This window comes from Arachis stenosperma, chromosome 1 (genome assembly GCF_014773155.1).
Source record: "Arachis stenosperma cultivar V10309 chromosome 1, arast.V10309.gnm1.PFL2, whole genome shotgun sequence".
Lineage (NCBI taxonomy): Eukaryota > Viridiplantae > Streptophyta > Magnoliopsida > Fabales > Fabaceae > Arachis > Arachis stenosperma.
Genome location: NC_080377.1, coordinates 42,794,859 through 42,939,037, shown reverse-complemented (window position 1 = coordinate 42,939,037; position 144,179 = coordinate 42,794,859). Strand labels below are relative to the sequence as shown.

Below are 144,179 nucleotides of genomic sequence, written 5' to 3'. Positions count from 1 at the left end.
TGATTAGGCAACCTCTTGATGGATGATGTTGTGCATTTACCTTAATGCATTGTATTTTATGATTATATGCATCCATATGTGTTTGGCTTGAATGCTTTCATGCTTCTTTAATGCTTGTTTTACCTTACAAGTTCACTTAAAGCATCTCAAGCATAGTAGAATGAGTAAAGTACATGCTTCTTTTGTGACATAACTTTTATGCTAATGTGGGTTCTAAACCGCGCAATTTAGAATTCACACACTTATTTGTCATTAATGTCACACTAATTCACTCACTCAATTCTAGTGATTTACCTCATTCCAACAATTATGCTTCCTTGCTTTTGTATTACCCTACCTTATGGTGTTATATTTTTGTTTTTCATGATGAATGCACCACAAGTAATAACGGAAGCAAGACTAAGAACACATAGCAATCCGGAGAGTCGTCGTACCCCTTGCTCATCTTTGAGTGCACCGAGGACGGTGCAAACTTTTAAGTGTGGGGAGGTTGTCCGACCGTTCGGCGATTTTGGGTGACAAGTTTCTAATCCCAACACTTTTGCATTTCATTCTAGGATTTTAGGATTTTTACTTGCATTCTCTTAATTTTTGCATATGTATACACAATAAGCTAGTCAAAATAATAAAAAATTTTTTCAAGATTTCTATCTATAGGGCACCTTAATTGATTTGAGTGAAAACTTTTCATAGAACTTGCTTGAATCATATATATATATATATATATATATATATATATATATATATATATATATATATATATATATATATATATATATATATATATATATTGTGGATCATATTTTTTAGCTAAGAACACAAGCAAGTGAGATTTGAGCCTAATGGTGTGGTTACATCTTGTAACCACTTATTTTCCTTCTTGTGCGCATTATTCTCTTCCTATGATTGTAATCTTTTATTTGTTTGATTCTTTATGTCCATTATTTTGTGTATACATACATTTATATGATTGAGGCCATCATTTCATTAGCTCACTTATCCAAATAGCCAACCCTTTTATATTCCTTTGTTAGCCAATTTGAGCCTACGCTTAACCCACTTGTTCTTATTTTAGCACATTACAAGCCTTAAAGCGAAAAACAATAAATGTCCTTATTTGGATCTTTGATTAGCTTAGGCTAGAGTGTGTGAGTATCATTCAAGTGTGGGAACCTTGGGAGATTGGGTGAATAAAAGGGTAATTTTGTATTGTTATTGAAAATATTGGGAATTGGGTACATACTCATGTATTGATCAAATGTAAAACCTTATGCATTGAGATTCTTGTATATAGAAAAAAAAATGAGAAAAACAAAAGAGAAAGAAAAAAAATAATATGGAAAAGAAAAAAATATATATAGAAAAAGAAAGAAAAAGAAGAAAAAAAAAGAAAGGAATAAAAAGGGGACAAAATGCCCCAAATCAAAGTATAGTCCAATAAAATCAATGCATAGGTGTTGTGAAATTAAAAAGGAATACATGAGTATGTGAAAGAGTGAAAAATGGGTAGTTAGGTTGGAATTTAATTGTATAGGATGTCATAGGTTAGGTGGAAAGTTTAAGCTTATCAAAGATTCAAATTTCAAGCTCACTTAACCATATATGCATCCTACCTTAACCCTAGCCCCATTACAACCTATGAAAAGACCTCATGATATATGTATGCATGCATGAAATATTTGTTGATTGTTAGAAGAAAAACAAATCTTGGAAAACATGATTAGGAGAGAATTGAGTGAATCAACCCTAAACACTTGAGCAAATAGAGTGCAAACACTTCCGGTGAGGGTTCGATGCTCAATTACATGTTTTCACCTATGATCATCTCTTCATGCAAGTTTGTAAAAATATTTAATAACTCAATTCAATTGTGGATTAGACTTGCTAGTCCTTAGCCCTTGTGCTTATATATGCTTCTTGGGAATTGATTTATTTTGACCAAGCAATTGCATTCATCTAGATAGTTGCATGTAGGTAGATTGCATTTAGTTAGTTTCCATTGAATAAATGCCATATCCTTACTTCATTCTTGGTTTAAGCATGAGGACATGCTTGGTTTAAGTGTGGGGAGGTTGACAAACCCCGTTTTGACGGTTTATCTTGTATTGATTTTAAGAGATTTTATCACCTTTTACCCACATTTATTCAATGAAATAGCATGGTTTTGTGATTGTCTCCTTATTTGTGCTTAGATGTGAAAGCATGCTTTTTAGGCCTTTAATTTGATGATTTTAATCTCCCTTTGATTCCACTAGATGCCTTGATATGTTTGCTAGTGATTTCAGATTGAAAAGGGCTAGTAATGGATCAAAGGAGTGAAAAGGAAAGCATACAAAGTGGAGAAATCATGAAAAGTCAAAGAAGTTGAACTCGCCCATGGACGCGCGCGCGCACCTGGCGCTTGCGCGCACCTGCGAATTACCCCATGGACGCGTACGCGTGATGTGCGCGTACGCGTCGGTGTTGGTTTATGATTTTTTTAATGAAAACGTGGCCAACGAATTCTGAAGGGTTGTGGGGCCCAATCCTAACCAACTTTGGCGCCAAAGATGCTATTTAAAGCCAAGGATTGAAGAGCAAAGGGAATTCCAACTCATTAGTACATTACACACATTAGGAGTAGTTAGAGTTAGTTTCTAGAGAGAGAAGCTCTCACTTCTCTCTAGAATTAGGATTAGGATTAGTTCTTAGATCTAGGTTTTAATCTTTGCTTTCTTCTCCTTCTATCTCTCAATTCTTTGTTGCTACATTCATCTCTCTTCCATTCTTTTGTTGTAATTTCCTTTATGTTGTTCTTACATTTTGTTGTAGATCTAGTATTGTTCCTTCTACTTTCTTCCAATTCAATAAGAGGTAATTCATAATAATTGTTCTTCTTTGCTTTTCTATTATTGATCTCTTGCCTTTATAGTTAGATCTCTCTTTAATTCTTGCAATTTATATTGTTTACTTGTATTGCACTCTATGTGTTTGTTGAAATGCCTCTTCTAGATTTAGTGTAGATTTTGTTCCTCTTGGCCTAGGTAGAGTAATTAGTGACACTTGAGTTATCTAATTCCTTTGTTGATTGATAATTGGAGAGATTGCTAATTGGTTTGGAGTGCACTAAAGCTAGTCTTTCCTTGGGAGTTGCTAGAACTTGTGGCTCAAGTCAATTCATCCACTTGACTTTCCTTTATCTAGTAAGGGTTAACTAAGTGGTAGCAATGAACAATTCTCATCACAATGAGAAGGATAACTAGGATAGGACTTCTAATTTTCATACCTTGCCAAGAGCCTTTTATAGTTATTAGTTTACTTTCATTGCCATTTACTTTCATGCCTCTTATCAAAACCCCAAAACAACTCAAACCAATAACAAGACACTTTATTGTAATTCCTAGGGAGAACGACCCGAGGTTTGAATACTTCGGTTTATAAATTTAGGGGTTTGTTTTAGTGACAAACAACTTTTTGTATGAAAGGATTATTGCTTGGTTTAGAAACTATACTTCGACGAGATTTTATTTGAGAAATTCTAAACCATCAAAAATCCATTCGTCAGTAACCATTGACAACGGTGATGCCCTACATACAGCTTGCCATGGAAAGGAGTAAGAAGGATTGGATGAAGGCAGTAGGAAAGCAGAGATTCAGAAGGAGCACAGCATCTTCATACACCTATCTGAAATTCCTATCGATGATCTACATAAGTATTTCTATCATTATTTTCAGTTTATTTATTATTATTATTCAAAAACTCCATAACCATTTATTATCCGCCTGACTGAGATTTACAAGATGACCATAGCTTGCTTCATACCAACAATCTCCATGGGATCGACCCTTACTCACGTAAGGTTTATTACTTGGACGACCCAGTGCACTTGCTGGTTAGTTATGCGAGGTTGTGAAGAAAGTGCTGAGTTAGTAAATGCGCACACCAAGTTGAATGTCATTATAAGATATCACAATTTCGTGCACCAAGTTTTTGGCGCCATTGCCGGGGATTGTTCGAGTTTGGACAATTGACGGTTCATCTTGTTGCTCAGATTAGGTAATTTTCTTTTTTGTTTTATTTTCAAAAATTTTTCAAAAATCCTTCAAAAATTTATCACCTATTTTCGAAAATTTTCAGAGTTTTCAAGAATGAATTCTAGAGTTTCATATAACATGTTTTAGCTTGGCTGGCTATTAAGCCATGTCTAATTCATAGGATTTTGATTGAGGACTTTTGGATTCATTACTTTCTTTTTCCTATATGTTTTTCAAAAAATATAAAATAAAATACAAAAAATAATAAAATCATAAAAATCAAAAATATTTTTGTGTTTTTTGTTTGAGTCTTGTGTCATGTTTTAAGTTTGGTGTCAATTGCATATTCATATTGTTCTTGCATTTTTCGAAAAAATTCATGCATTCATAGTGTTCTTCATGATCTTCAAGTTGTTCTTGGTAAGTCTACTTGTTTGATCTTGATAATTTCTTGTTTTGTGTTCTTTGTTGTTTTTCATATGCATCTATGCATTCATAGTGTCTAAGCATTGCAAATTTCTAAGTTTGGTGTCTTGCATGTTTTCTTTGCATCAAAAATTTTTCAAAAATATGTTCTTGATGTTCATCATGGTCTTCAAAGTGTTCTTGGTGTTCATCTTGACATTCATAGTGTTCTTGCATGCATCATGTGTTTTGATTCATAATTTTCATGTTGTGAGTCATTTTTTATGTTTTTCTCTCTCATAATTAAAAAATTCAAAAATAAAAAATATCTTTTCCTTTTTTTTTCTCTCAAAATATCGAAAATTTGGGTTGACTTAGTCAAAAAAAAAATTTTAAAATTAGTTGTTTCTTGTAAGTCAAGTCAAATTTTCAAATTTTAAAAATCTTTTTTTTAAAACATTTTCAAAAATTAAATCTTTTTCATTTTTCTTATTAATTTACAAAAATCCTTTAAAATATTTTTCAAAAATCTTTTTCTTAGTTTTATCTTTATTTTCGAAAATTATGCTAACAATTAATATGATTGATTCAAAAATTTGAAGTTTGTTACTTTCTTGTTAAGAAAAGTTCAATCTTTAAATTCTAGAATCATATCTTTTAGTTTCTTGTTAGTCAAGTAATTAATTTTAATTTTAAAAATTAAATCTTTTCCAACCATATCTTTTTAATCATATCTTTTTATCATATCTTTTTCAAAATTTTATCTTTTTTGTCAAAAATTTAATTTCAAAATATCTTCTTATCTTCTTATCTTTTCAAAATTGACTTTCAAATCTTTTTCAACTAACTATTTGACTTTTTGTTTATTTCTTATCTTTTTCAAAACCACCTAACAACTTTTCTCTCTCTAATTTTCAAAAATACCTCCCTTTTTTTCAAAAATTCTTTTTAATTAATTAATTATTTTAAATTTTAATTTTAATTTTATTTCTTATCTTAATTTTTGAAAATCATTAACTCCTTTTCAAAATTATTTTCGAAAACTTCTGTCTCTCATCTTATTCTATTTATTTATTCATTTACTAACACTTCTCTTCATCTCAAATCTCTGCCCCTATCCTCACCCTTGTGTTTGGATTCTCCTTTCTTTATTCCCTTCTTCTTCTACTAACATAAAGGAATCTCTATATTGTGACATAGAGGATTCCTCTTCCTTTTCTGTTCTCTTCCTGCTCATATGAGCAGGAACAAGAAAAAAGGCATTCTTGTTGAAGCTGATCCAGAACCTGAAAGGACTCTGAAGAGAAAACTAAGAGAAGCTAAATTACAACAATCCAGAGACAACCTTGCTGAAATTTTCGAACAAGAAAAGGAGATGGCAGCCGAACCCAACAACAATAATGCAAGAAGGATGCTTGGTGATTATACTGCACCTACATCCAAGTTTGATGGAAGAAGCATCTCAATTCCTGCCATTGGAGCAAACAATTTTGAGCTGAAACCTCAATTAATTGCTCTAATGCAACAGAACTGCAAGTTTCATGGACTTCCATAAGAAGATCCCTACCAGTTCTTGACTGAGTTCTTGCAGATCTGTGAGACTGTTAAGACTAATGGAGTAGATCCTGAAGTCTACAGGCTCATGCTTTTCCCTTTTGCTATAAGAGACAGAGCTAGAACATGGTTGGACTCTCAACCTAAAGATAGCCTGGACTCTTGGGATAAGCTGGTCACGACCTTCTTGGCTAAGTTTTTTCCTCTTCAAAAGCTGAGCAAGCTTAGAGTGGATGTTCAGACCTTCAAACAAAAAGATAGTGAATCCCTCTATGAAGCTTGGGAAAGATACAAGCAGATGACCAAAAGATGTCCTTCTGACATGTTTTCAGAATGGACCATGATAGATATATTCTATTATGGTCTATCTAAGTTCTCTAAGATGTCACTGGACCATTCTACAGGGGATCCATTCTCCTAAAGAAAGCGCCTGCAAAAGCTCAAGAACTTATTGACATGGTTACAAATAACCAGTTCATGTACACTTCTGAGAGGAATTCCGTGAATAATGGAACGCCTCAAAAGAAGGGAGTTCTTGAAATTGATGCTCTGAAATGCCATATTGGCTCAGAACAAAATGTTGACTCAGCAAGTCAACATGATTTCTCAAAGTCTGAATGGATGGCAAAATGCATCCAACAGTACTAAAGAGGCATCTTCTGAAGTAGAAGCTTATGATCCTGAGAATCCTGCAATGGCAGAGGTAAATTACATGGGTGAACCTTATGGAAACACCTATAATTCATCATGGGGAAATCATCCAAATTTCTCATGGAAGGATCAACAAAAGCCCCAACAAGGCTTTAATAATGGTGGAAGAAATAGGCTCAGCAATATCAAGTCTTATCCATCATCTTCTCAAAAACAGACAGAGAATTCTGAGCAGAGTACCTCTAACTTAGCAAATTTAGTCTCTGATCTATCTAAGGCCACTTTAAGTTTCATGAGTGAGACAAGGTCCTCCATCAGAAATTTGGAGGCACAAGTGGGCCAGCTGAGTAAGAAAGTAACTGAAACTCCTCCTAGTACTCTCCTAAGCAATACTGAAGAGAATCCAAAAAGAGAGTGCAAGGCCATTGACATAATCAAAATGGCCGAACCTAGGGAGGAAGGAGAGGACGTGAATCCCAATGAGGAAGACCTCATGGGACGTCTCTCAGGCAAGAAGGAGTCTCCTATTGAGGACCTAAAGGAAGCTGAGGCTCATATAGAGACCATAAAGATTCCATTAAACCTCCTTCCGCCATTCATGAGCTCTGAAGACTATTCTTCCTCTGAAGAGGATGAAGATGTAACTGGAGATCAAGTTGCTCAATATCTAGGAGCTATCATGAAGCTGGATGCCAAGTTATTTGGTAATGAGACTTGGGAAGGTTAACCTCCCTTGCTCATTGGTGAACTAGATACATGGGTTCAACAAACTTTACCTCAAAAAAAATAAGATCCTGGTAAATTCGTAATACCCTGCACCATAGGCACCATGATCTTTGAAAAAGCTCTGTGTGACCTAGGGTCAGGCATAAATCTTATGCCACTCTCTGTAATGGAGAAGCTGGGGATCATTGAGATACAGCGTGCCATATTTTCATTGCAAATGCCAGACAAGTCAGTCAGACAAGCTTATGGATTGGTAGAGGACGTGTTGGTAAAGGTTGAAGGCCTTTACATCCCTGCTGATTTCATAATCTTAGACACTAGGAAAGAGGAGGATGAATTCATCATCCTTGGAAGACCTTTCCTAGCCAGCAGGGCTGTGATAGATGTTAACAGAGGAGAATTAGTCCTTCAATTGAATGGGGACTACCTTGTGTTTAAGGCTCAAGGATCTTCTTCTTTAACAATGGAGAGGAAGCATGAAAAGCTTCTCTCAGTACAGAGTCAAACAAAGCCCCCACAATCAAACTCTAAGTTTGGTGTTGAGAGGCCATAGCCAAACTCTAAGTTTGGTGTTGAATCCCCACATCCAAACTCTAAGTTTGGTGTTGAGAGTCTACAACATTGACCTGATCAATTGTGAGGCTCCATGAGAGCCCACTGTCAAGCTAGTGACATTAAAGAAGCGCTTATTGGGAGGCAACCCAATTTTTATTTATGTAATTTTATTTTTCTTTTATTGTTCTTTAATGTTTTATTAGGTTCATGATCATGTGGAGTCACGAAAAAAATACTAAAATTAAAAACAGAATAAAAAACAACAGAAGAAAAATCACATCCTGGAGGAAGGACTTACTGGCGTTCAAACGCCAGTAAGGAGCATCTGGCTGGCGTTCAACGCCAGAACAGAGCATGGATCTGGCGTTGAACGCCAGAAACAAGCAGCATCCTGGCGTTTGAACGCCAGGAATATACTCTGAGGAGAGCTAGCGCTGAACGCCAGAAACAAGCATGGAACTGGTGTTCAACGCCAGAAACATGCTGCAATTGGGCGTTGAACGCCCAACATAAGCATCACTTCGGCGTTTAAACGCCAGAATTGTATGCAAAGGCGTTTTACATGCCTAATTGGTGTTCAACGCCAGAAACATGCTGCAATTGGGCGTTGAACGCCCAACATAAGCATCACTTCGGCGTTTAAACGCCAGAATTGTATGCAAAGGCGTTTTACATGCCTAATTGGTGCAGGGATGTAAATCCTTGACACCTCAGGATCTGCGGACCCCACAGGATCATCTCAGGATCTGTGGACCCCACAGGATCCCCACCTACCTCAACTCACCTTCTCTCCTCTTCTTCATATTCATCCTCTCTTCCCCATAAACTCTCTTCCCCATAAACACTCTTCCCCAAAAATCCTTCACCAATCACCTCAATCTCTCATTCCAATTATCCCCCTTTCACCACTCACATCCATCCACTCTTTCCCATAAACCCCACATACCTTCAAAATTCAAAATTTCTTTCCCACCCAAACCCACCCTAAATAGCCGAACCTACCCCCTCTCCCTTCACTATATAAACCCCTCCATCCTTCTTCATTTTTCACACAACCCAACCCCCTCTTCTACACCTTGGCCGAATACACCTCCCCCCTCCCCCACTCTCCTCCATATTTTCTCTTCCTCTTCTTCTTTTCTTTCTTCTTTTTCTCGAGAGCGAGCAATATTCTAAGTTTGGTGTGGTAAAAGCATAGCTTTTTGTTTTTCCAAAACCACCTATGGCACCTAAGACCGGAGAAACCTCTAGAAAAGGGAAAGGAAAGACAAAAGCTTCCACCTCCGAAGTCATGGGAGAGGAGAGTTCAACTAACCAGCAAGTGTACTGGGTCATCCAAGTAATACCTTACGTGAGTAAGGGTCGATCCCACAGAGATTGTTGGTATGAAACAAGCTATGGTCATCTTGTAAATCCCAGTCAGGCAGATTTAAATGGATTAAGAGATTATTGGTTTAAATAATGATAATAAAATAAATAGAAAATAAAGATAAAGTTACTCATGTAATTCAATGGTATGAATTTCAGATAGGTGTATGGAGGTGATGTGTTCCTTCTGAATCTTTGCTTTTCTACTTCTTCCTTCCAGTTTTTTTATCACTCCTTTCTATGGCAAGCTGTATGTAGGGCATCACCGTTGTCAATGGCTACATCCCATCCTCTCAGTGAAAATGGTCCAAATGCTCTGTCACAGCACGACTAATCATCTGTCGATTCTTAATCAGGTTGGAATAGAATCCAGCGATTCTTTTGCGTCTGTCACTAACGCCCAGCCTTCAGGAGTCTGAAGCTCGTCACAGTCATTCAATCCCGGAATCCTACTCGGAATACCACAGACAAGGTTAGACTTTCCGGATTCCCATGAATGCCGCCATCAATTCTAGCTTATACCACGAAGATTCTGATTAAGGAATCCAAGAGATATGCGCCCGGTCTAAGCTAGAACGGAAGTGGTTGTCAATCACGCGCGTTCATAAGTGAGAATGATGATGAGTGTCACGGATCATCACATTCATCAAGTTGAAGTGCAACAAATATCTTAGAATAGGAATAAATCGAATTGAATAGAAAATAGTAGTAATTGCATTGAAACTTGAGGTACAGCAGAGCTCCACACCCTTAATCTATGGAGTATAGAAACTCCACCGTTGAAAATACATAAGTGAAAGGTCCAGGCATGGCCGAATGGCCAGCCCCCAAAATGTGATCACAGGATCCAGGATGTCTAATATGATAGTAAAAAGTCCTATTTATACTAGACTAGCTACTAGGGTTTACAGAAGTAAGTAATTGATGCATAAATCCACTTCTGGGGCCCACTTGGTGTGTGCTTGGGCTGAGCTTGATCTATCCACGAGCTGAGGCTTCTCTTGAAGTTGAACGCCAAGTTGTAACGTGTTTTGGGCGTTCAACTCTGGTTCGTGACGTGTTTCTGGCGTTTGACTCCAGAATGCAGCATGGAACTAGCGTTGAGCGCCAGTTTACATCGTCTAATTATGAATAAAGTATGAACTATTATATATTGCTAGAAAGCTCTGGATGTCTACTTTCAAACGCCGTTAAAAGCGCACCATTTGGAGTTCTGTAGCTCTAGAAAATCCATTTCGAGTGCAGGGAGGTCAATTCCAACAGCATCAGCAGTCCTTTGTCAGCCTTCTATCAGAGTTTTGCTCAGGTCCCTCAATTTCAGCCAGAAAATACCTAAAATCATAGAAAAATACACAAACTCATAGTAAAGTCCAGAAATGTGAATTTAGCATAAAAACTAATGAAAACATCCCTAAAAGTAACTAGATCATACTAAAAACTATCTAAAAACAATGCCAAAAAGCGTATAAATTATCCGCTCATCACAACACCAAACTTAAATTGTTGCTTGTCCCCAAGCAACTGAAAATCAAATAGGATAAAAAGAAGAGAATATACTATAAATCCCAAAATATCAATGAATATTAATTCTAATTATATGAGCGGGACTTGTAGCTTTTTGCTTCTGAACAGTTTTGACATCTCACTTTTTCCTTTGAAGTTCAGAATGATTGGCTTCTATAGGAACTCAGAGTTCAGATAGTGTTAATTGATTCTCCTAGTTAAGTATGTTGATTCTTGAATACAGCTACTTTTATGAGTCTTGGTCGTGGCCCTAAGCACTTTCTTTTCCAGTATTACCACCGGATACATAAATGCCACAGACACATGACTGGGTGAACCTTTTCAGATTGTGACTCAGCTTTGCTAGAGTCCCCAGTTAGAGGTATCCAGAGCTCTTAAGCACACTCTTTTTGCTTTGGATCACGACTTTAACCACTCAGTCTCAAGCTTTTCACTTGGACCTGCATGCCACAAACACATGGTTAGGGACAGCTTGATTTAGCTACTTAGGCCTGGATTTTATTTCCTTGGGCCCTCCTATCCATTGATGCTCAAAGCCTTAGATCCTTTTTACCCTTGCCTTTTGGTTTTAAGGGCTATTGGCTTTTTCTGCTTGCTTTTTTTTTCTTTTTCTTTCTAATTTTTTTTTTCGCCATAATTTTTTTTTCTTTTTTTCTTTTCGCAAGCTTGTGTTCTTCACTACTTTTTCTTGCTTCAAGAATCAATTTCATGATTTTTTAGATTATCAATAGCATTTCTCTTTGTTCATCATTCTTTCAAGAGCCAACAATTTTAACATTCATAAACAATAAGATCAAAATTATGCACTGTTTAAGCATTCATTCAGAAAACAAAAAGTATTGTCACCACATCAATATAATTAAACTAAATTCAAGGATAAATTTGAAATCCATGTACTTCTTGTTCTTTTGAATTAGAAACATTTTTCATTTAAGAGAGGTGAAGGATTAATGGAATTATTCATAGCTTTAAGACATAGTTACTAACTACTAATGATCATGAAGTAAAGACACAAAACATAGATAAACATATAACATAAAAACCAAAAAACAGAAAAGATTTAAGAACAAGGAATGAGTCCACCTTAGTGAGGGTGGCACCCTTTTGAAGGACTAATGGTGCTTTTGAGCTCCTTTATGTCTCTTCCTTGCTTCTGTTGCATGATTCCTAGTGATTTTGGTATTCCTATCCTTAGTTGTTTTCAATAATTATGTGGAGGAACATGTATCCCCTGAGGTATCTCAGGGATTTCTTGATGAGGGAATTCCTCATGCTCTCTTGATGTGCAATCAAATGCTCTTCTACTGAGCTATGGACCCTTGAGATGAATCTCTCCATCTCCTATGACTCAGAGGTGGAAAAAATTTTTTTTGTCTTCCCTTTTCTCTCTCTTCTTTTTTTTTAGGTTTCTCTGGCCTTAGGTGCCATCAATGGTAATGGAAAAATAAAAAAGCTATGCTTTTACCACACCAAACTAAGAAGAAAGAATGGAAGAAGAAGAAGATATGGAGATGTGAGTGGTGAAGAGGTAATAGGAAAGAGAGATTGAGGTGATTGGTGGAGAAGAGAGAAGGTGAGTTGAGGTAGGTGGGGATCCTGTGGGGTCCACAGATCCTGAGGTGTCAAGAATTTACATCCCTGCACCAATTAGGCATGTAAAATGCCTTTGCATGCAATTCTGGCGTTTAAATGCCGAAGTGATGCATGTTCTGGGAGTTCAACACCCATGTGCAGCATGTTTCTGGCGTTGAACGCCAGTTCTATGCTTGTTTCTGGCGTTCAACGCCAGATCCATGCTCTGTTATGGCGTTGAACGCCAGCCAGATGCTCCTTACTGGCGTTTAAATGCCAGTAAGTCCTTCCTCCAGGGTGTGATTTTTCTTCTGCTGTTTTTGATTCTGTTTTTAATTTTAATATTTTTTTCGTGACTCCACATGATCATGTACCTAATAAAACATAAAAGAACAATGAAAATAAAATAAAATTAGATAAATAAAAATTGGGTTGCCTCCCAATAAGCGCTTCTTTAATGTCAATAGCTTGACAGTGAGCTCTCATGGAGCTTCACAGATGTTCAGAGCATTGTTGGGACCTCCCAACACCAAACTTAGAGTTTGAATGTGGGGGTTCAACACCAAACTTAGAGTTTGGTTGTGGCCTCCCAACACCAAACTTAGAGTTTGACTGTGGGGGCTCTGTTTGACTCTGCATTGAGAGAAGCTGTTCATGCTTCCTCTCATTACCAAATAACTTGGCAATTAGCTTCATGATGGCTCCTAGATATTGAGCAACTTTCTCTCCAGTTACATCTTCATCCTCTTCAGAGAAAGAATAGTCTTCAGAGCTCATGAATGGCAGAAGAAGGTTTAATGGAATCTCTATGGTCTCTATATGAGCCTCAGATTCCTTTGGGTCCTCAATAGGAAACTCCTTCTTGGTTGGGAGATGTCCCATGAGGTCTTCCTCATTGGTATTCACGTCCTCCCCTTCCTCCTTGCATTCAGCCATATTGACTATATCAATGGCCTTGCACTCTCTCTTTGGATTCTCTTCTGTATTGCTTGGGAGAGTACTAGGAGGAGTTTCAGTTACTTTCTTACTCAGCTGGCCCACTTGTGCCTCCAAATTTCTAATGGAGGACCTTGTTTCACTCATGAAACTTAAAGTGGCCTTAGACAGATCAGAGACTATATTTGCTAAATTAGAGGAGCTCTGCTCAAAATTCTCTAACTGTTACTGAGAAGATGATGGAAAAGGCTTGCTATTGCTAAACCTGTTTCTTCCACCATTATTAAAGCCTTGTTGAGGCTTTTGTTGATCCTTCCATGAGAAATTTAGATGATTTCTCCATGATGAATTATAGGTGTTTCCATAAGGTTCACCCATGTAATTTACCTCTGCTATTGCAGGGTTCTCAGGATCACAAGCTTCTTCAGAAGCTGCCTCTTTAGTACTGTTGGATGCATTTTGCCATCCATTCAGACTTTGAGAAAACATGTTGACTTGCTGAGTCAACACTTTGTTCTAAGCCAATACTGCATTCAGAGCATCAATTTCAAGAACTCCCTTCCTCTGAGGCGTCCCACTATTCACGGAATTCCTCACAGAAGTGTACATGAATTAGTTATTTGCAACCATGTCAATAAGTTCTTAAGCTTCTGCAGGCGTTTTCTTTAGGTGAATGGATCCACCTGCAGAATGGTCCAATGACATCTTGAAAAACTCAGATAGACCATAATAGAATATATCTAATATGGTCCATTCTGAAAATATGTCATAAGGACACTTTTTGGTCATCTGCTTGTATCTTTCCCAAGCTTCATAGAGGGATTCACCATCTTTTTGCTTGAAGGTCTGAACATCCACTCTAAGCTTGCTCAGCTTTTGAGGAGGAAAGAATTTATCCAAGAAGGCCGTGACCAGCTTATCCCAGGAGTCCAGGCTATCTTTAGGTTGTGAGTCCAACCATGTTCTAGCTCTGTCTCTTACAACAAAAGGGAAAAGCATGAGCCTGTAGACTTCAGGATCTACTCCATTCGTCTTAACAGTCTCACAAATCTGCAAGAACTCAGTTAAAAACTGGTAAGGATCTTTAGATGGAAGTCCATAAAACTTGCAGTTCTGTTGCATTAAAGCAACTAATTGAGGTTTGCTCAATATTGTTTACTCCAATGGCAGGAATTGAGATGCTTCTTCCATCAAATTTGGACGTGGGTTTAGTAAAATCACCAAGCATCCTCCTTGCATTATTGTTGTTGGAAAATTTCAGAAAGGTTGTCTCTGGATTGTTGTAATTTATCTTCTCTTAGTTTCCTTTTCAGAGTCCTTTCAGGTTCAGGATCAGCTTCAACAAGAGTGCCTTTTTCCTTATTCCTGCTCATATGGAAGAGAAGAGAAAAAGAAAAGGAAGAAGAATCCTCTATGTCACAGTAAAGAGGATCATTATTATTAGTAGAAGAAGAAAGGAATAAAAGTGAAGAAGACTCCAAACACAAGGGTAAGGATAGAGGCAGTGATTGGAGATGAAAAGAGGTGAAGAGAGGTGTTACTAAATAAATAAATAAATAGAAGAAGAGAAGAGAGAGAATTCAAATATTAATTTTGAAAATCAATTAATGATTTTCGAAAATTAAAGATAAGATATAATTAAAATTAAAATTTAAAACAATTAAAAAGAATTTTTGAAAAAGAGATGAGATATTTTCGAAAGTTAAAGAGGGAAAAGTAGTTAGGTGGTTTTGAAAAAGATAAGAAACAAACAAAAAAGTCAAATAGTTAGTTGAAAAAGATATTAAAATCAAATTTGAAAAGATAAGAAGATAAGAAGTTAGATAAGATATTTTGAAATCAAATTTTTGAAAAAGATAAAATTTTGAAAAAGATATGATAAAAAGATAAGATAAGAAGATATGATAAAAGGATAGGATTGAAAAAGATTTAATTTTTAAAATTAAAATTAATTACTTAACTAACAAGAAACTAAAAGATATGGTTCTAGAATTTAAAGATTGAACCTTTCTTAACAAGAAAGTAACAAACTTCAAATTTTTGAATCAATCATATTAATTGTTAGCATAATTTCGAAAATTAAGATAAAATTAAGAAAAAGATTTTTTTTTGAAAAACATTTTAAAGAATTTTCGAAAATTAATAAGAAAAATGAAAAAGATTTAATTTTTGAAAAAGTTTTAAAAAGATAAGATTTTTTAAAATTGAAAATTTGACTTGACTTGTAAGAAACAACTAATTTTAAAAATTTTTGACCAAGTCAACTCAAATTTTTGAAAATTTGGAGAGAAATAAGAAAAAGATATTTTTTATTTTTAAATTTTTAATGATGAGAGAGAAAAACACAATTATGACCCAAAACATGAAAATTTTGGATCAAAACCAATTATGCATGCAAGAACACTATGAATGTTAAGATGAACACCAAGAACACTTTGAAGATCATGATGAACATCAAAAACATATTTTTGAAAAATTTTGATGCAAAGAAAACATGCAAGACACCAAACTTAGAATTCTTTAATGCATGGACACTATGAATGCAAAAATTCATATGAAAAACAACATACACACAAAACAAGAAAACATCAAGATCAAACAAGAAGACTTGTCAAGAACAACTTGAAGATCATGAAGAACTATGAATGCATGAATTTTCAAAAAATGCAAGAAAAAATTTTAAAGCATGCAATTGACACCAAACTTAAAAATTGACTCAAGACTCAAACAAGAAACACAAAATATTTTTGGTTTTTATGATTTTATGATTTTTTTGTATTTTTATTATTTTTTTTCGAAAATTATATTTTTGAAAAACGAAAATAAAGAAAAAATTTTTGAAAGATTTTTGAAAACTTTTTTGAAAGGAAAATAAAAAGAAAATTACCTAATCTGAGCAACAAGATGAACCGTCAGTTGTCCATACTCGAACAATCCCCGGCAACGGCGCCAAAAACTTGGTGGACGAAATTGTGATCATCAACAATGGCTCCAAAGGATTGGTGCTCTCAAACGTGAATCACACTTTATCACAACTCCGCACAACTAACCAGCAAGTGTACTGGGTCGTCCAAGTAATACCTTACGTGAGTAACGGTCGATCCCACAGAGATTGTTGGTATGAAGCAAGCTATGGTCATCTTGTAAATCCCAGTCAGTTGTCCATACTCGAACAATCCCTGGCAACGGCGCCAAAAACTTGGTGGACGAAATTGTGATCATTAACAATGGCTCCAAAGACTTGATGCTCTCAAACATGAATCACACTTTATCACAACTCCGCACAACTATCCAGCAAGTGTACTGGGTCATCCAAGTAATACCTTACGTGAGTAAGGGTCGATCCCACAGAGATTGTTGGTATGAAGCAAGCTATGGTCATCTTGTAAATCCCAATCAGGCGAATTTAAATGGATTAAGAGATTATTGGTTTAAATAATGATAATAAAATAAATAGAAAATAAAGATAAAGTTACTCATGTAATTCAATGGTGGGAATTTCAGATAGGTGTATGGAGGTGATGTGTTCCTTCTGAATCTTTGCTTTTCTACTTCTTTCTTCCAGTTTTTTTATCACTCCTTTCTATGGCAAGCTGTATGTAGGGCATCACCGTTGTCAATGGCTACATCCCATCCTCTCAGTGAAAATGGTCCAAATGCTCTGTCACAGCACGACTAATCATCTATCAGTTCTCAATCAGGTTGGAATAGAATCCAGTGATTCTTTTGCGTCTGTCACTAACGCCCAGCCTTCAGGAGCCTGAAGCTCGTCACAGTCATTCAATCCCGGAATCCTACTCGGAATACCACAGACAAGGTTAGACTTTCCGGATTCCCATGAATGCCGCCATCAATTCTAGCTTATACCACGAAGATTCTGATTAAGGAATCCAAGAGATATGCGCCCGGTCTAAGCTAGAACGGAAGTGGTTGTCAATCACGCGCGTTCATAAGTGAGAATGATGATGAGTGTCACGGATCATCACATTCATCAAGTTGAAGTGCAACAAATATCTTAGAATAGGAATAAATCGAATTGAATAGAAAATAGTAGTAATTGCATTGAAACTTGAGGTACAGCAGAGCTCCACACCCTTAATCTATGGAGTGTAGAAACTCCACCGTTGAAAATACATAAGTGAAAGGTCCAGGCATGGCCGAATGGCCAGCCCCCAAAATGTGATCACAGGATCCAGGATGTCTAATATGATAGTAAAAAGTCCTATTTATACTAGACTAGCTACTAGGGTTTACAGAAGTAAGTAATTGATGCATAAATCCACTTCTGGGGCCCACTTGGTGTGTGCTTGGGCTGAGCTTGATCTATCCACGAGCTGAGGCTTCTCTTGAAGTTGAACGCCAAGTTGTAACGTGTTTTGGGTGTTCAACTCTGGTTCGTGACGTGTTTCTGGCGTTTGACTCCAGAATGCAGCATGGAACTAGCGTTGAGCGCCAGTTTACATCGTCTAATTATGAATAAAGTATGGACTATTATATATTGTTGGAAAGCTCTGGATGTCTACTTTCCAATTCCGTTGAGAGCGCGCCATTTGGAGGTCTGTAGCTCTAGAAAATCCATTTCGAGTGTAGGGAGGTCAGATTCCAACAGCATTAGTAGTCCTTTGTCAGCCTTCTATCAGAGTTTTGCTCAGGTCCCTCAATTTCAGCCAAAAAATATCTGAAATCATAGAAAAACACACAAACTCATAGTAAAGTCCATAAATGTAAATATAGCATAAAAACTAATGAAAACATCCCTAAAAGTAACTAGATCATACTAAAAACTACCTAAAAACAATGCCAAAAAGCGTATAAATTATCCGCTCATCAATCCCTGAGGTCCCTTTCAAGCTCAAGAAAAATGAGTATACGGAGATCCGACATGAGACACAAAGAAGAGGTTGGGAAGTTCTAACCAACCCCATTCAACAAGTCAGAATCTTAATGGTTCAAGAGTTCTATGCCAATGCATGGATCACTAGGAACCATGACCAAAGTATGAACCCGAATCCAAAGAATTATCTTACAATGGTTCGGGGGAAATACTTAGATTTTAGTCTAAAAAATGTGAGGTTGGCCTTCAACTTGCCTACAATGCAAGAAAATGCACGCCCCTACACTAGAAGGGTCAACTTTAATCAAAGGTTGGACCAAGTCCTTCTGGACATATGTGTGGAAGGAGCTCAATGGAAAAGAGACTCCAAAGGCAAGCCGGTTCAATTAAGAAGACTAGACCTCAAGCCTGTGGCTAGAGGATGGTTGGAGTTCATCCAGCGCTCCATCATCCCCACTAGCAATCGATCTGAAGTTACTGTGGATCGGGCCATCATGATTCATAGCATCACGATTGGAGAGGAAGTAGAAGTTTATGAAGTCATCTCCCTTGAATTCTACAAAATAGCCGAAAAGCCCTCTACCTTAGCAAGGCTAGCTTTTCCTTATCTTATTTGCCATCTGTGTTACTCAGCTGGAGTTATCATAGAAGGAGATATCCCCATTGAGGAGGATAAGCCCATCACTAAGAAAAGGATGGAGCAAACAAGAGAGCCCACTCATGGAACCCAAGAGACGCATGAGGAAGCTCATCACCAAGAAATCCCGGAGATGCCTCAAGGGATGCACTTTCCTCCCAACAACTATTGGGAACAACTCAACACTTCTCTAGAAGATTTGAGTTACAATATGGATCAATTAAGGGTGGAACATCAAGAGCACTCCATCATTCTCTATGAAATTAGAGAAGATCAAAGAGCAATAAGGGAGGAGCAACAAAGGTAAGGAAGAGACATAGAAGAACTCAAGGACATCATTGGTTCTTCAAGAAGAAAGCGCCACCATCACTAAGGTGAACTCATTCCTTATTCTTATTTTTTCTGTTTTTCGGTTTTTATGCTTTATGTGTGTTTATGTTTTGTGTCTCTACCTCATGATCATTAGTATTGAGTAACTATGTCTTAAGGCTATGAATAATTCTATAAATCCTTCACCTCTCTTAAATGAAAAATGTTTCTAATTCAAAAGAACAAGAAGTATATGAATTTTGAAATTATCCTTGAATTTAGTCTAATTATATTGATGTGGTGACAATACTTTTTGTTTTCTGAATGAATGCTTGAACAGTGCATAATTTTGATCTTGTTGTTTATGAATGTTAAAATTGTTGGCTCTTGAAAGAATGATGAACAAAGAGAATGTTATTGACAATCTGAAAAATCATGAAAATTGATTCTTGAAGCAAGAAAAAGCAGTGAAAAAGCAAAAAAAATGGCGCAAAAAATTTTAAAAAAAAAAAGAAAAAGCAAGCAAAAAAAGCCAATAGCCCTTAAAACCAAAAGGCAAGGGTAAAAAGGATCTAACGCTTTGAGCATGAATGGATAGGAGGGCCCAAGGAAATAAAATTCAGGCCTAAGCGGCTAAATCAAGCTGTCCCTAACCATGTGCTTGTGGCATGCAGGTCCAAGTGAAAAGCTTGAGACTGAGTGGTTAAAGTCGTGATCCAAAGCAAAAAGAGTGTGCTTAAGAACTCTGGACACCTCTAACTGGGGACTTTAGCAAATCTGAGTCACAATCTGAAAAGGTTCACTCAGCTATGTGTCTGTGGCATTTATGTATCTGGTGGTAATACTGGAAAACAAAGTGCTTAGGGCCACGGCCAAGACTCATAAAAGTAGCTGTGTTCAAGAATCAACATACTTAACTAGGAGAATCAATAACACTATCTGAAATTCTAAGTTCCTATAGATGCCAATCATTCTAAACTTCAAAGGATAAAGTGAGATGCCAAAACTTTTCAGAAGCAAAAAGCTACAAGTCCCGCTCATCTAATTAGAACTAATATTCATTGATATTTTGGGATTTATAGTATATTCTCTTCTTTTTATCCTATTTGATTTTCAGTTGCTTGGGGACAAGCAACAATTTAAGTTTGGTGTTGTGATGAGCGGATAATTTATACGCTTTTTGGCATTGTTTTTAGGTAGTTTTTAGATCTAGCTACTTTTAGGGATGTTTTCATTAGTTTTTATGCTAAATTCACATTTCTGGACTTTACTATGAGTTTGTATGTTTTTCTGTGATTTTAGATATTTTCTGACTGAAATTGAGGGACCTGAGCAAAACTCTGATAAAAGGCTAAAAAAGGACTGCTGATGCTGTTGGATTCTAACCTCCCTTCACTCGAAATAAATTTTTTAGAGCTACAGAACTTCAAATGGCGCGCTCTTAATGGCGTTGAAAAGTAGACATCCAGAGCTTTCCAGCAATATATAATAGTCCATACTTTATTCGTGATTAGAGCGCCAGTTCCATGCTGCATTCTGGAGTCAAACGCCAGAAACACGTCACGAACCAGAGTTAAACGCCAAAAACACGTTACAACTTGGCGTTCAACTCCAAAAGAAGCCTCTGTACATGTAAAGCTCAAGCTCAGCCCAATCACACACCAAGTGGGCCCCGGAAGTGGATTTCTACATCAATTACTTACTTCTGTAAACCCTAGTAGCTAGTCTAGTATAAATAGAACGTTTTACTATTGTACCGGAGTCTTCTTTTTTTGACCGATCCTGGACCCTGGATTGTATTTTTTGATCCTGTGATCACATTTTGGGGGCTGGCCATCGGCGATGCCTGAACCTTCATCACTTATGTATTTTTCAACGGTGGAGTTTCTACACACCATAGATTAAGGGTGTGGAGCCCTGTTGTACCTCGAGTTTTAATACAACTACTACTATCTTTTATTCAAATACAATCTTATTTCTGTTCTAAGATACTACTCGTACTTCAATCTGATGGATGTGATGATCCGTGACACTCATCATCATCCGTCCCTATGAGCGTGTGCCTGACAACCACTTCCGTTCTACAAGCGAAAGCTAGAGTGTGTATCTCTTGGATTCCTGATGCACGATGCATGGTTGCCCTCGCCTGACAACCGAGCCTTCCATTCCGTGAGATCAGAATCTTCGTGGTATAAGCTAGAATTGATGGCGGCATTCATGAGAATCCGGAAAGTCTAAACCTTGTCTGTGGTATTCCGAGTAGGATTCCGGGATTGAATGACTGTGACGAGCTTCAAACTCGCGATTGTTGGGCGTGATGACAAACGCAAAAGAATCAAGGGATTCTATTCCGACATGATCGAGAACCAACAGATGATTAGCCGTGCCGTGACAGAGCATTTGGACCATTTTCACTGAAAGGATGGGATGTAGGCATTGACAACGGTGATGCTCTACATACAGCTTGCCATGGAAAGGAGTAAGAAGGATTGGATAAAGGCAGTAGGAAAGCAGAGATTCAGAAGGAGCACAGCATCTTCATACGCCTATCTGAAATTCCCATCGATGATCTACATAAGTATTTCTATCTTTATTTTTAGTTTATTTATTATTATTATTCGAAAACTCCATAACCATTTATTATCCGCCTGACTGAGATTTACAAGATGACCATAGCTTGCTTCATACCAACAATCTCCGTGGGATCGACCCTTACTCACGTAAGGTTTATTACTTGGACGACCCAGTGCATTTGCTGGTTAGTTATGCGAGGTTGTGAAGAAAGTGCTGAGTTAGTAAATATGCACACCAAGTTGAATGTCATTATAAGAGATCACAGTTTTGTGCACCAGTGCTCATGGTAGCTTAGGAGGATCTTGAGAATGACTCAAATGAAGAAGAAGAATCTGAAGGTGAAGATAAAGACTGCTTCATAGCTGGAAACAACAATCTTGATGAGGTAAATTATTATGATTTGACCATAGATGATTTACATGCTATTATTGATGATCTCACTTTAAATACCTCAAAACTGCTTGACAAGTACAATGAATGCAGATCTGAAAGAGATGCGTTAAGAGCTGAAAATAATTTTTTAAAAGAAAAAGTGAAAGAAACTGAATGTGCTTTGGACATTATTGAAAAAAACATATTTCTAAAATCTGAACTTGAAAAATTAAAAGGAAAGCACATTGTGGATCCTTCTCATGAGTTAATTGCTAAAAATAAAAGATTAAATGATATGATCAAAAGGCTAAATGGTGACTTAGCAAAATTTGCTCAAAGTTCCAATAACTTGGACAAACTACTTGCAAGTCAAAGACCATTATTTGAAAAATCTGGTTTAGGTTACATAGCCAAGGAAGATGCAGCTTCCAATATTTCTTCTATAAAGTTTGTGGCTTCTTCATCAAATACCAAATCCATACCAAACAAATCTGGTATTAGATATGTTCCAACATTTGAAGAAAAATTTGATGAAGTGTGCACAAGTGAAACTGAGCCTTCACCAAGAACCGAACCAAGCTCAAACAGACCGGGTTTGGGATACATTTCAAAAAATGAGGTTGTTTTCAAGAAACCACCATTTTACAACAAAACCTCATATTCGAAAAGTTCAAATGTTTAAAGAAATTCTGGTGAAAATGCTTTTGCAAAGAAGAAAAATTTTAATAAAAATCAGTCTGTCAAAAGAAATGCATCTCCTCTAAAAACCAGAAAATTTCAACCCTTTAATCATTACAAGAAAATTAACTCACATCAATTTCAGTAACACACATAAGAAAATCATTGTGTTAATTGCAGGAAATTTGGTCACTCATATGCACAATGTTTCATTGAAAAGAGAGTTGTAGGAAACAAAGTCTACAATGTTGTTTGTGATTTCAATGCACTTGGGCAACCAAGATGGATTAACTTCAAAGGATCCAAATTAATTTGGATACCTAAGGCTGCTTGAAACTCTTCATGCAGATTTGCCTAGCATCCAAGAACAAAAAGGATGTGTGGTACATAGATAGTGGATGTTCAAGGCACATGACTGGAAGGTCAACTTATTTCATCAAACTAAACAAGTATGATGGAGGCTTTGTGACCTTTGGAGATGATGGTAAAGGTAAAATCATTGCTATTGGAAAATTAGGTAATGAACAATCTACTTTCATTGATGATGTATTCTTGGTATGTGGTTTGAAGCACAATCTTTTGAGTATAAGTCAGCTGTGTGACTTAGGATATTTAGTGACTTTCAAAAGACTTGAATGCTGTGTTGTTAATGAGAAAACAAATGAAATACTTTTTGTTGCCAAGCGTCTTATTAATATGTATGGACTTACACTTGATGAACTAAAGGATCAAAATATAGCTTGTCTTCATTCTAAAGAATCTGAAAAGTGGTTATGGCACAAGAGATTGGGCCATGCAAGTATGTTTCAAATAAACAAACTTGTAAAGAGAGAATTAGTAAGAGGTCTTCCTTTGATAAAGTTTGACAAAGACATGACTTGTGATGCTTGTCAAATGGGAAAACAAACAAAAAGTTCTTTTAAACCAAAGGAAGACATCTCTACTAAAAGACCACTTGAGTTGCTACACATTGATTTATTTGGTCCAACAAAAACTCAAAACCTATGTGGTAAACATTATGGTTTGGTGATTGTGTATGACTATACTAGGTTTGGTTGGGTTTTATTTCTTGCACACAAAAATGAAGCCTTTTTGGCCTTTGAACCTTTTTGCAGAAAAATTCAAAATAAAAATGATTTAAAAATCTCTTCTATAAGAAGTGATCATGGAACTAAATTTGAAAATAATTTATTTGAATCTTTTTGTGATAAATTTGGAATATCTCACAACTTCTCTTGTCCAAGGACACCACAACAAAATGGTGTTGTAGAAAGAAGAAATAGAAGCATACAAGAGATGACAATAGCTATTCTTTGTGAGAGTAATGTTCCAAAATCCCTTTGGGCTAAAGCGGTTAACACGGCTTGCCACATTTTGAATAGAACAATCATAAGAAAATTTTTTAAGAAAAACCCTTATGAACTTTGGAAAGTTTACCCACCAAACTTAGACTACTTGCACATCTTTGGATGCAAATTTTTTGTTTTAAATAATAAGGATAATTTGGGTAAATTTGATCCAAAGGCATATGAGTGTTTGTTTGTAGGATATTCTACAACTAGTAAAGCATATAGGGTTTATCATCAAGATGCTAGGATTATTGAGGAGTCCATACATGTTATATTTTGTGATACTAACTTGTTGCAAAGTATTTTGGAAGATTGTGATGCAGGAAATCAAGCTCAAAAGGACGTTGAAACTGTGCAAAATCAAGAAAATAGAAATTTTGCTCAACCTGACCCAGAAACTGCAGTTGCTAAAAATTCGAGAGACAATTCCATTTTGTCTCATGAATTTGAAGGAAATCCTGAAGCCAGCAGCATCCAGAATCCATAGGTACCTAAATCTACCTCCAAGTTCACCAGACCTCGTGAATGGAGATTCTTGAAGAACTATCCTGAGGAATTTGTTATTGGGGACGTCTCTCATGGAGTTAGAACACGGTCTTCAACTAGAAAGGCCAGTGAAGAGACAAACATTGTCCTTCTTTCTCAAATGGAGCCTCAGAATGTCAAAGAAGCCCTTATTGACCCCTCTTGGGTTAAAGCAATGGAGAATGAGCTTTTTGAGTTTGAGAAGAACCAAGTGTGGACTTTGGTTTCAAGGCCAAGTGAAAAGAAAGTGACCAGCACCAAGTGGATATTTCGGAACAAGTTAGGAGAAGATGGCAGCATTACAAGAAACAAAGCAAGGCTTGTGGCACAAGGATATGACCAAGAAGAAGGAATAGACTTTGATGAATCCTTTGTCCCTGTTGCCCGAATGGAAGCCATAAGACTTCTCTTAGCCTATGCTGCATTTTGTGGTTTTAAATTATATCAAATAGATGTGAAATGTGCATTTTTGAACAGTGTGATAGATAGAGAAGTGTATGTGGAGCAGCCACCTGGCTTTGAAAATAAAGAGCATTCTAATCATGTTTTCAAATTATCTAAAGCTCTCTATGGTTTAAGACAAGCTCCTAGAGCTTGGTATGAGAGACTTAGCTCTTTTCTTTTGAAAAATAGTTTTCAAAGAAGCACCACAGACACAACTCTATTTATCAAAAATTCTAATGATTCCTTTATTTTAGTCCAAATATATGTTGATGACATTATTTTTGGATCAGCCAAATATATCTCTTTGTTCTGAATTTGGAAAACTCATGAAAGTGAATTTGACAAGAGTATGATGGGTGAACTTAATTTTTTCCTTGGGCTGCAAATTAAACAAACCGAAAATAGTATTTTTATTCATCAAGAGAAGTATGTCAAGGAATTAGTTAAGAAATTTGGTATGGAAAATGTTAAACCCTTGGGAACTCCCATGCACCCTAATTCTAAATTAGATAAGGGAGAAATTGAAAAGGATATAGATGAAACGAGGTATAGAGGAATGATTGGTTCTCTTATGTACTTAACTTCCTCTAGACCCGATATTGTGCAAAGTGTTGGATTGTGTTCAAGGTTCCAATCCAAACCTAGAGTCACATCTTTCAGCAGTTAAAAGGATCATTAGATATGTTCATGGCACATCCAATTTTGGTCTGTAGTATCCTAAGATTGATGATTTTTTTGCAGTTGATTACTGTGATGCAGATTTTGCTGGTGATAAAATTAATAGAAAGAGCACTTCAAACTTATGCTGCTTCATTGGAATGTCCTTAAATGTTCGGTCAAGTAAGAAACAGCTAACAGTAGCGTTATCCACTACTAAGGCTGAGTATCACTACACCAAATTGGCCAAATAACTACACTTAATTTGTGAACCTTATTTTAAGGGTCTCTATTAATCAACATTGTGACACTTATACTCTTTATGTTTAAACCGTCATTGACTCTATGTCTCTCTCACTCTTTTTCTTTCTTTTTTTCTACTTTTCTATTTTTTCTAAAACTGTATTCAGCTTCTCACTACTATTTCAGATGAGATGAGAAGAGATGAAAAACAGAGAAAGTCACGCAACAACCTTCACCACGCTATAGTTCGCCGTTCGTCGTTCGTCGTCGTGATTTGCGTTACCATTCGCTGTTTATTGTGGCGGTTTGCGTTCGCCGTTCACCGTCCGCTGTCCCCCACGTCGTCCTTTCTCTTCCCCTTGAGTGCGAACCCTAATTCCTCATCCAACAAATTTTTACCTCTGCAATTTCTTTGTTGTTGCATAATGTTTTTTGTGCTGAAGTTGTTGCAATTGTTTGATCTTGGTGCTCTATTTTGTTGCAATTTATCGTAATGATTATATCCTCATGTTCATATTTGCTATTTTTTTTGAATTCTCTTATTTCTTTTTTCCGCACTCAACATGTTCGATGAAATGCTTCAACTAGATTTCTTTGAATTCTCTCTTTATTATTTCTTCTCTTGATATCTTTGATATTTTTGTGCCTTGATGACATCATGAATTGGTTAGTACTCTTCTTGAATGATGCAAATTGCTACACTAGAAATGAAAAAGCTAATTAGCTAAAAATGCTAATTGGAATAAAATATAAGTAAACTATCTTAAGCTCTAAGAAATTATAAGCCATACTAGGCACTGAATTTAGAAAATTAATGGTGTTGAATTCTTTTTCTATTCACAACATATTAAAAGCATTTGAATGGTAGTTAAAACTCAAATTTGTCGGCCAAATGTTATAATTCCCAAAGCCATCAATTTTAGTTGTCACACCACCTTTAGGGTGATAATGTGAAAAAGGCAGCAAGGCAACTCAGGGCATGCCTTTCATGGAGAGACACCATTGTCACTGGTATGGTATATGCATTTTTAGTTACTTTTTGAATCATCCACTTCTCTTTTTGTTAGTTTTTCTTGATTTACTGAATATGTTTTTATTGTTCATTTCACCCTTTAACTAGCTAGTGTGACTTAGATTCATTTGACCATTATTTTACCAAAGTAAGAAAGATAGGTAATACTTTACTCTTATTGAGGAAACTGACGACCATATCATTACCTCTTGAAATTTTCACTCACATTATCTCACTGTATTTATAGTTCTGTATTTATACTACACAACGTACAATTCCTTTAGTTCCCTTGCAGCACCTTATAGCTCATTTATCAATTTACAATGAAGTGATGTGTATTTTGTTGTGCTCTCTCAAATATTGATCATTTGCATTAGATTGCAGATGGACGGTTTGGCCAAGACGGATGAGCTTGTTTTTATTTTGGCGGCAACAAATCTTCCCTGGGAATTAGATGCAGCCATAACCACTTCCAACCGCAACCAAAAGAAGTCCTCCAAGTTCGCATCAATGTAGCAGCACAACTTGAAGTTTTAATCAAACAAGAAGATTTACTAGAATTCAAAAAATTATAGGAGTTGCTGAAATTCAAAAGGTGTTCCCTTCTTTCCACCTTGAAAAATAGGTATTGTTAAATACCCTGAGAAAATTAATATTGAAAAAGAAATATAATATAAAACTGATAAAAGGATTTTAAAAAGAATATAACTTATGGAGCGCTGGGCTAGGTGGGAGGTATGAATTGAGCCTTAACTGATCAAAGGATTTTGATTCTAATATAATATGCATATGAATCACTTATATTCATTAATTTTATAATCCCTTGTGCAGATAAGTAATTTTGACTACCTAATGCAACTCAATACACTGGCTGGGCGTAGTTATAATGATATAACACATGTGATCTTTTTCCCTTGTTTCTTAACCAGTAATTATTTCTTTTCTTAATTTATTAATTTTTATCTTATATGAAATTGTTATTTAAATTGAATTGACTAGTCAATATCATTTTGGTGAATCGGTAAAAGTAGAATTGACTTGTCAATATCATTTGAAAGCTGGTTGAGTTTTATTAAATATATGTTAATCATGTCAACTGTATATGTACTTATATCCTGATATAATTTTTGAAATATGGTTCCTATGTTTACTTTACATAAGCCACAGAGACGACCTCTACAGCTAAGTGAGCAAGGCCAAGTCCTTGAGATTGCCATTGAAACCGCTGCAAATGTTATTCTAGATCTTAAGGATAGCCTAAATGATTGGGACAGTAAAGTTGGTGATGGTGACTGTGGATCAACTGTGAGTCTTGTCCTCAAAATTGTCTATTATAGCTATTGAAGTATCATGTGAATTACTTTATTTATATGGTTCAACTTCTGCAGATGTATAGAGGCGCAAAAGCCATTCTGGAGTGACATCAAAAAGTAAGTCTATGTCCTATTTGGTTAGGTATATCTTTTTTTGTACTCTTAGGGACAAGTTACTGCAAAAGCAATTGCCAATTTGAATTGTAATCACACTCTGACCTGAACTGCTATTTTTTGTTCACAGCTATCCTCTGAATGATGCTGCAGAAACTGTCAATGAAATTGGATCAACAATTCGAAGAGCCATGGGAGGAAGCAGGAACAAGTGGGATCATATATTATGCTATACTTATGCCATTGTTGAAGTTTAACTAATTATGTTGCTTGAGTATTGCTTTCAAGAAACTTTCTCTTTTCAGATATACAATTTTCTGCAAGGCAGCATATACACAGCTGAAACCAAGCTCTAGTTCTGTTGTCACGCCAAAACAATGTGGGAACTCCAATATGGCTACCATTAATTTCAGAGTTAACTTTTCCTTTACCCTTTTCTTACTGGCAATCCCTCATGAGTTGTTTGATTTTCAGGGGATGAGGCACTTGCGGCTTCTATTGCTGCTGTTAGCAAATATGGGGGTGCTACTGCTAGTTAGAGAACTCTGCCTTTCAAAAGAGAATGTTTTTATCTTTTCTCTGATAATTAATGCAGCTTATTGGTGCATTGAACCCAGACCGTCCTGAAAAAATTTTAAGAGAGATATGCTAGCTTTAACGACCCAGTCATCCCCAAATTCCATTACGGATCACACTACTCCAGTGCAGGAACAGTGGGTTCCCTTCTATTTTTCGCTTCCTTTTTCAATAGAAAATTATAAAATAATGTGTTTGACCATGTTTTGCCAGAGTTGTTTGGTAGCTTTTGGGGAAGTTGATTTTTGAAGGGAAGCTATATTAACTGATAGCCAGGCTATTTCAGAATGCTAATAACAAATTTAACTCATAGATATATTAACTTATGATCATGCTTTGTTGATATCTTACTGTAGAATTAGTGTGTCTATTTTACTGTTGTGATAAATTTTAAAATTAGTTTATATTCATAGCACAATATAAACCACTATGAGTCTATGATAATGTTGACATTCAAACTACAATAGCAATAGAAGCAATTTCTTATTCTGTACACAATGTTCTCGAGTATGGTTGATTCTTAGTTGCTTGTTTTGCAAAGTTAATGGTTATTATCTTCTTTTTAGTTCTGTATTATCTTGTTAGGGTTGAATCATTCACTACCCTTGCAATCAAACTTCAAGGTGGAAAATTTAATCATGCAGATCGGATGTTCTCAGATGTTTCTACTACTTGGAATGGAGTCCTTGAGGACATGAGTGATGTGAAGGAATTGGTAAGTCTATCAACTTTTATGACAAACTGATTGATTTGTACCTTTTGCACTCTTATCTCATCTTGTGCATTTTTTTTAGCCTATTTATGTCAACATATCAGGTTCTCGAGCTATTTTACCTCCCTGAGGTCCTCACAAACGAAAATTCAATTGATTTTGGCACAATACAATTGGGAGAAAAGCTTGGTATACTCTATATTTCAGCATTTGTTTCTTTAGAAGAATTTTTGGTATAGTCAAGTGCATATTTTAGTTATTATCCGTGTGATTCTTCTACCATATCAGATACTGTAAGACTTCCTCCTTGGGCTGAAAATCCAGTTGATTTTGTGCATAAGCATAGGATGGTTCTGGAGAGTGAGTATGCATCTGCTCATTTACATGAGTGGATTGACCTCATATTTGGGTATGCACTTGCTTCAAATTTTTTGCTTGTCCTTTAACAATACTCTTCTCTTTTCCTTCACTTTATACTCTGCTATTTTAACTAGCCTATTTGAATATTATCTTCTACATCCTCTTTGGTTTTATGAGCTTGGGGTTATGCCATGTATTTCAAACAAATTCAAATGTGCATTAGTCTTGGTGGTAATCTTTCTTCGGATATTTCTAATTTTCTATATTTCATGTTCTATTGCAAGTCTTTTTATTTGTGAATGCATTCTAATCATTGCATTCTCTCATTTGCAGAGGACAAGAGTTGCTTGTGAAGCAATTGTTGACACTGGACACTGTTGAGGTTGAAGGTGAAGCGAAATTGAGGATTAAGTTACAAGTATAATTGTTAGCTTTATATGTTTGGATTAAGTTGGAAGTTTTTGAATTTATATTTTATGGATTATGACTATGTATAACTTGTAGAATTTAACTTTTGAAATATATTGTTTCTATATTTGTAAAACTTGTGAGATTGAGTTTAAATTTGTTGAAATATAATGTCATTTATTATTTTGTTGGTAGACACATAAATTATTTATAATAGAAATAATTTTTGCAATAATTAATAAAAGAAAGTATTGATGTTGGAGAGATTATGATAGTTTAAAATAGTCACTAAATACAGAAAAAAACTGTCATAAGAACTAGTAACTTAGTATGATTTAAATAAAAAAACCGTCATTAAAAATATTGTGACGGTTTAAATAGTCACTAAATATACCTAAAAACTGTCATAAGAACTAGTAACTTAATGATAGTTTAAAATAGTCATGAAATATAAGGAAAAACTATAACAGGATTTAGTAATTTAACGACAGTTTTAAAACGTCACGAAATGCAACATAAAAAATACATTTACAAGTGTTACAAATTAGTGACGGTTTTATACTTAAAAAACCGTCACAAACAATTTAGCGACACTCCTTACCAACGGTGGTCCAAAACCGTCACTATGTCAGCTGGCGACGCTCAAATTTGTGATGCTTTTTTTAACCGTCGCAAAACCATTTAGTGACAGTTAAAACCGTCGCTAAGATGTTGTTTTGTTGTAGTGTATATAGCTACTTCTTCATGTTGTTCTCAGCTTTTATGGTTAAAAACACAACTTGCTGATTACAAATTAAATGCTGAAAATATTCCCTTATTGTGTGATAATATGAGTGCCATTAATATCTCTAAAAATCCAGTTTTGCACTCTAGGACTAAACATATTGAAGTAAAATTTCACTCAATAAGAGAACATGTCCAAAAGGGGGATATTAGCATTCAATTTGTTAAATTAGAGGAGCAATTAGCAGATATTTTTACAAAACCACTAGCTGAGGACAGATTTTGCATGCTTAGGATTAGTCTTGGTATTTTAAGTTATGATTCTTTGTTTGGAAGTTGCTGATGTGTTTGTTGAAGTTTTTGTCTCATAAACAGGCATGAGACAATTCTGGGCAGGTGATGAACTCTACCTTCAATCAGCGCGTTTTAAGTTTGCTTCAAGTTATAGTTGATTTGGGCCAACCTCAAAAAAAAAAAAGTTCAGATCATGGGTGGTCCTATGTGTTTCCTTAAATCCAACCATCTCTAGGCCCAAATATGAATGTTACATTTTTGTTTGGTTAATTTTTTGTTGGCCTATGTGTTTAAATTTTTGAAAGGGTTTTCATTTAATGTTTTCTGGTCCAAAAGATTTTCAGTTTGATTTAATTTCTTTCAAAAAGGGTTTTCAAAATTTAAAATTAATTTCCTGTTTTAGTTTAAAATCAAATAAAATCTTTCTTTTATGAGGTCATGTCTTTTCAAGTCTTTTCAAAAGATGATGCAGTTGCATGATTTGTGAAAAACTTCCTTTGGGTACGGTTACCAACACTCTCTCTCTTCCCTCCATTAACTTATCCTCAACTCCTCAGTTTCCTCCACTACTTTTCTTGCTTCTCTCCCCTCAAAAGCCTGAAAGTAACCAAATGAGGAAGAAAGTCATCACAAAAAGAGCACCACGTGAAAAGCTTCATAAGCTTCCAGCTTATCCTAGACCATCAACTCGCTCTCAAGACCCTACATTCACTCCCTCACCTTCTCCTCCTACCTCTCCTCCATGAACCGACCCTATGGCTCGCACAAAGAATCCCTCCAGGGTTCCATCCTCCGCCAAATCGATGCCACCACTAAAGGCAACTCCTTCTAAACTGAGCTCCTCGAAACCTGCATCATCCAAGGGCAAATGCCCTGCTGCTGAAGAACCTGCTCCCGAGCCACCACAACCTAGGTCAAGGTCTGTTCCTGTGCGTTCTCAGCGAGGTAAAACTCGAGTTCCTCTTAAATCAGTTAGTGAACCTGACATTGGGCCTTTTGATCACAAAGCTCGCTTTTTGACCTCTCATTCGAACTATAATCCTTATAGATTCAAATCTTCCATGAACAATGACTTTTATGAGGGGGTTATTCGGTATCGTACACTATGTCCATCTTTTCTTACTGATTTTCCATCTTTGAAAAGAAAAGGTTTTCCATTTGTTAATAACTTGATTTTTCTGGACTGAAATCACCTTTTTGACATCAAAAAGCCTGTTTATCCCTTATTGGTCAAAGAATTTTATACCAACATGACATATCATGAAGGCACTGCTCACTCATATATAAAGGGCCGAGACATAGTTTTAAACAATGAAACTATCAGTGATGCTTTGAAGTATACTGATGTTGGGCCTTGTGCTTACACTTCAGTTAAGTGGGATGAGGGTGTTGGTATTTCCTACAATGATGCATTAGCACACATATGTGAACATGTTTCATTAATTGATGGCATCTCACCCACTCACAAAGCCCTGGAATATGAGCGTGCTCAATTGCACCAAATGGTCAACCATATTATACTTCCTCAAAGTGGTTCATATCAAAGGGTTTTCTACGCTGATACTCTTGTTTTATATGCCCTTCTCACCAAAACTGAAATTTCATTTGCATATTTGATGGTTAGATACATGTATGACTCTGTTAGGAGTGAGAAAAATAAAGCACTTCCTTATGGAATGTTTCTAACTTGCATATTTGAGTATTTTGGTGTTGACTTGACCAATGATGAGTATCAAAATAGACATTCATATCTAAATAGAGGTGGTGCAGTGAAACAGCAAAAGGGACCTACTCGATCTGAGAGAGTGGTGTTAGATAATGAAAATGATGAATTTATCCCTGAGGAATCTCCTGCTCCATCCACCGAGGGTACTTCCATCTCTACTTAGAAGAAATTTGCTCTGCTGAATATGGTCAAGGATGTTGTTCAGGAATTTGTCTTCCAATCCAATCATATGATTGCAATGAGTAAGGAACAAAGGAAGCTAGCTAGCAAGCATGAGAATTTCCTAAGAAAATCAAAGGATAGAGTGGCTGTGTTCATGACTTTTATTGATAACCTTCAAAAGGATGAAGACCTTGCCACTTATGAGGAAGAGGAAGCTGGTTCGGAGGGGAATGGTTCTGATGCCTAGAATTTGTCTCATAAAAACTGTAGCTGTTGTTCTCTTTTTGTCTCATGAATTATGTTTCTTTTGCTACTATTACATTATTTTTTCTTAGATGATTGTAATAACTCTAAATACTGCTGCACTTTTGCTAGTATAGTTAGTTCTTTGAACTGTGCTCTAACTCTTTCATGCAAGTTTAAAGTTTTTTTTTGTGTTGTTCTTGCTTATTGTCCGCTCTTGATGACAAAAGGGGAGTAATAGCAATAGGAATAGGACTAGGAAATGTTGCTTTTTGACTGTTAAAGTTTTTTGGTTTTACTGCAGATACTATTAATTTTTTACTTCTATTTTGACTGCTGCATTAGAACTAGTTTTCATATGACTACTGCAGATACTATTAATTTTGGGTTCCAAATGTACTGCTGTAAGGAAGGTTGCTAACATGAATTTGCAACTGTTTGCTACTATTGTAATTGTCTTATTGGAACCTGGTTTCATGACATATTGAACTCTGGGCTGAAATTGTATTTTTAGTTGCTCAATTTCCTTTAGTTAAAGACAATTATGTGTAGCTCCTCACTATATTCTGTATAAGTATAATGTAGACAGAAAAGAAGAGAAGAGCACAAATCCAGGGGGAACTACTCTTGAAAAGAAAAGGGGGAGCAACATCAATCAAAGGGAAGTTTTCAAAATTTTACTAAAATTTAATTCCTCTTGGTTATTGCATAAATATGTTTGTCATCAAGGGGGAGATTGTTGAGTTAAGAAATTAACTAATTAAATTAGTGATGACAAACATTATTGGGCAAGATAAATAATTAGTGTTGATTAATTAGTAATTATATGTTACTAATTATTTATAAATATGTTGCAGGCCAAAACTTAGTTTAGCAGCCCAATTGGAATGAAAAATAATATAGCAAGGCTGGTGGGTCAAAAATATAAACGAAGCCCATAAGGAAACAAGGCTGGAAAAATCAAAATGGGCAAAATGAAGTGATCTGACCCAAGCCCTAGTACTTCACTTAGTTCAAACTCTTTCCATGTGCTTCAACCAAAAGCAACGTATACTTCTCTGTCTCAGTCAAATCACAGAAGAAAGAGAAAGAGCTTCTTCCACACGCCATTCACAGAAGAAGAAAGAAAGAGAGAGATTAAGCTTGAAAGGCAGAAGTCTAATCATCCATTTCAAACCAAATCAATCTTAGGTAAAGGTTAAAGGTAACCTATTTCCGTTTACATGCATCAGATCTTCTTCTCCTCTTCCCAATTCTCTGCAAGTGCAAAAATGGCATACAAGGGAAAGTTACTCTCTGCCCTAATCTGCTGTGTATCTACGGTCACAAGTGATTCTTGGGGACCAAGTAGCTTCTTAATGGCTCAGATTCGGTTGACCATTGGAAGACTCTTATGGTTGCTGCTTTATGGCTTTCGGTCAGGATAGAGAAGTCAGAAGCAAAGTTTCTAATTTGAAGATTACTGGGAAAAATGTGATCGGCTGGGTTGGTGAAGCTCAAGGCTCAAGAAGTTGACCTAGGAAGGTGAACCCAGCAACATGCAAGGAGATAAAAGAAGCTTGCTGCTCATTCAGAAGGTAAGGAGAGAAAACCAGAGTTTGGTGAGTTGTGTTCTGTGAAGTTCCTCTACTTGGATAATGCTTTCTTTCAAAGAAGTATTCGGCCAATATTGAAGAACTGTGTCTGAGGTTTGCATATCTGGTTTTGCACATAGCAAAGAGGCTGCTGATGAAGTCAATATCCTTCATATTTTACAGATTGTGATGTACTTTTCTATGTTTATCTTTCTGTACTTTCTTGTGAGAAAAGGCATTGTGAGAAAGCTCAAGTAAAATCCATGAGTGGAAAAAGGCTGAGTGATACACTTGAGAGAAAAGCCTAGAGTTATTTTATGATTTCTTTAGGTTGATTAAGTGTCTTGTATCTTGTACCTGTAAGGTATCTCTTTCTTAGTTGGGTTAGCACTAAGAGTGAATAGTTAGGTGTTAGCATAGCCAATGTCAAGTTAGGTTAGAACTTGAGTGTGAAATTGGTGTATGTAATACTTTTAACTATAGTGAAAATTTCTCCATTGTTGTGGAGGATACTAGACGTAGGTTGCATAGCACAATGCAACCGAACCAGGATATATGCTGGTGTTAGCTTTTTTCTTCTTTGCTGTGTTCTGTTTTCTGATATTCATGAGACAAAAATAAATTGTCTCATAAATTTTTGCTGCTGAGTACAAACAGAATCAGAATTGAAAGTTTGATTTAAAGGTCATAACAGTAACTTAAAAAGGAAGGCATAGATTCAACTCCCCTTCTCTAAGCCTACCACAACCTTCAACTTGCCTATTTTCAGAAGGCAGTAGGACATGAGATTGATCATATGTTCTTGTAGTTTATTCATCAATCTTCTTCAATTCTATTATATAATTTGCATTCACCTTCTTACATGCATCAATTTAACTTCTTGCTATTTTTAATAAATGTGCTTTAACTCTTGAATATGATTTCGTAAACACTCTATCACAAAAATTGCATTATCAATTTTTGTTTCTACCGCTAACATTTGCATTCTTATTCAAAATCTTGACATACATTCAACGAGGGAGTTTTGGAATGTGATTCTCAACAATTATGTATTTATTGAAAATAATAGAGTTAGAAAGAACATTTAACTTTGAATCTGAAAAAGACATTATTCTGATAAAAAATAATGATATTTAATATTATGTATAATAAACTAATATTTTTTATAAATTAAAACTTTCATTAAAATAATAAAACTACACATTAATATATTACATTAATGAAACAAGCACCGAACCATATAATAGACTAATAGTATAGGAAAATTATCAGATGTACCGCTGTACGAAAGCGGAACTCTGATGTTCCATGTACAATCAATTTCCCAATAAAATATTGTCGTGTAGCTAGTAACTTATGGACAAATTTAACCTGATGTAAAACATGAAATGTCCAGAATGACCAGCTTAGAAAGGAAAGGAAAAGTGTGCTTTGCAGTTTATATGTAATATTCCAAATAATTATTATCCCCATATAATATTCCAAATAATTATTATCGCAAATAATACTGTTATTTCAAAAAAAAAACCAAGCAATTTCAAACTATTAATTTCCTTACTACTTGGATCCTTAATTGTTGGTGTAATTAAATTCTTTTTTTCAGTTGTCATTTGTTATAAATGTTTATTTGCATATTTATTTTTAAAACAATCTATCTATTATATAAAAAGAGAATTTAAAATAATTTAAAAAAAGCATTTATTTTTGAATTATATTTATGTTGTCATAGAAAATAACATTTATATAACTAATTTAGTATTAATCTTATAATTTCACAAATTAAATTATCTAATTATTTTAAAAAAATAATAGTATAAAAAATGTTAACTCATATCAATTATTTGAATTTTAATATTGCATATCATATTTAGAGAATAAATTTTATTTTATATATGAAATTTTTTTTGTTTATTTATCTATATATCAATTTATTTTTAATGTATAAAAAAATTAATAATGACACAATAAACTTTTAATATATTAGATAGTTTCTAATATTGTTAATTTGTCACATAAATATTTTAGTAAAATTATCATTTTATAATTTTTTTAAGAATTTGGATCATCTAAATTTTGGATTTTACTTTAGAGGATAAAGTGTAATCGCTCACCATTTATTTTGTAAGTAGGACCAAGAGAAAACATAAGAAGTTGAGAGATCACACTTTACCCTCTAAGATAAAAATCCAAAATTTAGAAGATCCAAATTCTTTTTCTATTATCACATCACTTTTTTATTTATTATTCTTCTTATATAGTGTTTAGCCTTATCTTTTTATCTCATTTATTCTTTATATTTATATAGATTATTTTATGTTTTTAATAGTAATATTTTTTTAATAGATATAGATTAATTAATAAAACACAATTCATTATTTTTTTTATTCTCACTTCTAATCATGTTTAATTTACTATATAAACTAAAATTCACTCCACATATTTTCTTTATCTTCTTTCACATAATTTTATATCTCTTACTCTTTCTCCTCTATTATCGTTAATTTTTGTACAATTATTTAAAAAGTTTGGTTGATGACCACATTATTTTATTTTAGTTTGTTGTACAATTAGCTCAGCATATGTTGAGTGATGAACTCCTAAAATACTATATATATAATGTCCTTACAATTTTTTTAAATTTCTTTTCTATCTTTGATCTAATTATGTTTATTAATTATATATTATTTTTGTCACTTACATATCATATTTTTTATTTTCTTTCAGTGATTTACATTTTTAATATTGTAACAGTTTTAACCGTTGCGATTTATAAAGGCGAGAACTATCTAAAAAATATTGTGATTTACCTGTAATAACTATTTTTAAATCTACAATGATAATTTTACATACCCTAAAATTATGCAATTATGAATAAAATTAACATTGACAATACCTATTAAAATCCAATTTGAAGGATAATTATTAAATTTTTATTTTTCCTATATAATACATAGAAATACTGGCCTTTTTATTTTTCTAATTTAAAAAAAATGTTTTGAATAAAAAATACGTATATCTTTTATAAAAAAAGAAAAAGAAAACGTCGCTAAATATTCAATCAAACAAAATTATCCATAAATCCCGTAAACTTTAAATCATTAAAATTTTATTAATTAAATTATATTTAATTATTTTATCACAATATATAACCTCAAAAACATAATTATTTATTGTCATTAACATAATTTAATTATATTTAATAAATTATAATTAATTACCAAAACAATAAAATAAAATTATAATTAATTATAATTTTAATAACACTATATTGTCGTTAATTAATCAACGTTCACACACTAATAACTGCTATTCTTACATGCACTGCACGTCTAATATAACTAATATAGTAATATTATTATTATAATAATAATTAATGACTTAAATAACTAATTAATTATATACCCAAAAATTAAAAACTATATAATATTCAACAACAATAATATTTATTTATTAATTAACACTACGGCTAACTAATATTTAATGGGCTAAATATTTCTACACATTAACACATAACTAACGTAATTATAAAAAAATTAATTCATTAATTACTCAAAATAGGTTAAATTTATTTAGGAAAAAATCTCACAGTTAATTTTTATAATTATTAGTGATGTCTATTATATTTTATATTTATTATAATTTATCAATATTCTTCTTTTATAATAATTTTTAATTTATATTTAATAAAATTAAATTATTTTTAAAAATATGACATATTTAATAAGTATAAATTTGTTATGCTTTTTAGACATATGAATAAACACTGTGCCTACAAAGGACGAGCCAGTTTCCTGTATATCTGGACACAAAAGACATTTCCCATCTGTATGTACTTAATAACTTCTTAACAAGTTGCGTGACCTCCATAAATTTTTTTCTCATTGTTTTCACTCAATGAAAACTTCCATATATCTCCACCGTATGAATAATTTATAATAAATCTTAATAGCTAGATTGAATGGAACAACAAAGTTCTGCTTCCGTACGGCGGAATACCAGAACCGCTTCCAATAGTATAAGGGCAGTGCTATGGTGAGGATGGTAAATTTTTTCAGCATGTGAAAAAAGGAGGTAGATATCCTCTGATGGAGACACGTGTTAGAGTGGTCTTGGTTAGAAAAGACATATTCGGCTAGAGGTTCAGGTAGTGCAGATGTTGTGGGCCAGCCTGATGTTGACTAATGCAAGATTAGATTAGCAGTAATTGTGATATGGTGATAATTAAGTTATTGGATTTTTGGGTGTTGAATCCAATAGTTTTTGTTAAGTGGTGGGCTTATGTTATTACTGATTGGAACATAATAAAAGAGGTTGGGGAGATAACAAAAAACAAATGAATGGATATAGACTTGCGTTATTTGGGCCGAGTAATTATTTTTTGTAGTTAGATTATTTTTGAAAAATAAATATATTAGTCCTCATTTAATAATAATAATAATAATAATAATAATAATAATAATAATAATAATAATAATAATGATAATAATGTGAAAAGAAATGTTAAAAATAACATGAATAAATTATTTTTATAATTAAATTTAATTATTATTTTTTTATGTTTCTATAAATTATTAGATTAATTTAGTTGAACTTAGTTACTAATTAAAATAACTCAATTATATAATATCATCGTATTATATTTATATATTATATATTATATTTATTTATTTGTTCATTGGGTATATTTATTTGTAATTTTTAAATGAATTAATGAAACATTTTTTGCTAGACACTTAAACGATCATTATTTTAGTTGTCAAAATTTTTGTTGAAAATTGAAAAGAGTTAAAAATCTAAAAAGTGCTTTCTCCACTATAATAGTTGTATAACTCAAAATGTGTTTTATTCTTTTATTATTATTATTTTTTGGATAGAAAGTGCTTTCTTCTTTATTTTTTATTTTTTTTGGATATCTTTATTTTTTGAAAATCTTTAATTTAAAAATAGTAATAATATGCTTATTTTTTAATTTAAAAACTTAGTTTTTCAAAATTAAATAAAATTATTAATTTAAATTACATCCATTTAAATTTTAAATTAAATTTTTTATAAATGTAAATTATTTAAATAAAGTTAGATTAATTAAAAAAAACAAAAATAATTATTATCCATCCCACCCAATCTAATTCACTGGCTTCATAGTTCATACCCTACCACACACTTGCTTTTGGTGTAATTTTTGTTATTATTTTTTTTTTTTTGTTATTCTTATTCTTTAGGTTCATATTATATTTTTTGCTTGGTTTATAACGTTATTAGTTATTAGCATCATATCATATGAATTACAAAATATTTAGACTAGCCCTGTAAAACAAAACCCAAATACCATAGACCAAAAATATTCTTTGGGACACCAGACAAAAAGTTCAGAAAATTATTCATAGGATTACCAATTAATCATTCATTAACACTATCGACAACTCGGTGGATAATTTCTGCGAGTTCTGTGAATACAACAGCACATTACAGGATATTTGACAGCGTCACAACACGTGTCAACCCCTTAATGTAGCCACATCATCTCAGCAGCTGAGAAAAAAAAATTCATTCAGCACAGTAGCATTGGCCTACTTATATATAATGAAATTGTGCAAAGAATACAGTATAAAAGTAAGACCAATGTTACTGTGCTGAATAAATTTATTTTCTCAGCTGCTGAAACAATGTGGCTACATTAAGGGGTTGACACGTGTTGTGACGCTGCCAAATATCCTGCAATGTGCTGCTGCATTCACAAAACTGACAAAAATTGTCCATCGAGTTGTCAGTAGTGTTAATGGATGATTAATTGGTAATCCCATGAATAATTTTCTGTACTTTTTGTCTGGTGTCCCAAAAAATATTTTTGGTCTATGGTATTTAGATTTTATTTTGTAGGGTTAGTTTAAATATTGTGTAATCCATATGATATGATGCTAATAACTAATAACGTTATAAACCAAGCAAAAAATATGATATGGACCTAAAGAATAATAATAATAATAATAACAAAAAAAACAAAACCAAAAAATAAAAACAATAACAAAAATTACAAAAGCAAGTGTGTGGTAAGGTAAGAACTATAAAGCCAGTGAATTGGATTGGGTGGAATGAGTAATAATTATTTTTGTTTTTATTTTTTAATTAATCTAACTATTTAAATAATTTATATTTATAAAAATTTAATTTAAAATTTAAATGGATGTAATTTAAATTAACAATTTTATTTAATTTTGATAAACTAAGTTTTTAAATTAAAAAATAAGCATATTATTACTATTTTTAAATTAAAGATGTCCGAAAAATAAAGATGTCCAAAAAAATAAAAAAATAAAGAAGAAAACACCTTTTATCCAAAATAATAATAATAATAAAAGAATAAAACATATTTTGAACTATACAGCTATTCTGATGGAGAAAGCACTTTTCAGATTTTCAACTCTTTTCAATTTTTGACAAAAATTTTGACAATTAAAATAATGATCGTCTAAGTGTCTAGCAAAAAATGTTTCATTAATTCATTTAAAAATTACAAATAAATATAGTATTATATATTCGGTGAAAAATATACCCAATAAATAAATAAATAAATATAATATATAATATATAAATATAATACGATGATATTATATAATTGAGTCATTTTAATTAGTTACTAAGTTCAACTAAATTAATCTAATAACTTATGAGAAACATAAAAAAATAATAATTAAATTTAATTATAAAAATAATTTATTCACGTTATTTTTAACATTTCTTTTCACATAGTTATTATTATTATTATTATTATTATTATTATTATTATTATTATTATTATTATTATTGTTGTTGTTATTGTTGAATGAGGACTAATATATTTATTTTTCAAAAATAATCTAACTACAAAAAATAATTACTCGGTCCAAATAAAGCAAGTCTTTATTCATTCATTTGTTGTTTGTTATTTTCCCAACCTTTTTTATTATGTTCCAATCAGTAATAACATAAGTCTACCACTTAACAAAAACTATTGAATTCAACATCCAAAAATTCAATAACTTAATTATCACCACATCACAATTACTACTAATCTAATCTTGTATCAGTTAACATAACCTCTAACAGGACCTATCTCTTCTAATCAAGAGCACTCTAACACATGTTTTCATGAGAGGATATTTACCTCCTTTTCTCACATACTGAAAAAATTTACCATCCTCATCATAGCACTGCGGCCACTGCTCATAGTATAATACACCAACATATTTATTCTATTAGACCACTGCTTATTTAACTAATGTGAGACCGTGAGAGACATTAATATACATAACTAAAGCACCAAATGTTCATAAGGCTCTGACGGTTAAAAAAATAATAATAATAAAATAAAATAAATGAACAAGAGAGAAACTAATAAACAAACTTGTTTTAGGCTTGCACGTCACTGTTCTTCTTCAACTCCGCACCCACACTTCCGCAGTCTACCTTTCTTCTTCTTCAACAGTAGTATAACATACGACCACACGTTACAAAGTCTCTCTCAAGAATGCAAAGAAAGGTCGAACCACCGAAGAAAGAAACTAAGAAGTTTTAGGTTTTGAATTAGCCCGACTAATTTTTATTACACAGTCACACAACAGCACCAATGCCTGTGCAGCCTCCTATTCTCAGTAGACAGCAACTCTTTATCTTCTTCTTTTATGTACTATATCAACTTTCTTTGTCTGCCTCTCCTTTCCACGCATCTCACAACATTTTTCTTTACTTTTGCTTTTTGGAGTCGCCTCTTTCTTCTTTTGTCCTCACAACATTGTAATTTTATTTATAATTTTCAAGTGTTATTGAAATTTTATTGTTATAGACAAAATATGTATCGAACTTTTACTGTAAGATAAAAATAACTATAAACAAGTGTTTATTTTAAAAAAAAAATATTATTTATATACTAAAATCAGTCACTATATATTTATCTATATGTTTAAAGGTTTTCAATGGTCTAGAAAATGAGAGTTAAATTTATGGTCTTTTTTGTGCTTTTAAACTTGAACCATAAAACTGATTCTGTAACTTTAGTTTTGCTATGTTTACGATATGAATTATGCAGGAGATAATTTAATTTTGTCTCATAATAAATAAAATGAAAACAGAATAGATAAGAAAAGAAAACACAACTTTGTATTCTGGTTTAACTACTTTGTATAATGTGGTCTATATTTAGTTTCCACTATAACTATAGTAGAATTTTCACTATCTTTTCATAGATTACATACACCAATTTTTTGGATTCTTCCTAATTCTATCGGGACCAAACTTCTAACCAAGCTTGATTTGGCTAGGTTTATTCCTTAGACTCTCAACACTGAGTACTCACCCAACTTAGCAAAAAAAACCTCTCAGATTCATGATTACAAAATAAAAATATATCAAAAGAGATTAACGTAAAATAGTTTTTCTCTCCAAACTAACTTTCTTTACCTTTTCTCTCAAATGGCTTTTTTAAATACCTCACACATTGCTTTTTACTAAGAAAAATCAAAAAAAGATAAGCTAAGAAATTAAGTAAGATAAACAATATAATCTCATTAAGGAGAAGAAGTATTGTAGCTTGAAAGCTGTGTGAAGAATCATATTCAAATTTTGAATGGTGAAGGTGCTAAGTAAACTCAGAATTTTAGATTCTCTCTTCTTTCTTCAATTCTTGGTTAATTACTGTCTGTATGAGGTAATGCTTCCAAAACATGAATTAATGAGTAGAGTCAAATCTAAAATAATGAATTATCTGAGTTCTTTTTTTTTTCTCAAGAAATTAAAGTAGAAAATCAGGATAAAATATTAGAGTAGATTGGTACAGAGATGCTGAGAAGATAGACAATAATAATCTATACTATTAATACAAATTTTGTCTCCCAATTTTATTTTCAACCTTTAATTTGAATCAGAAAATGTGACTTTAATTTTTTTCTTCTTACTTGAATTGTAGTTATAGAAAAGAGATAACTTCAACAAGTCATTTGACTTGCACAAAAATAAATTTTTAACAATACCTTTTTCTTCTGACCAAATTTAATATTTGGTTTTAATTTGATTACATTGATTTGATTTAACCTCCAAATTTTATGTTTTCCTTCTTTTTCTCTTTGATGCTTAATAAAAAATGAACCATTTATTTTTCTGATTTTTGCTTTACCCGAACGGATAAAGATCCAACTACAGCAACGATCTTGTTTCTCCATAAGACCAATGGGCTGGACTTGGTTGATGAGTAATGTTTGCATTATTGACCTATATACCAGCCTTATATTTATTTTTGTCCAAGTAGCAATATTATAAGCAAACATTCATCTTATTGGGCTGCTCAAACTAATATGGGTTTGCAACACACACTTTATCAAAATATTTTTGGACTTTTCACCCAACTAAATATTTATATATTTGTCATCATCAATAAATTAAATTATTTCTCAAATTTAATAATATTGTTTAATTTATTTTTAATATTTTTTTATTCTGACATATCATTTATATTAATAATTTATTTTAAAAAAAGCAACTACTTATGAATTTCATGAAGGCTGACAAAAGTATTCATCAAAGAAGAAAATTAACGTTGTTCCGTACAACAAAAATACCAAAATCCTAAGTTTTATTAATTTTTTAATAAAATTTTTAAATTGTCTCCACCTTTATCTTCAACCTCAACTTCATCACTATCTCTCCTTTTTCAAATCTCAAACTTTTACATTCCTCCATTACCACCACTTTCTCTATTCTCTACTACTCCACTATCGCCACTATCTTTTCACGCCGACGATGACAAAGACTATAACAAGGACTCTAGGAAATTTGCCTATTCCCACGCAGCACTATCACTTCCAACGGCACGCCGACGATGACAAAGACTATAACAAGGACTCTAGAAAATTTGCCTATTCCCACGCAGCACTATCACTTCCAACGGCACCCACCCCAAGTCCCGGGCGGCTCCAGCACCGCCTCAAGCCCGTGCATGTATTATCTCTACCTCGGCATAGTGGCCAGTTCAAATCACCGGATTCAAGCTCCAACAACACAAATAGAACTTTGATGGCGCACTTTACTAAAAATTAAGTGACTCGCTGAAATTAAAACTGCTACCTCCCCTATCCCGCCATAATTTTTTGCCATGGCAATAATCATCGTATTCATAACCCATGGAATAAAAAGAAATTATATGTAGAAAAAATAATAAGTAAGAAATCATGGAATAAATAAAAATAAGAGTATTTATGGATGGAGTCACCAACTTGAAACCTGTTGTGAGAAGTTTAATTATTGTAGATATTGGTGTCATTAGCAGGCACAACAACCCACCTCTTAGAGCCACCCACTTCGAACTCAAGGAAAGCCACAAATTCGAATGCATAAGCTTTACTTCAAGAACTCCATCTCATTTTCATTTTTGTTTCCTCTCAGTTTCGAAAGCACCAAATTTTTACGAGCACCCCATCAAAAATTTGAGCCACAATCGTCATTTATTTTTTGTTTTTTGTCTTCTTCTCCTAAGATTATAGAGGAGTTGAGAATAAATGTGGTTAAGATAATGGTAATAGAGGAATATAAAAATTTGACATTTAGAGAAAAAGGAATAGTGATAAAATTGAGGTTGAAGATAAAAAATATACCTGATTTGAGAATTTTATTAAAAAATTAATAAAAATTTAAGATTTGAATATTTTTATCGTACAGAACTCATTTTTAATGGGTATAACATTAGTTTCTTTTTATAACCAGTATTTTTATCAGTATTCATAAAATTCATAGATTCAAATATTTTTTTATTTTAATAGTTGATTTTATAATGGTTGATTTGAGCATATAATTAGCCCGACTAAATTTTAAATTAGACAAAAAGGCAACAATAGGCAAGTGGAAAAATTAAGGGGGCAAGGCTACGCACAATTTGTCTTTGACGGTGTAAAGGCAAGGAATAAAAAAAAAGCATTAGATTTGCTCTCACACCTTTTTCTTCATTCCCTCCTTCATGACCCTTCTTTCCTTCTTTTTTTTTTGTTTTTTAATTTTCTCAACCTTAGCTTCTAAGTCTGCTCTCCTCCTTCTCCAATCTCTCCCTCAAATATTCTCTCTCTTTTCTTTGCATTCTTTCCCTTCACTCTTCAATGGCAGGTGCAAATGCAATCCACACCAAACACCAAAAACTAGCACCAGAAAAAAACCAAGATGACCCCAATAACAAGTTATATTACCATTTTCTCTACAAAGCAGCCTTAGTTGCAATCTTCTTCGTTATCCTTCCTATGTTTCCTTCACAAGCTCCTGACTTTATCAACCAATCTCTGGTAATCACCTTTGAGGCACTAAATATTCATGTTTTTCATATATGCCATACTGTTATCTATCTTATCCTTCCTGGTTTGTTTTAGATACAATTAATAAAATCTTCGTGTCCATGTCTTATTTGGCACTCAGTATTGGTATTTGTATATGTGCAACGCAGGTAACAAGAAACTGGGAACTCCTTCACATACTGTTTGTTGGTATTGCAATCTCTTATGGCCTCTTCAGCCGTAAAAATGATGAGAAGGCGGAGAAAGAGAACAATGGAACCAAGTTCGATAACGCGCAGACGCTTGTTTCGAGGTTCCTTCAGGTGTCTTCGTTCTTCGAGGACGAAGCTGAAATAACCCCTTCTTCTTCTTCTAATGAAAGCGCCATCACCACCACCACCACTACCAGCAGCAACAAAGTGCAAACTTGGAACAATCAACACTACAGGAAGGAGCCTGTGGTGGTTGTGGCAAATCAGCAACAACCAGCACAACATCGCTCTAATTTCGAAAACAAGGGTGGTGGTCGTGGCAATGGCAGCTTCGCAAGTGGTGAAGGCTCGAGAATTATTGGTGAGAAGTTATGATAAAAAAAGAATTCATTTCTGAAACTCAAAAAGAGGCAAAAACAAAGACACAAACTTGTTTCCGGGTTTTTTGTCCTAGAAACAGATTAAACGCAGCTTTTACCTTCTTAAATTTGTGATTATTCCTTCGCTTCGTTCGTATAGTAGAATTATTGTATTTAATAATGATATTAACTTTGTAGGTGAGAAGCCTCTGCTTTTGCCCGTTCGAAGCTTGAAGTCTCGTTTATGTGATGATCCACATGTTGATGATGCTAATGAAATTGCTAAACCTGTTAATGGAACAACAACAAGCTCTGTGTGTCTTAATAGATCAAATTCTAATAGCAACAAGACAATAGCGTCCAAAAGATTCTCACCAAGTAATTCAATGAAGACGACAAATGGTGAATTTGAAGGTCCCGGTAGTCCAAGAATTGTGGAAAACACTAAGGACAGTAATGTTGTGCTTCCATCTCCAATTCCATGGAGATCAAGGTCAGGGAAAGAAATTGAGACCCCAACAGCTCAGTATCCTTCTTCAATGGAGGAATCTGAGTTCAACAAGGTGGAATCAAGATCAGTGATGAGGTCCCAAACTTATTCACGTTCATCAAGAACAAGTCCCGTTTCATCTGCAGAGTCAGTTGCAAAGAACTCTGAGAAGGTGATAAGGAAGGTGGTGTTCTGCAAGTCTTGTCCTCCTCCGCCACCTCCACCGCCGCCCATGTTCCAGAAATCAGTCTCTATGAAACCATTAAGGTACGGTTCTTCATTCAGTGGAAGTGGTAGTTCCTTTGATAAGGAATTGAAGAGGAGCTTCACAAGTGAAGGGAGAAGAACTTTTATTGCTGATAATAATAATAATAATAATAAGAATAAAATCAAGAACATGGGTTCTTTCTCAAAGAGCAAAGAGGTCAAAGAACAATTTGACGATCAAGAACCAAGAAGAAAGAGTAACAAAACAGGTATGGGATATGAAAATAAAATGTCTTTTAGAACTGACAAATTCATGCCAGAGGCAAAAGCTCCAACAACGGAATTAGCAGAGGAAGAAGAGGAGAAGGAAGAAAGCTTCCTAGACAAGGGGATGATGGAAAATGATCATTATGATGACGAGGATGACAACGATGATGAGTCCTCAGAATATGAAGATGAAGATGTTGCTAGAGAAGCAAGGATGATGCAGAAAGAGAAAGTGGAAAATCTACCACCACATGTTGAAGAAGCCTCAAAGACTGAAGAAGAGGAGGAAGAAGAAAGTGCAGCACCTTCTTCTGACGTAGATAAGAAAGCTGATGAGTTCATAGCCAAGTTTAGGGAGCAAATAAGGCTTCAGAGAATCGAGTCCATCAAGAGGAGTACAAGGACTACTAGGAAATCTTCAAGGTAAAGTTAAAAAAATATCTTGAAGATCCTTATTATATAATAGAGTTATGAGATGTTATTAAAAAGAGTGGATCTTTTGTTTCCACAGTTTTTTTAAGCTTGTAATTTAATTTGTATTTGGATTTGGATTCTTCTCCTATTTACCAACTGACATAAATTTAAGGGCAAAACACTAAAATAAGCCAATGGGAAGAAATTTTTACGTAAATTTGCCAAACCAAAATTTAGTTCATGAATCAACCAATGCATGTTTATATGTAGTTCGAATCAATTAGATTCGAACTCAATCTACACATAATTCGAATCATATTGATTCGAATTATACACAAAACTCACAAACACAGTAATTCGAATCAACTTGATTCGAATTACACACATACAATAATTCGAATCAAGTTGATTCGAATTACACCCTGATTTATTAAAAAAATTAATAATTTATTAAAAAATTTATTAAAAAATAATAATTTAAAATTAAAAAAATATATTTTTTATTTCATGCATTAAAAAAAATCTAACAAAATATTTAATTACGAGACTTTTTTTAAATATTAATGAGCTATCAATTCAAATTTCATAAAATACTCTTTTGTCCATTTTTAATAGCTCATGAATATTTTTTAATAAATTTTTTTAAATTATATGGTGAGATATTACATGATTCGAATTACGCATGGGAAGTTCAATCACTCTGATTCGAATTATACGGTGAGCAATTCGAATTCTATACAATACTCTTCTGCCCATTCTTGATAGCTCATGAATATTTTTTAATAAATTTATTTTAATTATATAAACCACAAAAAAATAATGCAAAATAATTTAAAAAATGACTTAAAAAATATTAGGAATACTATAAAAATTTGTAATGTTCTAATGATTTAGGTAAATATATGCATGTACACAAATTTTAAATAAAATACTCTAGATAGTCAATAATAATTTAAAAATTAAAGAAAATATTTTATTCCATCCAAAATAATTAAAAAATATATTTTATTCTATACAAAATAATTTAAAAAAATGGCTTAAAAATGTTACGAGTACTATAAAAATTTGTAATATTCTAGTGATTTAGGTAAATACATGATAAAAATATATTTTCTTTAATTTCTAAATTATTAATGTCCTAAGTCATTGCAAATTTTTATAGTACTCCTAACATCTTTTAAGCCATTTTTAAATTATTTTGCATAGAATAAAATATTTTTTGTGGTATAATTAAAATAAATTTATTAAAAAGTATTCATGAGCTATCAAGAATGGACAGAAGAGTATTGTATAGAATTCGAATTGCTCACCATATAATTCGAATCAGAGTGATTGAACTTTCCATGCGTAATTCGAATCATGTAATATCTCACCATATAATTTACAAAAATTTATTAAAAAATATTCATGAGCTATTAAAAATGGACAAAAGAGTATTGTATAGAATTTGAATTGATAGCTCATTAATATTTAAAAAAAAAAGTCTCATAATTAAATATTTTGTTAGATTTTTTTTAATACATGAAATAAAATATATATTTTTTTAATTTTAAATTATTATTTTTTAATAAATTTTTTAATAAATTATTAATTTTTTTAATAAATCAGGGTGTAATTCGAATCAACTTGATTCGAATTATTGTATGTGTGTAATTCGAATCAAGTTTATTCGAATTAGTGTGTGTGTGAGTTTTGTGTATAATTCGAATCAATATGATTCGAATTATGTGTAGATTGAGTTCGAATCTAATTGATTCGAACTACATATAAACATGCATTGGTTGATTCATGAACTAAATTTTGGTTTGACGGATTTACGTAAAAATTTCTTCCCCTTAGCTTATTTTAGTGTTTTGCCCTAAATTTAACCTCTTGTAGTTTCTTGGTTCTACGAATTGTTTTGTGTTGGTGGTTTTATTTGTCGGGCTTCACCTTTAGGTTTTGGTGTACATAACATTTCAGCTACACCATATTGAATCAGTGCAACCTCTTATGCTAGATACGATTATGAGAAAATGAAGTTGCACCGTACAACAATTGCATAGCTTAACATTGATTGGGAAATTTTGATATGCATGATTTGAAATTTTGATATGCATTATTTGGACTTTTTATTTTCTCCTACTTCTATAGGACAAGGATTAATTCATCATGAATTTGAGCTTCGTTTAAGAATTTGATGTTGGCAAAAATATTACTATATACACAAAACTAGATTCAAACTTCCAACACTTATTTAATTGAACGAATAAACTAATTATTTAAACAACCCAAATTAATTTATATGATTTGGACATTTGTAAAAAGCAAACTACTGATTATGCTGTTTATGCATATGCAGCTAGTTTGAAAATGCATTGGTAAACAAAGTGCTTCAGACCTGATTTTTTAAAATTTACTAATGTATATTCCTTTATACTGTACAGAATAATACAAAAAAATATACAAAGTTTTTACTAAAGAAACTTAAATAAAAAAATATATAATAATTATTACTATAAATATTTTACGAAGTTATAATTAAAAATAATTTTTAATATTAAAAATATTAAAAATTGTTTTTAATTATACATTTTATGACTTGATTTCTAAATTTTTAAATTTATAGACTTATGCTATCACAAAAGTTATTAGATTGGTTAATATTTTTTGATAATATTATTGAAATACCATCGTAAGTATTAGTTTGTGTGAAGAAATTAAAACCATTACAACTATTGTTATTCAATAATTTATTCCATTAGTAAACGAATTATTATCTCCTTGATTAGTCAATATATTTTTCCCCGATTTTTTACACAATTTTATATGGCAATAGTTATCATTATAAAAAAAAAAGCAAATAACCATATTATCATACAATATGATACACAGTATTTTTTGGTTTTAAAACTAATTCTGATTAGTAAGATAAAATTAAAAATAATTTTTTTTATTTTATTACTTAAATTTAAATTTGAATTTTGAATTGATTAACAACTCACCATTTTTTAATTTCAATAACAAAAACAAAATTAGTTAGGAGCAAAATATTTAGTATTTAATGATTTCAATCATTTAAATTTCAATTACTAAAAATTGAGTTAGAAATTGATTATATCTTAATACTCAATAATATATATATATATATATATATATATATATATATATATATATATATATATTAGTACGTAAATAATAATACCTAATGTATAATTTATTTATTTATTTTTAGACAAGACTAATATATAATTTATGGAGGGTTAATTTATTGTCCAAAATTTGTTTTATAAACATTATAATATGTGAAAATAGTGACTTTATTTTTTATTATTTAAGAAATTATCCATAATTTTTTTATTATGTAATTAACATAATTAATAACCTTTATTATTGCTTTTATACCAAAAAAATATTGGTTTATACTATTTATACATTTTTTAATACATATTTACAAATTGTGACATTATTGTCCTAGATGATGACTTAAGTTGCTTATATCATATGTAATGATACGTCATCTTAATAATTTTTTAGGCTTCTTTTTCATTAGTATTCTTAGTTTTTGAATCAAATATTTATGTTTTTAGTGATGTTTTGATAACTAATCATATATTTGGAGTTGTGTTAGAATAATTGAGTTTTTAGGTAAAAATTAAGCAAAACATGATGAAAATCAATAAGAAAGCAAAGTTTGGTGACACCAAGTTGGGCACCTAAATCCGAAGCCCGGCTCTAAAACTTGAAGCCCAGCACCTTCGTGCACTGGGAGGAAGCAATATGGGCTGGCTGATGTGTGAGCATATTTTCTTTATTTTTCGGTTATTTTAGATATGAATTTATTGAGTTTTATTGAGTTTTTAGTGTTTGAAGCCTGTTTGGATGCTACTTTGAGTCGTTCTATTGTTTTGATTATTTCAGGTAAAGTTTGGATCAGTTTGACAGAGTTTGTGCAGAAAAAAAGAAAAGGATTTTGATGCTGTTACGCTAGCACTAAACACCGCATCTGGCATTTAGCACCCAAGCACTTTGGATTACGTGTAGCCATTCAGCCAAGCTGACGCTAAACGCGGACTTGGACGTTTAGCACCAGGTGCCTCGTAATGTGTGCGAGCTCTCTGTCCTTTCGGCGTTTAGCGCCAGGAAGTCAGAAACGAATAGGAGCTTATTGCCACCTAAGGCGCTAAACACCACTCAGGCGTTTAACGCAAATGATGTAGATCCAACCTCACCCAAAGAAGCCTCTTTAGTTAGATTTAGCTTTTAACTATTATATTTTATTTTAGGGTTAAGTACGAATTTGGTCCATAAGGTAGGGACAAAAAATTTTTCGTCCCCAGCCTTTTTTGCCTACAAAATGGTCCCGAAGGTTTAACTTAGTTTTAAAATCGTCCTTTGGATGAAAATACTCTTCTCCCTTCTATCCCAAAATTAACCAGAAATAGAGGCATAGAGGAACAAGCAAAAGCAGAAACAGAAGCAGGAAGAAGCACAAAGCAGAAGCAGAATCAACAACAATAACAATAGATAATGGAATCAGAGCAACAATAAAAACAGAATCAAAAGCAGAAGTAAAAATAGAAGCAGGAAGAAACAGAAAGCAAAAGCAGAAGCAACAACAATGAACAATGGATCATGTATATAGTTAACCATTTCCTAAAATGCACTAACAGAAAATCAACATATGGAAAGCTCCCAGGGCACAAAAATTGGAGTGAAGCCCGTCTCCTACTCCTCATGTTTGATGCCCTTTTGTGTTTTTGTTGGGCAATGCCCAACTCTAAGGCTTTGTGCCCAACACCAAGTATACTAGGAGAGCATGAATCCTTTTAAAAATATTTCAATTCTATTTTCTTTTAACTTTCTTTCTCTTTAAAAAGATTTTTCATCACATGCATAATTACTGTCTTTGTTTTATTCACTGCCATCATAAAATTATTTTGTTTGAAGAAATTCATTGTCAAGCATGCATGATATATCATATCAATATTAATTCTATTCATTCACATGCATTGAAAAGCTTAGCACATTATATTTGCATCTTTATATTTTTAACTTTCAATAATAATAACATTGGCATTTAGTTTTTATTATATACTTATTCCTTATCCACGTTTTCCTTGCCATGTATCTCACCGAGGCTCCATAACCTCACAATGCATATCTCATTCCATTATAAATACATATGCATACATCCATTCATCATACAACACAATTACTTGAGAACTGCCATCGCTGTCGCTGTTGAATGGTGGAGAGAGAGAGAGAAAGATCAAATTTGAGGTGTGAGAGAGGGAGGTGTTAAGAGAGAAGACACTATCAAGGAGAAGAAGGAGGAGTTGTGTCCCGTCGTCGCTATCATGTCTATCACCACCGTCAGAACTTTGATCGTCATCACCGTCACTGATGAGCGGATATTTTATACGCTTTTTGGCATCATTTTCATATAATTTTGTTATGTTTTATTTAAGTTTCATTATGTTTTCATAGGTTTTTGTGCGAAATTCATATTTTTGGATTCTACTTTGAGTTTGTGTATTTTATGATGAATCAGGTAAATTCTAGCTGAAATTGAGGAGCTTTGGAAAAAAGTCAGATTCAGAGACAGAGAAAGGACTACAGATGCTGTCAGATTCTGACCTCCGTGCACTCAAAGGAGCATTTTTGGAGCTACGTAAGTTCAAATGGCGCAATCTCAATGGCTATGGAAAGTTAACATCCAAGGCTTTTCAGAAATATATAATAGTCTATGCTTTGCTCTGGAAATTAAGGCTCAAAACTGGCGTTCAATGCCAACTACCTATCCCATTCCTGGCATTAGACGCCCAAAAGGGAGCAACTGGCATCCAACGCCCAAAAGGGAGCCCGAAGCTGGTGTTCAACACCCAAGAGGAGTACTAGCTCATGGATTTTATTCAAGCTCAGCCCAAACACTCACCAAGTGGGCCCCAAAAGTGGATTTTCGCACTACAAGCCCATTCTAGCATATTTCTGTAATCCTTAGTCACTAGATTAGTATATAGGAGAAGATCAACTATGTTTAGGATCTTCTGCCTCATTTTTGCACCAGTCACCGTTGTTGTCGCAGCTGCAAGCATGAAGATTGAATAGAAAGAGACAAATCACGAGCGAAGGCGACGACAGAGGCCTCTGCCAGCGCTGCTACTATCATCGTCGTTGGAGCTCACCGCCGACCTATTGGAGACCTCGTCGTCAAGAAACGGCGCTGCCATCGCCGGAAGCTACCATTGGAACCTCTGCCAGTTTGCTCTAGGTTTTCCTTGTTTGCGTTGGTTCTGTTCCTACTGATGAGGGTCATCGGAGTTATTGCTGCTCTATTCCCTCATTCCCTCTAATTACAGTAAGTATTCTTGTTCTAGAACTTTCGCTGTTAGTGTTCTGCTATAAGTTTGTTGAGGATTTTGCAATGTTAACATCTCAGGGTTGAGTCACTGCAGCTGCGGACTAGGATTGTTGCTTCTGCTACCATATAATTATAGCAGAGTTGATGTGAATATTGCGGCTGTTGTTGCCGCTGTTGTTGCTGTGTTGTTGAGTTACTTTGAGGTAAGGGCTTTTTCTTAAACTTATTTTATTTCAAGGAATTGTTATAAATCGATATCAATGTAAAAAATATTTTTTTAGTGATTGTGTGAATCTTATGAATTAAATTAGACTGTTTTAGAGAAATAAAATTGGTTAAATGAGGATGGATATTAAAATAATAAAATATATTAGAATCAATGGTTGAAGCCTCTTGGTGGGTGGATTAGGATTTGTAAATATATTGCATCTTAATTGAGAATATGAGTTGTGCTTATTTGATTACTTGGACTATTGGATGAGCTTTATAATTGATTTTCAGTGAAAATGAATATTGTGTTACAAATTGATGAATTTGGTCTTATCGCTATAATTTAGTGCTATGAAAACTTAAAAATCAAGTTGAATCCTAATTAATCATATTGTGTTTGGTTTGAAATTGAAGGATTAAATATTAGTGAGTTGTTTTGATTTCAATAAAAGGAATTGACCGGTTGATTATTATGTTGATTTTTTTATTTTGTACATGAAAATGAAGGATTTAAATTGATATTTGGATTGATGTTGGAAAATTTTAGAATATATGGTTTGAGGTTGGTTGAATTTGAGGAAACCTTTAAGGCTGTGTTTGTTTTCAGGGACAGGACACTAAGACAGGAATATTGAGACAGGGATAAAGAGACACAAAATCATGTTTGACAGATGAGACCTGGACAGAGACATTATGTTCAGGGACACTGAATTAGTGTATTTTGTGTCTATCCTGACAGGAAAGACACAGAGATACTAACAAGGAACACAACTTATTTTTTATTTTTTCTTTCATTATTCTTGTTAATTTTTTATAATTATATTTTTTTATTATTATATTTTTCTTCTCAAATTTTTTAAATGAAAAAAATGAAAATAAATTAGATTTTCATAATTTGTTCTACTTTATCACCAAACAAAATACAAGAACACAAAATTTTGTGTCTCTGTTCTTTGTGTCTTATTCTCAGTGTCTTGTCTTGTCCTCTTATCATAAACAAACGCAGTCTAATAGTGGTTATATCCATATTTTAAGGGAGGTTATGTCACAATTTTTCTAAGATTTCAAGTGAGAGTATTTAGCACAAACTTCAGTAAGTTTTTAAACTTTCTATCTCTAAAAGTCATGACGATTATGTGTGGTTGATTAACATGGATAATAATTATGATTAATGAGTGATTTGTTATATGTGTACATAGACTATGCTTGAGAAAAGATTAGCCAAGAAATGGTAAATTTTTCTTGGATCGGTTGAGGTATTACGACCCTTAAGGTTTAAGATTTCTGCTCTTTAGATTAATTTGAAAGAATGAGACTTCGATTAAATTTAGAAATGTACTAAGGACCTAAAGTGAAATTTGAGTTTTAGGATGAAACTAAGCATTATTTGGGCCAGTTTGAGAAAGTTGAGAAATGAATGGTATGTTTTATTATCTGATAGCAGAGTATGATGTCTGATTGAGTTTTTGAAGCGTATGTAAACCCAATTGTGAATATAAGAATAAATGAGTAAGGAACGTAATTCCTGGCATAGTGTGGACCTAATATATTATTATCGAAAGTAAAGGTCAAAGTATAATTTTAAAAAAGAAAAGGTCCGATATATGATTAAAGAAAGTATGTTATTTGAATTGTGATATGATTGTTTGATTAGCAAGGACACGGGTTTTGTCCTGCTTGAGTGATTTTGAGCTGTTAAGCCTTTTCGACTAGCCTGTACCCCCCAACCTCTATATGGAGTCTAAGAACCATTCTAAGAGTTTGAAATGTGTCAGAGATAGATTTAATAACTCTAATTGAAATAATTCTCCTATAAAACTTGTTAAATGAAATAAGAGCATTGTAGGAATGCTAGTTTCGTCCCACCCATGGTGAAGATGGTGGCTTTGTTCCTCTCACGGATTGACAATAATGTTAAGTGTTCTAGTGATAGAGGGAGTTATGATAAATTATAACTTATAAAATTGGTTAAGATTGTGATTATGATTGACTATAATTATAATTGTGATATAACAACTGAATTGGCAAGGACTTAGGTTTTGTCCCGCTTGCGTGATTGTAATTGAGATATGACTATTGATTGACAAGAACGCGAGTTTTGTCCCGCTTGCGTTACTAATGAGACACCTACACCTGGCAAGGATGGTGGTTTTGTCTCACTTGCTCAGTGTTGTAGTCGACAAGTGAGGTTGAGGATTCCCTCTCTTGTTGCGTCAAAAAATTTGATGGAAGGTTGATGATTCCCTTCGATTCAATTTTCACCTATGGTGTGGACGAGTTAGGTTGAGGATTCCCTTTCTTGTTATATATATATATGTATGTCATGTTCCTCCTGAGGATGCACGATAGAGAGATGATGTCTGACTTAGCTATCGGATGTGTCGAGTCTGTCAACGTAACCGACACGTGAGCTCATGACCAGTAGGACAGGCATGCATCATACTGTATTTGTTTGTATATTGCTTGAAATTGGTTATTTGTTTGTCTGTACTTGTATAATTAAAATATGTGTGATTGTTTATATGTTTGTGATTAAGGTTGTTGGTATAGAATCGAAATAAATGATAGTAGTCTTTAACGAAAGAGATTAACTGGATGGTAAATCTGAAAAGAAATAGAAAGTGAGTAGCCCATAATCGGAAGTATGAAAAGTAAACAGCGAAAAAATTAAATTGATTGATTATGAGAAAAATGATAGTTTTGAAAAGAAAAATATATCAAAGAATGAGTTAGGAGAGAGAAGCAGTTGAATCCTAAATGTTGGAAAGATGAAGGAAATTTGCAAGAGAAAGTTTCATAAGACAAGCATGGATCAACTGTTGTAAGGAAAATTATGTTTTATATCCTTTTATGACAATTCTAAAACTCTTCTATTGAGACGTTGGTTTGGTTCTCATATCCTACATCTTAATATTTTTCAGGAAACAGACGAGGAAGTCTCTGAAGAGTTTACTGAGCATTGGATGTGCATTACTTTATTTTTAGAGTGAACTTGTATTTAGTTATTTTAGAGTTCATTTTTTATGAGGGTTAGAAAATTGTATTATTCGTTATATGTAATACAAATATGTATATAAAAGTATACTTGATGTATTTTATTCATGACAATGAATGTAGCTATTTGAGTTGTAGTAATTATTGAGTACCTTGTTATAATTGGAATATGAAATGTATGTTGGTATGTATAAAAAAAAACACCTTCAATTTTAAGCTTAATTCTTAAAGGCTCCTATATATGTAAGTAATACAGGATATACACATAATATTTTTGCCATTAGTAATATCATGACTTAAGCATGATATCCTGATAGTAAAGGTGTTACAATATACATCTTAGTTTTTTTTCTATCATAACATCTCCCACATATGATTGAATTGACCATTCGATTAACTAAGTTACCTAAATATTTTTGTTGTCTAACCCAATTACTTAAATATCAAAAGTGCTATTTGTCATGATTTTGAAAATCAAAATGGACTAGTTAGTTCGATTAAGTTAACCGAGAATCAGTCATCCAATCGATTCGATTGTGACAAAAAATTGCGTAGCAAAAAATCAATAAAAATCGGTTGAACGAACAATTCATCAGTGAATCGCATGAATTGATTCGATTTTTAAGGTGTGTTCGATTTTTTTTCCAATTTTTCATCTCCTATTTCACAAATAAGCCCATTGAATTTTCTATATTGTATTGGCCATAAATTTAGTGAGACCCATCTCATCATCTCAAGAGTAAGATTGAGATTAAATAGAGTAATTTTTTATTGGACATAACATAACAGGTTTTTAAGGGTAGTATAACATATGCCCAGTTAAAAGGTGGTTAGCGATACCTTTGGGCTTATGGCTTTATATAACACTAGTAGTCTTTCCTGACAAAAAAAAACTACTATTAGCCTTTGGATTTTATTTTCAAGTATGTATGTACTTTTTAAAGAGTATTATACACAGGTGATAGGTTGAGATTTCATTTCAAATACTATATGAAAATTTACTCATCAATTGTCACTATTGTTTTAATTGGAAGTTTCTAATAATGATGGAGAAATTGAGATGATTAATGATGGGACAAACTATATAATTAAATAAAATATATTTTAAAATTTTTCAAATACAACAATTGGAAATTGGTTAGATTACGTTTAGAAGGGAAACTGATATTGAGAGACAGATACTAAAAGACAAAGATTGAAAGATAGAGACTAAATTAAGTTTATGTATTGTGTTTGGTGTAAAATATATTATGCTAAATTATGTCTCAGTATCATGATTGGGTTAAGATAAATATGGAGATTTAGAGGTACATTTGAAATTTAAAAGAATAAATGAGAGTATTTTTGAAGAGAAATGTTACCAAAATTTCAGACTTTGTCCCTTGAAATTTCAGTCTCCTATGTCTCTACTTCTCTTGAGGTATTGAAAGGACTAAAATTTTGTGTTCCGGAACTAAAATTTTAATTCTAGTCTTTAGTCATCAAACACAATATTCAGTCTCAATATCTTCCAGTCTCAGTCCCAGCCCAGGAAACAAGCACAGCCTTACATTTCGGTCCTATACTCATTCTATATAAACTACTATATGGTGTAGGATTTCCAAAATTTATTATATATAAACCACTATGGGATATTACGTTTTATATGAAAAATCGTAACCAACATAAACCGCTAAAGATAGTGGCAGATTATGAAGAAAAAAGCATGATTACATAAAAGATAACAAGTTATAGCGTTTATGTAGAAACACTAATCCTTGAGAGGGTATAGCAATTTATGAATGGTTGATATAGAACAAATCATGTGTTAATGCCAATGGTGATGGTGACAAGACTGGCGTTGGAAGCTGGAGTCAAGGATAAACTAAGGTTGCGAGAATCAAACCGGTCAATATAATGAACCAATAAAGTGACTGGTTTAATGGTTCAGAAATTCAACCAAAATTCAATCGGATTAACTAAATATAAAATAAAATTATTAAAAATTTAAAATTTTATAATTTATATGATAAATTGTCCACTAAAAGTTCACAAACAACTTCAAATATCAATATTTATATCTAACAAAATCAAAATACACGTAAATGGGCCAACAGTTATTCCAATTTCATAAAAATGATAAAAACAAAACATAACAATAGCATAAACAATGCAGTAAAGCACTACACGATAGTATTATCAACTCAAAATAAAAAAAAAATCACAACCAAAATTTACAACTCAGGAAAAAAAATCAATCTTACAATTTTCAAGAAATCACTAGAAAGGTTAAATAAACAAACAAGACCAAATTGTTAAGCAATCAAAACATTTAAAACTCAAAAGGGGTTAGAGAATCCAATTAACGAACTTAAAACACAAAAAACATGAAAAATAAGCACAAAAAAGAATCCCAGTTTGAATCCAATATCCATACAATTAACTCAGAATCCAATATTCATACAATTAACTTCGAATCCAAACAGAGACATTTGCAACGGTGAGGATAATAGGGTTGAGTAGACATTTGCGACATTGAGCAGCAGAGACGTTCGGCAACAATGACGGCACCCTCAGGCTCATCGACAAAGGCAGAGAACGTAACAACCCAGATTTTTAGTAATAGACTCTTCGAGCTTCATACCTTTGATGAGCCGATTTCGAATATGTAGAAAAATAAATAATAATATTTTATGAAAACAATATTTTATTATAATGATATTTTATGATTATAATATAATAAAGGGTCCAAAGTCTATTGGCACAAACTAATGCCGGCACTCTCCGATGAGCTTAGCTATGCTAAGGCATCCTCATAGATTTTTTTAGTTAAGATAATCATGTTATTAGTATCATTTATACTGGTAGCTCATATGATTATTTTAGTAGTATATTTACATGTGATCTAATATATCTAATTTTAGTAATTATCTTTCAAATGATATTTTAACATTAAAATCTTCATGAATCGTCCTTATAACCCCACGGTGCACCTAAAACCAGCCACCTCCACCTTCATTTTCTTCCTAGTTTCTTCAAGAATATGAGAAAAAAAAGTGAGAAAGTTCCCATGGCTTCCAAGCTTTCAAGTTCGGTTTCTTAAGATTTCAAAACTCCGATTAAAATTTTAAACTGATTAAAGTATTTTTCTCTTCCTCCTTTTCACTTTCATACCAGATTTTAAAAGGTAAGTTGAAGTATTATGGTTGTTCATCTCCTTGGAAGTTTCGGCCATGGTTAAACATGGAAGAAACTTGATGTTTTTTATGTTCTTGCTTAGGAAATAATATCTAGAAGCCTTGTCGAGCAAGAAATCATGAATTTTATCTTGAGAAAGGTAAGGAAATCCTTCTTTAAATCATGATGAAGGTTTGGCCTTCTTGAGATTTCTTGAATTAAAAGTTAACTTTGATTGAAAACTAGACAAGAAAGTGAGCTAGGAAACACTAAAGAAAAATTGATTTTGAGCCATCAAAAGAGGTAAGGGTTTGGTTGAATTAATTGTGTGAAAAGTGTATATTTGATGAATTAATCCTTAGTGATTGAACTTGGGTGATTAAATTGTTGTTTGATGATGTTATTATGTTGCTAAGAAACTTAGAAATTGATTATTCTTAGAAGTATCATGGCTGATGATTTTGGAGTTTCTAAGAAGTTTGATTCTAAACTTGATTGATTTGTTTTTAAAGTGATTATGATGGATAGAGTTTGGAACTAAAAGATGTTAAAAAGTGGTTACCGAAAATCTTAAAAACAAGTTGAAAGTCAAGAAAGAATCCATGCTAAAACAGAAGCAAGGTTTTGATTTTCATCATGCAAGGGTAGTATGGTAATTAAACATAAAAAAATACAATGGTAATTTAATAAAAAATTAAGACTAAAATGGTCATTTAAAGGCTAAGGGGTATTTCGGATATTAACAAAAAAGTGTAGGGATAAAACGGTTTAACTAATTTTCAGGGATAAAATAAAAATTTCTTAAAAATATAACGGCAAAATAGTAATTTCAAAAATATATATGGATAAAAATGTAATTTAGGTAAAAATATAGGGGTAAAAGCATAACTAGATAAAAGTTGAGGGATCAAAGTGTAATTAATTAAAAGTTCAGAGACTAAAATATAATTATCTAAAAATTTGGGGGTTAAATTATAAATAAGCTAAAGTTCAGGAGACATAAAAAGAACTATGATAAAAGATAAGGACATAATGATAAATTGTGTAAAAGTTTAGGAGCATAACGGTAATTACAGTAAAAGACGTAAAAAGACAATTTAAAGCCCAAAATCTAGATGTTCTCTTCATAGAAGACCTAAGAAGAGGTATAAGGAGAAGACTATGATTAATTAAGATGTTAAAAAGAGGATCAAAGAAAGATTAAAAGTCTTGTGGAAACAGAGAAAAAAATATTGAGAACATTGTTGAGAGGGCCTTCGGGCTGAAATAATCGAGAAAGGGCTTTTAGGCTGGGCCAAAAATGGGCTAATGTATAGTAAGGGCGTCCACAAGTTGAGAACTATTCTCCAGATGTAGGCATATTAGTGCAATTTAAAGTCAACTGAATGGCTATGCCATAGGGTTTGGTGCATTTTGAAGTCAATTGAATGGCTTTAGCCATAGGGCTTATGCAACTGAACATTTGGAAACCATATTTGAGACTGGTTCTTAGGTAATGTCGAGTTATATAGTGTAAACTGATACATGAGCTCATGACCTTCATATTTCTATTATCTTGCATTATGGTTGAATCCTCTACTGTGTGCTGTGTGACTTGTTTGTATTCGTGTTTATTACTTGTTTGTGATGCCTGTGTTATTGACTGGATGTGATAAGGCTAAACCTAATATAAAACAAGGGTAAGAAACTATAAGAAAAGATGTAAGAGATGATTAAGGTTGAACTAACTAAAAGAAATTAAAATGGTCACGGGGTGAAAGTGAGCTACGATTATGTTTGCGCTAGAGCTTTGCCCTAGGACCAATGAACGATTTGTTTCCCTCGTTGATACCCTGCTGGAAAACATAGGTTCTCACCCCCTTCTCTTTACTCTCCCTACAGGCGAAGCTGATGGAGATGCCCATTGAAGAAGTGGTGTTATTCTTTTGCCACATCCCGGACTTGGAGTACGTGTGTGCTTAAAGACGCTTGCCGTTATGTGAAGCTAAGGATCCTAGAGCATTTTTCTCTCTTTGTTAGTCTTTTGAGGGGTATGATTTATCCAGCTTGGGTTTCAGACTAGAGACTTTTTAAATGGGCCAAGACTTAGGGTGTCTCGTGTATATATGAGTCTGTATATATACATATACATGAATATTGATGTATGTTTAAGTATGGATTAATCTATGTTATATGTTTGAAAAATTGTTATTGTTTTTACTCTTTGATTGTATTTTATGAGTTATATGACCACCTTATGTATATCCTTCTTTCTTTTTATCTTTACAATTTATTGTACATGACTGACATCTTTAGAAAGCGTTTTATAAAAAAAATTACCCGACAAAGTGATAAGGTTTTAACAATGATTTAGGCTCATATAATAAATAATAGTTAAAGTTAAGGAAAGCAAGTTAGTAACGCTTAACTTCTAGTGTGATCATGATATGCTGGAAGTTGGATCGTTATAGAGACGATGAGTTCAGGGCGGTCGATGACGATGAGAACAAGTCTGAACTTTACGACGAGGACAAAGACGACAACGCTAACAACAGCTTCGAACTGATCTTCTGGCGATGCGAAGAGAAGAGAAGATCTTCGAGAGGCGAGGATGGCAACCACTAGTTGTCCCCACCGACGCTGATAGTGGTGGGAGCCGATGGTGGCTGCTTTGCTTTGCTGGTTTACTCTGATAGGGTTAGGGTTGGTTAGTTTGGGGCTTTGGGTATTTGTGAGAGATTGAAGGGGGAGGGAGTGTTTTGGATGAGTTGGCTTTTTTTTGGGGGGGATCAAAACAGCGTTGTTTTGAAGGGGGAAGTAGCGAACCAAGAGTTGAAAAATCGGACCGATTCTGCCGGTTCACTAGTTAATCGTCGATTCGACTAATTTTTTAATCGAATTTTTGCACGACGGTGCTAGACATAAACCAGACAAGTCAAAAGACAAGTTCTTAATTAACTCAGTCAAACCGATTGATTTGGTCCAATTTTTAGAATATTGAATTAAATCATAGTTGATGCAATAAAATTGGATAAAAAAAATTAATAACTTGAAAATAATTTGATTGATTAATGATAAAGACGTAATTGAAACTCAAAATTAATTTAGAATAATTTTGACGTCACAAGTTTTAATGACAAAAAATTATTTTATCTAATATTTTAGTAAATACATTTGTCTCAGAGAAGTCATGACATATTATGTTATTACTATCCAAAAATTAATCTAAGCATTTTAAAAATTATTACAAGTTAGGAAATGAATTTAAGATGATATAAGTGTATGATATTGTAATTTAAGAATAAACTAATCCTAATTAAAATAGCCTATTAAAATTTAATAGTAGAATTCGTATTGTCCTGTATTATTTGTCCTTTATATGAAAGTTTATGTTATTTTGTTATAATTTAAAAAAATATATATTCAACTAAGAATTAATTATGTTCAGTCAAATTTAAAATATGTGAAAAAATTCACACAAAAAAAGAATTTTTTATAAAGTTATACAAATAATGAAAGAATTAAAACTCTCATTAGAATTTTTGTCAACACTACTGCCATTTTCACTTCAGCAAAAAAAGACTTTCTGAAAAAAAAAAGACTCTCCCATAAAATTATCAATTAATTTTGTTGCCTTCAAAAATTTTTGGCCTCTTTTGGAGAGACACAAAAAAATAAATAAATAGAATCATGATACAAAAGTCATATAACCACATTAGCCATTCACAAACCGCTATATCCATTCAAGGATTAGCGTTTCTACTAAACTCGCGTTTTTATATAATCATGCTTTATTCTTCATAAACCGTTACTCTTTGTAGTAATTTATGTTGGTAATCATTTTTCACATAAAACACGGTACGGATAGCTTATGTATAAATTTTGAAAACTCTACCTCATAGTCATATAGCTATTTATATAGAGTAAATATAGGAAATATAACCAATCTTCAATTGATGTATTTAGATAATATACACCTAGATAATTACTTAAATATACATCTTATATACATTATCTTAGTATTTCTTACTTAACAGGACTATTTTTCAGACCTTGTTTATGAAATGACTAAAAATTTATTTCAAAAATACTCCATATGAAATGACAGAAAAGTATTTTTAAAAAAATTTACTATATTGGAAATTAATATATTTTATATATTTATTTAATTAAAATTTAACTACTAATTTAATATTTAAAAAATTTAGGTGTTAACAAAAAACTTTCTAAAAGATGTTATTAATAAAATAGTTCCTAAATAATTTAAAAATATAAAAAAAACAACCAATAAATATTATATATTTTATAAGTGAAAAAATATCGTATTTAATAAATAATTTATTTATTTGATCTGATTTTTTGTGACAATATTTAAAAAGTGTATAAAAAAATTCAGAATAAAATATAATTTCTAAATTTTTTCTGTTTTTTTAAAAAGTATAATTATTTATAATATTTAAAAAAAATTATTTGACATAAAATTATCAAACTTTTAAAATAAAAATATTATTTTTCTAATAATGCTTGTGTCCTATACTAGCCCTAAGTAAACGGATTTTTTATTTAAATAAATAAAATAAAAGTAATAATTACCGAAATAAATAATTTTAAAAATATTTATCGATTTGTGTTTTCTAGTCATATCTCGTTTACACTGTAAACGAGATATGACACGTCAGCTGCGATGTGGCTAAGTGTAAACGAGATACATGAAATGTTCATTTCGTTTACCGTGTAAACAAGATACATGGAGTAGAATCCCACCAGTTATAAAAAGTTGTGTAATCCTTCGTATTCTTCACAAATTTTTTCTATCCGTTTTGTGTCTCATATTTGTCACAAATACAAGGCATTAATGGCCAGTAGTAGTCCATACATAGTTGTGCTTATTTATCCCAACTGTCGTATGAAAAACGGCGACAAACGGGGTGACATTTGAGTGTGAGGATCCGATGTTGTTTTGCACTCAGCGTGTGGAGACGTTGTCCGATTTGAGGAGTTTGATATTGAGCAAGTTCGGTGGTACAGAAGCGAGAGAAATCGGAAGGGTAGCGTATAGGTTGCTGGCCACCATGGGTAACGAAGTTTTTCGGTTTCGACTATTCCGACTTCTAGGGGACGATCATGTGCGAGTGATGTTCGACATCCATGGGAGGATCATGGTGGAGCAAGTAATAGAGCTTTCTGCAGAGGTGGGACATAATGGCAGTGATCCTTCCGTACACTCGACCTATGTGTAGGACGACTGATCCCTCGCCCCTCACACAAACCGGACAATGTTGAAGTAGACCAGCGGAACGGCCGACAACCATGTACCCCACTCTTCCTCCTCAGGGAACCAGTGTGAGCACAGAGCCTGCAGTGCAGGGTCATCGTACACCCTCCATGCAAACTGAATAAAAAAATGTGTAACAAAATAACGAGTATTACAACACAATAGGTATTAAAAATAGCAAAATATTTAATTTCATGACTAACCTCATCGAAATACAACCGGTCGATCGATACCCTCCAGTACAAGACCCTGGCCTGATGCTGATTCCTACTCTGCTGTTGCAGTCCATCCAACCTGACAATAACAGAGATACATACAATTCATTAAGTAACAAACCATGCGAATTAGCAACAATGTTTAACGCGAAATGAAAAAGTAATATTTGGCTACCTCGCAGCTAGCGGATACTGGTAGACTCCTCTATTTGGTGGACACCACTGAGAAAATCTATGGTAAATCCAACTCATCAAAAGCGGAGTGCAACCGGCGATGTCCGTGATGCCCCGCTGTACCGCCAAACAGAGTGATTGGTAAGTCCATGCTAGCACAGCAGAGCCCCATGATAAAGCTCTACACTCGGCGAAGTCCCGGAAAAGTGGTAGCCACCGTACGTGCACTGGGTTGTTGGAATTGTCTATCAACAGATACCCTCCGATCAGTAACATAATATAGCATCGGACATACTGTCGGAAGGTCTCAGGATCGTCGGTCGGGGGCATTTGGCGGACACGATCACGCAACTAAATTAGCTTCAGCGTGAATGACTCATTCCTCTGAGCAGCCTGTTGTGCCGCTACCGAAGGCCTGGCACCAAGCAGCTGCTCCACCATGGCCTACGTCTCTGTGCCGTGCCGTACCACCTCCCAAAGTTACGAAGGCACCCCAATGGGATTTTCGTGTGCACGTAGGCCTAGGTGATATACCACGTCCTGCAGGGCGATAGTGACCTCACCCCACGGGAGATAAAACGTGTGCGTCTTCGGACGCCATTGCTCCACGAGTACCAAAATCAGGGAATTGTCAAATGTAAAGTCTCTGAGGGGCACCGTATCGCCCAACCCGGCCTCAGCCAGATACGGGACGATGGCGTCCGGTGGAGGAAGGGTACGGCTGACTTGTCGGGGCAGTAGAAGGCGAGACCTCTACGGAATGAAAAAAAATGTTTAACCTATAAAGAGATAATAATACATTTTTCTACTCTACTTAAGAACAAAGTATTACTACTACTTAGGAACATACTACCATGTGTCTACTCTACAAATGTCTCTAAATTACATATGTCAGTAAGCAAATCCTAATTAAGTCATACTAATATTACACAAGCAAATATTGTTCTAAATTCATCATACAGTCTAATCCCTAAAGTATTTTATTCAGTGCTTGTCACTACGAGACTACCCTAACAATGTCCACATACTTAGATTAACCGAACAGAACGCAACTAACCTCGAAGTCGGCCGCCCCGACATAATGCGACGTCTTATTTAATTTGTTGATATTCCCGTCGTTCCTCGCCTGGCGTGCCATCACCATATTGGACTCAAATATGGTTGGAAAGGGTAAAAAGAGAGTCTAGGAACAGCCTGTAAATGACTTATATTTAAAGGCGCCGTTCGGCCTAAATGTAAACGAAATAAGGGTCTATCTTATTTACAGTATGAACGAGATAGCCACGTCATAACTGACATATCATATCTCGTTTACACTATAAATGACATACATAAAATATTATTTCATTTACAGTGTAAATGAGATATGATTAGAAAACATAAATCGATAAATATTTTTAAAATTATTTATTTCGATAATTATTACTTTTATTTTATTTATTTAAATGAAAAATTCCTAAGTAAACCATGTAGCGAGATTACGAACTTGTCTATATAATGAATCTTGGAATATCCTGAGATAATAAATCCACAAGTCCTTACTATGCAAAATACAAAACACCTGCCGTTCACATAAAAAACCTTAAGGAATCATTAAAACCAATAAAGACATAAGATGGTTAGCTCGAATATCAACTTTATAAAACATCAAAATTATACAAACGGATACACAATTTTTTAGTTAAACCCTAAAATGGTCTTTGAGATTGGCGTCGTGCACTAAAATCGTTCCTGAGATTCCAATTGCATTAATTACGTTTCTGAGATTGAGAAAAGTGCACCATATTAGTCCCGGACCCATTTTTCATTAACGACGTGATGACATGGCTTGATGGCGTGAATAGTAAGTGACACATGTCACTCCATGATTTGGCCACGTGTAATGATATGATGATGTGGTGACCAATGACACGTGACATGCTGATGTGGATAGTTGTGCCACGTGTCACAATGTTATTTGGCCATGTGTCCGTTTGTGCTACGTGTCGCAACAGTATTCGTCCACGTGTCATCCATTATGTCATCGTTGTGGATGCACCAAATTAGTCCCTCATTTTGCATTAAGTGACTCATTTTAATCGATTTACACATAACAAAAACGTGTATTTCATAAGAATAAAAAAAATTTATATTTTAATTATTGATTTCTTGTTAAAAGCACATGTTTTTTTATGAAAAATAAATGTGTCCAATCAATCATATAAATTTTTTTATAATAACATACTTATATATTACAAAATTTACCAATGTTAAATTATTAAAAAAAATTGTATAATTAAAACTAAAATCTTAAAAATTTTATGAAAACACTTGTATTTAAACGATATATGAAAAAATAGAATTGAAATTAGCGCATCTAAGATATTAAAATTTTAAATTAATAAAAATGAGAAAAAATTGGTGAAGGGACTAGTTTGGTGCACGCCATTCAATTTCAAGGATTAAAATGAGTCACTTAATGCAAAGTAATGGACTAATTTGGTGCACCTACAACGATGACATAATGGATGACATGCGGACGAATACTATTGTGACACGTGGTACAAACGGATACGTGGTCAAATAGTATTGTGACATGTGGCACAAATATCCACATCAGCATGCCACGTGTCACTGGTCACCACATCATCATATCATTACACGTGGCCAAATCATGAAGTGACACGTGTCACTTACCGTCCATGTCATCCAGCCATGTCATCACGTCGTTAAGAGAAAATGGGTCATGGACTAATATGGTACACTTTTCTCAATTTCAGGGACGTAATTGGTACAATTGGAATCTCAGGAACGATTTTAGTGCACGACGTTAATCTCAGGGACCATTTTGGGATTTAACTCCACAATTTTCTTATACTTTCTACATTCTAAAAAAATCATGTACTCATTTAGATATCAAAATATTTTTGCAGGTATTCATTTTGATATGAACAAAGCGAGATTTCGGTCCTGAAAAATTATTTTACTTAATTCATTCAAACAACTTGTAAAAAATTATATCAAAATTTTATATCTAATTTTTTTTAAAAATATATATTTAATACTTAATTCTTTTGTCACATTTTTAATTTTTGAGAATTAAAAAATTATCTTAGTTAATCCATTGGAACAACTTGTAAAAAATTATATCAAAATTTTATATCTAAAATTTTTTAAAAAATATATATTTAATATCTAATTTTTTTGTCATATTTTTTAATTTTTTAAAAATATATATTTAATATCCAGTGTTATTAAAGTCGAATCGGACCGGTCGGTTCAACAAAAAAAATCGATGAACTGAATCCTATCGGTTCGGTCCAATGTTTGAATCGCATGAGGTGAAACTGAGGGTGTTCAAATCCAAACTGATCTAAATTAAACTACTTACTTAATCTAATCCAAATCGAAAACCGATTAAAACCGCATTAATTCGGATTTGATTGGATTCTATTTTTTGTAAACTGCTGGATCGGATCGAATTTTGGATCTACTTTTCATAACCGATTCAATCCAATCCAAACTGTACAATGTGCTATAATATTATTATTTTATTATTATATTTACAATTATACTTATAACATGTTTAATTTGTTATACTTTTTTATATTATTCATGTATTATTATTATTTGATGAATATTTTATGTCCAAAATATTATTTATTTATTTATTTTAACTAACCTATAATTTTATTTCTATTATTATCTTATCGTTAACTTTTTGAGATATTGTTGAGACTTGTTATGTCATTGTTGATTATTTAAAATTTGATGTTGAGACTTGTTATGTGTATTTAATTTTTTTAATTTACAAAACCACAAATCCAATCCAATCCAAACCGCTTGAAATTGGATCGGGTTTTTTTTTTAAAAAATCATTCAATCCAAACTATACTACAAGTAAAATTAGTGTTATGATCGGATGAATTTTTGACTCAAAACTGATCCAAACTGTACCGCGAACATCTTTAGATGAAACACTGATACAAACCGGTCAAACTCAAAATAAATCGATCAAAATCGATCAAACTCGATAAATACTAGTTCAACCGAACCGATTAGGATTTAAATTTTACCAAAATGTTGGAGATGGGATTCGAATCCCTCCCCTCTAAAAAAGTAAAGCTATGTTTTTTGTTAATGTATATGCATATTATAACATATATACACATCTTTTTCAAATAATTTATTTTTATCTATTTTATTTTAAATTTAGTTATAAATTTTTTTATTCTTAAATTAATTATATTTTTATTTAACAATAATTATAAATTCACTTATTTTTTCATAATTATATAATATCTATTAGTATTATTTTTCAATAGATACTTATAATATATAATAGTGTAATAGATATAAATTAATTAATAAATTATTAAAATTTAAAAATAATAGTTATTTTAATATAAAAACAAAATAAAAATATTTATAATAGAATAAAAATAATAAAATACTTATTGTTCCTGGTCCATATTATTTTAGTATAGTTTGATATTTTTAAAATATTGATAAAAATATGTCTTTTAAATTTTAATTTTAATTTTTTGACTATTTTTATTTTTTATTTACATAATACTGAGTCAATCAATTCAATTAGTAACTCACCAATTGAACCAATAACTTAGTGACCCAATAATATGATCGATTCGATAACTCGATTCGGTTCGGACAACTCCCTTACCTTAATGGAAGAAATACTTCGCGCGAAAATTGGCCAATGGGCTGTCGGCAATGCCTGATTGGCGGATTACGTGTCATTCTTTCATCGACTTTCACCTTCCCTGTGAGTCACCATCATGTCATTCAAACCTTTCCCTCTTCCCCTCTTCTCTTTAACGTTTTCCTTCACTTTCGTGAGTTTCGTCATTTCCGAGTTTGTTTAGTGGCCCATTTTTGTTTTTATTTAAAAAAAAAAGAGAACACTAACTTTTCTGAACTCTCTTGAACCAAAATCCTAAATCTAGGGTTAGGGATTCCAATCCCCAAATCCACTTTCTCCTCTGATACTTTCCCCTCCCTCTATTCTTTCCCCTCCTAATCATTCTCTCTCTCTCTCTCTCTCTCTCTGTGGCGGAAATTACGACAATCTATTCACCCATCATTCTAGCCTAGTTTCCAGCGTCCCGAACAAACCATTTCCATTATCATGGTCTCAATTTCCTGGCAAAATCTCGTAGAGTTCTGTTTTTCTCGTTCTAGCTCTTGTCCTAGTACCATTCTCTGTTCGAATTGGTGTGGATTTCGGGTTTCATAGGTTCCGTGATTCGTCAATTGGCAATTTGGGACAGAATACGACTCTCTCTCTCTCTCTCTCTCTCATCTTTGTGTCCGTGGAGTTGGATGCAATAGATTCGTTGATATGTGTTGTCGATAACTGTGTGAATATATCTAATTTGTCAATTAGGGCTTCCATTTCTCCTTTTTGTTTTGTAAATCTGTTCATAGTACTGTATAAGTTGTTTTTACGAATTTGTAAGTGAGTTATGCGTATAGAAGAATTGAAGTGTGGTGGTGAGGTGGAAGGAAATGGAGAGGAAGAGAGGTCATCAAGCTTTGGGGGCTATGATGCAAAGAAGGTTTTGGTTGGAGCGGGGGCTCGCGCGCTTTTCTATCCCACGCTGCTTTACAATGTTGTAAGGAACAAGATTCAGGCCGAATTTCGATGGTGGGATAAGGTTGACGAGGTATGCTTGTTTTCAGTTCTATTTCATACACTGAATGGTGTTAGCTTATTATGTAATTGTTGTTAATATTAGGTTTTGTAATCTTTTGTCATTTGATTAAAGACTTGCATTAGATATTTATATTGCATTTCTGTGTTAGTAGTGGCTATTATCAACAATTGTTTTATTTCTCATTGATGTGATTGTTTTGATATAAATTCAAATAAACTTGGTGAAAGAGGTGTGTGATTATTAACATGTAGAGGGATCTATATATTGAGTGAATTTGCCTGCTTTGGTTTCTTCACCTGCTTTAATAAGATACATCTGGGGTGACTGATCCAATGTTAAAGGTGCTTGAAGCGATGATAAAACCCGGATGGAAGATCCATATATATATTTATTTATTTTATGCCAGTGTAGCTATTAATTTTGGCCTTTGTTCTCTGTTGATCACTATAATAGATATTGTCTTACTGCCATAGTTTAATAGTTAGTTTATTCTTTGTATTGACATCCAACAATGTGTTGAAGTGTCTTATATTATGAGTTTAGCGTTCTGTATCGGTCAGTTCATTACTGACAATATGTAATTGGATGCTTGTATATATATATTTAAAATGGTGGTGAATATCAATTAAACTATACTAATTAATATCATACTATGGAAAGGGCATGTTTGCAGTTTTCAAATGTTTGTTCCCTGTTGACTTAGAGTTGGCTGCTAGACTAACTGGGTTTGAAACAGTTGGCATAGAGTTGAAAGGAATGATTTTGATTTGAAAGTATGAGCTGAGATTGCATGTTTTTATTGGTTGCATTTGAATATTGTCTTCTGTTTTGAAAGTTGAACTCCTCCTAGTCCTAATTCTGACGTACTTAATTTCTTCTTTTTCAGTTCATATTATTAGGTGCTGTTCCATTTCCAATTGATGTTCCCCGTCTGAAGGAGCTTGGTGTTCGTGGGGTTGTCACATTGAATGAGTCATATGAGACTTTGGTTCCAACAACATTATATTATGTGAGTATATTATGCATAGCCCTTTCCCTTGAAATTGCATTTGTTCGTCTACTGAGTATTGGTATTTTTGTGGGCTAATTTTCTCAATAATCCTTTTGTCTGCTGCTAGATTATTATGAGAATGAAGTTCAATTGAAATTTTATAATCTGGGGAATGAGGGACGTAGATTTTGTGAACAATTTCTTTAATTGCAGAGAGACTGGAAAGTTTTGTTTGTGATGTTTTCCAGTTGTCTATATTGGGTTGTGCGAGGTTATGTTTGTTGTTCTGCATTTTGCACTGGATTATAATAGAATCTAGGGTGTTCTTCAAAAGATTTCATTATTAATACATTGAACGAATATGGCAGGCTCATGGAATTGACCATCTAGTGATTCCTACTAGAGATTACTGTTTTGCTCCATTGTTGCATGATATATGCCGTGCTGTGGACTTCATACATGGTAAGTATTAAGAAAATTGCTTGACTAAATTTAGGGTCATATACTAGTGTTACTTTCCTTTGGAGGATAAATGATCATTAATATTTAATGTATTTGCAAAATGTTGCATAATGTGGCCTTATAAGATGGAAGCATCATGGATTGATGATGTCTATAGTTTGTTTCATATTCCAAATCCTTACACACTACACTCCTCATCCTCATGCATTATACTTCTCTTGATTTTATCAAAGACCTACACCTCTTTACCTGCACAAAAAGGAAAAGGGAACTGGATAAAGGTTTTACAAGTTAAGAACTTATGGAAATATACAGATAGGCTTCAAACAACAATGGTTCTCATTATGATAGTTATTCTACTCATTTGAAATTGTGATGACTTCTTTCCCCTATTGATTTGATTATTGGGTTCTTTTGCTGAAGAAAATGCATTATCTGGACACACTACATATGTCCACTGCAAAGCTGGGCGTGGTCGCAGCACAACTGTTGTTATTTGTTATCTGGTTGGTACCTTGCCTTAAGAGTGTATAAAATGATCAAACAGTCCTAGTTTTTCTTACAATCCAAGCTGATGTGTAGGTGCACCACAAACTAATGACACCGGAGGGTGCATATGATTATGTGAAGTCAATTCGACCAAGGGTGCTTTTGGCTTCATCTCAGTGGCAAGTAAGTATAAAATGTCATTTGGTTATTATAACATATCGTGTGACTTTCTGTATGGCTTTGATTGTCCTATGAGTGCTTGGATATCATACTTTTATTTTAGAGCAGTGGTAAGTTAAGCGCTACTGCTCTTATTTTAGAATGGTGTACGGAAAATGGATAATAATTATGGCTAATTTTCCTAACTTTATTTTTGAGATCAGGCTGTTCAGGATTACTACCGCTACCTCATGGGGAGAAGATTTGTTGGACATGCACCTTTTGCAGATCTATTTGTAAAGACTAAGGCTTCTGAGGCAGCAATAGCTTCAAGAAATCATATGATGTTTGACGATAATTCTGTAGTTGTGATAACTGAGTCAGATCTTGAAGGATATGATCCAAGCATTCAATTGCAAACTATGCCTAGTGAAATTTGGGCAGATTTAAGTGTGGTTTACCGTGTAGGGGTTGCTGGACGGGCAGCACTGGCAAGAATCTCATGCCTTTGGCTGCAGTGTGGTCCTAACCAGAAGATTTCTGCGGAGAAACTTACCAGTGATGACAGTTGCTCAATCCGGAGTAATAGCAATAACTTGGGAGGAATTAGTATCAATATCCATGTGTACTGAAAAACCAACTTAGTTGCCCACAAGTTTGACACTTGCCCAATAATAATTCATGTTTTGTGGGTCTGTCTGTATCTACAAGTATTGTTTTTCCCTTTTCTTTTTCCCTTATGTATATTCTGATGCTTGCTCACCTTAACTAAAATGATATCTTATACGGATCAATCAATTCTGAAATATAGGACAACTGCTATTTTATGAACTTAGGCATTGATGTTCTATTTTATGTAGTGATAGGTTTCTAGATTCTTTGTTGATCTGAATTTCATGTACATAAACTACATCAACCCTGATCTCTAGACCAGAGCAATTTTTTTCATCATCTATTTCATAAATATTACTAATCTTTTTTTGTTTTTTTTTTGTTTTACTTTTTCTATATTCCAGCTTTTAAACTAATAGATGCGTTTTAATTTTTTAAATTTATAACATATATAAATAAAGCTTTTAGTAATTTTGTAGATATCAAAAGTGATAGTTACAAAATGTAATCATCTATATATTGTTAGTTATTAATAGAAGCAAATAGATTGTTATTTGTAGTCGTTATGTTATCATGCTACAAAAACTTGCATTCAAATCTGTCGTAGTTCACCCAAGAGACTTGGGATTTACAAATCCAAAACTGTTGTTTATGGATATATATAAGATATATCAATTCATGCTTAACAAATGTTATTTGTTAATAAAAAAATAACCCAATTTGCTAAAGGATGATATTTCATTACTTCCAATAAAATTTTAACATGTAACAATATATATATATATATATATATATATATATATATATATATATATATATATATATATATATATATATATATATATATATTAATAAGTTATACGTTGCATATATATTGACATATATATATATGTTACATATATTAATAATGGAAAGAACCGTTGCATAGTTAATTATTATATTTTAAACATATATATAAAGAGACACATCCAGAAAATGTATCTATAAAGACACTTCTATTAATGTTATATATTAATAAAAATGGAAAGAACCGTTGCATATATATTAATAAAGGAAAAGTATAGAGTATAAACATATTATCTGCCAATTTATTACCAACAATAGTTAATTATTATATTTTAAACATATATATAAAGAGACACATCCAGAAAATGTATCTATAAAGACACTTCTATTAAACATAGCTATAAAAAAGACATTTTTATTAGACACATTTACAAAAATACTTCCATTAACACATTTATAAATAAGAGTTGGCAGAAGTTGGCAGATATGTTGTTGATAACGTAGCAGGATTGATTAATAAAACATATGACCATTACCGTTATTATTAATAAATTAATATTTTATTATTTTATATATACTACTTACATACATTTTTATTTTCACAATTTTTTATATTCTTCTTCAATCTTTTTTTAAATTTATGAAATCAAAGTTCTGTCAATATTATTTTTTGTTAAGAAAAAATTGATCCAAACTAATTTAACTCTTTTCTCAATTATTTAATTTATTTTTTCAAACTCTAAATACTCAACAATCTCAAACTTTAAATGTTCAAATTTTAAATGCACAAAATCTTCCTAATTTAAGTTTTCAAGTTTTTCATAATAATTAATTTCCTATTTTTCAAATACATAATCAAAATTCACAAACACCACATTATTCATTTTCATCCATATTTAATTTTTCTATCGAAAATATTACTCCAACATCTTTGTCGTTTCCAACTCTGAGATATGACTCATCTGCTGTTGGTGGCTCTTCTAACCCATTCCTTCAGACTCCGATCAATCCAGTCCAAATTCGCAATATTCAAATTTTGCCAATCCTCATGGATTAGATGCTATCAACCTCAATGATGATGAAATTGAAAATCGTAGGCAAGATAGTATTTAACACTGGCAATGAGAAAATGATGAGATGTTGATCGGTACATGATTGAATATTTTAACTGATCCTATATTTGATACCGATCAAGAGGGCGAAACATTTTGAAATCGAATTCACGGCTATTGTGTAGAATTTAGCACTGATATGAAAAGGAAGGTAGTTACATTGTAAGAAATGATGGTATAAGATTAGTAGATAGTTACACAATTTGTTGGTTGCTACAATCAAACTAGTCAAAACATAAGGAGTGGTTCAAACGCTGATGATATAAAGGAGTTGGCCTATAAAATTTATTTCACAAATTATGGTAAAAATTCACGTTTGAGAGGCATTGGAATATGCTTCGTTTAGAACAAAAATGGAGAAGTCAACTACCAATACAAAGTGGAGAATAAAAAAAAATCAAGGTCAGTATAACTGGAGCATACTCATTATCATCAAATTCAAAAACACCGTTGGCTGAAAAAAATGGTATGGACTCTCTCGTTCACCCACACGGATCAAAGAAGAGCAAGAGAAAGGATAAGGAAAAAACACAAATGTCTGAAGATTTTAGTGAAAAAAACATCCATTATTAAGAAACTATTTCTTATAGAAGATATTAAAAATGTTAGCAAAAAGGAACTAATGGATAGAAAAAGGAAAGAGAAGAGGAGAGGGAACATAGAGAAAAGATTATGGAATCAAAGAAAAGGAGTTACAAATTTAAGCGACAACAAAAGAACAAGAATTATAAACTCAGAGGTATATTAAAGAAATGAAGATAAATACAAAGAAATATGCAAATACTTAATGCTAACACGTCTACAATAATTGAAAAACGATAAGCTTTTCATGAGATTGCATGTGAGAAAATAATTAATAAGTAGTTTATTTAATGGTTCCTTATATTTGTAGAGTTAAGTAGTATGATTTTTTTGTATTTATGTATTAATGTATGTGATGTACTTTGTTTTATTCTATTTTGTAATATAATATGTTTTTTCATTTGTGATGTAACTTTTAAAATTAGTCAATATTATTATGCGTTATTGTTTACGAAATAACTATTACAAAACTAACCGTTTTAAAATTAGACAAGAAAAAATAGCAGTTATAAAATAGACGTTGCAAAAGTAGCTATTTATTGCGGATACACTTATAAATATCAATTATCAAATATTTACAATCACAAACTTCATTCAAAACTATTTTCTCATCTCACAAAAAATACTAAATATTATATTTTAAGAAATGGCTAAAAAATTTGATAATATGTTTAATGAAGCTTTGTATAGTAAAAAAAGAAGGCGAGATAACATACTCATAGATAATTGGATCGATGAGTGTTCGTTTGATGATTTAGAAGAAGAAGATATCGAGAAAAGTTCTTTCCTAACTCCTCATAGATGGATCAACAGAAATCGAGAAAAAAGATATGATCGCCTTTTAAAAGGTTACTTTACAGATAAGCTGGAGTATAGTGCTGACATTTTTTTATGAATATTTCGAATGAAAAAACATGTGTTTTTTTGGATAGTAGATGCCCTCTCAAATGCCTATCCATATTTCCAACATAGGGTCAATGCTATTGGAAGAAGAGGTTTGTCACCACTATAAAAATGCATTGTTGCGATAGAGATGTTAGCATATGGTATAGCAGCTGATGCTGTTGATGATTATGTGCGCATAGGCAAGAGCATCACAATTGAATGGTTGAAAATTTTTTTTGAAGGTGTCATTTCAATATTCGAGGATGAATACTTATGAAAACTAAATTCAAATGATATACAACACTTGTTACAAATGGCGGAGGCTCGTGATTTTTTTGGTATGTTGGGTAGCATCGACCGCATGTATTGGCAATGAAAAAATTTCCCAAAGGCGTGAAAACGTATGTATATGAGTGGTTATCGTAGGGTTGAAACTATAGTACTTGAGGTTGTAGCATCTTCAAACCTTTAAATATGGCATACATCCTTTAGAGTTTCTAATTCAAATAACGATATCAACGTGTTAGATCGTTTACCAGTGTTCGATGATATTTTAAATGATCGTACTCCAAAAGTAAATTACACTATCAATGGTGATAATTATACTATGTGATACTATTTAACAGTAGTATTTATCTTGAATAGGCCACATTTGTCAAATCAATATCAAAGTCACAAGGGGAGAAACGCAAGTTATTTGTACAATACCAAGAAGGACAAAGAAAAGATGTGAAACGAGCATTTGGAGTATTGCAAGCAAACTTTGCAATTATACGTGGTCTAGCTCGCTTTTAAAAAAGAAGAAGCTTGTAAATATGAGAACTTGTATTATATTACATAATATGATTGTTGAGGATAAAAGAGACACTTATGTAAAAAATTTTGCTCAAGACCTAGAATATGACGATGTCGAAAATGACTTATCACAATTATAATTGGGAGAGAAAGACTTTGCACCGTATCATCAATTTCTCTCGAAAGAAATGCCCAACTTTAAAATAGAAAGCAACATCAACAACTAAAAGAGGGCTTAATTAAATACATATGACAATTTCATAATGCGTATTGTCAACTATAAAGTTTAACTATCTTTTTCTTTATATTAAGTAATGTTGCAAATTAGTTTAAGCTCGAATTAATATTGTGTATTATTATTATTTATGAAGTTATTAATTTTTTAAAATTATATTTTTATAATAGTAAATTATTTTTAATTTATAAATTATTATAATATTATTGTAAAAAATATCTATATTAATTTTAATTACATTAATTAATTAATTAAGTAAATTTAATTCTTCCTAATGAAAAAGAAAAAAATATTTTGAATTTTTATTTACTATTCATAAACATAAAAGCTGATGGAGAGTTATTTTTTATGACAAATGAATCACAAATAGAGATTGAGATAAATTTCCTATTAGAGATGGTCTTAGAGAAAACACAGTTGTCATAGTGTGATGTTCTTTTGGTTTGAGGGACCACTATTCCTAAAAGAAATAGAGAAAGGACTAGTTTGGATAGGTTCATAATTTTTTTTTAATTTTTAACTTATGAAAAGTTATAGCATTAATATTTGGTGTAATTTTTAAAATTAAATTGTAATTTTTAAAAAAAGTATTTAAGTTTTTATAAAAAAGTTAAGAAAAATGACTTCTCTTATAATAAAAATTTTTTTATCATTTTTTTTAAAATAAGAATTTTTAAGACTAAAAAACTAAACACAAAATAATTTATTTATAAGCTACTTTTTTTTATGTGACTATTTATAAGCTACTTTTAATATAAGTATTTATTATTTAAACTCTTTTTTCAAAAGGAACTTAATTAAGTTGTTTATCCAAATTGAACCTAAAGATCCTAGAAAAAAATAGGATGAGAAAGTTCAAGGGAGGGTGAGACCGGAAAAGCCTTTATATAGGAAAGAAAAAGATAAATTATCGACTCTATTCACATAATGTTGATAAATCTATCCACTAAAAAATAAAAAATAAAACAAATATTCTATCCATAAAAAATAAGATTTCCTTCACAAAACTACCCAAAATTTAAAAAATATTAAAAGTTTTTAAATTACCCTCTATTTTACTGAAAATCTTAAAAAATTGACATGATGAGCATCTAAAAAAAAAAGAGAAAGAGAAATAAACCTATCTTAAAGTTCAACTCTATCATAATTAAAACTCATTATAGCAACTAATTTAGATATAAAAATCACAACTCTTTAAGATCCTAATTAATACTTCCGCTTAAATTAATTTTTACATAATCAACATAATTAAGCTTCTTGATATCCAAGTGTTCCAATAAAGTGAAATATGGCCGACCATGCAAAGAAATTACAGTTCAGGGAGAGACCATATCTGCAATGCTTCCTTCTCAGAATGTCTTGAATTCTAGCCAAGTGAGCACCGACATCACAGCCAACGATCATACCAATGCAATGGTGGGGAAGGTGGTAACCAGCTAATAGAAAGCTCTTTTAGTGCCGGATATTTGCTTAATGTGGACAGTTGTGGTGGTGGTGATGGTGAATTGGAAGTGAAGTAAGATTAGAGTTATGGTTAGAATTGGATTTAGCTTAGATAAAGATAGGTTTGAAGGTAATTTTAAAATTTTTAATGATTTTTTTTAGATTTGAAGTGTTTTGTCAAGAGAATTCCGGTATAAAATTAGTTTTGTTTTTTTTTAATAAATTTATCAATATTTTAAACATTCATAGATAAAAATAAGTTTGTCCAAAAAAAAAGAAAGCTAGAAAGTGGCGCCTATAAACCAGGCCCCAGTGTGGCCGAGATAGTCACACTGAGAAAGTGTAAGAATGGCAAACCTGTTTGCCTCATAGTAGCCACACCAAAAGGTTCAATTCCCACCCTTCGTCTGTGACTGTGTGACTGTGTGACTGGATGTGTGGGTGTATTACCAAATAAATAAAAAATAAAAAACAGGCCCCCAATTAGGGAAATGGTAAGTGACGCGTGTAAGTGTCTAGAAGGGGAGGCTGCGTTGCCAATATTTAAGGAAAGCACGACCTCTCCTAAGACAAAATGCTGCAGGGAGGGCTGCTAAGAAGAAAAAACAAGGCAAACCTACAAGGCCCTAACTGGAACATCTGATAAATTGTTTGTAGTTCAATAGAATCTACATCACATTTTGAAGGAACGTGGCATCATTAACATATACAACAGACAGACTAACGTGATTATAATACAAAACACTTCTTTTGGGATATCTGAAGTGGTACAAGCTAAGTGATGGAAGAAAGAATAACAATAATCAGACAAGAAACAAATAATGGTTATCGTAGGGCATCCCGAGCTAGAGTCATGGGTGCTTCCTGTATCAAGGAGATATCACCATTTGGCGAGTTTAGCAGCTGGCGATTGGAACGCTCATCATCATCGTCGTCGTCATTATCATCATCACTAGATCCTGAAAGCCAATCAGAGTCTGATCTCTCATCATCTGCAGTCACAGACATTTTTTATCCTTATCCGCACGGTTTCATCAAATAGCATCATCAAATATGTTGCGAAATATAGAATCATGCTTTCCATAACCAACGCATCATAAATCTAGAAATAAAAGCTTTCCAAGATCTAGCATTAATTCATAAGCAAACAATCAATATTATCTGTAGAGGATACAATGTGAATTTGAATCATCAATCATATTACTTCATTATTGTCATGTCTTAATGCTGTGAATATTATCAATCATATTACTTTTTATAATGTCAACGTGAATGTCTTAATGCTGTGAATATTACACTGTCGGCTAATAAAAATTTCAGAGAATCGCCATGTCCTGGTAGGCAACTGCCGACTACTATAAAAACTCGGCATAATTAGCGATTTCTAGAAATTCTATTGGCTGAAGCTGAAAGTACAACGGTCAATGCACAGACAAATTTGAAACACATCATTTTATTGGTTTCAAAGACAAATGCTCAAGACTAAGCAACAATTGGCAAAAATCAAATATGATTGTCTCAACATCTTACCGGAACATGCTAGATGTTCGGGAAGATGTCTAACAGCAGCAACCTGAAGGCTTTCTGGCAGAAGACAATTGCAGAATGAACCTGAAACTTCAAACATAATATTAAACACTAGTGAATGCAAATATGCAATCATTAAATACACAAAATCAAAGATTCAAAGTGCAATTGTAATGTGGGTTGCTAATGCACAATCAAAGTTTACCAACTTTGCCCCTAATGCTTCTACATGTCATCATCTTCATCATCGCACCACCCCATCCCATTGATGCCACCACACAGCCACCACCCTCACCCGACCCAGTCACCCCCTTACACTCACCACTTCCACTTCCCCTCACCCCTACCACCACCATCTCTGCCCCCTCTTCCCTCACCTTGCACCACCCTCGTCCTGTTTCATCCTCCCTCTCTTATCCATCTCCAACAGCTCCCCATCCCACCTCCACCACCTGTTGCCACTGCCCACCCACCTCTCACCGCCGCCACTGTCACTATGTGACAAACTGAGAAGTACGCCGCGTGAGAGTTCGACCCCTGCAGCAGATCATGTTGCGTTGTTCATTGCAGATTGTCCTCTGGCTTTGCTTCAGCTGCAATCTTCTCTTTCGCAGCTTTGCATCCAACTTTGCTAGTTCGAACCTTAACAGATCCATGTCCTCTTCATATTGATGTTCCCAATTTGGCGTGAGAGTGATTCTAGAATATTTGTTAAATCTATTGTTGAGCTGTGTTTAATCTATTGTTGTTATTGTTGTTTGTGGTGGTGATGATGATGAGCTGGGTTAAAGGTGAGATAGTGATGGTGATGATGATGCTATTAGGGGCAAAATTGGTATAAATATAATTGACCAGATGTTGATTGTAAAAAAATTAACGTCCAGGGTAGAACTGAAACTTATTTGAAAGATTAGGGACAAAATTGAATCAAAATAAATATTAAGCATACTTTTGAAACTTTGAAAAAATTTCAGAAACAAAAAAAGTATATTTTAATCTAAAATTTATAATACATATAATGGAAAGGCAAATTACACCTGCTAAGAAATCAGTATTAGCAAGCAATTCTCACCTACACGGGCCAGCCGATTTACCCATGCGGGAATAGGCTTTCCAGTTAGTTGTTGGCAAACTTCGTCCGTAAAATGGTTGCAATTCTTGGCAATCAGATGGTAAGTGTCTCCATGATACTTTGAAGATAAGTGCTCAATGAAAGTGCGAAATTCTGACCGAGACATGTCAGTGGTACCTAATAACACTGATCTTCTGAAAATGAAGCCAGGACAGCTTCTAGGTTCCACCTCAAATACGCCACTTGTTGAGTAATCATGTGCACCAAAGCCATATTCCATGCCATGCACTGTTCACCGAAACAATAAGCTATAAGTTGGTTTAGGAGGATATTAAAGAAAAAAAAAATCAAAGCCCCCTGTACAATAATTTATACTATTCATTTAGATGTTATAACTTAACGATATTTGAAGTTGTTGGATTAAGAATATGAAGAACACATTCCAAGAAGTGTCATATGAGATATATGGAGTGGAATTCCATTTGTTATCTTAAACACTACCACTATATCAAATGTTATCTTGTTGTGGAATGACAAACAACAAGCCAATGATGACCCACTAGAAACAAGATAGTAACAAGAAGTAAATGCACTAAATGCAGAAAACAACTCTATACTAAATGGAAACCCCTAACATCAGTTGGATGAGGTTATTCTGTATCGCAACAACTGAATTCAGAATTTGGAAGCGCCAAAACCAACACCAATGAGCAATCATAAGATCACAGTGAAGTGATGCGAATTCTAGAATGTCAGTTGTGGAGAATAGAAATGAAGATCTCCATATATTCAAGTAGTTGAGTGAGTTTAGATTCACATAAAAAGGCTTAAAGTGACAGAAACTAAGATGAAATATGAGGCAATAATACCAAAACGTTGTGAAGTTGCAACTCATTGATTATGTAAAGACACAAAGTGAGAGGATGAAGGAAGATACTGATATTTGGTTAAAATAAGTTGAGGACACAGAGCATTATAAGAAATATTTTTACAAAGAACAACAAGTGTAAAGAGAGGAGAGTTTCTTCTAGTGTATTAAACCTTAGATTAGATCCAACAGGTACAAATTTATTAACCACAATTTCGAAACAATGAAAAGCAACACCTTGAATAAAATTTAAAATTCTCAAATCTGTACATTTGAGATCACTGAAAAGTCTATAGGTAACTGTCTTCCTCACCCTAATTCACAAACTTCCGTAGTTTAATACATTACTTAAATTACGTCTAATAAAATTTTAAAGAATCATAAGTTCCCAGGACCTACTAGCCTAAAAAAAAAAATTACCAACCACTGCAAGTAGCATTAACTGTTTTCATCATGATTCACCATTCTCCAGTGGTACGTCTTATAGGGAAAGCCAGATCAAGGAGCAACATAACATACAACAACGAAAAATCTACCTTCTAACAATACAATAATTTTCACACAGTCACACGTATCTCCTTACCAAACAAAACAGACACTTCATTTCACATTATATATACCGACAATATGCATTCAAGTACCACCTCAATTTTTTCCTTTTCCTTTTCCTCTATTCTTCGACCAACAACAAAGCACTATGACATAATATCACTTGGCAATTCTATAACATATACAAAATCTGATTGTCTCATAATTCATCCTAGCTAATTCTCGCAATATGATGAAACAAAACAAGCTCAAAATTAAAACTTGGCAGTAATCTAAGAGCATAAAAGGGGTTATGCAGACAAACCTTCGATACCCGAGTGATAGATTCCAACACCAAAGGCATAAAGGTAATTGTTCACAGGCGTGAGATCATATACATTGAGATACACCATAGTGTTTCTCCTCTCATTGTTGTCCTGCACCCTTTCTGAGCTCATGCTCAAAGGGAACATACGCATTGTGTATGGTTTTCCACCTTTGTATTTTTCTTCTGCCCCAATTCTCCAAATTATATATCATATATCCCGATGAGACTCAGGATCACAATCTCATCTTCTTCGTGTTGCAACAGAAGCCTAAAAATCCATCCCAAAGAGATAAAACAACAAAATTAAAAGAACCTCATCTACAGATACATGGTATACAACAAAAAGAAGCTGAAAAATTCAGCATTTTCATACGGAGTTGGTGAACAGAGACTCTTTTCTTTCCACCTTGAAAAATAACCCCGAAAAGAAGAAGCTTGAGATCTTGAAATTGTTACCTAAATTATGGTGGTTGCTACTTAACAAAATGCAGGTGAAGCTCGAATTTTCTTAATAGCACAGATTTAAATGTAAATGCCGCTTACAATGAAGATATGAAGGTAGACCGCATGAAGAAGCCCTAGCAAAACCCCTAATAAGAAGAAGGGGGGAAAACAATGGAAAAGACGCAATAGCAATGGCGAAAGAAAGAAAAAAGAAACTTACATAATGAGAAGAGGGTTGGATTAGCGTGATGGAAGAAGGGTAAAGCTTGAAAATTGAGGAAGAATTGAAGGTGCAATTTGGTGAAGGGAATGTGAGGTGCGTTGCTCGCAATTCACAAAAAGGCTAAAATCAGAGACTCCTCTGTTTGCCTAAAAGCCGCCATGGCCGATACTTCGTTAAAAAGGCAACTCGAGTTTTTATTTTAACTAAGGTGTTTCTTTCGGTAAGATGATAATTCTATAAGTATGACAAAAAACGTGAATAAATTAAAATATGGTATGTGAATTATATTTTTTACAGTTAATAAATATTTTATTAAAATATTTTTATACTTTAATATTATAAAAAAATATTCAAATTTTTTAGTTTTATAAAAAATATTTAAATAAAATTATTCTTATTCTTTTAATCTAGTCAAAATTTAAAATTTAATTTATAGTTTTATCTTTTTTAAATTTAAAATAATTTTAAAAATAAAACAAAAATATGTATAAAAAATTAAAAAATAACAAAATTATTTATTTTTTTCTAAAATTTAGTGTTTTCATCCCCTCTCTCTTCTTTGTTTTTTGTTTCATTTCCACTCTACTTTTTTTTTCTAAAGTTTTTTTTGTCTCGTCTCTATTATGCTCTTTTTTTGTTCTCTGAAACTTTATTTGTATTATCTTTGACAAAAAAGCTCTGAAATTTAAAATCTTTCTCTCTTTCTCTCTCATTTAAATTTTCAATGGCCTTGTATGTATATAATTCTTCACAAAATTTCAGATTATTCTAAGGGGCATGCGACAATTGTGTCATCAGGTCTAGTTACAACCTCAAAATCGGATTTAGAAAAAGATCTCTCTCTCTCATATGATATTTTAATTGATCCACTTTATTGAATTGTTTGGTAATGATTTTTGTTAATGACCTTAATTTTTTACATTGATCTAAACTCACTATAATTATAATACTTCTAGTGTGTAATGAATGGTTAAATTTATTAAAAAATCTAAGAATAAATTAGCATTTAAAAAATTACAGTGACTTAAATGTGGCCAATACTATCAAATTTTTTTTTTTTATCATTTTATGTTTTTCAATCCAAAACATGCTCTTGTTAACATAGTGAAATAGTTTTATATGCGTATGAAACATATGTCTATTTGAGGTGTTTTTGTTTATTATCAAGATTTGTCCAAAATAGTTTTTGTAAGTGTTTGAATATTACGTCTACTACTTTAAAAGTTTTGTTATAGAGAAATATATAATTTGGTGATAATAATAGTGTTCATACCCTGGTCCAATAATGAAGGTCCAGGTCCAAACGAAAGGCCTAGTCCAGATGATTAAACCTTGCTGAGCACCGACCTTCGTACTAAGAAGTCGGTCTTGACCACGACTTGCTCTAAAGAAGTCGGGACGGAGCATAGCCGGCAGATAAACACTCATTCAAATGAGTAACTGCCCCTAAAATCTCTATAACCACTTCATCAAGCCATATCTTAACCTCCCTAAGATAATGGGACGGTTAACACCCTAAAAATATGGCACTACTCCAACGGTGGTTAATTGGCTCACACTATAAATACACTGACACCCCTCAGGTATCTCTAAGCTAATACATTCAAAACTTGCTCACATCCTTGCTAACTTAGGCATCGGAGTGTCTTTGCAGGTACCACCCCCCTATTCACTCACGTACACAAGTCGGAAGGAGGCTCCAGCGTGCAAACCTGCTCGGAGATTACCATCCGCAAACGATTGGGCCAGCCAAATACGGTCCAGCCTATTAATCTCCGGTTACCCACCGTAACATTGGCGCCGTTGCCGGGGACCCGAGAGATCAGCCACCGATGGCGGACAGATCCCACGAAGAGGGCCATATGGAGACAGACTCTTAGCAAGAGAATCTGGACACAGGCAATAACGATGCGGACTTCACCCTCCACCAAGAAATTAATAATCAACACAGGGAAGGTACCTCCGGAGTAAAAACCCGAAGGTAAACTCCTCAGAAGGGCGCGAATCAGAAAAAGAGGGACCATCTCATGTAACCGAACTCATGGGATTAGTCCACAGTCGCCTGGAACAGTTAGAACAAGAACGGGAGCGTCAAAAGGAAACTGAAAAGAACCTAAAAGAGGAGATGGAACGACGAAAAGAGTTAGAAAGAAAACTCTTAAAGTTAGAATCCTCCCTCAAAGGTCGCAACTCCCGTGATGAACAAGAAGAGCCACCCTTAGGTGGGGAGGATCCTTTCAGCGAGGACATAATGAGGGCTAAAGTTCCGAGGAACTTCAAGAGCTCTGATATGGACCTCTATGACGGAACCACGGATCCAAAGCATCACCTGAGCAACTTCAAAAGTCGGATGTACCTAGCTGATGCTTCCGATGCTACGCGATGCAAAGCCTTCCCGACCACTCTATCGAAAGCACCGATGAAGTGGTTCGATAGCCTCCCCCCGAGGTCGGTTACCAGCTTTGAAGACCTCTCAAGGAAGTTTTTGATGAGGTTCTCTATCCAGAAAGACAAAGTGAAACATGCACCGAGCCTCCTGGGAATAAAACAGGAAGTCGGAGAATCTTTACGAGCCTATATGGAAAGGTTCAACAAAGCATGTTTGGAGATTCAAGACCTGCCCACCGAGGCAGTAATAATGGGGTTAGTCAATGGGCTTAGAGAAGGTCCCTTCTCGCAGTCCATATCCAAAAGATACCCCATCTCCTTGAGTGATGTACAGGAAAGAGCTGAAAAGTACATCAATATGGAGGAAAACGCTAAGTTGAGAGACCTAAGTTGGCGACCTGGGCACCCTCCCTCAACAAAAGAGAGGGAGAGGGAGCCCAAGAAGAAGAAAGAACTCGGTCTCGAGAGACCAAGAAAATATCACTCTTATACTCCCCTGAAAGTTTCTATAGTGGATGTGTACAGAGAGATTTGTAACACTGAAAGACTGCCACCCCCTAGACCCATTAAAAATAAAAAAGGGGGAGCCGCAGCGATTACTGTGAGTACCATAAAATATATGGTCACTCCACGAACGATTGTTACGACCTTAAAAATGTGATAGAAAAGTTGGCTAGAGAAGGTCGGCTTGACAGATATCTCATAGAAAGGTCGGACGGTCATGGGAAGAGGAAGCGAGATGATATCTACAGAAGAGACCCACCACCGTCGACTCCTGAGAGACATATCCATATGATCTCAGGGGGGTTCGCGGGAGGGGGACTCACAAAATCCTCTCGCAAAAGGCACCTCAACAGAGTCTATCAGGTCGGAAAAGAGTCATCCGATCTCCCCACCATCTCATTCACTAAAGAAGATGGGCAAGGAATAACTCCTGGACACGATGATCCAGTAGTAATAACTATGATCCTAGCAAATGCCCATCTCCACAGAACCCTAGTAGACCAAGGAAGCTCAGCGGACATCCTTTTTAAGCCCGCTTTTGACAAGCTAGGGTTGGATGAGAAAGAATTAAGAGCCTACCCCGACACCCTATACGGACTAGGGGACACGCCAATAAAACCACTGGGATTTTTGCCCCTCCACACTACTTTTGGAAAAGGGGAAAAATCTAAGACTCTGAGTATAGACTTCATAGTCATTGATGTCAGGTCAGCATATAATGCTTTAATCGGCAGAGCTACCCTTAATCGACTCGAAGCAGTGGTATCCACTCCCCACCTCTGCATGAAATTCCCGACCTCAGCGAGAATAGCAACGGTAAGGGAAGACCAAAAATTGGCGAGAAAATGCTACAATGAAAGCCTAAATCTGAGAGGAAAGGGCAGAGAAGTTCACACAATAGAGCTCGGTGGTGCAAGGGCCAGAGAAGAGCTGCGACCACAACCGGGAGGAAAAACCGAGGAGATACAGGTCGGTAAAGAGGAAGGGAAGAATACTCACATAGGAGCCAATCTAGGGGAGACCCTAAAACAAGAACTGACTAAGCTCCTAAGAGATAACTCCGACCTCTTCGCCTGGAAAGCCTCTGACATGCCTGGGATAGACCCCGAGCTCATGTCCCACAAGCTCTCGGTTTATCCGGGATCCCGACCGGTACAACAAAGAAGACGCAAGCTCGGCCCAGAACGAGCCCTAATAGTAGAAGAACAAGTGCAGGCGCTCCTGGAAGCTGGCTTCATCAGAGAAGTCAAGTACCCAACATGGCTAGCCAATGTAGTACTAGTCAAAAAACAGAATGGCAAACGGAGAATGTGTGTCGACTACACCGACTTAAATAAGGCATGTCCCAAGGACCCTTATCCATTACCAAGTATTGACACCTTAGTGGACTCCAGCTCGGGGTATCAATACTTATCATTTATGGACGCCTACTCGGGATATAATCAAATCCCAATGTATGAGCCAGACCAGGAGAAAACATCATTCATCACACCCAGAGCTAATTTCTGCTACGTGGTCATGCCATTCGGATTGAAGAATGCAGGAGCCACATATCAAAGGTTGATGAACAAAGTGTTTTCCCCTCATCTGGGGAGTCTAATGGAAGTATACGTCGACGATATGCTGGTAAAGACCAAGAAGGAAGTCGACCTCTTGTCAGACCTCTCTCAAGTCTTTGACACCATAAGGCTGCACGGGATGAGACTAAATCCCGCAAAGTGCGCCTTCGCGGTGGAGGCAGGGAAATTTCTAGGGTTTATGCTAACACAAAGAGGGATTGAAGCCAATCCCGATAAGTGTAGAGCCATCCTAGAAATGAAAAGTCCGACTTGTTTGAGAGAAGTCCAGCAGCTAAATGGCCGATTTGCAGCCCTCTCCAGATTTTTGGCAGGATCGGCACTGAAATCCCTTCCACTATTCTCCTTATTAAGAAAGGGATGCCAGTTCGAATGGACTCCTGAATGCGAGGAGGCGTTCCAGGAGTTCAAAAAGTTTTTAAGCCAACCTCCTATTCTGACCCGACCAGTATCTGGAAAAGACCTCGTCCTGTACTTGTCCGTAGCGGACAAGGCTGTCTCATCAGCCCTGATAAGAGAAGACGAGGTCGGACAACATCCAGTTTATTTCATTAGTAAAGTTCTACAAGGCCCCGAGCTAAGATACCACAAACTAGAGAAGTTTGCCTACTCCTTAGTAATAGCCTCACGAAGGCTACGACCTTACTTTCAGGCGCACACAATAAGAGTCCGTACGAACCAACCCATGAAGCAAATCCTCCAAAAGACGGATGTTGCAGGGAGAATGGTTCAATGGGCAATAGAGCTCTCCGAGTTCGACTTAAGATATGAAACTCGGACGACGATCAAAGCTCAATGCCTCGCCGACTTCGTTGCAGAATACGCAGGAGATCAGGAGGAAAAACCAACTACATGGGAACTCTATGTAGATGGATCCTCCAACAAAACAAGAAGCGATGCAGGCATAATATTGGTAGATGAAAGAGGAACCCAGATAGAGGTTTCCCTAAAATTTGAATTCCCAGCCTCAAATAATCAGGCAGAATATGAAGCCTTGATTGCTGGATTGAAGCTGGCAGAAGAAGTCGGTGCTACAAAAGTGATGATATACAGCGACTCACAAGTGGTGACCTCCCAAATAAGCGGAGAGTATCAGGCAAAGGACCCAAATATGAAGAGGTACTTGGAGAAAACTCTGGAGCTTCTTGGGCGCTTTGCAGAAACCGAGGTTAAACACATAACTCGGGATCTAAACAGCAGAGCGGACGCCCTATCCAAGCTAGCAAGTACCAAGCCAGGAGGAAACAACAGAAGCCTGATCCAAGAAACCCTCCAAGAACCCTCAGTGGTAAAAATAGAAGACAAACAAGAAATCCTTGAGGTAGTCGGTTTAAACCTCGGATGGATGAACCCCTTGGTCGAATACATGAAATTCGACATCCTCCCTAAAGAGGAGAAAGAGGCTAAAAAGATCCGAAGGGAAGCACAACACTACACCTTGGTGAGAAATATTCTCTACAGAAGGGGGATATCAACACCACTATTAAAGTGTGTACCGACTTTAAGAACTGCCGAGGTATTAGAGGAAGTACATAGTGGGATCTGCGGAAACCATCTCGGAGCAAGGTCACTAGCCAGGAAAGTAATCCGAGCTGGATTCTACTGGCCGACCTTGCAGAAAGATGCCACAAAATTTGTGAAAAAGTGTCAACCATGTCAGATGCATGCAAATTTCCACGTGGCTCCACCAGAAGAACTCATCAGTATCACTTCTCCATGGCCCTTTGCAAAATGGGGAATGGATTTGTTAGGTCCTTTTCCCCAAGCGCCAGGACAAGTCAAATACCTGATCGTGGGAATAGATTACTTCACAAAGTGGATAGAAGCAGAACCATTGGCCACCATCACCGCTCAAAGAAGTCGGAAGTTCCTCTACAAAAACATCATCACAAGATATGGGATACCTTATTCCATCACTACAGATAATGGAACCCAATTCACCGACTCTACCTTCAGAAGCTTAGTAGCCAGTATGAGAATCAAATACCAGTTCACCTCGGTAGAGCACCTGCAAGCCAATGGGCAAGCCGAGGCAGCCAACAAAGTCATACTGGCCGGGCTGAAGAAAAGATTACAAGAAGCAAAAGGAGCTTGAGCTGAAGAGCTCCCCCATGTGCTATGGGCTTACAGGACAACACCCCAATCCGCCACTGGAGAAACACCCTTCCGACTAGTCTATGGTGTAGAGGCAATGATACCAATAGAAATCAATGAACAAAGCCCAAGGGTAATTCTCCATGACGAGATCGGAAACATACAGGGGCACAAAGAGGAACTCGATTTGCTCCCCGAAGTCCGAGAAGATGCCCAGATAAGAGAAGCAGCGTTGAAGCAAAGGATGACTACAAGGTACAACAAAAAAGTCATTCGAAGAACATTTGCTCCGAATGACTTGGTCTTAATCAGAAACGACATTGGAGTCAACAAATCAGGAGAAGGAAAACTTGCTGTTAACTGGAAGGGACCATACAAAGTCAATAAAGTCTTAGGAAAAGGTTATTATAAAGTAACCGACCTGAACGGCACTGAGTTCCCAAGGTCGTGGCATGCTTGTAATCTGAAAAGGTATTACAGTTAAAAGCGAACTCTACTCCCTAATGTACTCTTTTCCCAACTTCATGATTTTTTCCCAAAATCAAAGGGTTTTTTCTGGAGAAGGGTTTTTAACGAGGCATCATAGTAGAGGCTAAGGGAAAATAGGCTATTAAAAACCCTTAGTAGCAAGAAGGTACCTCCCCAATCAATAAAAGATCTTTTTCCATTTATCTCTTATAAACTCCTTTTTATTTTTTAAGTCTTTCTACGAAACGCGCTGACTTAAGCTCGACAAAACGTGAAAATCCCATGAACCGATCTATATGGTCGTTGATGAGCGGATAATTTATACGCTTTTTGGCATTGTTTTTAGGTAGTTTTTAGTAAAGTTCAAGCTACTTTTAGGGATGTTTTTATTAGTTTTTATGTTAAATTCACATTTCTGGACTTTACTATGAGTTTGTGTGTTTTTCTGTGATTTCAGGTTATTTCTGGCTGAAATTGAGGGACTTGAGCAAAACTCTGAAAAAGGCTGACAAAAGGACTGCTGATGCTGTTGGATTCTGACCTCCCTGCACTCGAAATGGATTTTCTGGAGCTACAGAACTCCAAATGGCGCGCTCTCAACGGCGTTGGAAAGTAGACATCCAGAGCTTTCCAGCAATATATAATAGTCCATACTTTATTCGGAAATTGACGACGTAACTTGGCGTTGAACGCCAAGTACATGCTGTTGTCTGGAGTTAAACGCCAGAAAAACGTCATGATCCGGAGTTGAACGCCCAAAACACGTCATAACTCGGAGTTCAACTCCAAGAGAAGCCTCAGCTCGTGGATTGATCAAGCTCAGCCCAAGCATACACCAAGTGGGCCCCGGAAGTGGATTTATGCATCAATTACTTACTCATGTAAACCCTAGGAGCTAGTTTATTATAAATAGAACATTTAACTATTGTATTAGTTGTCTTTTGACCACGTTACATCTTTGGTCTCAGTTTTGTTTTATTCTTCATCCTAAGAGGCTATTGATCACGTTTTAGGGGGCTGGCCATTCGGCCATGCCTGAACCTTTTACTTATGTATTTTCAACGGTGGAGTTTCTGCACACCATAGATTAAGGGTGTGGAGCTCTGCTGTACCTCAAGTATTAATGAAGTTCTATTTTCTTTTATTCAAATCTCTCTTATTCTTATTCCAAGATATTCATTCGCACCCAAGAACATGATGAATGTGATGATTAGATAACCCTCATCATCATTCTCACTTATGAACGCGCGTGATTGACAACCACTTCCGTTCTACATGCAACAGAGCTTGAATGTGTATCTCTTAGATTCCCCAACAGAATCTTCGTGGTATAAGCTAGATAGATGGCGGCATTTATGAGGATCCGGAAAGTCTCACCTTGTCTGTGGTATTCCGAGTAGGATCCTGGGAATCCGGAAAGTCTAACCTTGTCTGTGGTATTCCGAGTAGGATTCCGGTAATGAATGATTGTGACATGCTTCAGACTTGCAAGTGCTGGGCGTGATGACAAACGCAAAAGAATCAAGGGATTCTATTCCAGTAGGCGCAGGAACCAACCAGTGATTAGCCGTGCTGTGACAGAGCGCGTGAGCGTAGTTTTCACTGCGAGGATGGGATGTAGCTATCAACCATGGGTGATGCCTCCAGACGATTAGCCATGCGAGTGACAGCCGCAGAGGACCATTTTCTCGAGAGGATTGAAAGTAGCCACCGTTGATGGTGAACCCCTATACACAGCTTGCCATGGAAAGGAGTAAGAAGGACTGAGTTGAAGCAATAGGAGAGCAGGCATCCTTGGGCCATACAGCATCTTCATATACTTAACTGAAATTCCTACCAATGAATCTACATAAGTATTCTATCCCTTTTTACTATATCATCTATTTCTATTTTATTATTAATTTTCGAACCCATAAATAATTTTTAATCTGCCTAACTGAGATTTGCAAGGTGACCATAGCTTGCTTCATACCAACAATCTCTGTGGGATCGACCCTTACTCACGTAAGGTTTATTACTTGGACGAACCAGTACACTTGCTGGTTAGTTGAACGGAGTTGTGAATTCAACCAGAGCCACAATAGTTTTTGTGTACATACCAAAGAGCCAATATTAGTGATCACAATTTCGTCCACCAGTCGTCAGGATAAAACGACGAGGTACAAGTCGGCGTAAAGAGGTTATATAAGTTGATCGTAAAAAACTCGGGAACAATCCGACTCATAAGTCGAAATGAGAACCCGAGTAGAAAAGCTCGGAAATACTTCGACCCGTAAATCGGAGTGAAGAACCGAGTAGAAGAAAAATGCATCGCAAAAATAACCTAAGTCATAAGAACTCACTAAAGCAAAGTTGAGTATAAGGAATGATAAAAAAGAGATTGAAAAACCTAGGAAAAAGTTTAAAGGCTGTCTTAAAGTCCTTAAACAAAAGGCTCAGAAAAATAAACAAGCCAAAAGGGAAAGGTTTTCAGAAAAAGATCAAGGGGACTTCGAAAAATCAAAAAAGCATACACGCATAAGGTAACTTAAACCCTTATCTAAAAAAGGGTATTTATTAATTTAAAAACCCTTATTAAAAAGGGTATTTTTTAATATTTTGTTTACGGCCTTGAAGGGCCAAAGGAAATTGTTCAACAAATACCACTAACCAAAAATAAATAAAAGAGTTTAAAAATGGGGGACCCACAGGCCGGGCCCCCAAATAGCCACAAATCATTTTTTAGGAAGAAGAGTAGACGGATCACCACCACCGGAGTCAGGAGGAGCGCCACCAGAGGCATCCATGGGAGATGAAGAGGAAATAGGAGGAACTACTGAAGAACTCGGAGCATCCTTTCCATGAGGAGGAAACTCAATGATCCTCTGCCCTCGAGTCTTTAACTCTGATTCAGAAACGATCACAGGGACAGGAGGATCAACTATGGCCCCATCAATAACAACTTTGTCAGGATGTAAAGGAGAAAGATCCAAGTCGGGAGCAATAACTCTGACTTGCTCCAGGAAGATCCTCCAAGACTCCTCGGCGCCATCAGCAATAGAGTCCTCCAACTCATCATATGCCTTCCGAGAATTCAGCAGATCATTCTTCACAGACACAAGATCATTGAATAAACTTTGATAGCTGGCCTGCGCTGTTTTCCTCAAATCCATCTCCATGTTGCATTGGGCCTGCAAAACCTTCCCTTTCTCCCGGAGGGCATCTCTCTCCTCCTTCAGCTTGGCGACTTCCTTCTTCAACTCTCCCTCATGCTCTTGGTATGAACGAAGCCTTCCTTCCAGCTCCTCGACCCTCGAGGTCATCCCTAAAGAGCTGAGAGGAGCCTTCTCAAAAATATCCAAGAGTTTACCACAAACCCCCGCCGCCTTGAGACTCTACTCAATCATAGTAGTAAGGTGGCTCCGAACGGACATATCATCCATGCTTATACGAGCATGGGGATAGATGTTCTTTCGGACGAACGCAAGAGCATCCGCCTTAACCTCACCAGAAGAGCCAGACTCTAAGGTCTTGCGCTTCTTTGGATTAGGGGAGGGTCGGACGACGGGGGGCAGCTAAGAGGGAGCTGAAGAAGAAATCACAATGGGCTTGGAAAGAGTCCCAACGTTCCGAGGAGGAGGAGGAGGAGAGATAACCCTGGCACCACCAGTCCTGGCGCGAGACTTGGCTTTGGCCTCCTGGACTCTCTGGTAAGATTCCTGAGCATTCGTCTTCGCCATTTCTGAAAAAGAAAATAATAGCTAAGGAATTAAACAAGTCGAAAAGATCAGTTAACAAGTCAGGAATCTAACAAACAAATGAAAGCTACCTAGCTGTGCTTGGATAAAGGTCGGAGACCCTTGGAGAAATTTTTTAGTGTCCAAATATGGGGCCCTCCCCCACACTTCTCGGAAGAACCCCACAATGGCGGTCTCTACTTCGTCCAGGTCATCCAGACCATATTTCTCACAAGGAGAGGCCTCCAGCCAGTATAAAGGGAAGCGAGGAGAAGAATCATCATCCAGGAAAAAGGGGTGGTGACCCTCTACAGCTTGCACTTTGAAAAAGTAATTTTTAAAGTCGTGGAAGGATTCGTCAAAAAGGGTAAAAATTCTCCGACCTTGTATGGCTCGGAAGAAAACCCATTGTTGTTTATTGTTTAGCCCACTGAAGGGCTTGGTCATATGGAAAAGATGGAAAAAGATTTTCAGAGAGGTCGGGAACTCTAGAGCATGGCTAATAAATTGATAAATTTTCAAAAAACCCCAAGAGTTGGGGTGAAGCTGGGTAGGGGCAACCCGACAGTGCTGCAAAACAAACATCTCAAAATCTGAAAAAGGTAGAAAAACACCCAGACGGGTGATCATGCACTCATACATAAAGAAGAAATGAGGGGCCGTTTCGTTGGCCCTCCCATAACAAACTCGGTCCTCTGAACTTGGGATAAGCAATTCATACTTAGGCTCATCCTCATCCGAGGTACAGAGCCGGTGGTGAGTGCGAAGATGAGTAATAAATTCAACATCAACCAACGGCTCCTCCCCTAGGACAGTAACATCAACCCAATCTACGGAGGCCATTTTCTTTCCCTAAAAGAAGATGAGGAAACCTACAAAGGAAAAAAGAAAAGAAAAAATCAAAAACAAAGGTCTCTAGAGGGGAGAAAAAGGAACCAAGCAAAAATCTACAAACCTACTTATCTACAAAGTAAAGGCATACGAAAGATACGAAAGAGAAAAAGAAACTAACCTCTCTCTGAAAATGAAGGTTGGAAGAAGCAGAAGTCTCCAAGAACGCAGCACGAACGAATGAAGAATGAACGAGGAAGGAATTAGAAAAATCACAGAAAGAAGATAATGAAAGAGAGGAAAAAGTATTTATAAATACTCTAGGGGCATAATGGTAAAAACGGGGCAGTCATTAATAAAGAATGCACCGTTACCAAAGCCATTAATCCCTAGGCACACCCCTAACGGACACGACGCTTGAATAGACGTAACTGTCAGAAACAAAAAGTCGCGAAAATCACGTCGGTTTAAAAACCCACGTCTCCTCCAAAAAAGTCGGCTACGAACCCGAGTAAAATACTCGAACCCAAGCCTTAAAAAAGATCTTGGGCTCAAGTAGGGGTACTGTTCATACCCTGGCCCAATAATGAAGGCCCAGGTCCAAACGAAAGGCCTAGTCCAGAGGATTAAGCCTTGCTGAGCACCAACCTTCGTACTAAGAAGTCGGTCTTGACCACGACTTGCTCTAAAGAAGTCGGGACGGAGCATAGCCGGCAGATAAACACTCATTCAAATGAGTAACTGCCCCTAAAATCTCTCTAACCACTTCATCAAGCCATATCTTAACCTCCCTAAGATAATGGGACGGTTAACACCCTAAAAATATGGCACTACTCCAACGGTGGTTAATTGGCTCACACTATAAATACACTGACACCCCTCAGGTATCTCTAAGCTAATACATTCAAAACTTGCTCACATCCTTGCTAACTTAGGCATCGGAGTGTCTTTGCAGGTACCACCCCCTATTCACTCACGTACACAAGTCGGAAGGAGGCTCCAGCGTGCAAACCTGCTCGGAGATTACCATCCGCAAACGATTGGGCCAGCTAAATACGGTCCAGCCTATTAATCCCCGGTTACCCACCGTAACAAATAGTAATGCAAGAAAATAATTACAGGACACTCTTTTGAATTCTGGTTTATATGCACCGATTTGAATTATTTTATATATGCAATTTTAACCACCTCTAATTTGGATGATTGAATAAAGTAAAGTATAAATGGATGTGCTAAAGAGTTTTATACATATTCTTTGTCCTTACGAATTTGTTTAGAGCAAGCATTTTGTTAAGGACTAAATTTACTTATATGAAAACACTAAAGTGAAAGCAAATTAAATATAACTATTTAGCAATTAAAAAGAAGCTAAGAAATTACAAATTTTTATTTTGGCTGAAATATGTGCAGGAGTGTGTGGATAACTTTTTGAAAAGCATATGTATGTAGAATTGGATGACTAAGTAAAGGTCAAATTTTATGAAATTCTCAAATTAAAGTATTTAGTAATTAATTGATGTCTGTGATTTAGCTGACAATTTGAATTGGTTAAAATTAATTTTTTTTAATTGTATGCTATTTTTTTCTTTTTTAATGTTCATCTCAAGTGTAAGATTTATACTTTATTATTTTTGATTATTTCGTTTTAAGTGTGATAGTGATACGCTATCTTTCTTATCAGTAAGTTAGTATTATGTACATTAAGATTGCACATTTATATATAGTATGATATATTAAAAAATATGAGAGTAAACTATTAATTATTTTTTTATTAGGCATATATATCATTTTTATAGATAAAGATGATGCTCCTAACTTTAGATCATTTTTATCTGAATGTGTCATATTCTTGTTTTTAAAAGAAAGAACATAGAAAACTAATAAGTTAGAGAATTTTTTCCATAATTCTTGGTTGTCATAATAATAACATTCTTATGCACTAATAACTCTTAGCTTTCATAGAATTTGGTTGACTAATAATTTTAGTCATAAAAAACTGAGATCATTTTATTTATTCCATTCTTCTAGGATTTATTTCGTAGCTTACATGTTAAAATTGTAAGTTCAGTCATGGAGGATGATGGTAAAGAGTCGTATAAAGATGGTGATCACTCTGAGAATTTAAGTTTTAAGTATGAGTGCAGTTCCGATGAAAGTGATAATATAATAGATGTAACAGTAGATAAGGTAGAGGCAGATACAATTAATATTGATAGTTTTAAAAAGTTGCTAACTGATTTGACCATCAAAGACATATGGCGATTGATGTTTGATACGAAATCTTAAGTTTGTGAGTTTTATGCCCAATATGCCAAGTGTAATGAATTTGTGTCTCAAAAAGACTTAAAGAAGGTAAATGCTAATGGCAACATTAATACAAAACAATTGATTTGTAATAAAGCAGGAGAAAGACATTGAAAAAACTTTAAAAAAGACAATCGACAAAGGGAGCATAGGAAAATTACTTATGTCAATTGCAAGACTAGAATTTATTTCATTCGTTACTATAGGTCAGGTAAGTAAAAAGTCGGTGTCTTTAAGAGTGAACACAATCATCTATTGTGTTCACCTAAGTACAGACATCTTATTGCTATGAATCGTAGGCTTAATGATGTTGATAAAATACAAGCAGATGGCTTGCGAGTATGTGGTGTTAAAACCTGCCACATAATATGTTATTATGGTTTTCCAAAAGTGTGGATATGATAAAGTGAATTTTACCAGCAAAGACCTACATAACCACATTAGTAAGACTGGGCGTAACAAAATGAAATATGGTGATGTATTTACTACGTTGGCCTATCTATTGTCCAAGGCAGACAGTGACTCGTTATTTTTAGAAAAGTTCACCTTAAAATATGGCAAGTTAGATAATTTGGTATGGGCAGATAGAACAAGAGTTGCTGATTACAAATACTTTGGCGATGTACTGCCTTTTGACATCACTTACAAAAAGATGTCTACAATAAGCTTTTACTCATATTTTCAAGGGCCAACCACCATGGCCAAACAACTATCTTTGGATGCACCTTGCTTTGGGATGAAAAGTTCAAAACTTTCAAGTGGACACTGAAAAATTTTTTGAAAATCATGTCAGGCAAACTACTCGAAGGTGTTGTGATAGACGAGGACCACGTCATGAGAGAGGCCATCTTAAAAGTATTTTCTGGTATACAACACCACCTTTGTACATGACATCTCCATCGTAATGTTGTACAGAATATAAAAACAAACATTTTTGGGATGACTTTAATGTATTATTGTATGGATAGTTTACTGCAGAAGTATTTGAAGAGAGATGGAGTGAGATCATATCGAAATATGGACTTGCTGAGAATGAATGGGTTCAGGGCATTTATAATGATAAAATCAAGTGAGTTACTGCATATTTGAGGGAGGACTTCTTTAGTCACATAAAAACTACATCCCAGTGTGAGGGAATTCATTTATTATTGAAGAACTATATTAACAATAAAATCAATCTCCTTGAATTTATGCATAAATCCAGTGAAGTACAAAGGCATTACTAAAACAATCATCTTACTGATGACTTTGATACCTTTTATAAATTTTCTGTTTTGACTATGTACTTGAAAAGTTTTGAGAAGCAAACTACTGAAGTTTATACTAAAATTTTTAAACTTGTAAAGGATGAGATAGAAGCAGCAGGTGCCTTAAATGTGACTGAATGTTCAAACAGTAGAGATCTTGTTGAGTATAACACAAGTGAGTATTTTAATCAGTAATGACTATTTAAAGTATCTTATGATAAAGACAAGGACCTGTTTACGTATGAGTGCAGAATATTTGAGACTCGTAGATTACGGTGCTCCCATATCTTTGGAATCGTGAAGCATCGTAATGCAAAATGCGTCCCTAAATCTCTTATCCTAAAAAGATGGATAAAAATACAAAGAGTGATTTTATATGCTCAATTGGAGAGTAAGAATCCGCTGATGATATAGTGCACACATTTAGATACGGTACAATGGCATTAATTTGTTGGAAGTTTTGTGATATTTCTCCAAAAACTTCAGCTGATTATAGAAAAATCTCAAGTGAGTTACTTAAGCTAATTTCAAATGTGCAAAAAAGAAGTGATGCACAAGCGAGACTTTTTCCAATGTCAATGCTAATAGGTGATTCATCTATTGTAAAGTCAAAAGGTGCTCCAAAAAAGGTTCCGAAAGGCCAAAAGAGACAAAGGTGTGTACATTGTAAGTCAAGAAGGCATTTTATTAAAACATGTCCATTACTCTTCAACGAAGAATCACCCACTGAATACTCAAATACAGAAGAAAATGAACTAACATATTACTATAATGCTTTTTTATTAGTTACTTTATGCTTATCTATTATTTTGGTGTCTTTTATAGAACTATTAAATAATGCTATATTTTGAGCAACATTTTCTCTTTTTAGCAAATTGAGAAATGTGAGACTAGTAAATAAACTCGCTCTCAGGACACAAAATCAGTAAAAAATTCTCCCATGCACAATAATAACAATTTTAAAGTAAGTATTTGTCTATGCAAAATCTAAATTGTGACAATTAGCTACCACAAAAATAGTAGTAAAATTATCGCTAAATTATACAAAATATAATTTGTGACGGATTAGTTACCACCTAACAATTAATGCTTTCCTCGCTAATTACAAGTCGTAGATCAGTGAGGCAAACACAACAGTTGCTAATTTAATTCAGAAAGTTTTTTAGCTACCGAATAGATAGTCGCAAATCCATCATCAAAGTAAAAGCTAATTCATAGAAGAAATAGACTAAACAGTAGTCACTAATTAACGACAAACTCTACCAAGCTAGCTTCGTAGACAAAATGGAATGCTTAGTTGACTTTAACTAGCGAAGAATTTTTCCGAACCTAACTCGTCGCAAATTATCCGCTAATATGATCGCAAATCTATCACATTTTGTAGCAAATTTATAGCTAATCTTTAAAAATCCTTAATCAAATTTGTAGGAATTTTGTTGCTAAACCAAAACTATTTTAAATGAGAAAGCAAAATTACGAAGTAGTCGCTAATTTACAAAATAGTCGCTAATTTTGTCCATATTTTTATTATATTGAATATGTATAAATTTATCATTCTACCGAAACAAATACCAATAATTAATGTATGTATATCCATGCTCTATACAGGCAACATACAAAATACATAAAATATTTTTGTTTTTGAATTTTTAAATAAAACACACGTAGTAATTTTTGCATTAAAAATTTAACAACATTAATTGAATTCAAAATTTAACTGTGTTCGATTAAAAACAATAGAGTAATCATTTTAATGGCATTCAAAGTTGGATAATTACTTACTGATAATAATATATAATTTATGATTAAATTAAAATATTTATATTCAGATCTTATTTTTTAAAATATTTTTTGTTAAATTTGTAGAGAATTTATAATCATTCGTAAGTAAAACTTATAAATATTTATTCTTACATTGAAATTGATTTGAATAAATATAATGTAACATAAGATAAAATTTGTTTTCAAACCTTTTTTTATTATCCTAACAAAAAAATATTATTATAAATATCGTTTTTATTAAAAAAATATTAAAATATGTCGTTAGAGTAAAATATGTTTTGCTAGGCTTTCCTTGCTTTATAAGGCCTTTAGGTAGCGTTTAGTGGAGAGACAGAGATGGAAAGACTGAGATTGAGAGACAGAGACTAAGAGACAGAGATTGAAATAAATCTCAGTATTCTGTTTGGTGTAAAGTGGGAGACGAAAATTGAAACAAGAATAAAATTCTAATTTAATTTGTACAAAGAATAAAATTAGAGATAATTGTCGAGCGAACTCTCTGTTTATCCTATTATCAATGGCATCAAAGAGTGGTGAATCATCTTTACGGAGGAGACGACCACCAGAACTGAGGTGGTTGAGTTTCATTATCTGCTGCTTTATCTATCCTATTTTTCCAGGTGTTTTATCTTGTTTTCTGTTATCTGTTCGAGTTTCTTTGCATGATTATTGGCAGTATTTTATAGCTTATTTCTGTTATCTTGTTTTCTAGCTTATTTCTTTAATTTGGTAATTTATATTTATTTTGAAAAATATCTCATGTGTTGCTCACTGAGCTTGAAAAATCAAAAGAAAAAGAGAAGAAGTAGTAAAATGCATAAGACTTGAGTTATATATTCTGAGTTGTTCTAGTTACTTTGATGTGGTGATATTATCTCTGATTGTGAATGTATGAACTGAATAGTGCATAATTGATATTAAAGTTAAGAATGTTAGTTCTTGAGGTACAGGAACTTAGAGAAATATTATGGATTCTCTAAATTGAGTAAGACATTGATCCTTGAAGCAAAATAAATAGCAAAAAGAAAAAAAAATAAAAATAAGGTCCAAAGCTCTGAGCATCAATGGTTAAGAAGGTCAAATATGATTAAAAGCTCAAAAGAGTTGTTTTCCTAACCATATGCTTGTAGTGTGAATGTGTCAAATAATCCTCAAGATAGAGCACTAAGAATTGAGACCAAGTGCAACTACAGAGTATGCTAAAGGCTCTGAGCATCACTGACTGAGAAGAATTAAAAGAAATATTAGAACTCAAAGAGTTTCTCAGTTAAATACTTGTGGTATTCTTGTGTCAAGCTAAGATTGAGACAGAACACTTAGAGTCACGGCTAGGCTCAAGGTGCAAAGCACCAAGGAAAAGATAAGAAAAAAGGTGTGATCAAGAATTAATCAGAGCTTCAAGAGGAAGAGAGTCCATAATATCATCCAGATTCTAGTTCTAAGGGATATTAGCATTTCTGAGTTTCAAAGGATAGTGAGATGTCAAACCTATTCAGAATAACAGTATCATCAACCCTACTTAGTAATTGGACAGGAGCTTAAATGAACTTTCAAGTCTTAGGCAATTTCTCTTCTCAGTTCTATATTATTTTAGTTGCTTGAGGACAAGCAACAATTCAAGTTTGGTGTTGTGATACGTGAGCATCTTTTCTTTATTTTCTTACTATTTTGAGTCGCTTTAGTGTTTTATTAATTTCAGGAAAGATTTGGGCGAGTTTGATAGGGTTCGTGCAGAAGAAAAAGGAAGAAAGTGGATGCTGTCAACCCTGACCTCTTCGCACTCCAACAAGCATAACTTGAGCCATAGAGGTCCCATTGACACAGTTTCATCATTGTTAGAAAGCCAACTACTTGAGCTTTCCAACAATACATAATAGTCTATACTTTTCTTCTGGAAACACTGCCTCAAAAAGCGCTAAACGCCGATCCTGGCGTTTAGCGCCAGGAAGACAGAATTGAATGGGAACTCACTGCCTCGTCTGGTGCTGAACGCTAGAAGTGCAGGTCAACCTCACCCAAAGAAGCATCTTTAGCTAGATTTGGCTTTTAATTATTGTATTTTATCTCTTTTTGGTTATTTTTATTTATAAACAATATCTTTTAAGTTTAGAATTTATTATTTTATTTTAGTTTTAAATCAAATGAGGTTAGATATAAAAGGGAAAAGATTCAACCCTTCGGAGGATCTTCTTTCTTCTGCACTTTCACATTTTCTGAACCCTAGTTTTCTCTTTGAAGTATGAGCAACTAAACCTCCTTGGTTAAGGTCAGGAGCTCTATTTATTACTATGGATTAAGATTATTATTCTTCTATTTTAATTAATGTATTGATTCAGTTTTAAGGATTACTTTTGTTCTTCATTTTATGAATCTGGGTAGATCAGAAGAATAATCGTTATTCTATATGCGTTCTTGTGATTCTTGGAAGAGTTGTCTCACTTGAACAACAGCTTGAAAGTAAATTCTTCCTAAATTGCTAATTACTTGGACTTAACAGGATACGTGACATATAATCCTTTTATATCTGGATAAACTAGAATTGAACTTAATCCTCTCATCAAAATTAAGTGACCAAGACATTGACAGTTAACTAAGTTAGAGGAGACTAAATCACTAAGACATTAGGCTTTAGTCACTGACAATTTGCCAAGAAATGAATTTTACATGATTAAATTAATTGGTAAGAAAACTTAATTCGAAACAATAAACATCTCCAATACCTTAACTACTTTCTCTCATATATTTTACATCAAATCCATTGTTTGCTTTCTTATTCTTTGAATTACTATTTAATTCTTTTTGAATCCCAAAACATCACTTTCTGCTTGCCTAACTAAGGAATCATTCGACCATTATTGCTCAGTCCATCAATTCTCGTGGGATCGACCCTCATTCACCTGAGATACTACTTGGTACGACTCAGTGCACTTGCCAGTTACTTTGTGGATCTAAAAATTCCGCATATATATATATATATATATATATCTTTCATTTCTATATACCAAAGGTTTATATCGTCGACGTTTCGAGTGTGATGAGATTATCGTTCTGTTATCTTTCTTCACAAGCTCTAGTTAAATTATATTCTTTCAAATACTAAGTATGTATTTTTTCATTTTTAGAAGTCGTAATACCTTTTCACCTCTGACTTACGACTATAGCATAAGACTTTGTGTGGTAGGATGTTATAATTCTACCATGATCAAGGTCAACATGTATTCATACTCCTAAAAATGTCTAGGTACACCTAACCATAGAACTTTTCACCTCTTTGAAAAGACGATACAACTTTCCTAATATTTTGGCAAACTTTTTCGAAGTTTTCTATATCTTTTTATAAACCTACATTGAAAATAATTGCCAAAAGAAATAACCACCTCTTTGGTGACTCTTCCACAACAAAAAAAAATGTTTAAAAGATGCATGCAAAGTCTAAGCAGCCAATGATTACCTACTACATAAGGAAACCAGCACGATTACGCCACCCCTAAGCACATAAAGAAAAAGAAAAACACTAAACGAAGACTCTAAAAGGGGAAACAACCACAACTAACAGAGTGACATTCTCATTGTTGAGATGCTTTGTAAAAGAAGGAGGATGTGGCAATGAGAATAATAAGAGACCGACATGATAAGAAAGAAATACTTAAAATCATAAAATATGAACAAAGTGTTTGCCTGAATAAAAAATGGAAGATGAACAAAGAAGATGAGCAAGTTCAACACTTTTTTCTTTTTTTCTTCTTCTAGAGAATATGCTAATTGAACATTGAAAATGAGAAAGAGGCGGCATCCTAAGCATGCTTTACTAAGTAGGGGGCAAGGAAACAGACGTGCCACGTCAGTAAAACCATTGCTTTGAAGAGACGTGGATGATTCCCCATCAACCCTCCTCCTAAGAATTGTATCACGATTAAACCCTCATCACTCACACGATGCCACGAGGGTAAGTGTAGCAGGTAGAATATCTCCCCTAATGTTCACATGTAAGGCATACAATTTTGAAACAATCCTATCATATTGGAATACAATACTTAAAATACTTACTAGTATCAAAGCTCAAGTAGAAGAAATTCTACGATCTAGTATTTAGACTAGCCAAAGGTACCTTTTAGCCCAAATGCACTCTTTTTGGGATACAATTGGGCCACGTGATGCCCGATTTGAATCCATGAAAAATTCTACCAAATAAGGTGTAAATTTGGTAACGATCCCTCCTATACTTTCTTGGATACACTATGAATATAAAGAGAAGTCTTAAATTATGCTGCTTTTTCTTGATTTTTATACCTTTCTGACGTCGATTAACTTGGGCGTCACCGTTTTTTGCAAGTATCTTTTCCATTTTACTCGTAGATAGTCGCTAACTTGAAGTTTTTGTTCTCTTTTAAAGGCTAACCCTCCACTAGACCTAGTTACTATTGAACAAATCTGATAAATTAAATTTTAATTGTTATACCAAACACTTTTTTAAACATGAATAAAACTAATATTTTTATATTAATTTTTGTTTCAATATAATACATACATAAGCTTAAAATTTATTTTTATATATTAAATTAATTAATTTTTATATAATTATTCAACAAAATATGCGTGATAAATTTTAATTTTATGTTTTTTATAATTTTATATATTTTTAATTATGATTGGGTCAAAGGTTAAACCAGTAATATATTAATTGAACTAATGATTCGTCACTAAAAAAATTGAACTAATGATTCAGGATGTGTTTGGCAAACGCGTTCAAAAAGAAGAAGTACGTTTAGACATCTTTAAAGCTTTCAATTTTTGGTTTGGTAAATTTTTTATTCATAAACGTAGAAGTGATTTTGGATTCAAAACCACGTTTTTAAGAAGCAACAATTTTAAGTTTCTGCGTTTCACCAACGAATTTTTAACAATTAATACTCAATCTTTATTTATCTTTTACCAACTTTATCTTTTATGCATACAATTGTATTATTTATATTATTTTTGTTTATATGAACTATCTTTTTCTATTATTTATTATTTTTTTATTAATTATTTTGTTTGCTATTATACATTTTTATAATTGTAATTTTTTTGTATTATTTTTATTATTTTTTATAATATAATTTATTGATCCTATTAAAAAAGTAAATTAAACAAAAAAATTAATTGTAAATAATAATAATAAAAGATTATAGCATATTAAAAAAGAGTACTAAGAGTATTAAAAATAACTATATAAAAAATATCATAAAAAATTTTTTGATTTATTTCAATTACTACCAAGGTAAATATTTAATTTTTTTATTATTCTTAGTACTATCTAAAATTTATATTTTGTTAGTTTTAATTAAAAGTATATTTTGCCAATTTTTATATATTATTTTTATTTTAGTGTAAAAATATTAATTTTATTATAGAATTAATTAATAAGATCTATTCAAATATCTAAATTAAAATGATAAAATAATATACAAAAATTATTTAAATTGATATCTATTTTAATAATTTTGTATCTAAAAGTGATTTTGAGTAGTGTAATGCAAACAATATTTATTTTACTATAATCCATTTTAATATAAATATTGTCAAACATAAATCACTTAACACAAACTTACTTTTCATTAAAATCAAAGTTTGCAAAATCAATTTTATTCAAACTCCCATTTGTAAACTGTAATCCAAACACCCACTCAATAATCAAATATTTTGAACAGATTTACTACCGGTTTTTCTTAGAACTATGTTGAAACAGAAAATAACTTGAATGCTACCATAATTGGTCTAAATAAAATGTAGCTATACACATAGCATTGCTGAAGAAAAAAGTTCTGCAACTTCAGTTTAATATGTTAACCTTCAAATATACAATGATGTTTTAATTCCACGGATGATTATATTGAAGGCCCATAAATATCGTGGCTCTTCTATTTACAATATAGTAGGATACATTGTTATTTAAGATATCTATATACATTCGAAATAACATTGCACTTATATTATTACATCGGGCATATATCAGATTCTATATCTGATGAAAGGTGCAATAGTTAGCTCAACTTTCAGCCTGTTGCAGTTATTTGAGAACTTGTTGAACGGTTCTTGCTTTCTTCCTTTGAAGTTTTTTGAGATCCTTGGCTTAATTTCCTACACAGTTGATATCTTCATCATTGTCTATAACATTATAGTACAGGGAAGAGACCCTGCCATCAAACTTTGAAACTACTTGGTGAGTCGAAAGGCCGCAGTAACGCTTGCTGAGACGGGCGACGAAGATGTCTATGATCTGTTTGAACATGGAATCTTCTTGGATTAGTGGTTGCTTCACAAAATCTACCAGGGGCATCCACTGCACACATATATCACATCAAAGTTGTTGGAAATCCTCAACTCAAATAGGAACTTAAAAGAAGCAGCCACCTCCAATTTAAGTTACTGTGGCATGCACCAATATTGTATTCCTAATAGGTCATCTAATAAATATTTCAGAAGAAAAAAGATTAGGATTATGAGATTCCATTCATTGAACTAACTTTATGGTATATAGTTTTCCTTAACTGTCTCTAATGAGTAAATATCAAACCTTTGCAGCTTCAATTTCATGATCATCGACAACAATCTTGGACGATAGGGCTCTTAGCATGCAGATGAAGAACAGATCTGATTTATCGAAAGCCACATTATGCGCATGCCTGCGGTTGATGATTAAATCTATCAGTCACAAAGAAAATTGCAACCGTAATGGATCAAAAGCACTAAATTCAGCACCAATCTATAAACATATATCCTAATTCCTTGCAATTTACACAATTTTATAAAAAATATTTCAACTTCTTGATTGCATAACTGCAAGTATGAATGTTGTTGTTACCTGAATGCTATGACTTCTATAAACTCTGTATCAATCTGTAGTTTAAAGCACCAGTATTAAAGGTAAGCCCTCGGTTTTTGCAATTGATAAATAGTACACGACACGAGTTAATGAATATTTCGAAGTTCATGAACTTACGCCGGTTTCTTCCTTCACTTCTCTTATGGCTCCTGTGTATATCTCCTCTGCCTGGTATTTCAGATAAGTGGTAAAGAATTCAAGTTTCAGTATAACTCAATACCATCTCAATTGGTTCATTGTCTCTTTCTTCTTAAATGATTTGTGAAGATTGATGAGTGCGGCTATAAAATTATGTATACCTCGAGAATGAATCCGGTTGGAATCTTCCAAAGACCAAGGATTTCAGGAGAGCAATGTTTTTCTTGCACTACAAGCACCTTACAAATTTATGAATTGATATAGAAATTTCAGAACATGTAGTAACTTTTCAAATGAGCTTGATTGGTAATAGGAGCAATCATACCTCGTTGTTTTCATTGATGACAAATCCCCCAACTCCTACTAGATGCGACGCGTTGGCCGGAAGCATGCAAGGTCCTTCAGGAATCCAGTAAGTTAACATCACATATCCCGGCTCTGCGTGGTGGTATTGAAAGCCTTCCTGAGACCAATGTTAGTTACTCATAGAAATACAGAGAGGGAAAGGTTTTAAAACTTGTTGATTTTCTGTCCATCCAATAATTAGGGACAAGCAGAGAAATTACACGATTTTTCTGTCTAGTCACTAGTAATCTTTAATTCTTCATTCATATTAACATGTGAAAAGTTAAATTACCTTGATAGAAACTGGAACAAGGTCAGATTTCTCAATAGGCAACTTAAGCCAAATCCCCTTCTTTCCCTGCAAATCCTCATAAGTCAGTGTGGTTTGTGAAGAGCATGATGCTAAAGTGAGATTTTCCATGGAAACTACTTTTCTAATCAGATATAGCAAACTCTGACACCAAAAATCAGTGAATATTTTAGTACTTGTTGCTCCATCTACTTATTTTAAGACCATGAGATATGTTTACTTATTTTTCAAGTTTAAGAAGAATCTCCACCCTAGGATTTGAACTCACACCCTATTCCAAAGTGGTGTTTGCGAGTTTTGTTGTTCCAGAAAATGGAAGAAAGGGACAGGTTTGAAGAATAAAGCAAAGTCATTTTACTCTTCAGACCTTTCCCTCTGAAACTCTAACTCGCAAATACAACCTAAAGTTCTAGGTTGCTTGTCTCCTCAACTTGCATACAGTTCTTGTAACTGAGGATCAGTAATTGAGCAGAGGATTTACCATCTTTTTCCAATGTGAAAGAGACAAATTCAGGGCAAGAGCGAAAACAGACGGATTGGTTGGCAACCTATCTGGATCAATGACAACTCCACCATACTCATCATCATAGGCTTCAAGTACTTTCAGATTTCTTCTGAAAAGGCTCCAAGTTGAACCGTTTAATCCATTAGAACTGTGAAAACTTGTTTCTGCTGCAACATTATTTGCACCACCAGCTAAGCTTATGATAGCTTTATTTGCCAAGTAATGGTTCTCAGGACCACCATAAGCCCTAACAACTGAAATCCAAGATGAGAGAACACAGTTATTAAACCCAAGAAAATAATAATAACTTCTTCGGTTTTTTTTTTTTAATTCGGTATTTGGTAACATCTTTTATAGTTAGGCAGTAAAAAAGAAACAAAAGAAAGGGCACACACATTATTTAGCAAAAAATTAAGAATAAATCAAATAGCAGTTCATCATTAGAAGAAAAGCTCACACTACCATTCAATGAAGAAAAACAATGAAAATGCAGTAAGAAAAAAGTTTGGGGTTACCTCTTGGAGACTTGGAAAGTCTAACACCAAATTTGTGCCTAAAAGCATTGTAAGAATAGGAAGACGATCTTGCAAGAAGAGCAACCTCAGAAGAGGACAGGGAAATGGAAGAGAAGGATTTGAGGTCCATCAAAATCACTCACTTCACTTGTAGCCACAGTTTCAGTGTCCAATGAAATCAAGTTTGCAAATGCGTAGTACACACATATAGTAGTTGACTATTCACAGAAATCTAGGATTCAATTGCACATATCGAGGACAGATTCATAGGAATAATCTATAAGGTTTTCTACAACAATAATTGATTATGAGAAGAAACAAGCGCAAGCAGATAAATGGTGTGACATTTGGACAAGTGATGCATCTATATTGAATCCAAGTCTTGGCGCAACTCTTTTGGAACTGGTGGTCGAAATCAAACCGTTGTGTTACGCATCACATCACTAAAATAGAAGGTGCTTTGTCGTCTTTCTACTTTGGTTTGATACATGCGTGATTACATTTAAAACGATAATTGAATAACTAAAAGTATTAGTTAATTTTTTTTAAATTAATTTTTATTTGAATTTTAAATTTTAAATTCTAATTTTTTGAAAAATAAAGATAAAAAATAAGGATTTTTTACTTGAATGAAATTTAATAAAAAATTATTTAATTATGCATTTTTCTAAACGGAATTGTTACAATTTTTTTAACATGTAAATCGCGGTTTTAAACAACCATTTAAGAATTTAATTATGTAATTTTTTTTCACGTGTTTATTGCTGTCGGATTTGTCTCATGATAAACGCAACGGGTATATATAATTTAAAAATATTATTTAAAAAATAAATTAATTCATATTAAAATATTTACACGTCGATAAATTCAATCGTAATAATGAATTTTAATTTTTTATTATTATTTAAATAGGCTATATAGAACACTATTATAACCTGATATATCATAATAATATGTCAAGAATTAATATTCAAATCCGAATTGATAAAAATAAAATATTATTTTTAATCAAAATAGTCAACTATAATATGACATAACAAAGAGATAAATGATAATTGTTGTTAAACAAATAAAAAAAAAATCCTAATGATTATGGGTCTTGATAATCGTCGTCGTTGTCATCGTCTCCTTAGTCCTGCTGTGTCGGTAATCTAGGTTATGGTCTTTTGTTGTTACTATGCCATATCATTTGAGGGGCCGAACTCATCGAGACATACAATCTTTTTAGCTTAGAGATTAAAGACAAGTAGTACATCCTTTTGACTAGAATTTTCTGTAATTTCCATTTACTAATCATTTCTCTCTCTGCCTGATATATCAGTGTATCATGAAAAATTTGCAAGCAATAAGGTTTACATCTCTCTTGTAATACAACATGCAATCATTTATGCAACAATCAATTTTCATCAAATTTAGATTTAGTTTCGAAATTAGCTTCTTTATCTCATAATGATTTTGAAGTATGCTAATAGTTCTGACTGGTACTAATTCATTACAAAGGGTGGTCCACTTATTAAAAGACTCTTGGATGCAAGGTTAACAAACTCACGAGTCTAAGTAAACTTGTAGAACTAACTTAAATTTTACTCATAGACTCAACTTATAAATTCGTATGAATTTATATGTTATAAATTCTTTAAAATATAAATATATATCATATATAATATATATTTTTTTTTCTTAAATTTAAACATTAAAATTAACAATTTCAACTATAAAACACATAATAAACTAAAATAAAAGTACAAATTATAATAAATAGTAATTCAAATCCTTCACAACTATACAATAAGTACAACATAGAAATAGGAGAAATACTAGCAATTGATAATGCTGTCTTGAACCAACATTCTCAATCATTCTATCCCTGCATAAACAAAATCAAATAATCCAATTACTAATACTAACATTTAATACTACAATAAATTATAAATTGTAATACTTATAAAATCTAAATCTCCAAATCTTCAATAGCCTAATCCAATAAAGCTAAAAGTAATAATATTTAAAAAAAATACTTGTAACAAACTTTTTAATACTTTACCAACTTGTATACTTACTAGCTAGTGGCAGCTGCTACAAATTAGAAGCTTGAATATAGCGACCGAACAACACAATTAAAGAAAATGATGGTTAAGCAGTCAGTTGCGATAGAAAATGGAGGCAGTTGGGCAGAGCAGAGCTTGGAGGCGTGAAGCAAAGCAAAGTAGAGATACAAAGAGACAGAGATAAAGCGCGCGAACACAGCAGAGGTAGAAAAAGTAGGAGAATAGCAGAGAAGTGAGAACGGCAGGAAGCAAATGCGTGAGGCAAAACACAACATAGAGCAAAAGAAAAAGAGAGGGAGAGTGAGTAGAACAATGCTAGGAGAAGCAGGTGAACAAAAATAGCATGTCAGACAGTAGCACGAGGGTGAATGGCAGACGATAGAAGAACATAGAGAGCATGAGATTTGTGACTAAAGAGACTTAGAAACAGTGCAGAGAGTGAGAGGGGAAAGGAGTGAGTGTTCTGGACAAAAACCCTAGTGAAAAAACGCTTTTCTCTCTTTTTTGGGGCTAAATGATGTCATTTTTAGTCAAAACTAGGCAACAATTTAAACTCGCTAACTCGCACCTCGGCTTTCGAGTTTAGGTTGAGTTTAGTTAAGACCGAGTTTGTGTTCGAGTTAACTTGATTTCACTACCTACGAGTTTATAAGTTAACTCATAAGTTTGACAACAATGCTTGGTGTGATCTGACGTAGACTTAATACTCATCATTCTAACACAGACACACAATTTTGAGTGAATATACCCTTCAAACAGTGGTTGTGCAGTAGATTCTAACAAATCATAAAATCTCTTTGTTTTTGGGTTAGACTCTTTTTCAACTTTTTCGATAACATTAACATTGATTGCATCAAATACTATCTCATTGTATCTCTCTTAGTTACCTTCCAAATTTACCTCTTCTATGTTCACTTCTCTAACCAAGTTCACCCTTCTTGACTGGCCCTCAAACTTATTGGCAATCAGTGCAGATCAATTGATTTTCTTCTCATCAACTTCTCCGTCTTCAGTTTACACCCAATACCCATCCTTGAACTCGTTACGATAAAGTGAAGAATTATATTTGAAACTCCTAACCATTTAGTTAGTTGACACTTATAACATGGACATCTAGATACCCTTTGAGACTTAAAAAGTTTTATGTTGAACACATATGCAACAGATTAATCAACACCCTTAAAAAACTCAGGTTTTAATCCCCTCGTTTACTGTTATCCTTATCATACATTCATAAAATGATGACTCAAAATTATTTTATCACAAACAACCTAAAATTCAATCAAGAACACCACTTAAATTATTAATTTTAAAAAAAAAATTGGTAGAATTTTAGCTATAATTAGACACATCCATCAAATATAACTTTCAATTTTTATAAACCAAACAAATTCAACAACATATACATAATTCAATAAATGTCTTTAAACAATGTTGATCAAAATTTAGTAGAATATTTTCTTAATTCAATTCAGAGTACTCCACTAAATTTAAAAATCTCAATTTTCACAAAGTAAATAATTGCAAGCATAAATAAAACAAAGATGCGTTCAAACAAATATCAAATTCTAGAATGCATTCCCTTATTATTCTATAATTTTTTAGCAAACAAAAATTTCAAGAAAGCACCATTAAATAACATTCTCTCACTTTCATCCTAAAACTTTATCATAGAAAAATTAAGTCCAATATAAAATTTAAACAATTTAATATCTTGAGAGATGGAGAACTAATTTGAGTACTACACAAATAAACCTACAAAATTAAATGTAACTGCATGAACAACCCATAATTAAAACTACACCAAAAAAAATCTTAAAAAAAATTTAAGTTAATAACTTCACTAATTAAACAAAGTAACATTAAACCTAGCTAAATAATCCTAATTACCTTAAATCTTATTATAACCCCATAAAATAACACAATCTAAAATAACTAAATTTTTATTAAATGAAAAAAAAAATCATAACTCTAATAACTATGTAAAAATTCAAAACATAAATATACATAAAAATTATTTTAAATTTTGATTAAAATTAACATATTGAAAATAAATAATGCTAATTACCTTAAATTTATTAAAACTCTTAAAATAACATATTCTAAAGTAAATAAAATTTTATCAGATGAAACGAAATATAATTGCAATGTAATTAAAATAAGAGAATACACACACATTTAAAAATAATTTTGATTAATTCCATTGAAGAAATAAATTAATTAAATTTGTAGAAATACATATATAAAAATAACAATGATGCAGTGGTAGTGGTTCAAGTACGGTGATGGTGATGGAACAGGGGTGCGGCGGTAACGGATCCGGTGGCTAACAAGGGTTAGGATTTTCAATAAATAATATAAAATAAAAATAAAATAAAAACTCAATGCTCGCGTGCGCATATACAGAGAGATACAACATTGACCGAATCTACTCACGATAACACCTATGACGACGAGAAAGGCAATAGCAAATGACAGAGAATGTTAGTGCGAGAACGACAGTGAATGTTGGAACGGCAGCAACAGTGGTTGCAAGTGAGAGAGAGAGAGGGAGAGAGAGAGAGTTTTAAAGAATAGTGACAAGGGGTTCACCAAGAACCTTAAGTATTTAAATTACCATCGGATTTTATTCAGATGGAAAAATCCGATAATAATGCTGGTTTCATCAAATGAAATGGTGCATTCTATCAAAATGGATTATCGTTGCAAATTACTATCGTAAAATCCAATGCTAAAGGTACGCCAATTTAAATATATTACACGTCGTTTGTTACCGTCAGGTGTTTTAGCAAAAATATGAATCTGATGATAATTTTTCATGTAACAACCTAGTTTTATGGTAAACTAACTTTTCACCTAGGGTTACAGTAAGCTAAGCTTCACATTGAATTAACTTTTACCTAGTATCGCAATGAACTGACTTTTCAGGTTTTATATGCTAAAAATTTGAAAAATACGAGTGAAACGGTTAAACTCTGTTTGATGAGCTGGACTTTAATCTCAAGAGAAAAAATAGTATAATAATATTTTACTATTATTTGGTCAAGCCAAACACCTCAAAAGTCAACCTTGAGGTAAATTTAATAATATAATAATCAAGTCTAAATTTAACGGGTAAAATTAATGCTGGTACTGTCTGATTAACTTAACTGTATTAGAATACTTTAAAAATACTTAATACTAGAAATAACTATGAAATGTCATATATACTGGTAGCTTTTATATATATATATATATATATATATATATATATATATATATATATATATATATATATATATATATATGTATGTATGTTCTGATGAAGTAAAAACATATAATCAATAATATCTAGCTTTGGTGATTATCTCCATATCTTATTTTAATCAAGCACCTTCCCTATCTCTCCTCCTTTATAATGCCACGGCCCTCCCTTAATCTCCACCTCCTACTTCACTTTTCTCCCTCTTTTCCAATGTGAAACCAAGAAACCAAGAGAGAAATTGAAAGCACACACCTCCATTGAAAGAACTTTTAAGCTTGGCTAGCAAAAGGAAGAAAAACTCTCATCAAAATTCTAAAGCAATTAAAATCTTTCTCTTGTCTTCCTTTTCGTCCTTGTACAAATTTCTCCCTCTTTAAAGTTCTGGTGACTTTGTACTTATGGAGAAAACTTCATATTCTTGATGTTCTTGCTTAGATAATCCTATCTAAAGGTCTCAAGGAGCAAGAAATCATTATTTTCTAGCTTGAAAGGTGAAAAAGATTGATTCTTTTTTCTTAAAGAAGGTTTGGACTAAAGTGCACCAAAAGAAGTAATCATGTTTTGTTCTATTCCTTGTATAAATCTTGTTTTAGGTATCCTAAAGAGTACAAAGCTACTAATCTTAAGCTCAAAGGTCAATAAAACTCTCTCTTTCTTCATGATCAAATTTGTTCTTAAGGGCTTCTTTGTATTAAAAATTATTTTGAATGAAGTTTAGGAAAGGAGGTGGTGCTAAAAGCTCCAAGAGAGAGAGAGATTAACAAATTTAGAACTAAGATAAAAGTTAGATTAACCCAAAAGATGTATTAATGTTTTGATATTTGATTGATGATTTTAGTTGTTGTTTGATGAAATTGAATGTTCGAGTAAAATATTTTTGGAAATTCTTATATATGATTATGGATTTGTAAGTGCATGGTCGAACCATATACTAAGAAAAAGCTTATTGATTGAATTTGTTTAAGAACTTTTCTAAAAGAAAAATAAAATAGTGAAATATAAGGAAGAAAAGCTTAAAAAGATACATAAGGAGGTTTTAAGATAAGCATTAAAATATTTAATGTGAAAAAGAAAAAAAAAACTTAAAAGAGAAAGTTAAGAGGGTTAAAAAGGAGGTAAAATCAGCCGAGGGCTTAAAAGAAATGAAAAATATGAAATAAAAAAGTATTAAGAGTAAAAAGATCTTTTTTAAAAAAATTTAAGACAAAAATATAATTAGAATAAAATTTAGGGGTAATATAAGCATTCAATAAAATCTTCGTTGTTAAAATAGTAATTAGGAGGCACAAGGAGTAAAGTGGCTTTTTAATAAAATATTGAGGGCAAAATGATCTTTTGGGTCATTAGAGTAAAATGATAATTTTATAAAAATTCAGCGAAAAAATGATAATTTTATAAAAATTTAGGGATAAGATAGTAATTTATAAAAGCTCAGGGACAAGATGATAATTTTATAAAAATTGGAAACACAAGTAATTTTAAGGAAAGACTAGGGATATAATGATAGTTTAAAAAAAAACTACACATAAAACGGTAATTTGAACAAAAAAGGATAAAATGGTAATTTAAGTAAAAAGGACAAAATAATAATTTTAACTAAGGACCTAGAGGTCTTTTACATAAATGATTTAAGATAAATGTGTGGAATTGAAAAAAGATTAACTGATAGTTGAAAAAGATAAAGATAATTGATAAAAGGATAAACTGAGAACTAAGAAAAGAATCAAGCATAGTAAATGAGAACTGGATGACTGTATGTCTAGCAAGATTGAAAATTCTTGTTCCGCTTGTCCAGTGCTGACTGTACTTGGAGATGTCTATAGATTGATAAACTGTTTTCCAGATGTACGCATATTTATACCGCAAACTGAATGTCAACTTATATGGCTTGGACCATATGACATAGCGTAAACTAAATTTCAATTGATGTGGCTTAGGCTATACGACATATGCGATTGATGTATTTGGGAAGCCGTATTTGAGACTTGTACTCAAATAATATCTGGTTGCGAGTAGTTAATCGGCCTATGAAGTCATGGCCTTCATAGAAATAAACATGCATCATATTTGTTTGTAGCATATATATATTTTTTGTTTTCTGTATATCATGTGTGTTTGAATGTGATTGTTACATTTAATGCTTGGATGTTGTGAAAGAAAAATGAATAACTAAAGGTTATAAAAGATAAATGTTTGACTAAATGTTAATAATACAACCTTTCAAACTAACTCTAAATCCCTACCCTTTTGTGACACCCTGCTAGAAATCTTATATTCACACCCCTCCTTTTTCCTTTCTCGCAGATGGAGACGGGAGAGAGGGTCATATTTTATGAGATGTTAGAGCTATTCACATACAAGGACCCAAATTTGGAAAACATCTTTATTTGGGGAGAGCTTCATATGCATATGCACATTCTGTAGGACAGACCCTTTTTCCACTCCTTATTTAGTCCAGACTTATGCCATATGATTTTTCTATATTAGCATTACATGTAGGTGATCCATAACACCCTTTTTCTCCTGAATCACTAAATCAGGTGACACATGAGCCTGATTTCAATGGTGATTACCATCCTGAGTCTGGGGAGTACCACCCTAAGCCACCACCTGCCATAGACATTCCACACGTACATGAGCTCCCGCTATATCTAGCCGATCAATTGATAGTTCAGTTCAGACCGATAGGAGAAGCATTTGCACCCGTTTATGGTAACAACCTTATATTTGTGGATGACAATGATATCAACTCATCGAAGAAGGAAGATCCCAAGGAGGATTCAGACTGGAAGGCACAACTAGCAGTAAGGGGAGGACTAGATCCCAATGTAGACATGGAGATAGGAGTTAGAGTCTAGGGGATTTACTCAATGATAAGGTGTGATCCCGATTTAGAGGTGAAGTCGGCATTTCGTATTTTGTATTTTGAGGACATTAAGCTCGGCTCAAATTTTTTGAGGATCTAGAGTGTCTTCCCCTCTTTTTTGTAGTTTTAGAGAGGTTAGGTATACATAGAGGTTAGACTAGCCTAGGTTTCAGGTTAGGAACTTATTGTATGAGCTAGTACCTAAGATGTCGCACGTACATATATTGACATAACTATTATGTAGTTGCTACTAGAGATACTGTATATGTGGGTCAACAGACTAACATAAATGATGGATGTACACTTAATTTACGTATGAGGCCTACGCTACTATTTTGTGAATTATGTTTATTTTTCTTTTTTTTTCTATTATTTAATTTTTTTGTGTATGATCGTTATTTTTTGTGTGTTAAGAAAAAAATATTTTACCCTGAAAATATGTTCACGTTTCTGATGATGATTCAGACTCGTATGTATTATTAATAAAGAGTTAGCATTTATAGGAGAATAGATTGGTAGCAGTTTACTTTGTAGCATAACATACTAGGAGTTAGGTTGTTACAATGTGGTATTAGAACAATTTGTTCTAAAGTAGAATTTGGAGATTGAACTGAATCATGCTCTATTGTATACTCTGCTTGTGTGTTTTATGTTGATAGGATATCTTTGTGATATTGGTTGCATGATTGTCTGTGAACATTCATTTTGAAAATATATGTGCTTAAGATATTAAGATGGATCATCTCAATGTTAATTGTTTGGTGTGAATAAGACATTGATGGCTGAGAAGAGACGAAGTACTCGGGGAGAAACTCCTAATAAAGACCCAGTACAAGATATGGATGTGTTTATCGCTATGATAACCACTATGGCTGAGGCATTGCATGAAACGGTAGCGGCTGCTGCTACCAGAATAATTCCAATAATATTATTAGCTTTTCTATTTATACTATTTTTCTTAATCTCTTGTTAGTTTTAGTTAATTATTTTAAAAGACATGATAATTTTTATAATTGTATCGACTTTATTTTATTTAGTATATATTCTTACCTTTTTCTTTAGATTTTCTAGACTTTGTTATGAATATATCTAAAATATAAATATTATATCTTAAAAATAAAATTTTTAAAATATTTATAAATATGAGACATTCCTTTCTAAAACAAAGCATCAGCAGGTATGGTGGAGATCATATACAAATCGTTCATGAGCTAGAAGGAATGATTTAGTTTAGATATTGATTGTTGTTGTTAGCAATGCCAGAAATAATAATAGTTTAAGTTGTTTTGTTATTTGTATTTTATTTTTTGTTGTTCACCTTATTATGTTAAACTCACTTGTTTAAAAAAAAGTGAGACAAATCTTATTTTATTAGTTAGCTTTTTGCTTACTCAATCTCAATTCTAACATAATATTAGAACCTATCTAATGATATTGAATTATGCATTGGTCTACAAATATTGACGTTTCGGACAATCATTCCTAAATGTATGTGAATGGGTTATATTTACGTCCTACATCTATTAAAAATAAAATTGTTAGAATTTATAAATGTAAAGCATCCAATTTATTACTTTATATGAACTAGTTTTTTTTAAGTTGAGTTAGAGTCATTCAATCTCAATTCTAATATTAAATTCTTAAAATTATATCATTTTAAAATTATTATTTTACACTACATAGTATTAAATTATAAATGAAGGAAACGACGGAAGTGATTAATATAATATAAGGTAATTTTCCTTAATGATTGGCAAGTGGCTTAGTTTAACAAAGCGATCAGTCCGTGGGTATTATTATAGTTTATGAATACCAATAACTAGGTAGAAGCTGTAATAATTGAACTTGTAAGGTCTAACTGTCTCATAATTATTGAGCATTTTCACGAGCAAAAGAAGAATATACCATTTCATATTTACACAATTGGTGCTGTTTTAAGTCTATACGCCAAGGAAATACATTGTATATAACTATATATTTGTTTGTATTATGATAGAATTGAGCTGAACTTAGTTGAGTCTGCTAAATTCTTGTTCGGTTAACAAAAAATGGATACAACTCAAATAAAGCTTGCCTCATTAAGAATCATGTATAACTTTAAAGCTTAAAGTTAAGTCGCTAAAAAGCCACAAATTAGATCAAATAACGTAAGTATAATTTATATAACTATTTATATAGAGTAAATTATCAAAATAGTAACCAAAAGTTAGTATCGCTCACAAAACAAATTCCAAAAAATATTAATGACAAATAAGTTATTGAAAAAGTTAAAATTAGGATAAAAAATTAAATATTAAATACATATTCTAAAAAATGATTTTAGAGATCAAATTTTGATTTAAAATTTTTCAAACATTATTAGAAAAATAAGATATTTTTTTCTTTAAAATTTAGTAATTTTTTATCAAGTGAATTTTTTTAAAAAATTTTTATCGTGAATGACTATATCTTTTTGAAAAATAAAAAAATCTAAAGCTTAAATTTTATTTCAAATTTTTTTGTGTACTTTCTAAATATTTATTCAAATATTGTCACAAAAATTTAGATCTAATTAACAGAAGTTTTCTTATTATTTACAAAAAATATACTATTTATTGATTTTTTTTAATCGTATTTTCAAATTATTTAAAAATTATTTTATCAATAACATCTTTTAAAGATATTTTGGTCAACAACTAAATATTTTAAGTACTGATTTAGTAACAAATTGGGGCGTGAAAATAAAACTCGCACAATTGAATCGGCAAGTGCACCGGATCGTCCAAGTAATATCTCAGATGAGTGAAAATGAAGATCTATGATTCTAGCCTTGGAGCCACAGGAACCTCAATTACCCCTGAATAACGAGATTTTATGTCACATATCCCAATTAGCCCAAGTAACTTGTTGGAACCTGTGATGTACTCTCAAGCTATAGCTTAATACTATCCGGGTCAGGACTCGTAAAGAATTCATGTAGAATAAGGGGTCATACTGTCATTTCACCCTAGATTCATAAAGATAAAGAATGAAAATACACCATATAATAGAATCAAACATATATTAAAGTAGAAAAGTAATAATATTAATCCATAGGAATGAGTAGAGCTCCTATCCTTAACCTAGGAGGTTTAGCTACTCATACTTTACAGAAAAGATCAGTTCTGAGAAGCTGAAGATCAAAAAGTCCCTAACAGAGGTGATCTTCCTTCTATTTATACTAATAACTAGACCTAAAAAGAAATTAATAATAATTAGAAATTACAAAAATGAAATAGTCTAAGCTAAAGGTGCGAAAATCTACTTGTGGGCCCACTTGGTGAGTGTTTGGGTTGAGCTTGGCGTCCAATTTGGAGGAGTAGGCATTGAACGCCCACTAGGGGGTGTCCATGCTGCCTTGATGCTCCCTTGGTGGCATTGAATGCCAGTCTTGGACGTTCAACGCTGGCCTTGGTCCTTTTGGGGCGTTGAACGCCAGAAAGGGGGAACGCCCAGTTTGGGCAGTCATTTTCAAAGAAAGGTATAGACTATTATATATTGCTGGAGATCTGAAAGTTAGCTTTCCAACTCCATTGAGAGCACATCAATTGGACCTCTGTAACTCTCGAAATGCTTGTTTAAATGCACGGAGGTCAGGATCTAACAACATCTGCTATCTTTTCTGTGCCTCTGAATCAGACTTTACCAAAACTTGCCAAATTCACCCAAAAATCACCTAAAATCATAGAAAAACCACAAAAACTCAAAGTAGTATCCAAAAAGTAATTTTTGCACTAAAACTTACTAAAACATAATAAAACTTAACAAAATATACTAAAAACACTGAGAAAATAGTGCCAAAAAGTGTATAAAATATCAGCTCATCAGAATACTAAACTTAAACTGTTGCTTGTCCTCAAGCAACCAAAAACAAAGCAGGACTAAAGAGAAGAGAAAGATACAATAAGTCTCAGAGTTGTCAATGAAGCTTAGTTCCAAATAATTGAATGGGGTTATCAGCTCTTTACTTTTGAACAGTTTTGCCATCTCACTTTCCCTTGAAGATCAAAAGTATTGGCATCCCTTGGAACTGGAATCCGGATGATATTATTGGTTCTCTTCTTTTAGTTCTTCTTGATTCTTGAACACAACTTTTTCTTTTGGTGCTTTGCACCTTTTGAGCCTAGCCGTGACTCTAAGCGTTTTGTTTTCCCATATTACCACCTACATAAACGCCACAAGCACTTAACTGGGGGAACCCTTTGAATTCGAATTTAGATTTGCTTAAATTCCCAGACAGTGGTTCTCAGAGTTCTTAAGCATACTCTTTTGCTTTTGGATCATGACTTTAACTACTCAGTCTTAAGCTTTTTGCTTAACACCTTCACACCACAGGAATTTAGTTAGGGATTGCAACTCAATTGAGTTTTTAGGCCAATTTTCGACCCTCCTAACCATTGATGCTCAAAGCCTTGGATCATTGCTCTTTTTTTTTCCTTTGAGGTTTTTATTTTTCTTTTATTTTCTTTTTTCTTTTAGCTGCTTTTTCTTGCTTCAAGAATCAATATTTTTTATTTTTCAAAGAATCAATAATATTTCTCTAAATTCACTGTTCTTCAAGAGCCAACATACTTAACTTCAATATCAATTATGCACTGTTAATTCATACATTCAGAAGATAAATGCAGGGCCACCACATCAAAATAATTGAAATAACTTATGATATAACTCAAAACTTATGTATCTTATTATTCCTTTTCGATTAAATTTCTCTTTTAAGCATGGTGAGGGATACATTGGATATCTTATAACCAAAACAAAACAAGAGAATAAAACTAGAAAAGAATAAAAGACTAGATATGATCATGCACTATAATATAAAACAGACAATGAATTAAAGTACAATGAAAACAAAAACAAATAAAGATATAAAGGGACTCAACAACCTCAGTGATGGCGGTTGCTGCTCCCTTTGGAGAACCCAATGGAGCGTTTGATCTCCTCTATGTCTCGCCTTTGTCTCTGCTGTTTCTCCCTCATGATCTTCTGACCTTCCCTTATCTCTTGGAGGATAACAGCTTGATCTTGGTGCTCAATCCTCAGCTGATCCACAGAAGAGGTCAGCTCCCGTAAAGATGTGTTCAGTTGATCCCAATAGTTATGGGGAGGGAAGTGCATTCCCTGAGGCATTTCTGGGATCTCAGGTGTAACTGGTTGAGCTGGCTCTTGCTGTGGTCTATGCGCCTGCTCTCTCACATGCTCTATCTTCCTTTTTGTGATGGGCTTGTCCATCTCTATGAGGGTATCTCCAGCTATGCCAATTTCAGTTGAATTGCATAGGAAATATATGAGGTATGGGAATGCTAACCTCGCTTAGGTAGAGGTCTTTTCAGCCACCTTGTACAATTCTTGAGGTATCATCTCATTTACTTCCACCTCATTCCCAAGCATAATGCAATGAATCATTATTGCTCGGTTAATGGTAACCTCAGATCGGTTAATAGTGGGGATGATGGAGTGTTGGATAAACTCTAACCATCCTCGGGCTACGGGCTTAAGGTTAAGCCTACCAAGTTAGTAGGGCTTGCCTTGTATGTCCCTCCTCCACTGTGCTCCTTCCACACAAATGTCCGCAAGGACTTGATCCAGTCTTTGGTCGGAGTTGACCCTTCTAGTGTAGGAGTGTGGGTCTCCTAGCATCTAAGGCAATTGGAGCACCACTCTCACACTTTCCGGGCTAAAGTCCAAGAGTTGCTCTCTCACCATTGTGCACCAGTTTTTAGGCATTGGGTTCACGCTCATGGCATTTTTTTGGTGACCCAAGTATTGGCAAAAAATTCTTGCACCATTAGTGTTCTGACCTCTGAAATAGGATTGGTCAAAATTTTCCAATTCCTTCTCCAGATTTCTTGTTGGATTTCCGGATACTCCCCCTTTTTCAGCTTGAAGGGGACCTCGAAAATTACCTTTTTGTGCCTTACCACATCATAGAAGTGATCGTGGTGCACCTTGGTGAGGAATCTCCATGATTCCCAAGGTTCGAAAGTGGAAGCGGGAGCCTTTCCCTTTCTCTTCCCTGAAGCTTTGCCGACCTTTGGTACCATAGAAGAGGGTAGAAGTAAAAAAGCAATGCTTTTGTAACACCAAACTTAATATGGTTGCTCGTCTTTGAGCAACTATGAACAAAAGAAAAGGGAAATAGTAGAAGAAGAAAGAAGAATTATAAAGGAGAGGGAGATGAATGCTTCGACCAAGTGGGGGAAGGGAAGAAGGAGAAGAGTGTGTAAAGTGTATAGGATAAGAGGGAAAGAGTGTTTAGGTGTGAGGATAATGGGATGAATGAAGGGGTATTTATAGGGGTGGGAGGGTTAGGGTTTGGTTTTGGAAGGGGGAAATTGGATGGAAAAGGTTTGAATTTGAAGTGGGTGGGGTTGGTGGAAATTGAATGATGAATTTATGATGGGTTTGGAAAGAGGGAAAGGTGATGGTGTAAGGGGAAGAGGGAAAGTAGGGTGTGGGTTTCAAAGTTTGAAAAAAGTAGGAGAGAAAGGAAAAGGTGTAGTAGGTGAGGTAGATGGAGATTCTGTGGGATCCACTGGCTGAGAAGGCTTCCAAGCTCGAGCCTGCCCCAGCCTGGGCATTCAGCGCCAGGTTTGGGCATTGAACTCCCACATGGGACTAAAATGGTTGCCCTGGCTGCTCCATAGGGGAAGTTGAATGCCCACTATGCTCCCTTACTGGCGTTCAACGCCAATGCATGCTCCCTCTTGGGCGTTGGACGCTCAGAATGCACCTGTTCTGGCGTTCAACACCGGGATTACTCCTTGGCGGGCGTTGGACGCCCATAGGAGACCAAGGGTTAGTTCTTCTCAGCCCCTGTGTGGGCGTTGGACACCCAGCTCTCTCCTTGTCTGGCGTTCAAGGCCAGCAAGGGACTCTCCCCAGGGTGTTATGTTTTTAGTTCTGAATGTCTCTGTCACTGTTCTTAGTACTGCACATGATCACTAACGTTAAAAATCAAAGGAAAAACTACACTATAGAACTTAAAATAGATGAAAAGGAATTTAAAATACTATGCTTAAGGGTTGGGTTGACTCCCAACAAGAGCTTCTTTACTGTTATTAGCTTGACGGACAGCTCCATTACGGAGGTAGGTAGGGGCTCAGATCTTCACCCCTTACAGTGAACTTTTTCCTGTTCACTCATGAATGAGCTTCACATGCTCTAAAGACAAGATCTGGTTTACAGTATGTGGAATGACTGGGCTCTTAGTGAAGACAACTCTTATGCCAGGTGAGAGGCCTCTAGTGGGGATCTTCTTGTCCCTCCAGCCTTTAGGTACCTTCTTTTTAGTACCTTACTTCCCAGTGCTTGATGATGGTTGCCCAACACCAAACTTAGAATTGGTGTCTAGGGGCTCTATATAGCTCTGTACTGAGAGAGAAGGTTGGAACACTAAGTGTCGCACCATGGTACCTCCTTTGTTAAAGGAAGATTCAGGGTTGGGGATCTTAAACAAGATATGATCTTCCCACCACCTCAGGACTGGCTCTTTTTTTTTTCACATCTATCAAGGCCTTTGTAGTGGCAAGAAAAGGCCTTCCTAGGATGATGGAGTTGTCTCTGTCTTTCCCAGTGTCTAGGATCACAAAATCAGCAGGGAGATAAAGGTCTTCAACCTTTACCAGGACGTCTTCCACCATGCCATGTGCCCTTTTCAAGGAGTTGTCTGCCATCTCCAATAAGATCTTGGCAGGATGCACCTCTTGAATTCCTAGCCTCTTCATCACAGAGAGAGGTATGAGGTTGATACTTGAGCCAAGGTCATATAGTGCCTTCCCAAAGATGATGGTCCCTATAGTGCAGGGAATCAGGAGGCTTCCGGGATCAGGCAGCTTTTAAGGGAGCTTCTTTTGGACTAAGGCACTGCACCCCTTGGTCAGTACCACAATCTAATCTCTCTTTGAGGCCTTCAAACACGCCAGGGAAGGTGGGTTCTTCTCCAATCCCTCTGCATGAGAGGAGTTGGCCTTCAGCTTCTTGAGGATTGCCAGAAACCGAGCAATTTGCTCCACTTTAGGTTCTTCTTGCTCGTCTGAAGATGGATATTCCTCAGGCTCCTCTATGTGTGTAGGGGCGTGCATGATGATGTCCCCAATCTCTTCATGAGCTCTGATTTCCTTGAGCTCCTCAATAGCAGGCTCCTCCTTGGGTTCGGTCATCACCTCCACAGTGAGGACCTTGCACTCTTCCCTTGAATTTACTTCTGTGTTGCTGGAAAGAGTATTGGAGGGGATCTCTGGGATCTTCTTGCTCAGCTGTTCTACCTATATCTCCAAATTCCTGATGGATGACCTAGTTGCCGCCATGAAACTATGCGTGGTTTTGGAGAGGTTAGAAACAATGGTAGCCAGGTTAGAGAGACTCTGTGTGAGAGTCTCCATCTGTTGCTGAGAGGGTTGGAACGGTCTATTGTTGAACCTATTTTGGTTCGTTCCACCCTGATTATTACTGAAGCCTTGTTGAGCCTTCTGTTGATCTCTCCACCCAATATTAGGGTGGTTCCTCCATCCCTGATTGAAAGTATTCGAATAGGGATTGTTGTTGGAGTTTCTAGAGGAGATTCCCATGTAGTTCACTTCCTCCATGGTGGTCCAAGTGTTATCACCAGTGTCTAGTTCATACACTGTTTCTGGATAGTTGGCATATGAGCTCTACGTCCCACTCAAGTGTTGAGAGTTCATGTTAATCTGCTGGGACATGAGCTTGTTCTGAGCTAAGATGGCGTCTAAGGTGTCTACTTCCAAGACACATCTCTTCTGAGCTGCCCAATTATTCACAGGGTTCCTCTCAAAAGTGTACATGTATTGGTTGTTGGCAACCATGTCAATAAGCTCTTGTGCCTCTTCAGGCGTCTTCTTATAGCAGAGGGATCCACCTGCAGAGTGGTCCAGTGACATTTCGGACGCTTCAGATAGACCATCATAGAAGATGTCTAGCATGGTCCAGTTTGAAATCATGTCAGGAGGACATCTCCTGATCAGTTGCTTGTATCTTTTCCAAGCTTCATAAAGGGATTCTCCTTCTTTCTGTCTAAAGGTTTGTACTTTCACCCTAAGCTTCTGAGGTGGAAAGAACTTGGTCAAGAATCCATTGACCACCTTCTCCCAAGTATCTAGGCTTTCCTTATGTTGAGAGTCCAGCCATAGCCTTGCTCCATCTCTTACAGCAAAGGAAAAGAGCATGAGCTTGTAGAGTTCTAGATTTACTCTATTAGTCTTGACAGTGTCACATATCTGTAGGAAGTCAGATATGAATTTGTTTAGATCTTCCTGTGGAAGTCCATGAAACTGGCAATTTTGTTGTACTAGAGTGACCAGTTGAGACTTCAACTCAAAGTTGTTTGCACCAATTGCAGGAATGGAGATGTCGCGCCTATAGAAATTAGAATTGGGTGCAGTGTAAGATCCAAGGACCTTTCTTGCGTCCCCCCATTATCTAGGTTAGCTGCCATTGTTGTATCTTCAGTTTCTTGTTCTAGAGCTCCTGTGAGATTCCTTACGGCTCTGCTTGCCTGAGCTTGTTATAGACGCCTTCTCAGAGTCCTTTCAGGTTCAGGATCCTAATCAGAGAAAGGTTCTTTATCCCTATTCCCGCTCATAAATAAGAAAAAAAAACCAAGAAGAGAAGAAGAAAAGAGTCTCTATGTTAGAGTATAGAGGACTCCTAGTAAGAGAGATAGATGAAGAAAAAAGAAAAGAAAGATGTCTTTTAATTCAAAAAGAATTTTTGAAAATAAAAAGAAAAATAAGAAGAAGATTTTTGAAAAAGAAGAGAGAGAAAAGAAGAAGAAGATTTCGAAAAAGAGGAGAGAGAAAGAAGAGTCAAAGAGACACCAAACTTTTAAAATTGAAATAAGATAAAATAGATAACTAACTAATACGATTAGAAAATAAAATAAAAGATTTTATTTTAAAAATTTTTGAAATTTAAAAAGAAAGAGTCAATCAAAGATTTTAAAATTTAAATTTGGAAAGAAAAAGTCAAATAAGATAAGATAAGATTTTAAAAATTTAAGATAGAAGATTTGATTTTGAAAAATTTTGAAATTAAAAAGAGAAAGTCAAAGGAAGATTTTGAAATTAAAATTTTTAAGAAAGAAAGACTAACCAAATACTAAATTTTTAAAATTTGAATTTAAAAATAAAGATAAGATAACAAAATTTTGAAAATCTAATAAAAAAGATTTTTTTTTCGAAAAATTAAAAATTAAAAAGAAAAGAACAACACTAGATAGATACCAAACTTAAAAAATTTGAAATTAAAGACACAAATTTCGAAATTTTAAAAAGAAATAAACACTAAAAAACACCAAACTTAAAAATTTTGAAATCAAACAAAGAAAAACATAAAGAAAATTTAGAACATCAAGAAAGAAAAACAAGAACAATTTTCAAAAACACAAGAAAAAAATGAAAACCAAAGGGACACCAATCTTAAAAATTGCCATAAGACTCAAACAAAATAAAAAGATGAATATATATATATATATATATATATATATATATATATATATATATATATTTTGAAAAATTTTGAAAAGGAAAATAAGAAACACAATTAAAAGAAAAGCAGTAAAAAGTACATGATCTAAGGAGCAAGACAACTGTTAGTTTGTTAATCTCGAACAATCTCCGGCAACGGCGCCAAAAACTCGATGAACGAAAATAAAACTTGCATAACTGAACCGGTAAGTGCACTAGGTCATCTAAGTAATACCTCAGGTGAGTGAGGGTCGAATCCCACGAGGATTGTCGGATTGACCAAGCTGTGGTTATCCTGCAGATCCTAGTCAGCCAATAGAAAGTTGATTGTTGTTGTTTTAGGCGCAAAAACAAAACAATAACAAAACCAATAAAGAATTGACGTAGAAACAATAGTAAGAAAACAGTTAAGGCCTCGGAGATGCTTGTTCTTCCGGATTGATACTTCTTATTGACTACTTTAATAATGAGCGATTCATTCAATGGCAATGCTGTAAGGGATTAAGCCATGGGTCGTGGTCATTAATCTCCTCGGATCCAAACCAAACGCCCGAACAGGTTAGTCAATCTAGACGAGGGTGAAGCCTACGCAATTCAATCTCTAATGATCCTACTCGAAATGCCACAGACAAGGTCGGATCATCTGGATCGGAGAATGAAGCTCTATGATTCTAGCCTTGGAGCAACAGTAACCTCAATTACCCCTGACTAATGAGATTTCATGTCACATATAACCCAATTAGCCCAAGTAACTTGTTGGAATCTGTGATGTACTCTCAACCTGTAGCTCAATACTATCCGAGGCAGGACTCGTAAAGAACTCATGTAGAATAAGGGGTCATACTATCGTTCCACCCCAGATTAATAAAGATGAAGAACGAAAATACACCATAGAATGGAATCAAACATATATTAAAGTAGAAAAGTAATAACATTAATCCATAGGAATGAGTAGAGCTCTTATCCTTAACCTAGGAGGTTTAGCTGCTCATACTTTACAGAAAAATCAGTTCTGAGAAGCTAAAGATCAAAAAGACCCTAACAGAGGCGATCTTCCTTCTATTTATACTAATAATTAGACCTAAAAAGAAATTAATAATAATTAAAAATTACGAAAATGAAATAGTCTAAGCTAAAGATGCGAAAATCAACTTGTGGGCCTACTTGGTGAGTGTTTGGGTTGAGCTTGGCATCCATCTTGGAGGAGTGAGGTGTCCATGCTGCCTTGATGCTCCCTTGGTGGCGTTGAACGCCCAAGTACGCTGGCTTTGGTCCTTTTGGGGCGTTGAACGCTAGAAAAGGGGTAAGTTGGACGTTCAACGTCCAGTTTGGGCAGTCATTTTCAAAGAAAGGTATAGACTATTATATATTGCTGGAAAACTCTAGAAGTTAACTTTTCAACGCCGTTAAGAGTGCCTCAATTGGACTTCTATTGCTCTAGAAATGCTCGTTTGAATGCACGGAGGTCAGGATCCAATAGTATATGCTATTCTTTCTGTGGCCTTTGAATCAGACTTTGCCAAAACTTGTCAAATTTACTCAAAAATCACCTAAAGTCATAACAAAAAAACCACGAAAATTCAAAGTAACATCTAAAAGGTAATTTTTGCACTAAAACTTACTAAAATATAATAAAATTTAATAAAATATATGAAAAACACTGAATAAATAATACCAAATAATATATATATATATATATATATATATATATATATATATATTATATAAATTGTTTATCTCAAAAGTCCTTCTTTATGATTTTGTATATGCATATATACTATACCTGGTATTTTGGTTTATTATAGATATAATTATATATAATAAGTTAAAATTTATAAAATAGTTAAAATAAGTATACAATCCAATAAGTTTTAGTTAATGAGATATACTTGTCCAAATTCAAATTTAGCCTACTAATATATAACTTCAAACTTGATTTACGAGCTCATCATAAATTCATCTTCTTGTGCTGTTAACAATGCAAATTGAACTAAAATTAACTTAGGAATCGACTTGGTATACTCGCAGTCGTACATTGCAAAAGATATATATTTTAATTTTTTATTAACAATTACAACAATAATAATAATAAATAAATAAATAAATAAATAAATAAAAGCTTAGCACGTAATGAGACTCGACAGACATTAACATTATCTTTCAAAGCTTTTGAAGATAATGGGACAGGCGGTCATAGTCCATATCCGATATGAATTGGAAGAGAATAAATAAATGATAGCAACCTAATTCAATCACATCACTTGCCTCCGGTAAATATCTTCTTGTTTGTTTCCTTCTCCCTACTGAATCGAAATTAATTAATTGCTATATATTATTGTTCCGTATAGTTCGATGAGTTATTTGATTTCTTAGAATTAGTTATAAATTTATGTATATGAATATTTTGAACAAATAAAATCATACTGAACTAACAATTAAGTAAGAATCTAACATTACGAGATAATGTCAGAAATATCATAACAGTTTTATTACTAAAAACTAAAATCATCAAATTCTAACAATAGTAATGCGAGATAAAAATATTAGAGGTTGAGAAAACAGAATCTCCAAAAGACAAGTATAAAATAAAGGATACACAATAGGTAAAGATACTTGTTTTATATCACCAAAAAGCATTATTAACTTTAGCATCAGAGTATTTTGCAGGTTGTCCACTTGACCTGATTTTGTGCATGCTGAAATCAGAATTTTCAACCTTCTAATCTCACTAATTCGTAAACTAACTTCTGGTACATATATTTAGCGTCGTCTGTAGAAAAATTCTATTTCGCCAAAAATCATGGCCGAACATCAAATTTACTACTCCACAATCATTTTAAAAACTCCATTGAAGGGCCAACATCGTGGGGTGGACACGAGACTGACATTACACTAAGTCAAGAAGAAGTTCTCCCCAGCTATGAAAATCCGGGAGCCTTTAACCCGGAAACCCGTCACCCAGAAGTTCATCATTTCGCTGGCCTTGGAGATGACTATCACCACCCTATTCAGCAAATGCGGCATCGGGTACAAGAGTTGGACTGCTACCAATTGGAACTTGAATGACGGTTGGCCGAGCGTTCATTGTCTAAACAGTCTAGTTGTCGAAGTCGTCCAGCTAGGGAACGCAAAGAGCACAATCACGGAAACCCTGAACAAGGGCGAGACCACCGGCAGGGCTAACGCTCACCCCAGTGTCAAAGAGACGAGAGGAGGTTGCCACGACGGCATGGCGATTCTCGGGCGCGGGAAGAATCCCAATCTGCCCAGTCTAAAAGGAGACAGACTCCGCTGAAGAGTCCTAGCCCTAAAAGGTACCTAGAGTCTCGAGAACACGTGATAATGGATCAAACGCCATTCGCTTCCCACGTCCTTCAGGTACGAGTGCCAAAACATTTTAACAAGCCTACTGATTTGAAGTATGACGGAAACTATAACAACCCAACTTTTGACACGTCATGACCAATGTCAAACGTTTAGGTGTTACTTGTCGTAAGGACCTACTTGGCTCTAGATTCAAAATTTCATTAGCAGGTATTAATATAAGCCTTTAACGGATTAGCATGGTTAAATTATTTCTTGTGGGATATCGTTTAGTTATTCGCAGGGTTAACACTTGAAGCAATATCATAGATAAATACATGATAACACAAAATATACATATATACACATAAGTTAATTTTGGAGGTACATATCATCTATCAAGGTACCGAGTACTACACCAAGATATTGATGCATGAAAACTTGTCTCTCAACAAATTTCCCTTCGGCAGGTATACCGAATTGTCGTCAAGTAAAACTCACAATAGAGTGAGGTCGAATCCCACAAGGATTGATTGGTCAAGCAACTTTAGTTAGAAGAATATGCTAGTTGAGCTAAACAGAAGGATAGATTGAGATGCAGAAATTTAAATGACTGGAAAGTAAATAACAGAACTTAAAGTGCAGAATCTTAAATGGGGAATTGGGGTCATGAGCATGAAATTAAATGGCAGAAAGTAAAGAGAATGGGTAAGGTCAGAAATGGGGAAATCATTGGGTTCAGGAGATGTTGCATTCTCCGGATCAAGTTCATTCTCATCTCTTCCTCAATCAATGCATTCATTGATCTCCTTGGCAATCTTAAGTGATTGGATCCCAATTCTTTGGCAATCCAATCTCTCTAAGCTTGAACAATTGCCCAATTCCTTGATTTAATTGCTCATGGGAAGAGATGAAGTGTGGTCACTGATTATACCACATGTATTTCCAAATCAAAGTGTTGGGAGGATTACATGTCACTATATCCGCCCAGACCCCAATTTGGTCCAACATGAGAAAGCATTTCTAGCATGATCTCCTCATCCCTTTTCCAAGGCTCAAAGGAGATCCAATTATGGAGAGTTTCTTTTCCAAGACAACTAATCAATTGAATTAAGATCGAAAGCTTTATAGTAAGATCAAGAGAAAAGAAAGAAGAAGAAGAATGAAAACTATAATTGATCCATCAAATTACAACAGAGCTCCCTAACCCAATGAAAGAGGTTTAGTTGTTCATAGCTCTAGAAATGAAAAATGGCAGAAAAGAAGAATCCATGCTAAAAGTGCAGAAAAGTAAATCTATAGAGAGTAGTTCCCAAAAGTGCCAAGCTTCCCTATAGTTCAAAACTACTCCTATATATACTACTCCTCTTAATCTTCTAGTGAGTTCTTCAAGTCTTGGATGTGGGCTCTGGATCTTGAATTGAAGCAGTTCTCACCTTTAGTGGGCCCAACTTGCAGAGAAATATGAATTAGGCTTGGGTATTTAGTAAGATTTAACGTTGAGTGCTATTGTGGGTTCGAGAACGTTAGTGGCATTCACTTTTTCCACTAATGTTCCAACCTCATATATCCACGTTAAATCCAACGTTAGTGGTCTTAACGTGACCACTAACGTTGCCTTTTCAATTTTTGGCCAACGTTATTGGGACTCACTTTTCCCAATAACGTTGGCTTGTACCTGATGAGCGGATAATTTATACGCTTTTTGGCATTGTTTTTAGGTAGTTTTTAGTAAGTTCAAGCTACTTTTAGGGATGTTTTCATTAGTTTTTATGTTAAATTCACATTTCTGGACTTTACTATGAGTTTGTGTGTTTTTCTGTGATTTCAGGTAATTTCTGGCTGAAATTGAGGGACTTGAGCAAAACTCTGAAAAAGGCTGACAAAAAGGACTGCTGATGCTGTTGGAATCTGACCTCCCTGCACTCAAAATGGATTTTCTGGAGCTACAGAACTCCAAATGGTGCGCTCTTAACGGCGTTGGAAAGTAGACATTTAGAGCTTTCCAGCAATATATAATAGTTCATACTTTATTCGGAATTTGACGACGTAACATGGCGTTGAACGCCAAGTACATGCTGCTATCTGGAGTTAAACGCCAGAAAAACGTCATGATCCGGAGTTGAACGCCCAAAACACGTCATAACTTGGAGTTCAACTCCAATAAAAGCCTCAGCTCGTGGATAGATCAAGCTCAGCCCAAACATACACCAAGTGGGCCCCGGAAGTGGATTTATGCATCAATTACTTACTCATGTAAACCCTAGGAGCTAGTTTATTATAAATAGAACTTTTTACTATCATAGTCGCATCCTGGATTGTATTTTGAATCTTGTGATCACGTTTTGGGGGCTGGCCATTCGGCCATGCCTGAACCTTTCACTTATGTATTTTCAACGGTGGAGTTTCTGCACACCATAGATTAAGGGTGTGGAGCTCTGCTGTACCTCAAGTTTCAATACAATTACTATTACTTTCTATTCAATTCTCTTTTATTCTTATTCCAAGATATACGTTGCACTTCAACTTGATGAATGTGATGATCCGTGACACTCATCATCATTCTTACCTATGAACGCGCGTGATTGACAACCACTTCCGTTCTACCTTAGGCCGGGCGCATATCTCTTAGATTCCCCAACAGAATCTTCGTGGTATAAGCTAGATAGATGGCGACATTCATGAGGATCCGGAAAGTCTAAACCTTGTCTGTGGTATTCCGAGTAGGATTCTGGGATTAAATGACTGTGACGAGCTTCAAACTCGCGATTGCTAGGCGTGATGACAAGCGCAAAAGGATCAATGGATCCTATTCCAACATGATCGAGAACCAACAGCTGATTAGCCGTGCTGTGATAGAGCATAGGAACGTTTTCACTGAGAGGATGGGATGTAGCCACTGACAACGGTGATGCCCTACATACAGCTTGCCATGGAAAGGAGTAAGAAGGATTGGATGAATGTAATAGGAAAGTAGAGATTCAAGAGGAGCACAGCATCTCCATACACTTATCTGAAATTCCCACTATTAATTTACATAAGTATCTCTATCCTATTTTATTTTCTGTTTATTTTTATTAATCATATTTGATTTTCTAAATTCCATAATTTTATCCTCCTGACTGGGACTTACAAGATGACCATAGCTTGCTTCATACCAACAATCTCTGTGGGATCGACCTTTACTCACGTAAGGTATTACTTGGACGACCCAGTACACTTGCTGGTTAGTTGAACGGAGTTGTGTCCACACATAAGTGCCATAATAATGATTCCATACAACAACAAAGAATACTACATTGATGTGATCACAATTTCGTCCACCAAGTTTTTGGCGCCGTTGCCGGGGATTGTTCGAGTATGGACAACTGACGGTTCATCTTGTTGCTCAGATTAGGTAATTTTCTTTTCAAAAAGTTTTCTAAAATCTTTCAAAAATATTTTTTTATTATTTTCGTTTTTTTAATATAGTTTTCGAAAAAAATAATAAAAATACAAAAAAAATCATAAAATCATAAAAAACCAAAAATATTTTGTGTTTCTTGTTTGAGTCTTGAGTCAATTTTTAAGTTTGGTGTCAATTGCATGCTTTAAAAATTTTTCTTGCATTTTTTTTTTAAAATTCATGCATTCATGGTGTTCTTCATGATCTTCAAGTTGTTCTTGACAAGTCTTCTTGTTTGATCTTGATGTTTTCTTGTTTTGTGTTGTTTGTTGTTTTTCATATGCATTTTTCGTTTGTTAGAGTCCATGCATTAAAGATTTCTAAGTTTGGTGTCTTGCATGTTTTCTTTGCATCAAAAATTTTTCAAAATTATGTTCTTGATATTCATCATGATCTTCAAAGTGTTATTGGTGTTCATCTTGACATTCATAGTGTTCTTGCATGCATCTTGTGTTTTGATCCAAAATCTTTATGTTTTGGGTCATTTTTGTGTTTTTCTCTCTCATCATAAAAAAAAAATTTCAAAAATCAAAAAGTTATCTTTTCCTTTTTTATCTCCTAATTTTCGAAAATTTGAGTTGACTTAGTCAAAAATTTTAAAAATTAGTTGTTTCTTACAAGTCAAGTCAAATTTTCAATTTTAAAAATCTTATCTTTTCAAAACTTTTTCAAAAATTAAATCTTTTCCTTTTTTTATTATTAATTTTCGAATTTTTTTTTAAAATATTTTTCAAAATCTTTTTCTTATCTTTTACATCATATTTTCGAAAATTAGCTAACAAGTAATGTGATTGATTCAAAAATTTGAAGTTTGTTACTTTCTTGTTAAGAAATGTTCAATCTTTAAATTCTAGAATTTTATCTTTTAGTTTCTTGTTAGTCAAGTAATTAATTTTAATTTTAAAATCAAATCTTTTCAAAATATCTTTTTTATCTTTTAATCATATCTTTTTATCTTATCTTTTATATTATATCTTTTTCAAAATTTTATCTTTTTCAAAAAAAAATTTGATTTCAAAATATCTTATCTAACTTCTTATCTTCTTATCTTTTCAAATTTGATTTTAATATCTTTTTCAACTAACTATTTGACTTTTTGTTTGTTTCCTATCTTTTTCAAAACCAACTAACTACCTATCCCTCTCTAATTTTCGAAAATACCTCTCTCTTTTTTTAAAAAAATTCTTTTTAATTGTTTTGAATTTTAATTTTAATTATATCTTATCTTTAATTTTTGAAAATTACTAACCACTTTTTCAAAATTATTTTCGAATTCTGTCTCTCCCCTTTCTCTATTTATTTATTTATTTACTAACACTTCTCTTCACCTCTCTTCATCTCAAATCACTACCTCTTTCCTCAACCATTCTTCTTCAATACTCTGCCCTTTCTTTTTCTACTAACAATAAGGATCCTCTTTACTGTGACATAGAGGATTCCTCTTTCTTTTTTCTTTTTCTCTTCTCTGTCACATGAGCAGGAATAAGGATAGGAACACCAAAATTACTAGGAATCATTCAACAGAAGCAAGGAAGAGACATAAAGGAGCTCAAAAAGCACCATTAGACCTTCAAGAAGGCGCCACCTTCACTCAAGTGGATTCATTCCTTGTTCTTATTTCTTTTTGCTTTTCGGTTTTTATGTTGTGTTTATCTATGTTTTGTGTCTCTACTTCATGATCATTAGTATGTAGTAACTATGTCTTAAAGCTATGAATAAATTCCATTAATCCTTCACCTCTCTTAAAAGAAAAATGTTTTAATTCAAAAGAACAAGAAGTACATGAATTTCGAATTTATCCTTGAATTTAATTTAATTATATTGATGTGGTGACAATACTTTTTGTTTTCTGAATGAATGATTGAACAGTGCATAATTTTGATCTTGTTGTTCATGAATGTTAAAATTGTTGGCTCTTGAAAGAATGATGAACAAAGAGAAATGTTATTGAGGATCTGAAAAATCATGAAATTGATTCTTGAAGCAAGAAAAAGCAGTGAAAAAGAAGAAGCTTGTGAAAAAAAATGGCAAAAAAAAATTTAGAAAGAAAAAGAAAAAGCAAGCAGAAAAAGCCAATAGCCCTTAAAATCAAAAGGCAAGGGTAAAAAGGATCCAAGGCTTTGAGCATCAATGGATAGGAGGGCCCAAGGAAATAAAATCCAGGCCTAAGCGGCTAAATCAAGCTGTCCCTAACCATGTGCTTGTGTCATGAAGGTCCAAGTGAAAAGTTTGAGACTGAGTGGTTAAAGTCGTGATCCAAAGCAAAAAAGAGTGTGCTTAAGAGCTCTGGACACCACTAACTGGGGACTCTAGCAAAGCTGAGTCACAATCTGAAAAGGTTCACCCAGTTATGTGTTTGTGGCATTTATGTATCCGGTGGTAATACTGGAAAACAAAGTGCTTAGGGCCACGGCCAAGACTCATAAGTAGCTGTGTTCAAGAATCAACATGCTTAACTAGGAAAGTCAATAACACTATCCGAAATTCTAAGTTCCTAGAGAAGCCAATCATTCTGAACTTCAAAGGAAAAAGTGAGATGCCAAAACTGTTCAGAAGCAAAAAGCTACAAGTCCCGCTCATCTAATTATAATTAATATTCATTGATATTCTGAAATTTATAGTATATTCTCTTCTTTTTATCCTATTTGATTTTCAGTTGCTTGGGGACAAGCAACAATTTAAGTTTGGTGTTGTGATGAGCGGATAATTTATACGCTTTTTGGCATTGTTTTTAGGTAGTTTTTAGTAAGTTCAAGCTACTTTTAGGGATGTTTTCATTAGTTTTTATGTTAAATTCACATTTCTGGACTTTACTATGAGTTGGTGTGTTTTTCTGTGATTTCAGGTAATTTCTGGCTGAAATTGAGGGACTTGAGCAAAACTCTGAAAAAGGCTGACAAAAAGGACTGCTGATGCTGTTGGAATCTGACCTCCCTGCACTCAAAATGGATTTTCTGGAGTTACAGAACTCCAAATGGCGCGCTCTTAACGGCGTTGGAAAGTAGACATTCAGAGCTTTCCAGCAATATATAATAGTCCATACTTTATTCGGAATTTGACGACGTAACTTGGCGTTGAACGCCAAGTACATGCTGCTATCTGGAGTTAAACGCCAGAAAAACGTCATGATCCGGAGTTGAACGCCCAAAACACGTCATAACTTGGAGTTCAACTCCAATAAAAGCCTCAGCTCGTGGATAGATCAAGCTCAGCCCAAACATAAACCAAGTGGGCCCCGGAAGTGGATTTATGCATCAATTACTTACTCATGTAAACCCTAGGAGCTAGTTTATTATAAATAGAACTTTTTACTATCATAATCGCATCCTGGATTGTATTTTGAATCCTGTGATCACGTTTTGGGGGCTGGCCATTCGGCCATGCCTGAACCTTTCACTTATGTATTTTCAACGGTGGAGTTTCTGCACACCATAGATTAAGGGTGTGGAGCTCTGCTGTACCTCAAGTTTCAATACATTTACTATTACTTTCTATTCAATTCTCTTTTATTCTTATTCCAAGATATACGTTGCACTTCAACTTGATGAATGTGATGATCCGTGACACTCATCATCATTCTTACCTATGAACGCGCGTGATTGACAACCACTTCCGTTCTACCTTAGGCCGGGCGCATATCTCTTAGATTCCCCAACAGAATCTTCGTGGTATAAGCTAGATAGATGGCGACATTCATGAGGATCCGAAAAGTCTAAACCTTGTCTGTGGTATTCCGAGTAGGATTCTGGGATTGAATGACTGTGACGAGCTTCAAACTCGCGATTGCTAGGCGTGATGACAAGCGCAAAAGGATCAATGGATCCTATTCCAACATGATCGAGAACCAACAGCTGATTAGCCGTGCTGTGACAGAGCATAGGAACGTTTTCACTGAGAGGATGGGATGTAGCCACTGACAACGGTGATGCCCTACATACAGCTTGCCATAGAAAGGAGTAAGAAGGATTGGATGAATGTAATAGGAAAGTAGAGATTCAAGAGGAGCACAGCATCTCCATACACTTATCTGAAATTCCCACTATTAATTTACATAAGTATCTCTATCCTATTTTATTTTCTGTTTATTTTTATTAATCATATTTGATTTTCTAAATTCCATAATTTTATCCTCCTGACTGGGACTTACAAGATGACCATAGCTTGCTTCATACCAACAATCTCTGTGGGATCGACCCTTACTCACGTAAGGTATTACTTGGACGACCCAGTACACTTGCTGGTTAGTTGAACGGAGTTGTGTCCACACATAAGTGCCATAATAATGATTCCATACAACAACAAAGAATACTACATTGATGTGATCACAATTTCGTCCACCAGTACCCCTTCACGAACGTTAATGGGAATCACTTTTCCCATTAGCGTTGCTTAGTGCCCTTTGTTCCTACGTTAGAGTCCACGTTAGTATAGCTAGCGTGACTCTTAACGTAGGTGTGATTCACCTTCGAGAGCGTTAGTGACACTCACCTTTATCACTAACACTCCAAATGCCAAATTCTCTACGTTGGAACTCACGTTAACTAAGTTAATGTGGCTCTTAACGTAGTAGTGATGCCATCTTCCAACGTTAGTGACAAAAGTGAGTGTCACTAACGTTGGCTCCTTGATCTCAACTCCACGTTAACTTTCACGTTAATGGTCTTAACGTGAAAGTTAACGTTGGCAATGCTAGTTGGTCCAACGTTAGTGACAAAAGTGAGTGTCACTAACGTTGGCTTTTATTTTCCTCTTCCACGTTAGAGTTCACGTTAACTAATTTAACGTGACTCTTAACGTGGATCATTGCCAAGTTCTCCAACGTTAGTGGTGTTCACATTTTCTCTTAACGTTGGAGTTCGTTCCTTTTTCTTCTACGTTAACTACCACGTTAACTTAGTTAACGTGGCAAGTAACGTGAGCTTTGGATGGCTTCGCAGGCGTTATTGGTGATCACTTTTCTCATTAACGTTGCAAGCTTTACCATTCCACGTTAGTGTTCACGTTAACTAGGTTAACGTGAATACTAACGTGGTTCTTCCTTGCTTCCTTTGCCCTGAAAACAAGCAATTAGAGTGCATCAAAGCTCTAGCCAAAGTCATGAGATTATGCATCATCAATTTATCATGCAATTCTAGCAAAATACTCATGAAATTATGCAAAGTTCACAAAAGTTGCTTGAATCAAGGTGTAAGTGTAATTTCATCCAAAACTTGCCTTATTCACTAAGAAAATGCATGAAACTACCCTAAAATAGTAAAGAAAAGGTCAGTGAAACTGGCCTAGATGCCCTGGCATCAGATATATATATACATGAACAAAAGCAGAAAGACAGTCCCAACCCTCACACGGGTTTTCTAAACTGGTCTCCAAACAACGCGTGCTTGAGCAAAATGTAGATGCGGGTCCAAAGCGTACTCCATACAAAGACTCCATTCAACAGTACTGGGTCCTCATAGCTCAATATGAAGCGAAACTCAAAGAACTCTTCTGCCGATCCCATCTGGGGAGGGGGGAGAAAGAAAGAAAAGAATGGATAGAACCTAGAGTTCTCAACAAGGTAAAAAGGGAACCTAAGGTCTTTGTCTTTAAATTGTCGTGAAAAGCAAAATGAACAACCACAGAGATACAAGGCACGGATATATATAATAAGTAAATAGAGTAAACAATCAAGAAATGGCAATAAATAATTCACAGAAAGTTTATATGCACAAACAAGATGATGCATGTTTGTTCCTAGTACAGGCCATGAGCTCATGCGTCGGTTGTCTACCCGCAACCCAACGTTACTCGGAGTGAATCCTGAATATGGTTCTTTTACTATGTCAGTTAGACACCTTGGCATCACGGTTACTCGTGTCAATTAAGTCTCGTGATAATAACATTTTAATGTGTATCACAGTAAGAAATAGTGCTATCAGTTAGGCGAACATTCCCGCATTAGCAATCTCAAGCTATCAGTTAGGTGGACATTGCACAAGGCCCATTCAATATATACTTTTCATAAATCATTATCCATTTTGGTTATCTCTTTCATACATGACTTCTCATTTTTTTCCTTTACTATACCTCCATATCACCAACATTATAAAACGTATCTCCGCATTACCGCTAATTATACATACCTCCACATCACCGCCTAATTATACATAACTCTGCATAACTAATTTGGTCATAGTTTAAACTTGTACTATCTCTTTTTAAAAAAGATGCTGTCATTATTTTTAAGAAAGTGCAGAAAAAATAGTAGGGGCAGTAAATTTTTTAAATTCACTAAAAATCCAATTTTCACCCATCGCCTTTCAAAATTTATGACCTTAAACAAGACTCTTCCAGTTTTCCAAAAAATAAAGTTCCAAATCATTACCATGCCATATGAAAAAGTTATGAGGTCAGAAACACAGCCCTACCTTTTAAAATTCTGTTTTCAAAATCCAGCAAGCTACCCACACCCTTTGTAATATATTTAATTGGTTAAAAAGAATTTCAACATGAAATTTAAAATGAATATTGTGGGTACAAAAATCTTGAAATTGCCATTATTTTTAGTTCAAACACTTTCCAGAATAAAAAATTAAGTGGGTTGGAAGTTGGTGCTTCTGCAGTAAAGAAACAGAAGTTTCTGCAGAAACCATCAAACTTTAAAAATTCATTTCTCACAAACCGCTCGTCAATAAATTCTAAATTTTTTATGAGACACTCAAAACACCCTAAAGTTTCATGGAAAAATAGTTTTATTCAAAAATATAGCCTGATGTACTCCCAGTAATGGATTTATCCTACTGTCAATTATTCAGAAATTCTGTCTTAGCCTTTTTCAGAAAAAACCCGAGAGTTGTGCAAGTTTTGGGCTGGAATTGTGCCTCTAGCACAAACCCAACCCACGCGTATGCGTCGTCCTCTAAATAACCCATCACGCTTACGCGTCACTGCACGCATACGCATGGATTGCCCTATTTCACCACTCTTCTTTTCTCATCTTCTTTCCATTTCTTTCCTTCTTCTCTCTTCTTCTCTTCTCTTTCCACCCTTCAATTATCATCCAACACTACCAATCATCATCTAACACCATTTATTTTAGTTAATTAGTTAGTTTGTTATTTAGTTAGTTTAATTTTTGTTTCATTTTTTGTTTTTCATTATAAGTGTTGGATTATTAATCTTGTTTATTGTGTATTACTGCTGATTACTGATAAGATGTTATTTTAACATCATTGTTGTTAATTTCTATTGTTGGATTCTTTGTTGAGGTTACACTTTGCTACTTGG

General features: G+C 34.0%; 6 protein-coding genes, 1 long non-coding RNA gene and 2 other non-coding genes across 12 annotated transcripts; 6 read left to right on the top strand and 3 right to left on the bottom strand.

Annotated features, from left to right (window-relative positions):
* Window positions 1–6,193: 6,193 nt before the first annotated feature.
* Window positions 6,194–6,297, bottom strand: LOC130951853 (small nucleolar RNA R71). The gene has a single exon (XR_009074127.1). It is a non-coding gene; the product is annotated as a small nucleolar RNA R71 (small nucleolar RNA).
* Window positions 6,298–14,068: 7,771 nt separating this feature from the next.
* Window positions 14,069–14,172, top strand: LOC130956693 (small nucleolar RNA R71). Its single transcript, XR_009077190.1, has one exon. It is a non-coding gene; the product is annotated as a small nucleolar RNA R71 (small nucleolar RNA).
* A 13,901-nt stretch (window positions 14,173–28,073) lies between these two features.
* LOC130978917 (putative 3,4-dihydroxy-2-butanone kinase) lies at window positions 28,074–28,905 on the top strand. Its single transcript, XM_057902280.1, has 5 exons — window positions 28,074–28,244; window positions 28,328–28,356; window positions 28,497–28,577; window positions 28,672–28,745; window positions 28,841–28,905. The coding sequence occupies exons 1-5, from the start codon at window positions 28,074–28,076 to the stop codon at window positions 28,903–28,905; spliced, it is 420 nt and encodes a 139-aa protein (XP_057758263.1).
* Window positions 28,906–29,011: 106 nt separating this feature from the next.
* Window positions 29,012–30,438, top strand: LOC130978900 (beige protein homolog 1-like). Its single transcript, XM_057902279.1, has 5 exons — window positions 29,012–29,083; window positions 29,509–29,609; window positions 29,758–29,843; window positions 29,943–30,063; window positions 30,348–30,438. The coding sequence occupies exons 1-5, from the start codon at window positions 29,012–29,014 to the stop codon at window positions 30,436–30,438; spliced, it is 471 nt and encodes a 156-aa protein (XP_057758262.1).
* Window positions 30,439–46,148: 15,710 nt separating this feature from the next.
* LOC130965171 (uncharacterized) lies at window positions 46,149–50,418 on the top strand. The gene is made up of 3 exons (XM_057889945.1): window positions 46,149–46,438; window positions 46,597–46,999; window positions 47,196–50,418. Exons 1-3 carry the CDS (start codon window positions 46,259–46,261, stop codon window positions 48,386–48,388), a joined length of 1,776 nt encoding a protein of 591 aa, XP_057745928.1. The 5' UTR covers window positions 46,149–46,258; the 3' UTR covers window positions 48,389–50,418.
* Window positions 50,419–53,484: 3,066 nt separating this feature from the next.
* Window positions 53,485–55,697, top strand: LOC130969548 (uncharacterized). The gene is made up of 3 exons (XR_009081879.1): window positions 53,485–54,715; window positions 54,797–54,921; window positions 55,536–55,697. It is a non-coding gene; the product is annotated as an uncharacterized LOC130969548 (long non-coding RNA).
* A 15,874-nt stretch (window positions 55,698–71,571) lies between these two features.
* Window positions 71,572–75,467, top strand: LOC130973627 (phosphatidylglycerophosphate phosphatase PTPMT2-like). Its single transcript, XM_057898250.1, has 6 exons — window positions 71,572–72,384; window positions 73,262–73,384; window positions 73,735–73,828; window positions 74,252–74,334; window positions 74,411–74,500; window positions 74,701–75,467. Exons 1-6 carry the CDS (start codon window positions 72,184–72,186, stop codon window positions 75,106–75,108), a joined length of 999 nt encoding a protein of 332 aa, XP_057754233.1. The 5' UTR covers window positions 71,572–72,183; the 3' UTR covers window positions 75,109–75,467.
* Window positions 75,468–81,438: 5,971 nt separating this feature from the next.
* Window positions 81,439–86,115, bottom strand: LOC130979620 (deSI-like protein At4g17486). 4 transcript variants are annotated; one of them, XM_057903130.1, is made up of 6 exons: window positions 85,914–86,115; window positions 85,706–85,827; window positions 85,247–85,517; window positions 83,526–83,813; window positions 82,457–82,543; window positions 81,439–81,918 (listed from the first exon to the last, which is right to left on the bottom strand). In XM_057903130.1, the coding sequence occupies exons 3-6, from the start codon at window positions 85,398–85,400 to the stop codon at window positions 81,752–81,754; spliced, it is 696 nt and encodes a 231-aa protein (XP_057759113.1). In that variant the 5' UTR covers window positions 85,401–85,517; window positions 85,706–85,827; window positions 85,914–86,115; the 3' UTR covers window positions 81,439–81,751. The 4 variants fall into 4 exon arrangements, with proteins under 4 accessions (XP_057759113.1, XP_057759321.1, XP_057759188.1 ...); XM_057903338.1 differs by having other exon boundaries at window positions 82,457–82,537; XM_057903205.1 differs by lacking the exon at window positions 85,706–85,827.
* A 22,502-nt stretch (window positions 86,116–108,617) lies between these two features.
* Window positions 108,618–111,857, bottom strand: LOC130960494 (nudix hydrolase 8). The gene is made up of 9 exons (XM_057885912.1): window positions 111,506–111,857; window positions 110,967–111,244; window positions 110,468–110,533; window positions 110,156–110,293; window positions 109,992–110,069; window positions 109,810–109,860; window positions 109,672–109,706; window positions 109,384–109,492; window positions 108,618–109,149 (listed from the first exon to the last, which is right to left on the bottom strand). The coding sequence occupies exons 1-9, from the start codon at window positions 111,633–111,635 to the stop codon at window positions 108,940–108,942; spliced, it is 1,095 nt and encodes a 364-aa protein (XP_057741895.1). The 5' UTR covers window positions 111,636–111,857; the 3' UTR covers window positions 108,618–108,939.
* Window positions 111,858–144,179: the final 32,322 nt, after the last annotated feature.

What these genes read in the sequence shown, in the direction of transcription:
- LOC130978917 (XM_057902280.1), top strand. Translation starts at nt 28,074, where the DNA reads ATGGTTCCTATGTTTACTTTACATAAGCCACAGAGACGACCTCTACAG. An exon ending in GGCGCAAAAGCCATTCTGGA is followed by an intron (nt 28,357 to 28,496) that starts GTGACATCAAAA and finishes TTTTGTTCACAG; the next exon opens with CTATCCTCTGAATGATGCTG. An exon ending in ATGGGAGGAAGCAGGAACAA is followed by an intron (nt 28,578 to 28,671) that starts GTGGGATCATAT and finishes TTCTCTTTTCAG; the next exon opens with ATATACAATTTTCTGCAAGG.
- LOC130978900 (XM_057902279.1), top strand. Translation starts at nt 29,012, where the DNA reads ATGCTAGCTTTAACGACCCAGTCATCCCCAAATTCCATTACGGATCAC. An exon ending in CTCCAGTGCAGGAACAGTGG is followed by an intron (nt 29,084 to 29,508) that starts GTTCCCTTCTAT and finishes TCTTCTTTTTAG; the next exon opens with TTCTGTATTATCTTGTTAGG. An exon ending in ACAATTGGGAGAAAAGCTTG is followed by an intron (nt 29,844 to 29,942) that starts GTATACTCTATA and finishes CTACCATATCAG; the next exon opens with ATACTGTAAGACTTCCTCCT.
- LOC130965171 (XM_057889945.1), top strand. Translation starts at nt 46,259, where the DNA reads ATGGCAGGTGCAAATGCAATCCACACCAAACACCAAAAACTAGCACCA. An exon ending in ACTTTATCAACCAATCTCTG is followed by an intron (nt 46,439 to 46,596) that starts GTAATCACCTTT and finishes TGTGCAACGCAG; the next exon opens with GTAACAAGAAACTGGGAACT. An exon ending in TGAAGGCTCGAGAATTATTG is followed by an intron (nt 47,000 to 47,195) that starts GTGAGAAGTTAT and finishes TTAACTTTGTAG; the next exon opens with GTGAGAAGCCTCTGCTTTTG.
- LOC130973627 (XM_057898250.1), top strand. Translation starts at nt 72,184, where the DNA reads ATGCGTATAGAAGAATTGAAGTGTGGTGGTGAGGTGGAAGGAAATGGA. An exon ending in CTGTTGTTATTTGTTATCTG is followed by an intron (nt 74,335 to 74,410) that starts GTTGGTACCTTG and finishes GCTGATGTGTAG; the next exon opens with GTGCACCACAAACTAATGAC. An exon ending in TGGCTTCATCTCAGTGGCAA is followed by an intron (nt 74,501 to 74,700) that starts GTAAGTATAAAA and finishes TTTTGAGATCAG; the next exon opens with GCTGTTCAGGATTACTACCG.
- LOC130979620 (XM_057903130.1), bottom strand. Translation starts at nt 85,400, where the DNA reads ATGCGTATGTTCCCTTTGAGCATGAGCTCAGAAAGGGTGCAGGACAAC. An exon ending in CTATCACTCGGGTATCGAAG is followed by an intron (nt 83,814 to 85,246) that starts GTTTGTCTGCAT and finishes TTCGGTGAACAG; the next exon opens with TGCATGGCATGGAATATGGC. An exon ending in CGAACATCTAGCATGTTCCG is followed by an intron (nt 81,919 to 82,456) that starts GTAAGATGTTGA and finishes CTGTGACTGCAG; the next exon opens with ATGATGAGAGATCAGACTCT.
- LOC130960494 (XM_057885912.1), bottom strand. Translation starts at nt 111,635, where the DNA reads ATGGACCTCAAATCCTTCTCTTCCATTTCCCTGTCCTCTTCTGAGGTT. An exon ending in TCATCAATGAAAACAACGAG is followed by an intron (nt 110,070 to 110,155) that starts GTATGATTGCTC and finishes TAAATTTGTAAG; the next exon opens with GTGCTTGTAGTGCAAGAAAA. An exon ending in AAGTGAAGGAAGAAACCGGC is followed by an intron (nt 109,707 to 109,809) that starts GTAAGTTCATGA and finishes TTTAAACTACAG; the next exon opens with ATTGATACAGAGTTTATAGA.